Source organism: Triticum dicoccoides, chromosome 1A, assembly GCF_002162155.2.
Source record: "Triticum dicoccoides isolate Atlit2015 ecotype Zavitan chromosome 1A, WEW_v2.0, whole genome shotgun sequence".
Taxonomy (NCBI): Eukaryota; Viridiplantae; Streptophyta; class Magnoliopsida; order Poales; family Poaceae; genus Triticum; species Triticum dicoccoides.
This window is the reverse complement of record NC_041380.1, coordinates 4,697,844-4,827,602: the sequence shown is the minus strand read 5'-3', so window position 1 is coordinate 4,827,602 and position 129,759 is coordinate 4,697,844. Positions and strand designations below refer to the sequence as shown.

General features: G+C 43.2%; 7 protein-coding genes, 2 long non-coding RNA genes and 4 pseudogenes across 14 annotated transcripts in view; 4 read left to right on the top strand and 9 right to left on the bottom strand.

The window, feature by feature from the left end:
- The window catches only part of LOC119357224 (gamma-gliadin-like), a 1,348-nt gene extending 834 nt beyond the window's left edge, over positions 1-514 (top strand). For 2 of the 4 annotated variants that reach the window (XM_037625352.1, XM_037624468.1), the window contains exon 2: positions 1-514. In XM_037625352.1, coding sequence (XP_037481249.1) covers positions 1-352 — 352 coding nt within the window. In that variant the 3' untranslated portion in view covers positions 353-514. The other 2 variants (XM_037624900.1, XM_037625831.1) reach the window with 2 other exon arrangements.
- Positions 515-20,070: 19,556 nt separating this feature from the next.
- Positions 20,071-23,530, bottom strand: LOC119356310 (probable leucine-rich repeat receptor-like protein kinase At1g35710). Its single transcript, XM_037623582.1, has 5 exons — positions 22,825-23,530; positions 21,997-22,737; positions 20,963-21,708; positions 20,521-20,794; positions 20,071-20,432 (listed from the first exon to the last, which is right to left on the bottom strand). Exons 1-5 carry the CDS (start codon positions 23,528-23,530, stop codon positions 20,071-20,073), a joined length of 2,829 nt encoding a protein of 942 aa, XP_037479479.1.
- Positions 23,531-30,678: 7,148 nt separating this feature from the next.
- On the top strand, positions 30,679-40,257 carry LOC119357597 (annotated as a pseudogene).
- LOC119357552 lies at positions 32,813-61,957 on the bottom strand (annotated as a pseudogene).
- Positions 35,462-36,477, bottom strand: LOC119357586 (probable leucine-rich repeat receptor-like protein kinase At1g35710). The gene has a single exon (XM_037624489.1). The coding sequence runs from the start codon at positions 36,266-36,268 to the stop codon at positions 35,576-35,578; it is 693 nt and encodes a 230-aa protein (XP_037480386.1). The 5' UTR covers positions 36,269-36,477; the 3' UTR covers positions 35,462-35,575.
- On the bottom strand, positions 41,156-44,948 carry LOC119357530 (annotated as a pseudogene).
- On the bottom strand, positions 47,988-51,106 carry LOC119357575. Its single transcript, XM_037624482.1, has 6 exons — positions 50,960-51,106; positions 50,619-50,702; positions 49,594-49,755; positions 49,460-49,513; positions 49,162-49,308; positions 47,988-48,421 (listed from the first exon to the last, which is right to left on the bottom strand). Exons 1-6 carry the CDS (start codon positions 51,071-51,073, stop codon positions 48,050-48,052), a joined length of 933 nt encoding a protein of 310 aa, XP_037480379.1. The 5' UTR covers positions 51,074-51,106; the 3' UTR covers positions 47,988-48,049.
- LOC119357622 lies at positions 55,713-57,821 on the top strand. Its single transcript, XR_005172214.1, has 6 exons — positions 55,713-55,920; positions 56,250-56,343; positions 56,423-56,471; positions 56,570-56,701; positions 57,001-57,214; positions 57,428-57,821. It is a non-coding gene; the product is annotated as an uncharacterized LOC119357622 (long non-coding RNA).
- Positions 61,958-91,343: 29,386 nt separating the features above from the next.
- LOC119295641 (MDIS1-interacting receptor like kinase 2-like) lies at positions 91,344-95,052 on the bottom strand. The gene is made up of 3 exons (XM_037574085.1): positions 94,729-95,052; positions 91,945-94,086; positions 91,344-91,856 (listed from the first exon to the last, which is right to left on the bottom strand). The coding sequence occupies exons 1-3, from the start codon at positions 95,048-95,050 to the stop codon at positions 91,495-91,497; spliced, it is 2,826 nt and encodes a 941-aa protein (XP_037429982.1). The 5' UTR covers positions 95,051-95,052; the 3' UTR covers positions 91,344-91,494.
- Positions 95,053-98,532: 3,480 nt separating this feature from the next.
- On the bottom strand, positions 98,533-101,157 carry LOC119357564 (F-box/LRR-repeat protein 14-like). The gene is made up of 2 exons (XM_037624474.1): positions 101,054-101,157; positions 98,533-99,739 (listed from the first exon to the last, which is right to left on the bottom strand). The coding sequence occupies exons 1-2, from the start codon at positions 101,087-101,089 to the stop codon at positions 98,579-98,581; spliced, it is 1,197 nt and encodes a 398-aa protein (XP_037480371.1). The 5' UTR covers positions 101,090-101,157; the 3' UTR covers positions 98,533-98,578.
- Positions 101,158-107,631: 6,474 nt separating this feature from the next.
- On the top strand, positions 107,632-109,143 carry LOC119357608. 3 transcript variants are annotated; one of them, XR_005172211.1, is made up of 5 exons: positions 107,632-107,773; positions 107,894-108,036; positions 108,308-108,444; positions 108,547-108,602; positions 108,912-109,143. It is a non-coding gene; the product is annotated as an uncharacterized LOC119357608 (long non-coding RNA). The 3 variants fall into 3 exon arrangements; XR_005172213.1 differs by having other exon boundaries at positions 107,894-108,138; XR_005172212.1 differs by having other exon boundaries at positions 107,642-107,769.
- Positions 109,144-110,203: 1,060 nt separating this feature from the next.
- Positions 110,204-113,807, bottom strand: LOC119357541 (probable leucine-rich repeat receptor-like protein kinase At1g35710). Its single transcript, XM_037624458.1, has 2 exons — positions 110,835-113,807; positions 110,204-110,742 (listed from the first exon to the last, which is right to left on the bottom strand). The coding sequence occupies exons 1-2, from the start codon at positions 113,776-113,778 to the stop codon at positions 110,384-110,386; spliced, it is 3,303 nt and encodes a 1,100-aa protein (XP_037480355.1). The 5' UTR covers positions 113,779-113,807; the 3' UTR covers positions 110,204-110,383.
- Positions 113,808-114,209: 402 nt separating this feature from the next.
- LOC119295633 lies at positions 114,210-118,055 on the bottom strand (annotated as a pseudogene).
- Positions 118,056-129,759: the final 11,704 nt, after the last annotated feature.

The window sequence follows — 129,759 nt, the reverse complement described above, 5'->3', positions numbered from 1 at the left end:
CCTCCAACAACCACAACAACCTTTCCCCCTACAACCACAACAACCATTCCCCCAACAACCACAACAATCATTCCTCCTAGGACCGCAACAACCATTTCCCCAGCAACCCCAACAATCACAACAATCATTTCCCCAGCCCCAACCCCAGCAACCCCAACAACCATCCATCCTGCAACCACAACAACCATTACCCCAACGACCACAACAACCATTTCTACTGCCCCAACAACAATTATCCCAGCAACCAGAACAAACAATTTCCCAGCAACCCCAGCAACCACACCAACCTCAACAACCATATCCACAACAACAACCATATGGGACTAGTCTTACAAGCATCGGTGGCCAATGAAATGAAGACCTGCAATACAAGACGGATGGATCATCATTGTTTAGTCAATGAGCGATCAATGTAACGATGATAAATAAAGTGACGTGCACCATAATGTGTAACCCCGACCTATACTAGTTCAAACATGGGAATAAAAGACAAAGAAAGTTCTTGTCACAAAGACATTACTCGTAATTGTTAGATTCATGTCGTATTTAGATTTTCATCCCTAGCTACAATCTCAGTCTTATGCATTATCTACCTATTTTATGTAGTGAAGTCATATGAACCTAACATAATTAATGGATGCAAAACTTGGTTTAAATTGAAGGCTACATTGTATTAGCAAAATCAAATATCGTAATTGGGTATGTACAAAGTAAAGGACACAATTCATTGGAATTTGTAGCAAATAAATTAGTAGCATACCATGCATTTGTCTAGAAGATAAAGGTTGTTGTCATACTCAAGGACATAGTTGCACGTGTACCCTAGATCATTTGTGGAATTCACGCACTTGTTGCTGCTGCCACTGCATGTGTAATTAGCCATGTTATTATGTTTGGCATCTTCGCATGGACTCACATTTCTTATAGCCCAATCAACCACCATAGGTACACTCTAAGGTGTGTGCTATTGAACGTGGTGTTGCTTATGTGTGAAGTGCTAAAGTTGAATTGTGTTTTCTCCATTAGCATTGCATAGATGCACCGGTTGAACTCCCAAATTTTACTTGTGTTGACCGACTTGAAGAAATATATATAATAGTTGCGTGTCTTCCTTGGTATCATAGTATGGGATCAACCGATATTGGAGTAGCATCCGTCCACTAAGTCTAGCAGACCGCGACACGATGCGACACCATAGGCTTGGAAGCCCGTTCCCATGTCATCATGTCGCTCACGAAGGCAAGGGCATTGCACCTGATGACCGTAAACTTGTTCTGGACGTCAGAGAGCTAGTAGGGAAAAGAAGCAGAACGACTGATTTCGCCGCCATCCATGCACTACTAGAAAATACCTTATAGATAGATGCTTAGTAGTAGCGAGGGGTATATGGGCCACACTGCTGCTAATTATTAGTAGCGAGGGGTATAGAACCCACGCTACTACTAAGTTGATAGTAGTAGCGAGGGGTATAAACCCCACACTGCTACTAAGTGGTCTCCACCATGCCCCTGGGACTGGCCATAGTAGTATTGAGGGGTATAAATCCCTCACTACCACTAAGTTGATAGTAGTAGTGAGGGGTTTACTACTAAGTGGTCTCTACCGTACCCCCGGGATAGGCCATAGTAGTAGCGTGGGGAATAAACCCGGTGCCACTACTATCAACCCACCAACACATGTGTACACATAGCGCGCGGAGGCCCAAACCCGAACCCACACTCTCTTAATTCCCCTTCTCCCTCCCACCCGCGATGCCCTTCCTCACCCACCGCCACCACTGGCCTCGCACCTCAACATCTCCCCAAATCCGGCGACCACCTCTCCCACCACGGCCCTCTCACCTTCGCCTCCTTCCTCCTCCTTCTTTGATGCCAGAAGGAGAGGGAGATCCAGCAGAGCGACGCCAATGGCGATGGCCAGATCTGCCACGCAACCACTTGCACTTCCTCGCTGAGACGTGGCCTTGTGAGGACATGAGGTCCCAGGAAAAGAAGCAGCATGTCACCGGGCATCGTCTAGGGTTTCGGGCATCGGCTCCAACTCCGGCAGCCACCGGTTAATACTCCTAGGTATGCCCCTTAATTTGTAATTTATGAGTAATCAAAAGGGTGCAAATCCACTTATCAACCTCCGATCATCCGTCGAAAATCTGAGAAGGCACTGAGCAAGGTAGAAGGATATTTATTTAGGAAGGCGAGTGATAATGCTCGCCATATGGTGACTGTACATCCTCAGTTCCTCACTAGCTGAGCTGAATTACGATGGATTTTCGAGGTTGGATTCCACATGACATCTTTACATGGTTGTATTATGTTGGAAATGGTTTCTGAACTCTGAACTCAGAACTGGTATCCACTTCTTTTATCTGCTTCTCTATTAGGAAGGGATAAAGGAAGTTGTTCTCTAAACTCGACAATTGTTCAGACTGTTATGTTTTCTGCTTAATTTCCCGAAGAGAGTGTTGGAAGCCTACCGTTGCTAGCTCAACTAGAAGACCGAGTCCCATGTAGTTCATGCACCGGACGTGCCCTCCTTTTCCGTTACACAATGTGCATGACCTCCTATATAGCTGGGTTGTTACCAGTCTCTGTACCTGTATATTAACCCCTTCGTGGGCATCAATGAGAATCACCAGTGTATTCATTCTCCATCTTGGTAATCAGAGCTCTCTTTCCTGTCCCTGTCTCCCATGGACATTGGCGACGGCTCCGGCGGCCTTTCGAGCGGCGACCTGACGGGCGCCATCCCTCCCGCTCCCGCTCCGGTGCTCTCCTCGTCTGAACTCTCCACCCCCGTCCTCTCAGCTCCGCCAGCAACCGCCCCTAGCACCATGATCTTGGTGACCCTGCCGTCGCCTCCCACCCTCCCTGACATAGCGTCATCCTCTGCCACCACCACCCCCTCCATCCACACCCTCAACAACATCCACAACCTCATCCCCTTCAAGCTGGATGTCCAAACTGGCAGCTATTCGAAGTGGCGTGAACTCTGGTGCCGCGTCCTCATCATGTACGCCGTCGAGAGCCATGTCGACCACTACTCCGACCCACTGCTCCAAACTCCGGCGTGGCGCCACACCGATCTGACGCTCCTGCTCCTGCTCTACTCCACCATCGCCGACGGCCTGTACGAGGTCATCCGTGGCGCCGGCAACACCACGCATCGCGTCTGGCGCCAACTCCATGAGTTCTTCCTCGCCAACCAACCCGCCCAGGCCGTGCACCTCAGCGCGGAATTCCGCGCCCTCACCCAGGGGGATCTCCGCATCGCCGAGTACTACGGGCGCCTCAAAGCGCTCGCGGACGCCCTGGCCGACGTCGCCGAGCCCGTCACCGATCGCACCCTGACGCTGCAGCTTCTCCGCGGCCTCTCTCGTCGGTACCAGGTGATCGCCACTGTCATCCCGATGCAGACTCCCTTCCCATCCTTCAACCAGGCCCGTTCCCGTCTTCTTCTGGAGGAAATCAGCCAGGACGCCCGTGATCGCTCCGACGGATCTACCGCTCTCTCCATCAGCCACGACATCTCGTTGATGAGCCGCTGTTGTCAACCATCGGGGTGATGTTGCGCGTACACCATGTCGCCTTGGCTATTCAGGTTCGACATGTGTGTTGTACTAGTGTTCATGGATAGTCTTCGAGTGAATCACATGTGTGACATCTCTATCGTAGCATTATTGTTGTCCGATGGTCTCGATCGCTACCTATGTTTTTTGGCTCACGTGTGTGGACACGACTACTTCTTATATCGAGTGATTTGCTTAACACATATAGAAAACATAGAATTAACAAATCGGATAATCGATACAACCTTAGCGGCACGGCAAAGCGCACAACCAATTGTAGTATCCTGTTAAAAGTGAAAGCAGATCACAAATATCCAGAGGCTACATCTTCCTTCGGCTCACCTGCTATCAAATCGGGCAAGATTCATGTGCAGGAGGTATCCGCCCGACCAGCCTACCCATGCCAGTCTGTTAATATTTTGTTAGAAACACCGTGAATATTTTTATACAATGAACAATTTCTGGATACACGGTAAATAGTGATCTAAATGGTTTTATATTAGTTTACAAGAAGTAGATGGTAAACAATTTTGAGAAAAGGATGGATTTCTAAAACAACACTATGAGCTTTGAAGACGGTGAAAAAATAACAGACACAAGAAAAAAAAGGAAAAAACAAACAAAGAAAAGAACAGACCAGAAAAGCCGAAGAAGACAAATAAACTAGAAAAATCGACGTACTGGCGTTCGACAAGGAGATCTGGTCTCACCTGGGTATGAATAGAATTGTTGAGGAGGCTTGTTTTGCGGAGGTGGATGAGATTGCCCCCCTTAAACAGCTACTGTTAGACACTAACAATGTGCCTATGATGGCAGGCATCCGTAGGTGTGATCTTGTGGCTGTAGCCTCCTTGTACGCATGGTGGGAACGGAGGAAGTTCACAAGAGGTGAGGCGCTGTGAGCACCGGTCAGATCAGCTCAAGCCATTTTGGTCCTGGCTTTAAACTTGCCCAAGTGGAAAAAATTCAGAACCGCCAACGTGATCAGACATGGCTAGACTAAACCATCAGATTCATGTTGTTCTAGTCGATGATGTAAATGTGACTCCAGATCAATAAAATTCGCCATGATGGCTTTCCTAAAAAAGGAGATGAAAAACATGAAAAAAGAATTCCAGGCCAACTCCAGCCGGCTTGAGCACAAGCGACAAGTTTTTTGTTTTTTGAGCGGCATTAGAAGAAATTGGACTGCGGCCCATGAGCGAGGAATATTTCTTTTTGGGCCGGGTCCGGCCCTGGCAGGCAGCCACCGCCGGCCGGCCTCCGTGCTCCGGCCACCGACGCGTCCCCGTCGGCGTCCAACTCCAAGCCCAAGCCGCGCCGACCGACCGACCTCTCGGCGTCCTCCTCCCCCTCGCAATCCCTATGGATTAGAAGGTTTATCCATAGGCAATGCTTTGAAACCATATGTTGGATTGAAGGTTGAAAGAAGAGGAAAATGAAAGATGATGGATTCCTTGTGTGCGACTCAAAGGTTGTCTTGCTCTAGCTTGTGAGTTAAGTCATGGAGGATCAAGATCCCGAGAAGATGATTACAAGAGAAGAGTTCAAGTGAGGAATTCATCATGTATCACAAAACATTGTGATATGATGTATGTACGCGTCTATGGGCGACGATGGTGTTGCAGGCGGCCATGCCATTGCCGTAGCCTCATTGTGTGCCCATCGCTCCTTGCCAAACTACTTCTCCGCGTTGATGCCACACTGTATTGCTCCACGTAGCTTGCCGCCTTGCTGCATCTCTATCGTCAGCAAGGCCATGCTCATGAACCATTTTTGCAGCATCTCGTTGATGAGCCGTTGTTGTCAACCATTGGGGCAATGTTGCACATACACCACGTCGCCTTGGCTATTCAGGTTCGACATGCGTGTTGTACCTGTTTTCGTGGATAGTCTTCGAGCAGATCACACGTGTGACATGTCTGTCGTTGCATTGTCGTTATCCGATGGTCTCCGACCGCTGCTTCTGCTTTTTCGGCTCACGTGTGTGGACATGGCTGCTTCTTACATCGAGTGATTTTCCTAACACACATAGAAGGCATAGAATTAACAAATCAGATAACCGATACAACCCTAGGGGCGGGAACTGCTGCTTCTAGTACATTGTTAAAAGTGAAAGCACATGACAAATATCCCCGAGTGCCACATCTTCCTCCTGCTCACCTGTTGTCAAAACGGCCAAAATTCATGTGCAGGAGGTATCCGCCTGACCAGCCTGCCCACGTCAGCCTGTTAATACTTTTTTTTTTCAGAAACACCCGTGAATATATTTTTTATTCAATGAACAATTTGTAGATACATGGCAAATAGTTCTTAAATACATGATAAATAATATTGAAAAAGGATTAATTTCTACAACACATGATAAAAAACACTATGAGCAATTTTGAAGATAATGAAAAAGAATGGACAAAAAGAAAATAAATAAATAATAGAACATACCAGAAAAGTCGAAGAAGACAATGAAACGAGAAAAATAGATGTACTAGCATTCCAGAAGGAGAAAAAGCATACTTACCCTCGGAAAAGAAAAGAACTCCGAAAGCAACTAATTGAGGAGCGCTTCTTTGAAAGCCTCCCAGCGATCATTCGGCATGGGCTAAGAGCACGCCACTTGTCGCGCTTTGAGCACTCCCTCCGGAATTTGTTTTTTTTTGCACACGTTTTTGGCTTTTTAGATTGGTTATTTTTTATTTTTCACCGGTCTTTCTTAGCTTTTGTTGCGCGAAAAAATGTGTTCTCTTTTTTCCTTCCGTGAGTGGGCAGGATTTAGCTCTGATTTAAGGGAAATCCTATTTGCCGCTCGTTCGGCAAGTAGTCGACGCGACGCACAGGGACAGATCGACGAGCGTTCGGATGGGCCGGGCCGTTCAAATGTTTGTGCGAATCCAGTTTTCGGATTCTTCTAGGTGGTTTCTAGCCGTTTTTTTGGTTTTGGGAACCTTCTAGGAGGTTCCTGAACCTATTTTTCTATTTCCTTCCTTTTCCCTTTTTGCTTCTTTTCTTTTTATATTTGTTTTTCTTTTTCGTTTAAGTTTTTTATTTTCTTTTTTTGTTTTGTTTTGTTTTCTTTGAAATTTCGTTTTTTCCTTTTTCATATTTCTTTTGTTTGATAATTGCAAATATTTATTCGGAATTTTATAACATGTCCTTGTTTTCGAAATTTGTTCTAAATTTCCAAAAATATTTACGAATTTCATAAAATGTTCTCCTTTTCAAAAAAAATTCACAATTTCAAAAGATGTTCTTGTTTCAAAAAGTCTTTCAGGATTTTCAAAAAAAAAATCTTGCTTTAAATTTTGTTCATAATTTCAAAAAATGTTCAAGTTTGAAAAAAAATGTTCAGTAAATTCAGAATAATGTTCTCGTTTTCAATTCTCTGTTGTTTTCATGTTTTGAAAAAATGTTCACGCATTTCATAAAATGTTCCTGTTATCAAATTTTGTTCACAATTAAAAAAATGTTCGTGTTTCAAAAATTCTTTCAGGAATTTCAAAAAATGTTCTTGTTTTAAATTTTGTTCGCAATTATAAAAATGTCATGTTCTAAAAAATGTTCAGTAATTTTAAAAATTTCAAATCTTTGTTATGATCTTGTTTCGGAAAAATGTTCTCTTTATCAAAATCTGTTCAGAATTTCATTCATAAAATGTACAGGAATTTAAAAATATGTTCTCATTTCCAAAATTTGCTCACAAGTTCAGAAAAATGTTCGTGTTTCAAAAAATGTTCATGTATTTCAGAAAATGTTTCTTATTTTACAAAAAGTAACAATGTCAGAAAATTTTCAATATTTCCAAAACTGTTAGGTTTTGCAAAAAAATGTCTGTGTTTTTTCTAAATTAGGATTACAAAAATTGTTCATATTTTTTTTAGAAAAAAAGCTTAGAATATCAGAATATGTTTGCGGCATTTCAAATTGTTCGAAATTTTCAAAAAGCGTTTGTGAAATGTGTTTTTCTAAAATACCAACCCCGCTGTCATTTGTTATAGAATTCGGCTCACGTGTGTGAACACGACTGCTTCTTATATCGAGTAATTTGCCTAATACATATATAAAATATAAAATTAACAAGTCAGATAGTCGATACAGCCCTAGTAGTGTGGCAAAGCGCGCGAGCGCTTCTAGTACCTTGTTAAAAGTGAAAGCACGTCACAAATATCCCGGGTGATACATCTTCCTTTTGCTCATCTGCTGTCAAATCGGGCAAGATTCATGTGCAGGAGGTATCCGCCCGACCAGCCTACCCATGTCAGCCTGTTAATATTTTGTTAGAAACACCGTGAATATTTTTATACAATGAACAACTTCTAGATACACGGCAAATAGTGATCTAAATGGTTTTATATTAGTTTACAGGGAGTACATGATAAACAATTTTGAGAAAAAAGGATGGATTTCTAAAACAGCACTATGAGCTTTGAAGATGGTGAAAAAATAGCGGACACAAAGAAAAAAAGGAAAAAATAAATAAAGAAAAGAACAGACCAGAAGAGTCGAAGAAGACAAAGAAACTAGAAAAATCGACGTACTGGCGATAGACAAGGAGATGAAAAACATGAAAAAAGAATTCCAGGCCAACTCCAGCCGGCTTGAGCGCAAGCGACAAGTTTTTTGTTTTTTGAGCGGCATCAGAAGAAATTGGACTGCGGCCCATGAGTGAGGAATATCCTCTTTCTTTTTGGGCCAGGGTCCGGCCATGGGCACGTCCCACCGCCGGCCGGCCTCCGTGCTCCGGTCACCAACGCGTCCCCGTCGGCGTCCAACTCCAAGCCCAAGCCGCGCCGACCGACCGACCTCTCGGCGTCCTCCTCCCCCTCGCGAGCTCTGCTAGGTGCTCGTTCCCCCCGCTGGTCTACATCGACCACCAGTGCTCACCGTGCCTCAGGTTAGTGAGTAGGTGCTGCCTCGTGCTCTCCCGATCTAATGGATCCTACAACTTGTGGTGATTGATGGCACGGATGAGGAGAATTTGGTGTCTGCTGCTGATTTTGCACCGATTTCAGGGGCAAGAAAAGGATTCAGAGGAGGGCCAAGTTCCCGCACACCACATGTTCGATGAAATGCCCACCAAGGAGCCGACCCATGCTCTAATCTGTACTAGTACAATGCCCGTGGGCTACAATAACAATAAATGAATCAAATAAATGACTAAGATCGTCTTCAAGGTTGAAACTCATTTCTCCCCCATAAGTTCGGGCTTGTTCTGACATCAAACATGTGCCCAACGGGCTCCCCAAAATCCACCCGTCTCGACAGTCCGGGCTCCACCAAATCCAGCCCATGTGTGGGAAGAAATGTGATTGTCCGGACTATCCGCCATGTTATCTCCAGCATGCAGTCCCAACACAAAACCCCACCCCACAATGCACCCTCCCCTTTTCCTGTCGGACCCTCCCCTTCCCGCTCAATTTCCCGTCGTACCTGGACATTTCTCGCTGGAGCCCTCTCCTTTAAAACTGGATGACACCCACTTCACCTTCGCATGGCACCCTCTCTCCTTCACACCATACTTCCCCATGGACTGCCAAGGAGGAGTTCCTCACCAACCACCCTACTCTTGGCCTTGATCCCCTTCCCCGTGTTCCATCCGCTACTGCCATCAAGGGAGGACTTTGCATGCGCCGCCCATGACTCCCCCCGAGCCAAGAAGGCAGATTTGATGTCTTCCGAGCCATTGCCACGTTCTAATATATAAACCGAAGCTAAGTAATCTGAACAATTTCACAAGTACCAGGAAATAATCAGGGGAGATGCAAGAAACAAAAATTTGCAAAACTTGTTCAGCTAATTATCCCAATGCTTTTGTGAATCAAGTGTATTCATTGAGGAAAGCATATAGAAGAGAACCAATTATGTATATTTTGCCTAGATAGCACGTAATATACTATAATGTTTCTTACAAGAAAAAGTAGATGAGAAACAGGTCACAGCGAAGAGACAAAGAGTTCATGGGTTCCAGAATAGAGAATTCCAGTGTGTATATTAACAAAAAGGTAGACGGCATAACAGTAAGGTAGCTCAACGAAAGGAAGGAACATCATTTATGGTTGCCCTGGTACTTAACTAACATGCAGAAACATTTCATCATTGTGGAGAGTATCAAAAGTTTAGCAAGGACAGTTAGAAAAGCACTAACAAAAAGCTCGCCAGCATAATAGTATACCATAATAATAATAACACAAAACCAGGAAATTTTGATCATATTTGCAATTCAGCCCAGAATTGTATATACTATAATAATAACACAACCATCAAGTCTTAATTAATTACTACAGATCTAATTGTCTTTAAATTTTTTGATCCGCTGCTTCAGTATAGCAGTTAAAGAACATAATGAACCACTCCCAACAAAAATTTCAGTTAACTAACCTACGGGTGGATACTGATAAAAACAACTAAATCTATAAGTAAAGTAGACTAACAAATACGCATGACCGCGGGTGCATCACTGAATGCAGAAAATCAATACCCAGATAAGGTTAACAAATTAGGCCAAAAAACTGTATACTAACACACAAGGAAAAAAATCAGTAAGGTTCAGAATTCAGGCCCACAAAAGGTATACTATACTAAAAACAACAACCAGGCAGTCTAAGTTAGTTCCGCAATACAGGCCCAAAAATGCATACTGTACCAACAACACACACACACACACACACACACACACACACACGACGTGCTCAGCACTTCGTGCTGCTAATCACTACGCCGTACATCCAAGTTGCAATGAATACACATGTGGAATTGCCACTCAATGGTTTACCCTTCAAGAAGTAGGAACAACACTAATCAGAGATGATCAGGTTCAATACATTGCAAGGATAGCCAGAAAAAATCACCGTGCAGCCAAAAGTATACATTTTACATCTTCCAATATTGGAAAAGTTTAAAAAATAGATATAGTTTCATTTTTCGTTCCGAAAGTATACACTACTGCAGTTGAAAAACAGCTCCTCTCTCTAGTTGAACAAACAGATATAGTTCCATTCTACATTCCAAAAGTGTACATTAACACGATTGAAAAACATATCACATAACCCCCAGCTGTTAAAAGTCACTTCATTTTTTTAGTAAACAAAAATTATACTCCATCTTTTCAGAATTTTGGGGCAATGCTAAGTTTCCGTCTACTAAACCAACAAAAACGAAATTCAACTCAGCTATGAGAGGTTTTGTAAAAAAAAGATTTTAGTGTGAACTTTGGTATTTCGGGTGCAACCGAAGCTAGCCACCATTCACAGTTAGACATTCTAAATCCAAATTTTAGATAATTTTCAGTTTAAACTGAAGCTGTAACAGCCTACGCAATGCCACAATCGATGAACATCAAAATAATGTTCAGTTAATTACTCAGCGCCAGATAATCAATGTACCACTACATGGTCTTATAACCTCCACAATAACTAATTAATCTGCAGCAATTCTAGACATCATTAACACTTAGACACTGTAAAACCAAATTCCAGATAGATTTTCAGTTTAACCCGGGGCTATAACCCTATAAGCACTACCACATTCGATGAACGGCCAAACAATGTTCAGCACTACCACATGTAGTCTGAATCTTCCCTGAACTTTTCAGTTTGACCACCCCTAGGCATATAATTGCAGCCCGGCGAAGACGACATTACTCCATCGGAGTCTTCACAGATTCGACTCGAGCAAAGAAGAAGATTTATTAATGGATTCAAATGATTAAGACAAATCTATTGTCCTCCGGCCCAAGTGAAAGGATAAGTTTGGTAATTGGAAACATGAGTAGATACCTTGATGGAGCGGTCCTGTTCGAAGGCTAGGGACGCCTTGGAGAAGACGACCTTCCGAGTGAACAACTTCTGCAGGGACTCCACCTTGGCGCCCAACTTCCTGAGGTTGCCAGTGCTCTGTCATCAATTGTAGTAGAAAAGCAATGCTAAAGAAAGAAGGAAAGCTTGTTGCTGCGAGTTCATTGCAGCATATGTACCAAACAAATTAGAATGCACTAACACAATATGTGAATTTATAGAGCTGGAAGAGTTCATAGCATCTGCACTTCACCCAACACGTACATTATTCACTCTTTCTGTACCGTTAAAAATTCAAGAAGATTGTAGGTGGAGCCTTTTGTCAAACAGCTTGCATACATGTGAGGCTAGAACACAATTGACGGCTTTGACTCCTAGTGCATCTGATGGCAGCGAGCGCACTCTGCACTGATGTATTTTCAACTTTCCATCATAGCAATGGTCAGAGAGCGGAGGGAATCATGGGGTGGTTTCTCACGTAATAGGATGGCTGCTCTCGTTGGCGTAATAGGAAGACAAGAGAAGCTACTTGTTGTTCAGTAGCAACGTCCAGTACAGGTATGACCAGTCCATAAGTTTGCCACAAACTGCAGCACTATGTTAACTTGAAGGTTATAAGGCAATCAAATAACTGTGAGAAACAACCAACAAGTCAGATGAGCATTATTCTTTTCTTTTGGTTGATTGCTACTTATTGACAGGAAAGCTCACTTGATGCAGCTTATATTTATTGGCATGTGAGCAAGTCAGAGACATCTTTAGAAATTAGAAGATCTTTTTTTGCGAATATAGAAATTAGAAGATCAATAGGTCACCAACATGGACGGTATATTGTCATACATTTTACCAGGGAAAAAATGGATACAAGTCTCAAAACAATTCCTTGATGCTGACCAGGAACATCTGATCTATTATAAGATAAAAGATCAGGTGCCAATATTCAAAATCTCCATACCATGTAATTTAGAAGTATATATATGGTAGTACAGATCTCAGCATGCTAAAAACGTAAGATTCAGGATGGTTTTATTATGTCTCAGGAACACATTCTGATATTTGAATCGGCAAGAATTACATCCCTACTCAATACATACTCACTTTTTCATGCAACTGTGCCGGAATTTCACATATTATGGATTCCAGCCATTTACTTAATGGTTAGACAAACGCACCCATTTGTAGATTTGAAAGAAAATCCTTGACTCGCAAAAAAAGACATAACAGCAATAAAGAAAATTGGGCTAGCCATTACAAAGTAGCAACAATATTGTAGAAGATAGTGGATGGAGCTGGGTAGCGGCGAGAGCAGAGGGAGAGCTCACCGGCGTTGATGGTGATGAGGAGGGGCAGCTCTCAGTGGCGGCGTAGGCCGTACCTGCCTTGGAGACGGTGGCCAAGATCGCAGAGCACGCCCGCCGCGGTTGTGGTCTGATTGGGTGCTGCTGCCATGCTACCAAGGAAATATAACCTGATCTGCAAAATGCACAGCACTCATCAACGCTCCATCTCACCATGCATGTTTGTATAGCAAAAGTTACGATCTTCTAAATGTAGGAAGTAATTAAGCATCAACTTCACAGATGCAATCATTGCAAGAAAGGCATAACCTGAAAACTGAAAATAGTTTCTTCTAGTACGAATGTTAGAAAATAATTCCCTATAGTTCACATGTATTTAACAGGGAAGCAAGGAACGTCTTCATCATAAGAGCAGATAATCACCGTTTATATGCATTATCAATATTTTAGATCATGTTCTTCCTATACATAACAGTAGACTTGGTACAAAATTCAGTAACCTTTTAAAATCTTCAAGTATCAATTCTAAAATTCAATAGTACTACGTAATAACCTGAACTTGTATTCAGAAGTGATATACAAGTGTAGGGAGTATACCTAATAAATTCTAAGTAGTATACAAATTCAGTCTCTGCGCTAAGATCTTTTTCTGCACATCGCTCCGGTTCACTTTCAGTTAGACTCAAATGCTTAGGCCACCATCAACCAGCAACACCCGCACCTGCAGAATTAAACAAGTTGGTAGTCATTTCCGGTGAACCTGAAGGAATCTTCAGGACGTAGTCCCTAAACTGCCTCATATTTCATGCCCAAGAGCCCCAATGCACAAAATTTCACTCGTATTCTGGACACAACGGCACCCGTATGATTTTAATCGAACAAGTAGTAAGCGAAGTAAACATACTACACCATCATGCTGGTATGAAGTACGAACCTGTTACTGGTGAACAACCGCATCGGAAGTTCCTGAAATATTCATGCACAGAGCACAAAATTACTTCCCAAAAGATAGATAGCACAAAATTACGTCGTACATACAAGATTCAGGCCTGCAGTGAGCCTCTCACATGGTCATCTCATCGAAGCGGCGCTTCATGGCCTTCCAGCCTTCCTGACAGGAACGAACCACACCCCATCATTGATATATTTCCATCCCCATTACTCGTCAAAGGAGCTGCAGGCCACCACAATGGGCATGAGGTGAGAGGAAGGGGGTGGTCGAGGATGGAGTGGAAGGAGGTGCGGAGGGGACATGGGTGAGGTTACCTACGTGGTGAGGTCGGAGGCGACGATGCAGGGAGGCACGGCGACACGGGAGGCTGGCAGGGGTCGTAGTGCCATCCCCATGGCCAGGTCGATCCACTTTCCTCGCTGCCATCCGCCACTCCCATGGAGAGGAGACGGCGTGGCGCCCGCCGAGTGCAGCCGAGGCGGCGACCGGCGAAGTAGGCCGGTCGCCGCGCTGCCGCTGTCTTCGCCTCCTCTGTGGTATAACGGGCGACGAGTGCGCGAGGCAGTTCGGGGCGCAAGGGGAGGGGCCATGGCGGCGGAGGCGGCGCTGGGAGAGGGAGCGACGGGGATGCTCGGGCGCTGGGAGAGGGAGCGACGGCTGCGCACGGGAACGAGGCGATGGTTGCGGCTGCGGATCCGCGAAGACGACGGCGAAGGCACGGGATCGAGAGGAGCGTAGGTTTTTTTAGTGCGTGGGGGAGGGCGAAAAAAAACCAGCGAAAAAAATCGGACGAAAATAGTGGGACGAAAATAAAACCCGGAACGCGACCTATCAACTGAGACATTAGGAGTAGAGATACTCCACATGCTTTCCCTACGTGTAAAGACCCTATTTAGCCCCTATTTAGCCCCTAGTTAGGAGTTCTAATGGGTGAGCACGGATTTATTTTAAAAAATATTGTTAAAAAAGTTTATATATATTTTAAAAATATTACAAAAAGATAATAATATTTTTTGAAATGTTCATATATACACCAGAGTTATAGTTATAAATGAAGACAAAAATATAAATAAAATAAAAAATCAAACAAAAGGAAAAATAAGAGAACAACAAAAAATTAAAAACAAAAAAGCCACCCTGAATGAACCAAAAGAAATCAGTATAAAAACTTATAAAAACCAAAGAAAAAAGTATAGCTTTCACCCTCAAATCCACTCAATGTCTCCATAACCCCACAGTCAAATTTGGTCTGATTTAGACACTAAAAATGTCAATACCAGTTTAATCTAGCCTTGAGCGGTTTAGTGTCACATCAAGAGTGATTTTTCATCTTGTTTTGTGATTAGGCACTGATTTGTCGCTGACTTGACATGCTTATGTGGCAGCAGGTCGCTGAAAATAAGTGGTTGGCTATTCGTCTTCGTAGTGCAAAGAGGAAACCGGAAGGGCTGCAGCGCAGCCGTCCACACCAACTACAATTGCGTCGCTGTCCTTGCCGCCTAGATGAATAAACAAAAACCAGATGCAAAACCACTCTTGATCTGACACTAAACCGCTCAGGTCTAATTAAACTGGTATTGATATTTTTAGGGCGGCTTTGCTACATAAACGGAGGATTACGGGGCTTTACAGGCCTTGGCGCCCACCCCCACCAGTTAAAATCAAGGGGGGAGATTAATTAGGAGGACAGGGTTATTTAGCCTAATTAGAAAATGACAAGTCAGCTTATCCGTAAAGGTCCGTTGGTTTTGTCTGTGTGTCTAGCATTTTTGTTTTTAGGGTCTAAATCATACCAAAGTTGACTTTAGGGAGCTATGGAGACAATGGAGTGGATTTGAGGGTGAAAACTATACTTCTTTCAAAACCAAATAAAAACAGGGGAAACTGGCAATGGGCCGGGCCCATAGCAGTGAGCGGCAAACAATAACTGGCCCCTCAGGCAGTTTTTGGGTTTGGTTCGCCCCTAGCAGCCCGCCCCGTCGCCGTTGTCCGTCCTCCAAGCTGCGCCGGGCCGAGCTCCCGGCGGCCGACCCCGACCCTGACCCCGACCCCGACCTGCCTCCTCAGTGGAGGGGGCAACACTTCGCTGCGGTTGGCCCGACGAGTCCTTGTCGGAAAGAGAGGGCTCGCCATTGCCGAGCCTGGAGAGGAAGAAGAGGAGGAGACCCTCGAGAGGTACAAGCTTACCTTCAAGAAGCCTCTGACTGACAGGCAAATCGATGCCCTCTCTGCTCTGGCCAAGTCTGCCTCCGTTAGGAACGCCCAGAAGGGGCGGCGTACCTGATGCTGCTCTGTTTTTGTTGTTGTTGTTGTTTTCCGTCGATTGAGTTCTTATGATTAGCGCAAATATCTTAGCATGGAATGTTCGAGGGCTTAACAACCCTGCTCGTCGTGGGGTGGTCAGAAATGTTGTACTGTTGCATAGCCCGACAATTATCTACCTGCAAGAGTCGAAGCTAGCAGTGGTTGACAGTATGATCATTAGTCAAGTCTGTGGTCCAAAGTACACAGAGTTCTTATTCGAGCCTGCTTTGGGTACTAGAGGTGGTTTAATTGTGGCTTGGGACCCCGATGTGGTTGATATAAACCTCCTTGCTCAGCAGAAATCTTTCATTGCCGTCGATTGCTGTTGGAGGCTGACAGATACTAAGTTCAGATTAGTCACAGTCTATGGACCTCGGTCTGATGCTGACAAGCTAAAATTCTTAGATGATCTGAGACCAATGTGTCATTCCAATCTTCCTTGCATTTTCATTGGTAACTTCAATCTTATTGTCGATGCTTCGGACAAGAAGAACATGAATATAAATTGAAGAATGATGGCAGCTTTTAGGAGATTTATAAATGAGCTGGAGCTTAGAGACATGTACCTCCATGGCAGAAAATATACTTGGACCAACGAACAGCAAATTGCAACAAAAGTAAAGTTGGACAGGGTGCTCTATAATGATCCATGGATGACAGCACACCCTTGTTGTCTACTTGCTGCCCTTGCCACAGACATGTCTGATCACTGCCCATTGCTGCTCTCCACTGATGTTTCCTTCAAGCCTCCAAGACACTTCAGATTTGACAATTATTGGGTAAAGTTCGAGGGGTTCAATCAGCTTGTACTTGACTATTGGGCACAACCAACCAATTGCTCGGACCCGTATCTACGACTGCACTGCAAGCTCACAAGAATGGCCAGAGCCTTTAGAAAGTGGAGCACTGCTCACATCGGAGACCTCAAGCTCCGTGCGGCAATTTCTAGTGAGCTTATTGGACAGTTGGACGCTGCCCTAGATGAAAGGGATCTATCTGACGGTGAGAGACGGTTAAGGGCAGCCCTGAAGATGAATCTGCTTGGTATTGCAGTTGTTCAGCGTGCTCACAGCAGACAACGCTCTAGAATTGATTGGTTGAGAGATGGAGATGCCAACACTTCCTTCTTCCAAGCAAAAGCTCTAGAATTGATTGGTTGAGAGATGGAGATGCCAACACTTCCTTCTTCCAAGCAAAAACTTCGGCAAGACGACAAAAGAATTTTGTGCTAAATTTGCTGCACAATGGGGCAGTTGTCACTAGCCAAGAAGAGAAATTGCACGCTGTTTGGGAGCATTTCTCCTCGGTTTTGGGTTCTAGAACTCAAAGAGGCTGCTGCATAAACTTTGCTGCTCTTGGCATCAACCCGATTGATTTAAGCAGTATTGACGGACCCTTCTCGGAAGATGAAGTGAGAGCTGTTGTTATGGATCTGAACCCCAGAAAAGCACCCAGCCCTGATGGTTACACGGCACTGTTTTTCCAGAATTGCTGGGATATAATAAAAATGACATAATGTGTGCAATCAAAGCTTTTGAAGGGATGAACATTGCGAACCTTGCCAGCTTAAATAATGCCACGTTGATTCTCATCAGGAAAAAGGCTGATGCTCTTGAAGCCAAAGATTATAGGCCTATAAGTCTGCTCACCTTCTTCGCAAAGCTAGTCATGAAAATTCTTGCACGAAGATTACAACCAAGGCTGAAGGAATTAGTATTGCCTTCGCAAAGTGCTTTCATCAAAGGAAGAGCGATTCACGACAACTTTATGTTTGTCAAAGGCATGGTCAGGTCCCTCTACTTGAAGAAGATTCCATCCATTATGCTCAAGCTAGACATCGAAAAGGCATTTGATAGTGTCTCTTGGGAATTTTTGTTGGAGGTCCTTGCGGCCAAAGGGTTTAGCCAAACTTGGAGGAACTGGATCGCCTCCATGCTCGCCTCGTCTTCAACCAGAGTCCTTGTCAATGGGGAGCTCACTGACATAATTATACACCGAAAGGGCCTAAGGCAAGGTGACCCGCTGTCTCCGCTCCTGTTTATGCTAGTTATGGACATTCTCGATGCATTGGTGAGGCATGTTGTCTCTGCCAAAGTATTACCTCCCTTTGGAAGAAACCTACCAACATTGCGAGCCTCCCTTTATGCCGATGATGTGATGATTTTTGTCAAGCCCAACCCACAAGAAATCACAACGGTGAAGATGATCTTGGAAGTATTTGGAAATGCAACCGGCCTTTGGACTAACTTCAGCAAAAGCAATTTATGCCACATCCGGTGTGATAACATTGATATCCATCAGCTGGCCATGATCCTGCAATGCCCAATCAAGGAGTTCCCTGTCACTTACCTTGGGATGCCCCTAAGCTTTACAAGACTCCAGAAAATTCACTATCAACCTATCTTTGACAAGCTCAAGCGGAACACCTCTGGATGGATCAAATTAATGCTACCCACTGCTGGCAGACTTGCCTTGATCACCTCGGTTTTATATGCTCTGCCTATCTTTCAGATTTTGGCCATTGAGCCCCTAAGTGGGTGGTAAAAAAGTTTAACAAGGGCTGCAGAGGATTCCTTTGGGCAAATAAAGATGAGGCAACTGGTGGAAAATGTCTAGTCAATTGGAATCAGGTGTGCTTGCCCAAGAAACTTGGGGGGCTCGGAATCCCTTGTTTAACCCGAAAGAGTGAGGCAATGAGATGCAGATGGCTTTGGCTGTCGTGGATGGAACCTGATAGGCCTTGGCACGGCTTACCTCTACCAATCAGCACCTCGGTCAGAGCTCTTTTTGAGGCATCAGTGCAGTTTAATATTGGAAACGGTGCCAACACAAAATTCTGGATTGACCCTTGGCATCAAAGGGAAAGTTTCTCCAGAAGGTTCCCTGAGCTTTTCAACCATTGCACGATCAAAACAATCTCCATCAGATGTGCCCTTGCTGATGGAAAGTGGATGAGACATTTCAAGGGAAACCTAACTCAACAAGTCATCACCCAATTCACGACCCTTTGGAATGACCTGCAGTCGATCCAGCTCACTCAAGCTCATGAGATTCACTTACCTGGCGCTAGACTAGCAATGGTCAGTTCTCCTCCAGCTCGGCCTATGCTGCCACTCTCACTGCCAACATTAAACCACCATTTGCGAAGCTCGCCTGGAGCTCGGATGCCCCGCCCAAATGCCAGTTTTTCGTTTGGCTAGCTGCGCAAGATCGATGTCTAACGGCGGACAACCTTGCTAAGCGAGGATGGCCCCATAACCCGCAGTGTGTGCTTTGCCTACAAGAACCAGAAACTGCTGCCCACCTACTTGCTTCTTGTCCTTATGCGAAGGAAGTATGGCACATGACACTCTGCAAGCTGAATATGAGCTCTAATTGGGCAGCAACCGATGATGATTCCCTTGTAAGCTGGTGGCATCGTACAAATTCTTCCATGGGAAAGGAAAAAGCGAAATCTTGGAGATCAATTTTGGCACTGGTATGGTGGAACCTCTGGAAAGAAAGAAATGATAGAACCTTCAGAAATAGTTCTTGCCGCCCCACACAAGTGTTCCAGAAGATTCAACTAGAAGCGAAGGACTGGGTTGATGCTGGACGAAAGCGTGCAATGGCTCTTGTAGAGCGACCCCTAAAGCCAGACTGATGTATTTCTGTTGTATCTCTAAACTCATTCCCCCCTTCTCTAATCTTACTTTTGTAACTGTTTATTTCTCCTACTCGCAATGAAAAGCAGTGGCCCTGCCTTTTCGTCAAAAAAAAAGCATCATTGCAGACAACAACCCAAAGGAAGTGTCGCATGTGGATACTACATCTAAGCAAATATAAGTATAAACACTACATATATTTTACAAGCTACCTACAATATAATTATATTTTTGCATTCTTAGAAATTGACAAGCGAATAAAAAGAGAAATATCAAGAACACAGGACACCAATTTTTACATGGAAAACCCTTGTGGGAAAAATCACAGGCACACGATGGTTATCTTTCATTGCATAAGGAGAGTGTCTAAAAATACGTAGACTTATAATAAGCCATCAACCCATCCCATGTTGGAATACATGGGGTATATATAGGTGGCATATGGGTGACTCAAGTCAAAAGTGGAAACATTTTATCGACTTCCACCATGATAGACCATGGCTTCTCACTAGAATTCGGATCATACATCAACATGCATCGCATGCTGTAATGTAAGTGCGCTGAAAGGCACGGGACTTGGACTAGAACAAGGTTGCTGGATGAGCATTTGGTATGCCTTCCGCATGGTTGGCCTTGCTTGTGGAGAAGATTCCAAGCAAGAGAAGGCCAGGTTGACGAGCAGAGCTAAGCTCTTCTCTTCTGTTGTTGTTGGTGTCGTCGGCCGTTGGTCTAGAATATCTTTCACCAGCATAGCTTCTTCCCCACTTGCCAAACTACCGTCTAGGAGATCCCTTGGGTGCTTGCCCATCACTAGCTCTAGCACAACAAGGCCAAAACTATAGACGTCACATTTCTCCGTCACAACAGATGTGTATGACAGTTCTGCACAAAATCAAGTCATTAGAATTAGGAACAAATGGATAGAGATGAATACTTTTGATGTGAGAAACAAGGTTATACTCGTACATACCAGGAGCCATATAGCCGTACGTTCCTGCGAGTGCGCTCCAGTTTGATGAATCGGGCTTAAGAATCCTTGCCGTGCCGAAATCCGAGACAAAAGCCTTGAAGGATGTATCAAGCAATATGTTGTTGCTTGTGATATCTCGATGGATTATAGGTGGACTGCATTCGTGGTGCAAATATAATATTGCTTGAGCCACATCTGTTGCAACAGCAATTCTCTTAGTCCAATCTAATTCCTTTGCTAGCTCCTCGTTTTCCAATATTCCGTGGAGGCTTCCCTGCTGAATGTAGTCATAGACGAGAAATTTATACGCTGGATGGGAGCAAAATCCATACATTTTGACAATGCTTCGTTGTCGGATCTGTGTTAAGATTTCCATTTCACTACGAAATCTTCTTTCATCATTCAACTCTTCTTCAGTCTGATGAAGCTTCTTCACAGCAACCAGCTGCCCGTCTTGGAGTTGTGCCTTGTAGACTTTGCCATATCCCCCTGTTCCAATGATGTACTTATCATCAAAGTCTTCTGTTGCCCTTACAATATCATCAAATGCTAATCTTCCATCGAAATTCCAAAGAGAGAATAGGTCCCTTGCTTCAGCGGTAACACTTTCTTGTGGATTTCTCTTCTTACGAGTAAGTATTATTATCACAACAATTGCAGCAACAATGACGAAACCCATCACAAGAACAATTGGCAAAAGAAAACCAAGTATCTTCCCCTTTTTGTGAGCAGCTATTGGGGTTGAATAACAAGGTGGCATGCCGGAGAAGTTACCACACAGACCTTTATTGGGAAGAAACCAACTTGCTGAAGCATTTTGGAGTAGCCGTGCTGTTGGGACTGGTCCTTCCAAGTCGTTGTAGGACACATCAAGTGTTGAAAGGCTAACGATGCTTGCAAAGGAGGATGGAATGCTGCCACTGAACTGATTATGTGATAAATTCAGATATTCTAGCATCTCCAACTTCCCAAGTTGTTGTGGCAACACACCGCTGAGGTTATTGTTGCTCACATCTAACATGATTTGCAGGGCTGCTAAATTTCCAATCGCAGCAGGCAAATTGCCACTAAAGTTGTTGTTGTTGATCTTCAAGGACTGTAGTTTCATGCAGGCCCCTAGTTCCTCTGGTATTAATCCACTCAATCTATTCCCAGATATATCAAGGTATCCTAGATTGCTTAGCTTTTCTATCTGTGTAGGTATTGCCCCAAATAATTGGTTCGATGATAAGTTCAGGCTATATAGATTATTTAAAGTGCAGATTTCTGGTGGAATCTCACCGGTGAGATGATTATAATCGAGTGATAGGTATACTAGGTTGGACAATTTTGAAAGGAATGGAGGTATGGAACCCGTGATCATATTTTGTGCTAGATTTAGCACTGTTAGTTGGGTGCATGCACCTATATTTGGTGAGATGTGCCCAGAGAGTCTATTCGATGCCAAGCGCATCTTTGTGAGTTGTGGATACACACCAAAATGCCGAGATATATCTCCTGTTAGTTTGTTTGACCGAATGTCAATTCGAACCAAACTAGTACATGTCTTCAAACTGCTTGGAATGGGGCCATTGAACATATTAAAAGAGACATCGAGATATTGAAATCTGTCACCTGAACATATATTTGCGGGTAAAGGTCCTGAAAGTGAGTTTCTAGATAGTCCAAGACGAACAAGGCTTATGAGATCTCCAAATTCTTGAGGAAGAGTGCCTGATAATTTGTTGTCAAAGATTTGCATGTCTTGGATGCTTTGCAGCCTTCCCAAAGTTTTTGGCATTGATCCCGTAATTTGGTTCTGATACAAGCCTAAATATTCAAGGTTCATCAGATTGCCAATTTCCTTGGGTATGGAACCGGTTATCTGATTTTGAGGGAGATGCAGTTCTACTAGCTTGGTTATATTTCCTAGGCTATTAGGAATAGATCCAGATATTTGGTTGTCGAACAAGTCTAAAATCCAGAGGTTCAGCAAGTTTCCCAATTCTAAAGGTATCGGACCTGTGATTTGATTTGTATAGAGATAAAGATCATTGAGCATAGTGAGGTTGCCTAGTTCTGGGGGTATTGAACCAGTGATTTGATTTCTGTCGAGCCAAAGTTCATTTAGCATAGCGAGGTTGCCTAGTTCTCGGGGTATTGGACCTGTGATCCGGTTTTCGAAAAGAAAAAGTTGGTTTATCCCAGTGAGATTGGTTATGGGGATTGGAATTGGGCCTGAAAAATTATTTGAACAAAGATCAAGAGTTTGCAAATGGACTAGCCTGCCTAGTTCTTGGGGTATAGGCCCTGAAAGTTGATTACTATAGAGCAACAAAGTATTTAGTTGGGTTAGGTTTCCAAGGGTTTTTGGTATCGTGCCACTTAAGGTGCTGTTGCTTAGCTGTAAAAGTTGTAGGTTGACAAGCCTTCCAATCTCCTCAGGAATGGGACCTGATACCATGGTTTGGTGAATGAGAAGATCAGTTAACATTGTGAGGTTGCCCAAAGATGCAGGGATATGCCCTGCGAGTTTGTTGAATGAGAGATCGAGCAGCTTGAGACTTTGCAGGTTACCAATCTCACTAGGAATTTTCCCTGTGAGCTGGTTGTAGGTAAGGTTAAGCACCGAAAGTGCTGACAGGGAGTTGATACTAGGGGGTAGTGCACCATGGAGACTGTTGTTCCGAAGGTCAATATATTCGAGGAATGGAAGGGCTGAGAAGTTGAGCTCACCAAGCTGACCATGGATGCCTGCATCAGGCAGGGATATGTTGGTGACCACCCAGGGCATGCGGCGGCCATGGCGGATAGCCGTGCACATGATGCCCGACCAGTTGCAGGGCCTGGTGTTTTCCTGCCAAGAGCTCATCTGCAGCGGTGTGCTCGCAAGTGTAGCTTTCCAGTGGAGGAGGGCCATGTGTTGAGACCTCAGTGAGATCCCTCCATGGTGCGCCGCATGCGCTTCTTTCAAGAGAAGAAGGCACGACACAAGCAGTAGGTAGAACCAAGGTGTTGAGCAAGATGGCATTTTGCTCCGTAGTGTTTGCATCTTGTGTTTGGTTGGGAGATGTGATTCCATGTGCACAGCAACTCTATTTATATTAAACCAGCATGTCGTCCATTGTTATGAGGTTCTATGTAACACACAGCGGTTGAGAAGAAGGCATGACACCAGCAGGAGGTAGAGGCAGGACAAAGATGGCATCTTGCTGCCAGTGTTTGCATCTTGTCTTTGGTCAATACAGATCCTGGAGCCCCAAGTCTTGTTGGAATTCTATTGATGTTAAAAAAATAAAGGTGTCAGTGTTTAATTTTGGTCAATACAGATCCTGGACCCCAAGTCTTGTTAGAAGTCTTTTGTAAAATGAGGCAGTGGCTGCTACTTCTGGAATTTATAAAGACTAAACAACCAAGCAGCCTCATGACCACATTGACTGAAGAGAAGTTCCAAGTTCAAGTGATTGACTTGGTAAACATGTACTACTATTTCTGTACGCGTTGATTGACGTGTAACATCCAACACGCCAATATTCCCAGGTATGACCTTTGCAATTTACGAGTAGTAATCAAAAGTGTGCAAATTCTTAATGTCGCTTGCATACTTTGGTAGCACATAGCAGTACATAGAGATGTACTATAATACAAGATGGCAGAAACGGCAGTAAACACTTTCACATACAGTAAGTTTTAGCTGGACTAAACTTTAACACTGAAACATTTATTTTTTTAACATCAATAGAATTCCAACACTGAAACACTTATACACGGCAGTAAACACTTGTACACACGGTAAGTTTCTTACTATCGTTTGCATACTTTGATAGCTCCGAGTGCGACGTCTGATATAGCATTTTCTGTAGTAGTAGTATTTGGGGCTCCATGAACTTTGGAAACAGTTACCTTTGTTGAGCACCCGTGGCCTATCATCTTGTTGTACGATGGACATTATCTTGAGCTCTGAATCCTCTGCTCAGCATCTCAGACAACAGATGAACAAGTTCCATTTGCTCGATTGATTCCAGTATCTGTGAACGCCTAAGCTTGTCTCTCAACCGGCGGAACAGTTTTTTTTCAGCATGCTTTTTTCTGAAATGGTGCTTGCTTTTTTTCTTATTGTGCAGGAGGCTGAACTGGGACTACCTACAGTACAGTGCTGCATGCATCGATCCGTACCTGAATCTAACAAGAAGTATACACTACGGTTGCGGTTTGATCTCGAGGTAAATTAATGGTCGACACCTTCGGTTATGCATGGACACAAGTACAATTCTTTGAACGATGGAACTAATGTCTCTTCCCCTTGTTTGTTTTGCAATAACAGGGATTTGTTAGCATTTTTTGAGGTTAAGTTGGCATCCACTACTCTAGTCAGTACTGGCAGTTGAATTTCTGCGGTCGAGGTTAAGTTGAGATACAACTAGTTAAGTTGAATTTTGATGAGATTTTTCGAGGCTGAATTGGCATCCACTACTCTTGTCAGTGTGTACACATACGGAGAAAGCAAGTGCAGCAGGATGGTGTTAGACTATGTATAACTTCTGTACCTATGTATATTGTAACACAACCATTATATATAATGAGATAAGCCATCCCTAGAGGGTTGTGCTGGTTCCCAAAACTTATTGTCTTACATGGTATCACGCTAGGTTACGATCGCTTCCGCTTCTAAACCCTAATACCCGCACCGCCGCCGCAGCCGCCGCAGCCGCCGCCGCCTTCACCGCCGCCGCCGCGCCACCGATCGCGCCGCCGCCATGTCGAGCGCCGCCACCACCGGTTCCACTGCTGCGGGCTTCCTCCCGGCCTCTCTTGCGGCTCTGCTCAACCTCCCGCTCGATGCCGTCTCCGTTCCGGCTCCGACCGGGACAAGGAGCATCGGCTCCGTCTTCTCCACGCCGCCGGCGCCCTCGCTCGGGCGTGACCTCGTGGTCCACACCGCGGCGCCGCCGTCCGCTGCGGATTCCGCAGGCGTCGTCCCGCCGCTCCTGTCGCGAGCGGATCACACCGCCCCGCTGGCGGGGTTGGCGGCGTCCGCCCCGGCCGTGGGCCTTGCGGCGTCCGCACCGGCCGCGAGCTTTGCGGCGCCCGCCCTGGCTGCGGTCCCGCCTCCTCCCGCATCGGCTTCGGTGCCTCCGGCTGCCTCCATGGTGTTTGCACCCCAGGCAGCCTCCTCGATGGGATCGTCTTCGCCGCCGCCGTTTCACTTCGGTCATCTCATCACCATCAAGCTCTCCGCAGACAACTACATCTTCTGGCGTGCGCAGGTTCTCCCGCTCTTGGGGAGTCACTACCTGCTAGGCTACGTCGACGGATCGCTTCCCTGCCCACCCGCGCTGGTAGACAGCGTGCACGGTCCGGTCTACAATCCGGCCCATCGCGTCTGGACGGGGCAGGACCAGGCGAACCTCTCCTCCATCCAGGGGTCGCTCTCGCCGGCAGTTGCCGGCCTTGTTGTCTTCGCGAAGACGTCTCATGAGGCCTGGACCATCCTTGAGCGCACCTTTGCAGCGCAGTCCCAGGCTCGTGTCTCTGCACTCCGTCGCCAGCTTGGAGAGTGTCAGAAGCTTGACTCCACGGCCACTGAGTTCTACAACAAGGTCAAGGGCCTTGCCGACACATTGGCCTCCATTGGACAGCCCCTCACCGACTCCGAGTTCAACTCGTTTATTGTCAATGGTCTTGATGAGGAGTATGATGCCTTAGTCGAGATTATCAACGAGCGGGGTAACTCGACACCCATGTTGGCACACGAGGTTTTCTCTCGGCTTCTTCTCACTGATCTTACGGTCAAAGATCTTGGGAAGCTTCACTACTTTCTTGGAGTTGAGGTCACTTCTCGTGCTACTGGTCTTGTCCTTACGCAGAAGAAGTACTCCTTGGAGTTGTTACAAAAAGCCGGCATGCTGAAGTGCAAACCGACCACCACACCCATGTCGTCTACCGACAAGATAACAGCTGTTGATGGTGAGCTTTTGTCTCCTGCGGATGCCACAGAGTACAGAAGCATTGTTGGTGGACTTCAGTACTTGACGATCACGAGACCAGATATCTCTTATGTTGTTAACAGGGTTTATCAGTATCTTCAGGCTCCCAGAGATACTCATTGGGCTGCTGTTAAACGCATTCTTCGTTATGTTCAGTTCACCCTGACTTTTGGTATGCATATTCGGCCGACTTCCTCTCGGGTCCTTTCGGCCTTCTCTGATGCAGATTGGGCTGGTAGCCCAGATGACAGGCGATCCACGGGGGGTTATGCAGTATTCTTTGGCTCTAATTTGATCGCCTGGAGTGCTCGGAAACAGGCTACTGTGTCACGTAGCAGTACTGAAGCTGAGTACAAGGCTGTGGCTAATGCTACTGCAGAGATTATTTGGGTGCAGTCTTTGCTTCAGGAGTTGGGTTTGTCTCAACCACAGCCTCCTATTCTTTGGTGTGATAACATCGGTGCTACATACCTTTCTGCAAATCCAGTATTTCATGCCCGAACGAAACACATTGAAGTTGACTATCACTTTGTACGGGAACGTGTATCACAGAAGCAACTTCAGATCAAGTTTATCTCGTCTAAGGATCAACTTGCAGATATCTTCACTAAGCCTTTACCACTGCCACAGTTTGAGGCTTGTAGGCGCAATCTTACCCTTCTCAGTTCTTTAGAAAGTGGCTAAGATTGAGGGAGGGTGTTAGACTATGTATAACTTCTGTACCTATGTACGTATTGTAACACAACCATTATATATAATGAGATAAGCCACCCCTAAAGGGTTGTGCTGGTTCTCAAAACTTATTGTCTTACAGATGGCAATCATCCTGATATATGGTGGACATCATCTTGTTGTATGATGGACGGACATTATCTTGGGCTTTGAAACCTCTGCTCAGCATCTCAGATGCATGGCACCTAACCAAGTTCCATTAGCTCGATTGATTCCAGTCGCTGTAGATGTCTAATTAAGCTTGACTCTCAACCACTAGAATGATCTGCTCAGCTAATTCCTTTTGTCTGACCGGGTGCTCATTTTTTTCTGCTTGTGCAGGACAGGAGGATGAACTGGTACTACCTACGGTACAGTAGCAAACACATGGATTCAAATCTACTCCCTCCGTTCGGAATTACTCGTAAAAAAATGAATGTATCTAGATGTATTTTAGTTGTAGATACATCCACTTTTGTGACAAGTAATTCTGAACGGAGGAAGTATATGCTATGGTGTTGGTTTGATCTCGACGTAAATGGTCGACGCCTTTGTTTGTGCATGGACAGATTCGTTGTTAATTAGCATGTCTGTGATGGACTGATGGCACAAGCTGAGTTGAATCTCGATGGATTTTTTAGGTTGAATCTGTTTCAACTTCTCTTATTAGTGTATATACACACGACCTAGCTACTGGAGAAAGCAAGCACTTAATTGCCAAGGCTAGTGGTTTGGCTGAGACTAGAGATGCAGCAGAGTGGTGCAGGATAGAACACTGATCTGCTTGTGCAGGAAGAGGAAGAGTGCACACAAGTAGTATACACCTCTTGTTGAAAGTGGAAGGCCATCTACCTGCTAGCCTGATGCCAAATGGCAAGATTCATGTGCAGTAACTACTGCGTACGTTTGTATTTACTCTGCATAGTAGCTTTTTTCTTAAGTCAAACTTTAATTTGTAAATTTTGACCAAATTTTTAGAAAAAAAATGGTTAACATCTTCAATGCGAAATCAATCCTATTGGATTCACCATTGAATATATTTCCACATCATATATATTTGTTGTTATAAATATTTGTATCATTTTCTATGAACTTGATTAAACTTTCTAAAGTTTGACTTAGGAGGAATATAATATGCAGGGTGAATAAAAATAGAGAGAGCATTTATTTTTACAATGAAAAAAAAGTGTATCATATTTGATATTCATCAATGAAAACAGTAGCCTTACAAAGAAAAAGATACCATGACACTAACATGCCCACTGAAAAATAATTATGAACTACGAACAAGATGAGTCCGCGCACCTCTGGCCGCCGACGATACCGCTAGAAGGGAGAGATCGAGGTAGCAACGTGTAAAGACCCTATTTAGCCCCTAGTTAGGAGTTCTAATGGGTGAGCACGGATTTATTTTAAAAAATATTGTTAAAAAAGTTTATATATTTTTTAAAAATATTACAAAAAGGTAATACTATTTTTTGAAATGTTCATATATACACCAGAGTTATAGTTATAAATGAAGACAAAAATATGAATAAAATAAAAAATCAAACAAAAGGAAAAATAAGAGAACAACAAAAAATTAAAAACAAAAAAGCCACCCTGAATGAACCAAAAGAAATCAGTATAAAAACTTATAAAAACCAAAGAAAAAAGTATAGCTTTCACCCTCAAATCCACTCAATGTCTCCATAACCCCACAGTCAAATTTGGTCTGATTTAGACCCTAAAAATGTCAATACCAGTTTAATCTAGCCTTGAGCGGTTTAGTTTCACATCAAGAGTGATTTTTCATCTTGTTTTGTGATTAGGCACTGATTTGTCGCTGACTTGACATGCTTATGTGGCAGCAGGTCGCTGAAAATAAGTGGTTGGCTATTCGTCTTCATAGTGCAAAGAGGAAACCGGAAGGGCTGCAGCGCAGCCGTCCACACCAACTACAATTGCGTCGCTGTCCTTGCCGCCTAGATGAATAAACGAAAACCATATGCAAAACCACTCTTGATCTGACACTAAACCGCTCAAGTCTAATTAAACTGGTATTGATATTTTTAGGGCGGCTTTGCTACATAAACGGAGGATTAGGGGGCTTTACAGGCCTTGGCGCCCACCCCCACCAGTTAAAATCAGGGGGGGCGATTAATTAGGTGGACAGGGTTATTTAGCCTAATTAGAAAATGACAAGTCAGCTTATCCGTAAAGGTCCGTTGGTTTTGTCTGTGTGTCTAGCATTTTTGTTTTTAGGGTCTAAATCATACCAAAATTGACTTTAGGGAGCTATGGAGACAATGGAGTGGATTTGAGGGTGAAAACTATACTTCTTTCAAAACCAAAAAAAAACAGGGGAAACTGGCAATGGGCCGGGCCCATAGCAGTGAGCGGCAAACAATAACTGGCCCCTCAGGCAGTTTTTGGGTTTGGTTCGCCCCTAGCAGCCCGCCCCGTCGCCGTTGTCCGTCCTCCAAGCTGCGCCGGGCCGAGCTCCCGGCGGCCGACCCCGACCCCGACCTGCGTCCCCGCCGCGCCACGAACCCCCACCACCGAGCTTCGGGCCGCGTCAGCGCCAAATGCAGCGACTGCCGTGCCCGCTCGCCGGCTAGCACCACGACAACGCCACCGACCACGCCTGCGAGCTCTGCGTGCTCTTCTCAACTTCTCTCGGTGATTTATGCGATGTATGAAGAGAATCGGGTTGTTGCTGCTGACTTTGGTGGTTTGAGAGTCGATTTCAGGGGCAGGAAGAGGATTCGGAGGCATAGAGATTAGTTACCGCACACCACCTGTTCGATGAAATGCCCGCAGCACCAGTGGCGGAGACAGGGGGGGACCAGCAGGGGCCCTGGCCCCCCCTAAGATCACTGATTTGCTGGTAATTAGTAGATGAACAGTGTGCAATTTATACGAAAATACATGTAGTAGTATTGTTTGGCCCCTGTTATGAAGAGTTTGAGTCATTTGGCCCCCCTGATCCATAATTCCTGGCTCCGCCACTGCGCAGCACGCTGCAGCGACGTCTTCTTCTCCTTTCTCCGCGGGCGCTCGCCAGTCCACGCTGCCACCCATCAATGTTGACAAGTCACCGTCTAAAAGGTTGTCCCAGAAGGTATAGCCTGAATCTGGTTGATGTGCTCTCATACACCTTTAGATTTTTTTTACTTCTTTACAATAATAGGTATTTTTTCTGTAGTTTCAGTTACTTGCTGTAATAGAAACTGCTGATTTCAAACGCTAGCAAGTTCTTCACATGGACAAGACATAAGTGGGAATGCTATTGCTGCTCCATGCTCCTGGCTTTAGTTAAATATGGACCTCATTATCCTGTAGGAATTAATCATTCTTTTCGTGGCAGCAACATATTAATCTAGTTCTAGTCTCTAATATTTATACTGCACATGCTTTCTGTACGTTGAATTAGTTTCCTATCTAGTTCAATGTAGATTCTGATTCTAGCTCCTAGACTTGTGCTCAAGTGTCTTTCATTTAACAGATGACTGCAATGAAGGCTGCCAATAAAGAGCTGAAAGGGATGATGAAGACTGTCAGGATTGAAGATATAGATGTATGCAACACCCTGTTGTGTACCAGACTCGTCATTTGCTTGCTTATTTTTCCTGTCTATTTTTGTTTGAATTACAACTGAATCCATACCTTTTTTTATAACGCGCAGAGCATGCAAGACGAGATGATGGATCTTATGGATGTGAGCAATGAAATACAAGAAACTCTTGGTAGAAGCTACAGTGTCCCAGATGACATTGATGAGGAGGAACTTATTTGTAGTTGGCCATTCTTAGATGACTCTAACACTAGGTATTATCACCCTAAAGTTACTGAATCAAATAGTTTGCCTTACAGTGATAACCAGCCAGAAACCACACGTCAATTTAAATTCTGTAGTTGAATTCAATCCAGCAAACTCTCAGTTTTTATCAGTTCTCAGGTCCATGATTTACCTGAAACGTTTTGGCACTTTTGTCATAAGCCCTGTACAGACAAGACAGTTCTCTGTTTGCTGCACTCATTTTGTATGTTGAAAAATGCAGAGCTTGATGCTTTGGAAGCTGATGGACTTTAAATCAAATTCAGTCCCATCATACCTCTAACGAAACAAGGAGACATATCTTGTTTCGAGCTTAACTTACCTGCTGCACAAAGTGGTCATGCAGCAGTCATGGCAAATAGTCAGCAGGTAGCTAGTTATGTCAATTGCAAGACTGACTAGTTTCTGTGATGTTGATTTTCTGAGATAGTGGTTCGCATCATTTCCCATGCAATCACTGTGCATGAAGTTGTAGAAGGGTTTCTTTATCTCGTCACATGATCTAAATGACAGGCTAGATACCTGCGATCATTATATATGGAACTATTCCTAACCTATAAATTGTGTATTTTGGGTTTAATTTCATGGCAAGTACCTGTATTGTTGGTGTGAACAACTGAGCTTATCCTAGCTTACTAGCAAAAACAACTCATGGGAGGACATGCAAATCACTTTAATGCCAAACATGTGCTATATGATGGATTTGATCCTGAGCTCTTGGAACAATTACCGTTGTCTCGGTCTTATCATACCACAGCACATACTCTGCTTCATTTCAGTTTCAGTGAACGTCTATGCTTGTGTCTCAACCAGTAGACTAATTTGATGTGCTTGCTTTCCTCTGCTTGTGCAGGAGGATGAACTAGGACTGCCTGCAGTGCCGCACACATCAATTCATATCTGAAACTAACAAAAAAAAACTATCGTGTAGGTTTGATCTTGATGTACATGGTTGGCGCTTTGTTTGTGCATGGAAAAATTCATTGTATCTTTCCTCATATACCACTGCAAGTCGTTGAACAATGGTAAATGGAGCTATTCTCTATACGATTGTACATCTAGTTCTTAGTATGTCTCTGATTGCACTCTTCATGTCTATGATTGCACTAGCTTAGCTCTCGCCATTGACTGTCACCTGGGGCTTTTCATCTCATCTCATCTCATCCTTTGTTTAGCTTGTATTAGGCATGGAGAAATTTCATCTTAGGTTGCATCTTTGTTCCATGTCAATTTCGCCAACTAATGCTTGAATTTAAGTGTAGTAGTAAATTATTTGTTGTTCCATCCTAGGGACAAGGATTACATACTCCTGGATACAATGCTCCATCACAAGGACCAGAACTTCATACTCCTTCCGTACAATCCTCTGTAAGTCCTTTTACATAGTACTGTGGTAATTATGTTTTTTTACGCACCTAGCTCTGTGTGTTTACATTCATTTGTTCCTGTTTACGCATCGACCACTTGATCATTGTGATTTTTCCTGCTTGGTCCAAGGTATTTTACCTTGGTTCCTAGAGAACAATAAAGCGTGACCACTGATATCACTCCAGTTAGTAGAGAAATGTAGAAATATTAATACGCCATATCAAGTACCCTTGTAGAATGTAGAGAACAGCCGAAACAACGTGTCGTATGTGGGTATTATGTCTAAACAAATATAACATAGACACTGCATACATTTTACAAGCACCCCACAAAACAAAATTATATTTACGCATTGTCAGAAATCAGCAAGCAAGCAAACAAAGAAATATTAAGAACACGTGACGATTTTTACGTAGAAAACCCTTGCGGGAAAAAACCACGGGCACATGATGGTATCTTTTACTATATCAGGAGAGTGGCTACAAATACATAGACATACAATGAGTCATCAACTCTTCCTTACTTGCTGTAACGTAAGTGTGCTGAAAGGCACGGAACATGAACTAGATGAGGGTCGCTTGATGAGCATTTGGTATGCCTCCTGCATGCTTGGCCTTGCTTGTGGAGAAGATTCCAAGCAAGAAAAGGCCAGCTTGATGAGAGGAGATAACCTATTCTCTTCTGTTGTTGGTGTTGTCAGTCGTTGGTCCAGAATATCTTTCACCAGTATGACTTGTTCTCCGTTTGACATAGTACCATCTAATAGATCCCTTGGATGCTTCCCCATCACTAGCTCTAGCACAACCACTCCAAAGCTATAGACATCGCATTTCTCTGTCACAACAGATGTGTACGACAATTCTGCACAAAATAAAATCATTAGACTTCCGTCAGATGAGTCCTTCTGACGTGAGAAGAAAGGTTATAGTAGTACTAGTACATACCAGGAGCTATGTAGCCATACGTTCCTGCAAGTGCACTCCAGTTTGATGAATCGGGCTTAAGAATCCTTGCTGTGCCGAAATCCGAGACAAAAGCCTTGAAGGATGTATCAAGTAAGATGTTGTTGCTTGTGATATCTCGATGGATTATAGATGGACTGCATTCGTGGTGCAAATAAGATATTGCTTGAGCCACATCAGTTGCAAGAGAAATTCTCTTCTTCCAATCTAATTCCTTTGCTAGCTCCTGATTTTCTAATATTCCGTGGAGGCTTCCCTGCTGAATGTAGTCATAGACGAGAAATTTATATGTTGGATGGGAGCAGAATCCATACATTTTGACGATGCTTCGTTGTCGGATCTGTGTTAAGATTTCCATTTCACTACGAAATCTTCTTTCATCATCGAACTCTTCTTCCGTCTGATGAAGCTTCTTCACAGCAACCAGCTGCCCGTCTTGGAGTTGTGCCTTGTAGACTTTGCCGTATCCTCCTGTTCCAGTGATGTACTTATCATCGAAGTCTTCTGTTGCCCTTACAATATCGTCAAATGCTAATCTTCCATCAAAATTCCAAACAGAGAATAGGTCCCTTGCTTCAGAAGTGACACTTTCCTGTGGTTTTCTCTTCTTACGAGTAAGTATTATTATGACAACAATTGCAGCAACAATGCCAAAACCCATCACAAGAACAATTGGCAAAAGAAAACCAATTATCTTTCGTTTATGGTGACCAGCTACTGGAGTTGAGTAACAAGTTGGCAGGCCAGATAGGTTACCACACAAACCTTTATTGTGAAGAAACCAACTTGCTGAAGCATTTTGGAGTAGCCGTGTTGTTGGGATTGGTCCTTCCAAGTTGTTGTAGGACACATCGAGTGTTGAAAGGCTCACCATGCTTGCAAAAGATGACGGAATGATGCCGCTGAACTGATTATGGGATAAATTCCAAAATTCTAGCATCCCCAACTTCCCAAGTTGCTGCGGCAATGCGCCACTGAGGTTATTGTTGCTTACATCTAACATGATCTGCAGACTTGCTAAATTTCCAATCACACCAGGCAAACTCCCATTGAAGCTGTTGCTGTTGATCTTCAAGGAAAGTAGTTTCATGCAGCCTCCTAGGTCCTCAGGTACTGACCCGCTCAGTCTGTTTCCAGATATATCAAGGTATGCTAGATTGCCTAGCTTTTCTATGTGTGTAGGTATGGATCCAGATAATTGGTTAGATGATAAGTTCAGTCTATATAAATTTGCTAAACTACAGATTTCTTGTGGAATCCCACCGCTGAGGCGATTAGAATTGAGACTTAGTTCTTCTAGGTTCAACAATTTAGAAAGGATTGGAGGTATGGAACCCGTGATCATATTTTGTGCTAGACGTAGTATCGTTAGTTTGGTACATGCATCTAGATTTGGTGGGATCTGCCCATAGAATCTATTCGATGCAAAGCTCATCCTTTTGAGTTGTGGATACACACCAAAGTGCTGAGATATATCTCCTGTTAGTTGGTTCCTCTGAAGGCTAATTTCAACCAAACTGGTACATGTCTTTAAACTCCTTGGAATGGGGCCATTGAACATATTAGAAAAGAGATATAGATATTGAAGCCTACCCCCTGAACATATATTTGCAGGTAAAGGTCCTGAAAGTGAGTTGTTAGCCAGCCCAAGTGCAACAAGGTTTATGAGGTCTCCGAATTCTTGAGGAAGAGAACCTGATAATTTGTTATGGTTGATGTACAGTTCTTGGATGTTTTGCAGCTTCCCAAAAGTTTTAGGTATTGATCCCGAAATTTGGTTCTGGTACAAGTTTAAATATTTGAGGTTTAGCAGATTGCCAATCCCTTTAGGGATAGAGCCGGTTATCTGATTTTGATCGAGGGATAGTACTACTAGCTTGGTATTATTTCCTATGCTATCAGGAATAGTGCCAGATATTTGGTTGTTGGACAACCCAAAATTTTGGAGATTCAGCAAATAGCCCAATTCAAAAGGTATTGGGCCTGTGATTTGATTTGTATAGAGAGAAAGTTCATTGAGCATAGTGAGGTTGCCTATTTCTGGGGGTATTGAACCTGTGATTTGATTTTCAAAGAGAAAAAGTGTGTTCATCTTAGTGAGATTGGTTATGGAGATTGGAATTGGACCTGAAAAATCATTTGACTGAAGCTGAAGACTTTGCAAACGGACCAGTCTGCCTAGCTCTTGGGGTATAGGCCCTGAAAGTTGATTACCATATAGGTACAAATCATTTAGTTGGGTCAGATTTCCAAGGGTTTTTGGTATCATGCCGGTTAAGGGGTTGTTGCTTAGCTGTAGGCCTTGTAGGAATGGGACCAGATACCATGTTCTGGTGAATGACAAGATAATTTAACATTGTTAGGTTACCAAGAGACGCAGGGATATGTCCTGTGAGTCTGTTAGATGAGAGACCAAGCTGCATGAGACTCTGCAAGCCACCAAACTCAAACGGAATTTTCCCTTTGAGATGGTTGAAGCTAAGGTCAAGATAAGATAGTGATGATAGAGAGCTGATACTAGCGGGTAGTACACCGTGGAGACTGTTGTTCTGAAGGTCAATATATGCGAGGAATGGAAGAGCCGAGAAGTTGAGCTCACCAAGCTGGCCACGGATGCCAGCACCCGGCAGGGATATGTTGGTTACCACCCAGGGCATGCCGCGGCCATGGCGGATAGCCGTGCACATGATGCCCGACCAGTTGCAGGGCCTGGTGTTTTCTTGCCAAGAGCTCATCTGCAGTGGTGGGCTCGCAAGTGTAGCTTTCCAGTGGAGGAGGGCCATGCGTTGAGACCTCAGAGAGATCCCTCCATGGTGCACCGCATGTGCTTCTTCCAAGAGAAGAAGGCACGCCACCAGCAGTAGGCAGAGGTACAACAATGGTGTTGAGCATGATGGCATTTTTCTGCGTAGTGTTTGCATGCTTTGTTTGCTCGGGGGATATGATTCTGTGCATACTGTTGATGATTATTTAACTAGTGTGTCTTCCGTTGTTGTGAGGTCATCAATCAACACACAACAGTTGAGTGGAAGTTGTTGCTGGATGACTATTCTTCAGCGTGTTGCCATCCCTGCCCCTGTTTCCTTCCCTTTGGCAGCTGCTGCTGGGCAGACAGTTTTTCCTTCTTCAGTGTCGCCATCTATTCCTCTTTTTTTCTTTCCTTGTGCCTGTGGAAAAATGACAAGGTAATTATTACTAGAAAGCAATTGAAGGCAGGGATAGAAGGGTACCCACGGAGTACGCCTACTCATATCTTTCCCAGTTCTCCTCCGTCCAGAACTTATGCACTGAATGGACTTTGAGTTAACACTGCAGTAGAGTTTGTTCTATCTCCTGTGGTTGTTTTGATAGTATATTTGATCATGTAAACTGTAACTGCTTCAGTTAAGCTATTCTCCACGGTACCAATGTTAAATTTTCCCTTTTCACTTTTCAGTTGGTACATAGAACAAACTGTTTAGCTCACGGAATCGTGGCTGGTGGAGCAACACAACGACAAATTGTGGGAAAATTCTGTGCTGGTGGTAAAAATAGAGGTTTGGGTGTTGAATTGTGGTTAGTATAAATGCCAAGTCTTGTTGGAAGTCCTGTGTACGAGGAAAATGACAGAGTGGCTCTGTACAACCATGCAAGTATATATTGTTCGAAGTCCTGTGGAATTCATAACCTATACAACCAGGCAGCATCTTGACCACACAAGCTGAAGCAAAAATACAAGCTCAAATGGGTCACTGCGCTTTCGGTAGGTCTGCCGGCCCATGTACGTTGTTGATTGCCGTGTAACATCCGACATGCCAATATTCCCTGGTATGCCCCTTTTTAATTTATGAGTAATCAAAAGGGTGCAAATCCACTGTTCAACCTCCGATATTCCATCGAACATCTGAGAAAGCATTGAGGAAGGCAGAAGAAGACTTGTTTTGGAATAATGTGAGCCACTCTCTGTCTCTGTATGGTGGTTGTACATCCTATTATTATATAGCATGTCAATCACACCGTCTGCGTTGAATCTCGATGGAATGTTTAGGTTGGAAAGCAAGCACAAGATGAATCTGTATTAGAAAGTGATAATGAGAGCTGTTCTCTGAACTCACACGATTGTTCAGAGTATTATGTTAGGTGCCTGCCTACCTCTCTCTCTGCAATTTCTAATATACCATGCTCTGTAGTAGTCGGGTTTTTTCTTATCCTGTCACATGATCTAATTGAGAGAGGCTAGATTGTTGAGATCGTTATGAACATATTTCTGAACTCTTAAGTCGTGTATTTCAGGCTTAGTGTCATGAAAGATACCTTTTTTGTTGGTGCGAAGAACTGAGCTCATCCTAGCTTGATCTTACTAGTAAAACAAACTAGTGGAAAATTCCGTGCTGGAATTCTATTGATGGTTTCTATGTTCGATTGAGGTTAAGACAAATAGTGGACCGCATGCAAGTCTTGTTGGAAGTCATGTGTTTGGCTGCAGCTTGTGGAATTCAAAGCTGAAGAAAAGTTGCAAGCTCACGTAGGTTGAATCGGTAAAAGTCTACTACTAGCGCTTCATGTACGTCTGCTGGATTGCCGTGTAATATCAAGCACGGCAATATTTGCCACGATGGCTCTTTGCACGTTGCTACGGTAAAACTAAGGATGCCAAGACATTTTCCTTCTTCTCGCTTCGTCTCTTTCAACCTGCTCCTCGGCTCAGCCATCATTTCATTCCAGAGTGTCTTCACACTGTTGGTTTTCGAATGATAGTGAGTTCTAAAAGGAGGTGTTCTCTGTACACCCTATAGTTAGCATGTGTGTGATTGCAACTAGCCTAGTTGAGTTCTGAGGTGAATTGGTATCTACTTTTCTGATAAAAAGGTTATTGGGGTATTTGCTAGTTCTCGTACCATCTATACTCACCCTTTCTGTCAATAAGTTTGCATTAGGCATGTAGAAATAAGAAGGCTGTATGATATTTGTTCCGTGTCAGTCCTGCCAACCAATGGTTGAAACTAAGTAAGCCACATAAGTACTACTCCCTCCGTTCCAAAATGCTTGCCGTGATTTTAGTTTAAATTATTTGTTGTTCCGTGTGAGTCATTCTCTTTTTTTATACTTGAAGGTTTCCCTGTATAAAGGGCACTGATTACCCTGTATCATTTAATCATTCCTCTTGTGGCAGCAGGCTATTATTCTAGTGCTCTAATCTTTAAACTCCACATGCTTTCCCTACAGGTATGAAGGTCAACGTGACCTCCTGTCCAACCAAACTTATAATCTTGACCAACTTGCTTTCGCATCATACAGAATTAAAGATGCTCAACACACTGTGTGTTGCCTTAGTTTCCTATCAAGTTCATGATAGATTCTTATTCTGGCTCCCAAACTTATGTTGAATTGTCTTTCATTTAACAGATGACTGCAATGAAGGCTGCCAATAAAGAGCTGAAAGGGATGATGAAGACTGTCAGGATTGAAGATATAGATGTATGCAACATCCTGTTGTGTACCAAATTCATTATTTGCTTGCTTAATTTATCCTGTCTATTTTTGTTTTAATTACATCTCAATCCATACTTTTTATAATAATCATCCGCAGAGCATGCAAGACGAGATGATGGATCTTGGATGTGAGAAATGAAATACAAGAAACTCTTGGTAGAAGCTACAATGTCCCAGATGACATCAATGAGGAGGAACTTATGGGCGGTATGGCTCTTATTCGGTAGTTGGTTATTCTCAGATAATTCAAAACCTTACTTGGCCAACTAGTTTTCCTTGCAGTGGTTACCAGCTGGGAACCGCTCTTCAGTAAAAGTTTCGTAGTTGAATTTGATTCAGTACACTCTTCATTTAATATTGGTCTTAGGTTTCATCTGAAACACTTTTTTGGCCCTTTTGTTGCAAGACTGGTTTTGCGTCATGCATGTGTTAATTTACAGAAAAGACGGTTCTCTGTTTGCTGTTCTCATTTTGTACGTTGGAAAATACAGAGCTTGATGCTTTGGAAGCCGATATGGACTTTGAGTCGAATTCAGTCCCATCGTATCTCCAACCAGACAAGGAGACTGATCTTGATTCTGAGCTTAACCTACCTGCTGCACCAAGTGGTCATGCAGCAGTCCTAGCGAACCGGCAGCAGGTATGTCAATTGCAAGACTGACTAGTTCAGTTTCTGTTCACATTGATTCTGATGCTGATATCCCTAGGAAGAAATCGATGGTTCATGTCATTTCCCATGCAATCACAGTGTTTCCTTTTATCTTGTGACATGATCTAATTTGACAGGCTAGATGCTTGAGATCATTATGAATGTAGTGCTGAACTCATAACTCTTGTATTTTGGGCTCAACTTCATGATGCATGCATATGTTGTTGGTATGAACAATTTGAGCTCATAATAGCTTGATCTTAATAGTAAAAGAAACACACAGAGGGAGAACATGCAAACTGTTTTCATGCCAAACATGTGGTATATGATGGATTTCATGATGAACTTTGAAGTCTCCATTGAATATCTCAGACGGCACATACTTTAATTTGCTTGATTACCCCTGATTGCAATGTGAACACTTGTCAACCAGTAGACTAATTTGCTCTGCTTATTTTTGTCTGTTGGTGCAGGAGGATGAACTGGGACTGCCTACCGTGCCGCACGCATCAATTCGTACCTGAAAGTAACAAAAAAGCTATGGTGTAGGTTTTGATCTCGTTGTAAATGGTCGGCACTTTGTTTATGCATGGACAGATTCATTGTATCTTGCCTCATATACCACTGCAATTCGTTGAACGATGGAATGTCTCTTTCCCTTTGTGTTGGAACAATAGTGTGTGATAAAGGGAGTGTTCTCTATATGGTTGTACATCCTGTTGTTAGTATGTCTCTGCTGAGTTGAATTGGTATCTGCTTTTCTGATAATGAAATTATGGGACGTTGCTAGCTCTCGTGTTGTCTGTCACGGCTTTTCCTATCATCTGATCTCATCCTTGGTTAAGTTTGTATTAGGCATCAAGAAAAAGAAGGTTGTATCTTTGTTCCATGAAAATCTCGTTACAAGTGCTTGAAATTAAGTGAAGTAGTAAATTATCTATTGCTCGATCCTAAGGACAAGGACTACACATGCTCCATCCTAAGGACAAGGATACATATGTGTGCCCTACAATCCTCCGTAAGCTTTTTTACCTAGTACTGTTGTACTTTTCTTGTTTTATGCACCTATATCCGTTTGTTCACATTCATTTGTTCCGTTTACGCATCGAACACTTGATCATTGTGATCATTCCTGCTTGGCACAAGGTATTTTACTTTGATACCCAGAGAACAATAAAGCAGGATGACATGATAACGTGTCAGTTTTGGATTCCATTTTTTCACCTTCAGGTTCATGGGAGCAATAATAAGGAAAAGGACTACATACTCCTGCCCTACAATCCTCTGTAAGTCCTTTTACTTAGTATATTGTGGTACTTCTCTTTTTTTATGCACCTATATATCTCCAATGTGCTTACATTCATTTCGTTCCGTTTATGCATTGTGATTATTCCTGCTTGGTCCAAGATATTTGATCTTGATTCCCATATGGAATAAATAAAGCAGGACAACATGGTACTGCGCCAGTTTTGGATTTCATTTTTTTCAATCTTTATTAGGTTATATGCGAGCAATAGTAGATAAAAAGAGACAAATATTAGGACACATTTAAGTACCCTACAGACAACAGCCGAAAGAAAGTGTCACATGTGGATACTACAGTCTTTAACAAATATAAGCAACCCGCAAACCAAATTATATTTATGCACTGCAAAAATCAGCAAGCAAAAGAAATATCAAGAACACAGGACAAGACACACATTTTTACGTGGGAAACCCTTGCAGGAAAAACCACGGGCACACAATGGTGATCTTTGTTGTATCAGGAGAGTCTACAAATACATAGACTTACAATGAGTCTTCAACTCATCCTGTGTGGCATGGCATGTCATATGGCAAGAGGTATATATAGGTGGTGTATGAGTGATGTATAAGTAAACAAAATTAGAAATCTGAATTGGCCTCTGCTTCGGTAGACTCTGGTTTCTCACTAGGATTCAGACCTTATGTCAACATGCATCCCTTGCTGTAATGTAAGTGCGCTGAAAGGCACGGTAGTTGAACTAGAAGATGGCTGGATGAGTGTTTGGTATGCCTCCCGCATGGTTGGCCTTGCTTGGGGAGAAGATTCCAAACATGATAAGGCCAGCTTGATGACCAGAGCTAAGCTATTCTCTTCAGTTGATATTGGTGGTGTTGGCCGTTGGTCCAGAATATCTTTCACCATCATTGACTGTTCGCCGTTAGAAAGACTACCATCTAATAAATCCCTTGGATGCTTGCCCATCACTAGCTCTAACACAACCACCCCAAAGCTATAAACATCACATTTCTCTGTCGCAACAGATGTGTATGATAGTTCTGCACAGAAGCGTCAATAATATTAGAATTAGGAATAAATGGATAGAGACGAATGCTTCTGACGTGAGAAGGAAGGTTATGCTAGTACATACCAGGAGCGATGTAGCCATACGTTCCTGCTAGTGCACTCCAGTTTGATGAATCGGGCTTAAGAATCCTTGCCGTGCCGAAATCCGAGACAAAAGCCTTAAAGGATGTATCAAGTAAAATGTTGTTGCTTGTGATATCTCGATGGATTATAGGTGGACTGCATTCGTGGTGCAAATAAGATATTGCTTGAGCCACATCTGTTGCAAGAGCAATTCTCTTGTTCCAATCTAATTCCTTTGCTAGCTCTTGATTTTCCAATATTCTGTGGAGGCTTCCCTGTTGAATGTAGTCATAGACGAGAAATTTATACACTGGATGGGAGCAGAATCCATACATTCTGACAATGCTTCGTTGTCGGATCTGTGTTAAGATTTCCATTTCACTACGAAATCTTCTTTCATCATCCAACTCTTCTTCGGTCTGATGAAGCTTCTTCACAGCAACCAACTGCCCATCTTGGAGTTGTGCCTTGTAGACTTTGCCGTATCCTCCGGTTCCAATGTTGTACTTATCATCAAAGTCTTCTGTTGCCCTTACAATATCGTCAAATACTAGTCTTCCGTCAAAATTCCAAACAGAGAATAGGTCCCTTGCTTCAGAGGTAACACTTTCTTGTGGATTCCTCTTCTTACGAGTAAGTATTATTATGACAACAATTGCAGCAACAATGACGAAACCCATCACAAGAACAATTGGCAAAAGCAAACCAAGTATCTTCCCCTTTTTGTGAGCAGCTACTGGGGTTGAATAACAAGGTGGCAGACCAGAGAAGTTACCACACAGACCTTTATTGGGAAGAAACCAACTCGCTGAAGCATTTTGGAGTAGCCGTGCTGAAGGGACCGGTCCTTCCAAGTCGTTGTAGGACACATCAAGCATTGAAAGGCTCACCATGCTTGCAAAGGAGGATGGAATGCTGCCACTGAACTGATTATGTGATAAATTCAGAAGTTGTAGCATCAGCAACTTCCCAAGTTGCTGCGGTAACACACCACTGAGGTTATTTTTGCTCACATCTAACTTGATCTGCAGGCCTGCTAAATTTCCAATCTCACTGGGCAAACTCCCATTGAAGTTGTTGTTGTTGATCTTCAAGGACTGTATTATTATGCAGGCCCCTAGTTCCTCAGGTATTGATCCACTTAACATGTTCCCAGATATATCAATGTATCCTAGACTGCTCAGCTTTTCTATCTGTGTAGGTATGGGCCCGGATAATTGGTTGAATGATAAGTTTAGTATATATAGATGAGTTAAACTGCAGATTTCTGGTGGAATCTCACCACTGAGATGGTTAGAGTCAAGTCTTAGTTTTTCTAGGTTGGACAATTTAGAAAGGATTGTAGGTATGGGACCCGTGATCATATTTTGTGCTAGATGTAGTGCCACTAATTGAGTAGATGCACCTAGATTGGATGATATCAGCCCAGAGAGTCTATTCGATGCCAAATTCATCACTGTGAGTTGTGGATAAACACCAAAATGCTGAGATATATCTCCTGTCAGTTGGTTTGACTCCAGGTCAATTTCAACTAAACTTGAACATGTCTTTAAACTACTTGGAATGGGGCCATTGAACATATTATACGCGACATTGAGAGTTTGAAGTCCGGCACCTGAACATATATTTGCGGGTAAAGGTCCTGAAAGTGAGTTGTTAGCTAGCTCAAGCACAACAATGTTTATGAGATATCCAAATTCTTGAGGAAGATCACCTGATAAATTGTTATTGAAGATTCGCATTTCTTGGATGTTGTGCAACTTCCCAAAAGTTTTAGGTATTGATCCTGATATTTGGTTCTCATTCAAGTATAAATATGCGAGGTTCATCAGATTGCCAATCTCTTCAGGGATGGAGCCGGTTATCTGATTTCCATAGAGGGATAATGCTACTAGCTTGGTAATATTTCCTAGGCTCCCAGGAATAGTGCCAGATATTTGGTTGTCGAACAACTCTAAATTCTGGAGATTCAGTAAGTAGCCCAATTCTGAAGGTATTGGGCCTGTGATTTTATTTGTATCGAGAAAAATTACATTGAGCATAGTGATGTTGCCTAGTTCAGGGGGTATTGAGCCTATGATTTGATTTTGGTAGAGCATAAGTTGGTTTAGCATCTTAAGATTTCCTATTTCTGGGGGTATTGGACCTGTGATCTGATTTTCATAGAGAACAAGTTGGTTTAGCTTAGCGAGTTTGCCTAGTTCTGGGGGTATTGAACCTGTGATTTGATTTTCAAAGAGAAAAAGTTGGTTCATCTTAGTGAGATTGGTTATGGAGATTGGAATTGGACCTGACAAATCATTTGAATTAAGCGCAAGACCATGCAAATGGACTAGCCTGCCTAGTTCTTGGGGTATAGGCCCTGAAAGTTGATTACCAAACAGGTACAAATCATTTAGTTGGGTCAGATTTCCAAGGGTTTTTGGTATCATGCCGCTTAAGCTGCTGTTGCTTAGCTGCAGACCTTGTAGGTTGACAAGCCTTCCAATCTCCTCAGGAATGGGACCTGATACCATGGTTTGGTGAATGGCAAGAATATTTAACATTGTGAGGTTGCCCAGAGATGCAGGAATATGTCCTGTGAGTCTATTAGATGAGAGCTCAAGTACCCCGAGACTTTCAGGCCACCAATCTCACTAGGAATTTTCCCTTTGAGCTGGTTGAAGCTAAGGTCAAGTGCTGAAAGTGCTGACAGGGAGGTGATACTAGTGGGTAGTGCACCATGGAGACTGTTGTTTTGAAGGTTGATATATGCGAGGAATGGAAGAGCCGAGAAGTTGAGCTCACCAAGCTGTCCGCGGATGCCAGCGTCTGGCAGGGAGATATTGGTCACCACCCAGGGCATACGACGGCCATGGCGAACAGCCGTGCACATGATGCCCGTCCAGTTGCATGGGCTGGTGTTTTCTTGCCAAGAGCTCATCTGCAGCGGTGGGCTTGCAAGTGTAGCTTTCCAGCAGAGGAGGGCAATGTGTTGGGACCTCAGTGAGATCCCTCCATGGCGCGCCGCGTGTGCTTCTTGCAAGAGAAGAAGGCACGGTGCCAGCAGTAGGCAGAGGTACAACAATGGTGTTGAGAAAGATGGCATCTTGCTGCCTAGTGTCTGCGTGTTGTGTATTGGTTGGAGGATGTGATTCCGTGGGAACTATTGATGAGTATTTAAGGAATGTCTCGTCCATTGTCATGAGGTCCTCAGTCAGTCAACACACAGCAGTTGAGTGGAAGCTGCTGCTGGATGATATTCTTCAGTATCTGTCACCATCTCTGACCAATTTTTCTTTCCTTTGGCAGCTTTGTTGGACTGCCAGTTTTTCTTTTTTCAGCGTGATCATCTCTTACTCTATTTTATTTCCTCATGCCTGTGGAAAGATGACACAGTAATTACTCCCTGAAAGCAAATTGAAAGCAGGGATAGAAGGGTACCCACCACAGCATACGCCTACTCATATCTTTCCCAGTTCTCCTCCATCTACAACTTATGCACTTAATGGACTTTTGAATTAACATTCTGGTACAGTTTTTATCGGATGGTATCTCCTCTGATTGGTTTGATAGTATTTCTTATTTGTTTGACCATAACTGCTTGAATATTTCTTAAGCTATTCCCTAAAATGTTTCCCTTTTTGCTTTTCAGCTGGTACGGAACAAAATATTTAGCTCAAGTGGATGGTTAACCATGGGAAAATTCCATTCTGGAATTCTATCGATAGTGAATATGAAAAGGTTTATGTGCTGAATTTTGGTTCATACGAATCTTGGACCAATTGTGTCCTGTGTCCGAGGGAATACGAGGCAGTGGCTGCAACTTGTTGAATTCAAGTGGCTGGCTGAAGAAAGGTCCAACTTGTGGGATACAAGTGGGGGAATACAATTAAGCAAAAATTTGGAGCACACTGACCGAAGAAAAGTTCCAAGCTCAAGTGGATTGATTTGGTAATATTCTACTTCTTCTAGCACTTTCTGTACGTCTTCCCATGTATGAGTTGATTGCCCAGCACTTTGTAAATACAAGTAACCAAAAGTGTGCAAATGATTAGTATTGCTCCCATACTTTGGTAGCTCCAAGTGGCGCCTGTGCTTATGTGTATGTGTAAATTAGACTGGTTGCATCTTAAACATAGTCTCTAAGGTAGACTCATACTACCTTTGCTGTTTGACACACTTTCTGCATTATTCTGTACGTCACCCCGTGCATGGTATTCTCTTGCCTTAGCTCCTGGTCACAAGAACTTGATTTTTTTTCCTTCCTGATCCCAGTTGAACAATGAAATGTCTGTTTACTACTTTTGTTTTGGAATAATAGCGAGTGATAGAGGGAGCTGCTCCCAATACGGTTGTACGTCCTGCTTTTAGCATGTCTGGTTCCACTAGCTGAGGTGAATTTTGATGATTTTTTTGGTTGAATTGGTATCTACTTTTCTTATAAATAATTTATGGGGCATTGCTAGCTCTCCTGTTTTCTGCCACCTGGGCCTTTTCACATGATCTTAAGTTTGTCATAGGCAGAAAGGAAAAAGAAGGCTGTATGTTTGTTCCATGTCAATCTCGCCAACCAATGCTTGAAACTAAGTAAGACACAGGGTACCGTAGTAGTAAATTATTTGTTGTTCCATGTCAATCATTTTTCTTATGAGCACACGACGAATTTCCAATGTTTGCTTGCCTGCGTTACCATCAACCAAACTTGTACTGCAAGTCTGTAACAAAAGTCCTGATTATTCAGACTATTAAGTTAGCTGATTAATTTAATTTACAAATCTTCAGGGGCGGGCCACAACAAGTATCAACCTTTGAGACACATCTTCCTGCTCACCTGTTGCCAAATGATATACTGACGCCTGTGTAGATAGATCATTGTGCCCAGCTGATATTTCTTATGTGCAGCAGTGCCGGATCTGATCATCAGAGTTCGTGAGATGCTGCACACAGCATCACGACCGTCATGGGTGAATCCTATGGTGTGCCCAAATAATTATGGTGGACAATCAAGCCAAAAGAGAATATTTGGTGAAGCCGACCACGATTTTTTTTTAGAGAAAAAGGACGCACCGCCCGCTTTCATTATATCATATTAACGAAACATGAAGGCAGATCACCTCAGAAGGAGTGCTTGCAGGTTCCGAGTCAGCTCAGGATGTATCTTTTCATGCTTCCAGTTGAATGATCTACATCACATCTCCAGCACTGACGGGAAGGCTTGGAGCTCTCTTGTGCCTGATCAAGCATGAGTCCAGACTATATGGAGCAACTCTCCATTTGATGGACAAAACGATCCAGCAGTTCTGATTGCATATCCAAAATTGGTTTCCATCACATCAAAAGATTGATTATTTTCTGTTCTACCCCAAGGACAAGGACTACATATTCCTGGATATATAATGCTCATATGGACAAGGACTTCATAATCCGGCCCTACAACCCTCTGTAAGTGTTTTTACTTAGTATATACTGTACGTCTCATGACATCCTCTGTAAGGTCCCTGAACTCGACGATTATTCAGATTATTGTGTTAGGTTCTAGATTTTCTGCTACAACTCGTCACGAGAAACGAAAGCAAAAGCAAGCATCGTGCCTGTCTCCAGCTTGTTGGGGTGTGTGCTCGATCACCCCCCGTCCCGTCATCATCATCACGGTCATCTCCTGCACGCTTGTTGGGGTGTGTGCTGCCTGACTCGGCTACTTGTGCAGTTGTGCAGGAAGGAAGAAGTGTGCTCGCCAACCCTGCCCTGCATGCAGTGAGTCTATCCGAGACAAGCTCCAGGCTTTCAGTGGATGGAGGGTTTGGCCACAGCAGCAAGTGCACATACAGAATAAACATTTTGCACCCAAACACACACTCCTAATTATTCATCAGATGGATAATATACCACATTGGTTGGTAGTGTTCTACCAGGGTTTCCTGCCCCATATTTGGGCCAATAGAGGTCCGATCATATGGTCTTTGCTGCTTTGATGCTTCACTGATTTGTTTTACGATTGTCACCTAGCTCTTGTCTCAGAAGTGCACGTGTTGGGAATGGCTTAAGTGCGCGGTGGAAACCAATAATTTTTTCATAAACTAGTGACGATGGTGATAATCAACATCAAGACCAAGTTGGAACAAGATAAATGAAATAAGGGACAGTCTTTGACCATTAAGTAACATCTTTTTTATTTATTGAATCCAAATGGCAATACAACTTTTTTTATCAACCAACACAACCACTTGGTCCACCATAGTTGAACATATAACCTTTCTTGTATTCGAGAAATAAATTATTTGCTCTATAACAATCTGGCCTATCAACTAACTTGATCATGGGAATGCCAAAGAGGTCAGAAGAATGGCCATTTGGATTGTAATTCTGAATGTGCTTGAAGTACGCAGATCTCTTATCGTCATAATCGGGGAAGTGGCCGCTACCCATTGGAGGACCATGTGCATTCTTCAAGTAATTCACGAATCCAGTCAAGGCTTGTATACGTCGTGTTCCGGGGCAAAGCTTATTTGGAAAATGTCCCAAGAATGATGGTTTTTGTAAATCGTGACGGTACACCACCCAATCTCCGGAATTTGGATCCTGTAGTCAACAAGGGATTGATGACATCAATGAACAATAAATTTCATGTACAAAAAGAGTAGAAAACATGTTATTTGCAAGAATCTTGGGTGGCGTACAATTTCCTAGATTCCAATGTTCCATATTTTCTTAATAAAATACAAAGCATGGTACTCAATAACCATGTGAATTTATGCCTAACTAATTTTAACATTAATAAGATCTAACTTTGTTAATTTTAATCCTCTATTCTGAAATAGTTGCAATCCACTACCTATTTTTCCTATTCAAGCAGCCATGCCACGTCAACAAGTCATACATGTTAGTTGTAAGTTTACTTTTCTTTCTATGTGTGCATCCATACCACATCAACAAGTCATGCATGTTCCCCGTAAGTTATATTTTTCATATGTGCTTGTTTTTCCTATCCATGCAGTCTTGCCACGCCAGCAAGTCATGCATGTTCATCATAAATTACTGGTTTTGCATTTATTTTTTGTTGTCATGAATGGATTATATGTTGGACACTCTGAGGATACCTATGCAGTTCATATTTCACATTTTGTTAGAAAAATGGAATTCTGTTAACTACAATCCAACTTTTTCTCTTTTGTAGTTGCTCTTATAGCATCTATTTACGTGATTCATTTGATGAGGTTGCTGCAGGAACGCGCATGTATCATCTACTTATTGTAGAAATAGTAGCATATTTGTGAATTCATATAGATATAGTAATCTCCAGAATGGGACAAATGGTGCACCTTGTTGAGGCTAAGCCTAACGTAGTGGTCTTGTTCGCCATAAATTGATGGAGGAGCCACGGCTTGTCCAGGTACCAGATTAGCTCGACTTGCAGGAACAAATCCTGGGCACTGCAAGTTGTAGCACCCCTTCGATTTCAAGTCCTTCTGAGCAACAAAAAAGGAAACATGTATTATTTTGGATCTAAAGAGACTTTTACTTAGTCCAGTAGTGCCTCTAACTCCTATGAAATACCAGAAAACTATATGGGGACCACAATAATATATAACTTGTTAAAATGACATTGATTATACTTACGGTCCAATATGTAAAGAAGCGAATATCTCTATTATGGTACAAAGAGGGGGAAATCTGCAAGCAGAAGCAAATTATGAAATAGTTGTTTATTCAAAAGCATTTTGACTTTACCATAATGGGTGATATGTTTGTACATGAAATCCAACTTGAATTAAGTTGTAGTTTCCTCCATCTTGACAATAGATCTGTAAGGATGCTCCGGATTCTTGAGAAGTTCCTTGATTTGGTGAAGCCCATATACTCATGTCAGCTCGAAGGCCGTAGAATTGTCCTGGCTCTGTGTGCCACATTGCATACTAGTGATAGAAGATTATAGCTCGAATTAGTAAATAACCAGAAAAATCTATAGAGAATGACATAATAAACAAGTGAAGGTGTGCGTTCTTGGCCTTGGTATGAGGTTCACCTACTAGACATTTACAATGGGGAATTTTTCATGCTATCTTGGAGTTAGTCTAGATTAGTTTTCATTGGCCTTGTTGAGTATATCATACTGGATTTAGCTTCCTCCGTGGGGTGTGGTGTCAATCCAACGCAGTTAGACCTTTTGTAGTGATGCATGCAATGCTTTAGTTCATGTGCATTTTCGATGGTCTTACTTACGTGTTTGGGCTCACAACATCTTCTCTCCTCCTTGTGGCATGGGTGAAACAAGATTTGATTCTCTCTCTAATAGGTGTGAAGTGTATTGCCAATAAAGTTGGTATGTCAGCATAAGTCTCCAATAGAGTATGTCTTAAATGCCTTTCTGAAGCTGTTGTTCACAGTATTTTGGTAGCATGTTTTGTATGTAATGATCATAACTTTTGCGGTATATATGGGATCAAGATAAGTTCATTTAGGTGTATCCCTTTTATCTAGTCTTTATATACCACCTTGTCTCTTGGACCATTGGCCATAATTTAGATTGACCAGCAATGATTTAGATACATCATGAATGAATTAGATTTCTACTGTTTTTTTCTCTATGGTTTAAATATGTGATGCTTATATTGGAAATACCTTGACTTTGCCTTTTATATTTGTCACATGTCACTCTGGCATATATATTGTGACGTTTTTTGTGATCAATACCCAACAAGTTAACAAAATATCCCAAATCTAACACATGAAAAAGTAAAGAGAGAGATATACAGAGAATGGGGTTGAGTGTGTGTACATGAGAAACAATGCCGCTTCCTTCATTCATGATATCAGCTCTCCAAGGAAAATGGAAAGGTTTAGGTCTTAGAAGAGTGGTGTTCTGCAGAGGGAAATAATAGTTCATGACTAGTTAGCATATATAATTGATGTACAGAGTCTTTGAAAGATAAGTATTTGTTTCACATATGTGTCCTAAATTTTAGTTGGGCATATAAGTAACATAAAGTAGTTATGAATATTAACACCAGTAGTAATTATCAAGATTAAGTGGTAAAGTAGATACAACAATGGGATAATACATAAAATAATTGATAAAAAGTTGTATATATCAAAATCTAAAAGTAAAATATTGGTTACCTTCTCATTTGTCTGGAGATTGACATCTACGTCTATCGATTCAACAAAGGTGAGGTGGAAGGTTATACACAAAAAGCATAGTAAGACCGATATGGCAACATAATCACCTCCCATTTGTATAGGTAATTGTGTTATTTTCAATGAAATAGTAACTATGTGATTCTTGACGTACTTGTATCTTCTTCATAGAACACAACTTATATAGAATTGAGCCAGGTTCTTTTTTTAGAAGGCTTTAGATTGCATTGTACTGATGATGCACTGAACATTTAATGGGTAGTCATCCGGTGAACTAATCTTTCTAGAGTTGGGTATAAATCAATTGTTTAATTAATGTTCATTAAATACGGACTTGGTTTACATCCAAATAATGATTGCTTGATGGCCTATCTTTTATATGAATATAGATCAATTTATGCATCAATAATAATTAACAATGGACTTGATTTACATCCAAGGAATGGATGTATGAGGACATAATTGCAGAGGTGGAGGAGCGAGAAACCATAAGAAAAGACTTGCCTTCTCTTCATTAAGATATGATCTCTTAGCAAAAATTCTCTCACCACATAAGTAGGAATATCTTGTTATTAGAGATCAGACGAAGAGTAATACATTGTACATCATTTTTTGTTGTCTTCTCTAGTTTACACAGGGGACGTAAGATAAGACAATCTTATCAACCATTGTACATGCCCTCATGATCTATATTTTCTTATATGCAAAAAATAGGCATTGTCTCAGTGTTCCTTAAGTGTGGAGCTGATTTGCATCTAATGAATGTTTGATTCATGATATATCTTTGTTTGGATATGAATATAGATAGATTTTTCATCAATTTTTATTTCTTAGTGGACTTGATTGACACTCTACTCCATTTAACACATATACCAGTTAAGTTAAAGAGGGTCTCCATGTTAATTGCAGGAAAATTGGGCTAATGTTAATATTACAACACCTATAGACATGGGACCATTGGCTGACCTGGCTACAAAAATATACTATATGTACCCTGTTGACAATACCATTTGTTGGAATGACTCACAAATTTCATTATTCGCCATTCAATGACTACAATCTAGGGCCACGACACCAAGATAATCCTCACGATCTCACAATGACGATACCAAGCCCAAATGCCTCGAAAGATTTGCAAAGATATTGCGAATAGAACATCTCCAATTTCAGGGGCAAACATCATTGAAAATATATCTATCCATTTTGAAGTTTAATTGTGTTGATTAAAAAATATTAATGTACTAACAGTTGTGATTAAGGAAAAATCCATGTTTCTTTACGTGTAGAAGTACATGGAGCCACAGGAAGACGCGCCTATCAGGCAGAAAACTTGGAGTGACCATATCTTGCAGGTGGTCGAAAGTAGTCATGGAGATTGACCAGCACCCAGGGACTTTGGGCTTGGCGGCTGTTCCAGCGGAGCAAGAAGAACAACAAATCATGGTACCTTCTGTTGTGGCATTCCGGCCCTCGAGGCCAACGGTTGCGTCACTCCTGCTTGCCATCACTGTCGCATGTGACTCTAGATCTGTGCTTCCCTGTCGGCGGCAATGGATGAGTTGCGAGAGAATCGCGGGAAGAAGTTGCACAACATACAATTTATATGGTCTGATAAAGGCATGTGTGAAGGGCAAAACAACAGCACGTCCCTCAAGAATTACGCCGGTAACAGGGCGATGCGTGGAATTCTGGCATGAGAAACAAGGGCATGCTTTCCGCTGTAAAAACTTTTTTAGAAGGATCCGTTGTAACAACTTTGGGCCCATGCCTGGCGCGATGGGCTTCCACGCCATCGTTGAGAAGGCACGAGCTGACCCGTTTAATAGGCTTTTTTTAATCATCGTACATCCATTTCTTTGGGCCGTTTCAGGTCGCCCGTCTAGACCTTTGGCTGTTTCCGGACCATCATTTTGTGTGGTGTAGACTACTTCAGCCCATCGTAATTGTGAGGTCCATCACGGGCACCAAATCATAGAGCCTGGCACGCACACACAGTTGACTAGAATTGCCTTTGTGTTGAGAGAGGAGGGTCAGCAGTTGCTATATGCAAAGATAGCTAGGGTCTTTACTTGGGCAGCTCAGCGCTCGTCATTGCAGGTGTATGGGATGCACCAACGCTGGAAGCCATAGCATGTCGCGAAGCCGTGGCGTTGGCAGAAGACCTCAACCTACATAACTACATCGCGGCATCCGATTGCAAACAGGTTGTTGACGATCTAGCCAAGGGAAGCCAAGGAGCATATGGTGCTGTAATCAGAGAGATTAGACATAGAGTTCCATCTACTAGCAAGTTTATTTTTGAAGGGCGTGCGGCGAATGTTGAAGCCCACAAGTTAGCTAAATATGCTTTGTCTTTACTCCCAGGGCGTCATGTGTGGTTTGGCCAGCCACATGACCAAACTTGTATCCCACTCTCTCTGGATTTTGAGTAATAAAAGGCTTTTACCCCTCAAAAAAAAGTTGACTAGAATTGCCTTCACCAAGCGCGAGAGCTTTATCACAACGGATGTATGTCGCTCTTTGCTAGCGTTACGACGTCAATCACCTACAGGCGTGTCCAGCGGGCCAGTCCATTGAGCGGAAGCATTCCCAAAAGTTTTCGGAAGCTTCCAAATGTTTTATTCTTCTCTGTGTTTTTTGCTTGTTTTTTTGACCCGGTTTCTATTTCTATTTTTTCTTTTTCTTCTTTTGTTTCTTTCTTTTTCGTTTTCTGTTCTTCTCTTTTACTTTTTCCTTTTTAAATACATGAATTTGAAATAATAGTTTTATTTTCTACTATTTTTTCCTCCCAGTTTTTTACCCTTTATGTTTAATTTTATTTTATTTTCTAATTTCAAAATTTTCGATAAACGTTCAGATTTTCTAAACTGTTCACGTTTTTATGAAAAAAATCACGTTTTTCAAATCAATTTTTTATTTTACCAAAATATGTTCAAAATTTAAAATTTTTATCACAATTTCAAGAAATTTTCAAAAAGTTTTCACATTTCTAAAAAATTGTTCGAGACATAAAAAATTATTTTGGAATCTTAAATATTGTTCACCATAAAACATAAAATGATCAGTGTAACTAAAATTAATTCACTGTATATTAAGTAAATTTCATTGTACACAAATAAAATGTTCATTGCATATTCAATCATTCTTCAGTGTGTGTTTTGTAAAATTGTTCACCGTATATAAAATGTTCATTTTCTATAAATAAAATTTTCATCAAAATATATAATTAATTGTTAAGTGTGTATTCTATCAAAATGGAATTTGAAAATTGTTCATTTTTTCAAAATTTAGATAGAATTTTGATCTTTTGCTTGGATTTAAAAAAACCGTGTTCTCAACATTTATTCGTGTTTTCAAAAAGTTCACTATTAAAAAAATTCAAATTTCTTTTAATATTTTGGACTAAAAAATTGAAATTTCTTTTAATATTTTGGACTAAAAGAATTTATCATTTCTAAAAATATTCAGAATTTTGAATTCGCAAACATTAAAAAATTTCAATTTTTGGACTAAAAGAAAACAACCCATACACAAGCTCGCGCTGGCTCGCTGGTGCCACAGCGCTAGCGCTCGCTGACGGGTCAGACCTATTCAAGGGTGACCACAGAGGGACTCGTACACTAGCCCTCGCTAAAAGCGATGGATAGCAGCCCTAGAGCTATGTATTTCAAATGCTCTACTTTTTTTGTGTGTACACACTGAATATTTTTCAAATGCATGATGAACATTTTATAAAATACGTCTCTGAACATGTTTTTGAACACATGTTAACCATTTTTCAAGTACATTTTAAATATTTTTCAATACATGTGAAACATTTTCAGGATACACCTTGATAATTTTGTAAATGCATGATGAATATTTTTAAATACACATTGATTTTTTTTCTGAATACGCAACATTTTCCGTATACTTGCGAACATTTTTTAATTATATGTTGACCATGGACAAACTTGTTTTTTGAAATTTCATGAACATAATTTTGTTAAAAGTGTGAACATTTTACAATGTCACAAACAAATTGTACTGCATGAGAATTTTTTAAACTCACAAACATTTTTCTGAATTGTTTGAACATTTTTTAAAACCACGAGAACATGACTTTTTACATTCCCCGAAACATTTTTATATTACACGATGAACATTCTTTAAAAACTACTTTTTTAGGGATTTTTTAGAAACTACTGGTAAACCACGGCACTTATTTTGGAATGGATGATTTTTTTTCTATATATCTACGTATCTATAGTATATTTTGCATAAGTGGAAAAAAAAAGCCTCACACCCGCGAGAAAGAAAGAAAGCCGACTGGCGAGCGACTGCGGTGTCTGCTCGTCGGCAAAGCCACCGATCACGTCCGCCAGCTCTTCTCCCCGCTACTCCCTTGACCAGTGGCGGAGCCAGGAAATTTGTATCACTAGGGCCGAAGGCCGCTAAAACAGGCCTGGGAGGGCCAAGACAATGAAAAATAAGCTTTTAACAGTAGATAATCACTGATTTTTGCACTGTTCATCAACAAATTAGCACTACATCCATATTGTTAGGGGGGGCCAGGGCCCTTGCTGGTCCCTCTGTCTCCGCCACTGCCCTTGACCCCCAGTACTCACAGCCTCAGGTCAGTAGGTGTTGCGTTTCCGCCGCCTAGTGCTCTCTCCTTCTACCAAATCCTACAACTTCCGTTGATTGCTGCCACGGATGAAGAAAAGTGTTGATTTTGGTAGCTTGAGCACCGATTTCAGGGGCAGGATGAGGAATCGGAGGAGAGAGGCGACCAAGGCCATAAAGATCAGCCCCCGCACACCACATGTTCGATGATATGCCCACAACGCGCTGCAGCCATAGCCCACAGCGACGTCTTCTTGTCCTCTCTTGCAGTCGCTCGCCGGTCCACGCTGCCATCCATCAATGTTGACAAGTCAACATCTAAAAGGTTGTCCAAGAAGGTATATATATATAGCTGAATCCCGAATCTGGTTGATGTGCTCTCATACACCTTCAGATTTTTTCCCCCTTCTTTACAATAATAGGCCATTTTTGTGTTGTTTCAAAATTTCCTTACATGTAAAAGGTTTTGTTCTTATCTCCTTAGGTTACTTGTTATAGAAACCGCTTATTCCGAATGCTAGCATATTCTTGACATGGACAAGACAGAAGTGGGAATGCTATTGGTTAAAGGGCGCTGATTACCCTGTATCATTTAATCATTCCTCCTGTGGCAGTAGGCTATTATTCTAGTGCTCTAATCTTCATACTCCACATCCTTTCCCTACAGGTATGAAGGTCAACGTGACATCCTGTCCAACCTAACTTATAATCTTGACCAACTTGCTTTCGCATCGGACAGAATTAAAGATGCTCAACACACTGTATGTTGCCTTAGGCTATTATTCTGGCTCCCAGACTTATGTTGAAGTGTCTTTCATCTAACACATGACTACAATGAAGGCTGCCAATAACGAGCTGAAAGGGAGGATGAAGATGGTCATGATTGAAGGTATAGATGTGTGCAGCATCATTGTTCATGTTTTCAAGATCTTCAGCTTATTTTCTTTGAATTACATCTGAACCCGTACCTGCTTTCGTAATCCACAGAGCATGCAAGACGAGACGATGGATGTTATGGATGTGAGCAGTGAAATACAAGAAACTCTTGGTAGAAGCTACAATGTCCCAGATGACATCCACGAGGACGACCTTATATGGAGGGTAGGACTCTTATTTGAGGTTGGTTATTCTCAGATAATTCAAAAGCTTACTTGGCCAACTAGTTTTCCTTGCAGTGGTTACCAGCTGGGAACCACTCCTCAATTTAAACTTTTGTAGTTGAATCTGATTCAGCACACTCTCCAGTTCATATCAGTCTTAGATTTCATCTGAAACATTTCCTTTTCATTTCTGTCGTAAGACTGTTTTTGGGTTGTGCATGTGTCTATTTACAGACAAGACAGTTCTCTGTTTGCTGCCACAGATGAAGAGAATCAGGTGGTTGCTGCTGATTTTGATGGTTCGATCATCGATTTCAGGGAGAAGAGTCACAAATTTGGAGGAGGGAGGCGAGCAAGGCACCATAAAGACAGTTTCTGCACACAAACTAGTCGTCCGCTACATGTCCCAACGACGTCTTATTCTCCCCTCCTTGACGATAAATCATTGGATCAAATGCTAGAGCACTTTTGCTTCTATTTGTCTTCCTGCTCACGTCCTGATGAGGGGAAAAGAGCAAATACTGGAGCACAGGTATGCACAGTGGGTGGGATGATTAAGATTCCAAATAAGTTTAGCTTCAGAACACATTATGTGTATCATACCCTTGTTTGGCTATACTTTACCAGGATCAGTTATCATTATCATACACTTCAGAGCTTCAGAGAACTGCCTAGCTTTTAATTGACTTGGAAACTTAAATTGCTCAACTGGAGAACATTACATCATATCTGTTTGCAATTTCAGGAAGACATTGAGATATGGCAACAGGAGAAGCTTCGTTGGTTAAGTATTTGGCACGACTGGAACATTGGCGTATAAGGTGTCTATTAATTTAAAAACAATAGCAGTGAGGCAACATACTATAGGCCTAAACACTATACAGGCAAACATGAGCCTTGCCTGTACATGTTTGGTTGGTTGCCTGGCATGAGCTAGATGCAGCTTTCTCGTGTTAAGTATCTTAAAAAGGGGTGATAGATCATCTCTGCCCATGATAATATTGTTAATCAGCTTTGATGCTTGTGGCAGTAGTATTGCTATCACAGAAGTTGCTATACCTTCTGATCAAGTGATATAGTAATACTTTCGAGTGGTATTGTAACTTATCTTCTGTACATTTTCATTAATTTTCCTCCTATTGGCAAGAAAATGATGCTGCTATGTTTTTTTTTCATCACACCTTATTGTCTCTTTGTTCCTTGTCAATCTCGACAACCAATGCTTGAAATTAAGTTTATCAGTAAATTATTTGTTGTTTCATCTTAAGGACAAGGACTACATACTCCTGGGTATGGTGCTGCATCATAAGGACAAGGACTTCACACTCCTGCCCTACAGCCCTCTGTAAGCTTCTCGTGTTAAGTATCTTAAACGATGGTGATCTTTCACTATATCAGGAGAGTATCTACAAAGACATAGACTTACAATGAGTCATCAACTCATCCCAGAGGTATATATATATATATATTGTTGGGGCAGAAACGGGAGGTAGAAGAATTAGTGAACACTCAGGATATTTGTGCTGTGTTTCTGCTTTGTTCTCCTTTTTATTTAAATAGCTCATTAGCTCAACTAGCTAACACAAAGGTCCTAATCTTGTGCCATGACCAAGCTTCACGGACGTGCCATCCCACGTCCCTTGACCATGCCTCAAGTTCTAAGCTGCGACGGTTGGCACTCATGCCATCCCACAAGGCGATCGTAACAGGATGCATCTACAGATCTGGCCATGTCGTGAACAGGCTCACGCTGCATGGACCGGTTTTTATCGTTACTAGAAATAAAATCTACGAGATGACATGAATGGATTTCATACTTCAACATATATAGGTGGCATATGATGACTCGAGGCAAAACGGAAACCTAAATTGCTTCCACTACGATAGACCATGGCTTCTCACTAGGTTTTGGATCATATACCAACATGCATCCTTTACTTGCTGTAATGTAAGTGGGCTGAAAAGCATATGAGTGTTTGGTGTGCCTCCCGCATGGTTGGCCTTGCTTGTGGAGAAGATTCCAAGCAAGAAAATGCCAACTTAATGAGCAGAGATAAGTTATTTTCTTCTGTTATTGTTGGTGTGGTCGGTCGTTGGTCCAGAATATCTTTCACCAACATAGCTTGTTTCTCGCTTGGCAAACTACGGTCTAATTTATCACTTGGATGCTTCCCCATCAGTAGCTCTAGCATAACCACACCAAAGCTATATACATCACATTTCTCTGTCACAACAGATGTGTATGATAGTTCTGCACAAAATCAAAACATTAGAATGAGGAACAAATGAACTGAGATGAATTTTTCTAATGTGAGAAGAAAGGTTATACTTGTACATACCAGGAGCTATGTAGCCATATGTTCCTGCTAGTGCACTCCAGTTTGATGAATCGGGCTTAAGAATCCTTGCTGTGCCGAAATCCGAGACAAAAGCCTTGAAGGTTATATCAAGCAAGATGTTGTTGCTCGTGATATCTCGATGGATTATGTGTGGACTGCATTCATGGTGCAAATAAGATATTGCTTGAGCCACATCAGTTGCAAGAGTAATTCTCTTCTGCCAATCTAATTCCTTTGCTAGCTCCTCATTTTCCAATGTCCCATGGAGGCTACCCCTCTGAATGTACTCGTAGACAAGAAATTTATACACTGGATGGGAGCAGAATCCATACATTTTGACGATGCTTCGTTGTCGGATCTGTGATAAGATTTCCATTTCACTGTGAAATCTTCTTTCGTCATCCAACTCTTCTTCAGTCTGATGAAGCTTCTTCACAGCAACTAGATGCCCGTCTTGGAGTTGTGCCTTATAGACTTTGCCGTATCCTCCTGTTCCAATGATATACTTCTCGTCGAAGTCTTCTGTTGCCCTTACAATATCATCAAATGCTAATCTTCCATCAAAATTCCAAACAGAGAACATGTCCCTTCCTTCAGCAGTAGCACTTTCTTGTGGTTTTCTCTTGTTACAGCTAAGCATTATTATGACAGTAATCGCAGCAACAATGCTGGAACCCAAAACAAGAACAATTGTCAAAAGAAAACCAAGTGTCTTCTTTTTATCGTGACTTCCTACTTGAGTTGAATAACAAGGTGGCATGCCAGAGAGGTTACCACACAGACCTTTATTGGGAAGAAACCAACTTGCTGAAGCATTTTGAAGTAGCCTTGCTGTTGGGACTGGTCCTTCCAAGTCGTTGTAGGATACATCAAGTGTTGACAGGCTCACCATGCTTGCAAAGGAGGGTGGGATTCTTCCGCTGAACTGATTATGTGATAAATTCAGAAATTCTAGCATCTCCAACTTCCCAAGTTGCCGCGGCAACAAACCACTGAGGTTATTGTTGCTCACATCTAGCATGATTTGTAGGCCTGCTAAATTTCCAATCGCACCATGCAAACTCCCACTGAAGTTGTTGTTGTTGATCTTCAAGGACAATAGTTTCATGCAGGCCCCTAGTTCCCTAGGTATTAATCCAGTCATCTTGTTCCCAGATATATCAAGGTAACCTAGATTGCTTAGCTTTTCTACATGTGTAGGTATAGATCCAGATAATTGGTTCGATGATAAGTTCAGGCTATATAGATTTGCTAAAGCACAGATTTCTAGTGGAATCATGCCGCTGAGATGATTAGAATCAAGTCTTAGTACTTCTAGGTTGGACAATTTAGAAAGGATTGGAGGTATGGAACCCGTAATCATATTTTGTGCTAGATGTAGCACTGTTAGTTGGGTAGATGCACCTAGATTTGGTGAGATGTGCCCAGAGAGTCTATTCGATCCCAAGATCATCTTTGTGAGTTGTGGATACACACCAAAATGATGAGATATATCTCATGTTATTTGGTTCGACTGAAGCTCAATTTCAACCAAACTCATACATGTCTTTAAACTCCTTGGAATGGGGCCATTGAACATATTAGAGAAGACAATGAGATATTGAAGTTTTCCTCCCGAACATATATTTGCGGGTAAAGGTCCTGAAAATGAGTTGTTAGACAACCCAAGTGTAACAAGGCTGATAAGATCTTCAAATTCTTGAGGAAGAGAACCTGATAATTTGTTATCATACATTTGCAGTCCTTGCATGCTTTGCAACTTCCCAAAAGTTTTAGGTATTGATCCCGAAATTTGATTCTGAAACAAGTGTAAATATTTGAGGTTCATCAGATTGCCAATCTCTTGGGGAATAGAGCCTGATATTTGGTTATCAGACAAGTCTAATTCCTCGAGATTCAGTAACATGCCCAATTCAAAAGGTATTGGGCCTGTTATTTGATTTGTATAGAGATAAAGTTCACTGAGCATAGTGAGGTTTCCTAGTTCCGGGGGTATTGAATCTGTTATTTGATTACTATGGAGATCAAGGTGGTTTAGCATGGCGAGGTTGCCTAGTTCTGGGGGTATTGGACCTGTCATTTGATTTTCAAAGAGAAAAAGTGTTTTCATCTTAGTCAGATTGGTTATGGAGATTGGAATTCGACCTGATAAATCATTTGAACTAAGGTCAAGACTTTGCAAATGGACTAGCCTGCCTAGTTCTTGGGGTATAGGCCCTGAAAGTTGATTACCATACAGGTACAAAGTATTTAGTTGGGTCAGATTTTCAAGGGTTTTGGGTATCAAACCGGTTAAGGTGTTGTTGCTTAGTGCTAGAAGTTGTAGGTTGACAAGCTTGACAATCTCCTCAGGAATGGGACCTGATACCTTATTTTGGTGAATGACAAGATCAGTTAACATGGTTAGGTTGCCCAGAGATGCAGGGATATGTCCTGTTAGTCCATTAAATGAGAGACCAAGCTGGGTGAGACTCTGCAGGCCACCAATCTCATGCGGAATTTCCCCCGTGAGCTGGTTAATGTCGAGGTAAAGATAAGATAGTGATGATAGAGAGCTGATATTAGCTGGTATTTGACCATGGAGATTGTTGCTGCTAAGGTCAATATATGCGAGGAAAGGAAGAGCTGAGAAGTTGAGCTCACCAAGAGTGCCATGGATGCCAGCATCTGGCAGGGACATGTTGGTCACCACCCAGGGCCTGTGGCGGCCATGGCGAACAGCCATGCACATGATGCCCGTCCATTTGCATGGGCTGGTGTTCTCCTGCCAAGAGCTCATCAGCAGTGGTGGGCTCGCAAGTGTAGCTTTCCAATGGAGGAGGGCCATGTGTTAGACCTCAGTGAGATCCCTCCATGGCGCGCCGCATGTGCTTCTTCCAAGAGAAGAAGACATGTCACCAGCAGTAGGTAGAGATACAGCAATGGTGTTTGCATGTTGTGTTTGGTTGGGGATTTGATTCAGCACACGCTGCAATCGTATTTATACTTAACTAGTGTTGTGAGGTCCTCTGTTCTCCAGTGTCTTTCTCCATCTCTGCCAGTTGGATGCCTATTAGCTCTTGTTCGGACGCTAGCACACCCCTTTGGCAGCTGTTGCTGGGCAACCTATTTTTCTTCCTCAGTGTCGGCAACCTTTTTTCCTTTTTATTTTTCTCATGCCTGTTGAAAAATGAGAGGGCAATTGAAGGCAGGGATACCTAGAAGGTGCCTATGGTGTACGCCTACTCGTATCTTTCGCAATTCCCCTCTGTCTACAACTTATTTACTGAATGGACTTGAGTTAACATCGTAGTAGAGTTTTTGATGGCATCTCCTATATTTCTTGTTTATTTGATCATGCAACCTGTATTCAGTTGTGATTTGTCTTAAGCTATTCTCTAAAATGTCTCCCTATTCGCTTTTCAGCAGGTACAGAGAACAAAAGAAATTGGGCTCGTAACTGGAATTGTCGGAAAAACTCCATGATGAAATTCTATCTATGGTAATAAAGGCATCAACATTAAATTGTGGTCAATACAGATCCTGGAACGCAAGTCTTCGCTGGAAGTCATGTGTGTGAGGAAAAACGAGGCAGTGGCTGCAGCTTTTGTGGACTTCAAAGCAGAATATTGACCACACAAACTGAAGCAAAAATCCAAGCTCAAGTGGGTTACTGGCGCTTTCTGTATGCGTTGAGCATCTATGGCCAATGCTTTTTTTTTTGACATATTGGACTTGTTTGAAACTTCTGTTCGGCATCCCAGATAGCACCTAACAAAGTTCCATTTGCTTTGTTTCCAGTCACTGTGAATGCCTAAAGCTTGTCTCTCAACCAGTAGAATAACTTGCTCAGCTTGCTTTTTTCTCGATCTGGTGCTTGCTTTTTTCTCGATCTGGTGCTTGCTTTTTTCTCGATCTGGTGCTTGCTTTTTTCTGCTTGTCCAAGAGGATGAATTGGGGCTGCATGCCTACAGTACAGTGGCGCGCACACTAATTCGAACATGAATCTCGACGTAAATAGTAGACGCCTTCATTTCTGCATGGACAGATTTGGTGTATGTTTCCTCGTATACCACTACAATTCGTTGAAGGATGGAATGTCTCTTCGCAAATAGGGAGCTGTTGTTAGCTTTTCTGTGATGGCACTAGCCAAGCTGAATTTCGAAGAATTTTCAGGGTTGAATTGGTATCCACTTCTCTTATAGTCTTCATATCAGTATATAAACGTACTGAATTGGAGAAATCAAGCACATATATGGCAACCTCGTCTGATCAAGCTCCATTAGAAAGTGATAAATCTTAACTCGACAATTGTCCAAAGACTATTATCTTAGCTTCTAATTTTCCTGTATAATAAATAGGCACCTAACCCAGGTGAAGGAAGTCATTACTAGAAAGAAAAGCACAAGCCTGATGGTTTAGTTTCAGGAAGCACTGCAATGCAAGTGCCATTTTGTTGCCTATTGTTTGCATGTTGCGTTTTGCTGGGGTATGTGATTCAATACACACTGCAACTCTAGGGTTATGAGGTCCTCAGTGAACACTCACCGGTTGAGTGGAAGCTGTTGCTGGATGACTATTCTTTAGTGTCTGTCGCCATCTTAGCCCACTGGATTATTATTACCCCTTGTTTCAATGATAGCATACCCCTTTGGCAGCTGCTTCTAGCATGTTGGGAATGAAGGTCTCAGTGTTGAATTGTGGTCGATACAAATCCTGGACCACAGGTCTTGCTGGAAGTCATGTGTCCGAGGAAAAACGAGGCAGCAGCTGCAGCTTTTGTGGAATTCAAAGCATGTACAGCCAAGCAGCATCTTCACCACACAAGTGGGTTATTGGCGCTTTCTGTAGTAATCAAAATCAACTCACTTGTCGACCTTGGGTCATCTGTCAAACCTTCCCAATCAAAAATCTGAGAAGGCACTTAGTGAGGCAGAAGAAGACTTGTTTTGGAATAATGGCGAGTGGTAGTAGCTCAAGGACTTGTGAATGGAATCGTGGGATGCTGGAATTCCTTCGATGGTGGAAATAAAGGTCTCAGTGTTGAGTTGTGGTCAATGCAAATCCTGGACCACAGGTCTTGCTGGAAGTCAGTGGCTGCAGCTTTTGTGGAATTACGCGCTTTCTGTAGCGATCAAAAGGGTGTCAAATCCACTCGTCGACCTCCCATCATCGGTTGAACTGGCCAATCAAACATCTGAGAAGGCACTGAGCAAGGTAGAACAAGACACGCTTTTGGAATAAAGGGAGGTGCTCTCTGCCTCTCTGTACACTTATTAGCATGTCAGTCACTCACTGCACTAGCTTTTTTTAGAGAAAAGACCAGAGCCCGACTTTATAAATAAAGCCACCAGACAGAGTCACAACCAAGCACAAGAAAGAACAGCACAACAAGAATAGAGTATCAACCAAAACCAGACGGCTAAAGTATAATGTACATGGCTCCCAGGCCAGTACAAGGCGCGTAGGCCGGAGAAACGAAGGGCAGCAAAATCAGGGCCCACAACACCTAACTGCCGGCTTGAACTGAAGAGAGGGAGATGGCAGAGGCCCGAATCTTGGATATCATCACATCGAACGCATCCCGGTCCTCCTCCTTAGTCAATAATCTACACTGCTGCAAGAATATGCAAGTTTTAAATAAGCAATCAGCAGGTTTAGCAGGAAAAACATGTTCAATGGTAAAGTTGTTTCTTGTCGTCCAAAGAGTCCAACACATCGCTGCCACTCCCACCCAAAGCATTCTTCTCTGGGTCCCAACCAGGTTGGAAGCAAAGAGTCGAAGGTCTGAGAAGGAGGAAGGTCGCCAAGAAACATGCAACCACGATCTGATACATCACCAGAAAAGCTTAGCCAGGACATAGGTAAATAAAATATGTTTCGTATCTTCTCTTTGCCCACAGAGAGCACAACAATCAGAGCCAGGACCATTGCGCTTGCGGATTTGATCACCAGCTGGCAGCCACCCACGAGAGGCTTGCCAAAGGAAAATCTTGATCTTCGGAGGGATGCGGGCCCTCCAGATCCACTTGAATTTGGATGTGTTGGACCCAGAAATTAACTTGCTATAAAGAGATTTCATGGAAAAACTGCCCGAAGAGGAGTGGGGACACACCACCGAGCTAGTCCTCCTCCTCCGAGAGCAAAGGAAGAGGGCAACAAGGCGCTGCCAGTCAACAAACACTTCAGGAGAAAGAGCACGACGCAGCTGAAGGTCCCAATTATTGTCAGAGAGCTCAGAGATAGAGATATTAGGATCGGGGCAATAAGAGAAGAGAACAGGAAAAGAATTCTCCAGTGTCGTTGAACCACACCACCAGTCGAGCCAAAACCTAGTGGATCTACCATTACGAACAACAAATTTAACAAGGCCTTGAAAGATAGGCCTAAGCTTAACAAGGTCTTTCTCCAGAACTGAGAAGCACCTGTGGGGCGAGCGAACATGGGGCTAGAGAGAGGGAAATACTTAGCCTTGAGAATGTTGTACCAGAGAGGTTTATCCGAGGTGGTGGTCATAATCTTCCACCATCATTTGATGATCAAGCATTTGTTCATGACTAGAGTGTTAATAATGCCCAGCCCCCCAGGCTCTTTGGTCTCCAAATAAGGTCCCATTTAACCAGACGATACTTGCGCTTGTTATCGTCCGCGTTCCAATAGAAGGCACCTCTATGTTTGTCAAACCCAGCATGGGTATTGTATCTTCCCCTCCAAGGCATGACACGATTGCCAACTTTGGCCACCGTAGGCGTGAAATCTTTGGCTAGAAGTTTGTCGGAGGTAATGGGCAGGCCAAGATATTTAAGAGGGAAGGCGCCAAGAGAGCAATTTAGGAGGTGGGCAACACGCAAAGCCTCGGTATCCGAGACTCCAGTAACAATGACTTCACTTTTAGAGAAGTTGATCTTAAGACCAGAAAGAGCTTCGAAGCAAAGAAGCAGAAATTTGAGGTGAGAAAGGCACTGGTCATTCAGTTCTACCATAATAATCGTATCGTCGGCGTACTGTAGATGGGTAATCCCTTGAGGAATACGATGAGAGCTAACATGATTGATGTGTCCAGCCACCGCGGCTCTAGACAAAATATTAGAAAGGGCGTCGGCCACAAAGTTGAAAAGGATAGGGGCGGCCGGGTCTCCTTGCCTGAGACCTCTAGAATTTTTGAAGAAATTCCTCATTTTCCCATTAACAGAAATAGCCGTATGCCCCCCCATGACCAACTGCATAATTCTATGAACCACGCCACCATCAAAGCCTTTGGACAGAAGCACTTGCCTTAAGAAGCCCCAGCTCACAGAGTCATAGGCTTTTTCAAAGTCCAATTTAAGAATAACTGGCTTAGTGCCTGATTTGTGGATATCATGAATGATCTCATGAAGGCAGAGGACTCCATCAAGGATAAAGCGGCCTTTGAAAAAGGCAGATTGGGTAGGAGAAAGAGTGCGGTGAGCCACAGGGGTAAGTCGAGTGGCCAGACATTTGGCCGGGAACTTGGCAAAGTTATTAATAAGAGCAATAGGCCTAAACTGGGACAAGCCCGCCCTCCCAACGATCGATGATTGTTTTACCACGTAATAGTAATTAGCGATAGGATTGGGTTAACGCGACAAAATTTCTTGAGGAAGACGATGAGAAAGAAAAGAAGACGGCTACGACTTCTAGGTCATTTTTTATCTAGCGGCGAAGGGGCGTAGCCGTCTTCTGCATCGATCGATTCTGCACCGCGATTGGATAATTAGGTTCATAGGTCATTTTTTGATTACATCAAGGGAGGGGAGTGGGGTACCAAATTTCTTATCTAGCATTGGTGATCCTAGAGTCATGTCGAGCGGCGGAGGGGCGTCGGTGCAGAATCGATCGATGGCAGTGTTTTAATCCAATCCTTCACCACTGATGTGTTCATTCCCCTCCCTAACTATCCAATCGCGTGCTCAAATCTAATCTACTCCTAGTCGAAAGCAGTAAATCTACAGAGAGGGCGAGGACTTACAACCATGGCAGATGCGCTCCGGTGGAGGTCTGCAGTCACTTAAAGATACAGGTTCCAAATAAGGTTTTTAAAGGTCTTACATTACTAGTCATAGCGAGGAGTAATTTAGACTAGTAACGTGCATGTTGTTGCTAGCATTATTTTTTACTACCAATAGAAAAAGATGACTGCTATATTTGTTGATGATGATTATGGCCGAGGCGGGGTAATGCACTTGTAGCAAAGCGGGCAAAAATTTCACATAGAGCAGCCATTCCTCCAAATTCAGCCAATTCTGGTTTCCAAAAACAATACTCTACACACTTAGTGGCCGTTCTATAGGGCCCATACACTGCCTAAAAATACCGTCTAGTGGGTAATTATAAGGGAGAAGACCATAGTCCAGTGGCTAATCAGAAGTACATTGTCTGAATCTCATAGTATAATTGTTTCTCACAGCACAAAGCCAAAAAGGTTCTGAACCCATATCAACTTGCAAGTGATATTCTAATCAATTGTAGCATGTCGAGTATCTATTGCCTACTAAATGAAATCACTGTAATCAAAAGCACCGCGGTGGGCTCCTTAATGAGAAGGGCGGAAAAGATACCTTTTGGCTCCGGTGAGCTTCAGGTGAGCTCCTCCACCTGCCGCGGGGATGGGCTTGCTGGAGCGGCCACCGACCGACGCAGGATGACGACTAGGGACGCCTCGGCGGTCACGTGCCGCTTGGGCGCCCACCGGTCCACCATGGCAGGTGGCACGAACGTGGCGGCGGCCTTCACGGGTCCAGCGGTGAGCTTTGTCTCCGCCAACTCGGTGACACCATAGCCGCCGAATCGGCACATGACGCTCTACCTCTTCCCTCGGACGGCTATACAACCGCCATGCGCTCTTCCTTTGGCATCACCTTTCTTCTCCTGCCTTGGCCGCGCTCGCCATCCAGGGCGTGTGCCGGCCACCGGGTGCGGCTAGGGTTAGCCGGCGACCGAGAGTGGCGTGTCAGCAATTCAAGGTCCTCACAGGTGTGGGACGGAGACGGCATCGACTATTAGGCGTCGACGACGACAGACATTTGGGTGAGGGAGAGAGACTTGTCGGGTGAGAGCAGATGATAAGGCCATGGGAAAATTAAGTAAATGACGGATCTACCCTGTTAAAAAACATAAAAAAATAAATAGCAGTTGTACTGGTCCCACAGTTAGTTGTACTTTCATGTAATTTCAGCCTTGACTCCTATTTTACCATCGTCAGATTGGGGTGGATGGACGGGTCCCTAAAATTGTCAATCGCCGTAAAATTTATAATATTTTTAATATAACCAACATATACAAATACAAGGTATGTAGTGTATATACATATTCTTTTGTGGGAATATAGTGTATATAAAAGAAGCTACAAATACAAATTCTAACAATGCCCGTTGTACAGGTGAAAAATAGAGCAAAACCCTGGCTTCATTTCGATCACTGATAGCTTTTCACGTATAAAAATTACTAGGGTACAATACATATATAGAGGCATACAGACAATGATCTCCGTCTTCTTGTTTTGAATCGCTATAATACCTTTTAGCTGTCTTCCTCTGCCCTCCTGGGTTTGAGTCTCCCCCTCCCACTTTTTTTGGGTTTGTCCCTATGCACACGCGGAGTTGTTTTGGGCCTCCTTTTCCCAAGCAAACCAAATGAAAAATGGTACATTTGGTCCTGAACAAATATATCCGCCTGCGAAGCAGCCTTTTCAATCAATGCATATGCTTTTGCAGTTAGAGTGTCGACCCATACAGGAAACCGGTCTTCCATCAATTCATTTGATTTTTTGGTTAGAGTGTCGATCCATAAACCATACTGGTTCCATACAAAGAACACCATGCCTCCTATGAGAGTCATCAGGATCAAGATTGTGTGGACGATGAAGCTCTGAACCGCTCCCATAGACTCTTCGATGAGCATATTCAATCCAGAGACGACCTTCTCCATAACCATCATGTGATCAACTTTCATCTGCTCCGAAAACCTTGTGAAATCATCCAAACCCAAAGTAGAGGCAGTTGCGACAGAGGGGGGTTCAAATACTGGGGCTAGCTTCCCGATGGGCATGCATGGCGGCCGCATCATTAACAGTATGCCTAGGGAGATGATAACGGATGCCTTGGTGTACTTGGCGCGCGCCGTCATGGAGTTCGACACCAACGGTAACAATGCGAGGGCTAGAAGGGTGACATACCTCATCACCAAGTAGGCAACGCGGTAATCGTTAATGAAGACAATGAGGCCAACAAGTGTGTCTTTCGTGCCGAAGAAGAAAGAAGGCAAGATGGACAAGGATTCATCGATCAGACTAGACTTGTTGATCGGTGTGTCGAACTCGAACATGTTTTTTATCACTAGGAAGGTGATGCCGATGATGCTCGCGAACATCAACCTAGGATAATTGTACGTGGCCGACGGAAGCAGTATTGTGACCCAGGCTCCTAGGCCCGTGACCACCAGAAATGAAAACGCTACCAGAAATGACATCGCGGGAAGTGGAAGCAATGGTGAGACGATCATCCTGACGAGGTAGCCAGCAAGACCAAGAAGGGTGGCTTTCATGTCAGAATGCTTCATGAACGTATCCATCACCATGAAGTCGATGACAACAACGATGATGAACATAATGTCTATCCAACCCTCCTCGCGATGTGGCCCCTTCGCTACTTTGAAGACGAAGATGGATGTGTGGAACACCACACATGATAGCCCCGCCATGCATGTGATATACGCGAGGTAGCCAGCGATCCAAAGAAGTGTGGCTATCATTTCAAAGACACCGGAAGGCAAGGTGGAGGGGAACCCGGAGATCAGAGCATGCCCCAACATATGCTTCAGCACGAAGGGGAGGACCATGGCCGTTGGGACCACCAAGAATCGGTATTTCTTCTTCTTGAGTGGCGGAAAGGCGGACATGGCAGCTATGCGCATTAGACACGACATTTCCATCATGAACGCGATATAGAAGAGGTAGCCAGCGAGACCAGCAAGTGTGGGCATTATGCTCAAGAAGTGGGCGAGAGTCTAAGATTATACTTGGGGACAAGAATTGTATACTCGTGTATATATACAACACAGTTCTTCTATGGGGTTGTTGGAGGTGTGCGTGTGCGTGCGCGCGCGCGCGTGTGTGTGTGTGGTGTCGTAGGCAAAACAATCGTTCAGTACCAATCGTTTACTTTGACAAACCAGCATTTCAAACAATGCGTGGCTTCAATCCTGGACCAATAGAAAACAACACACGGATTGTAGGCTTGCCTGCAGAACTGTTGACCAAAGGTCTCTGAATGATTATTCACACTGTTATGTTTGCTGCTAATTAAATTTCCTGTGTAAGTATGCACTGGTTTCTTTGATTTGGGTGGCTGTGGATGTCCAAGCTTCTCTCTCAACCAGTAAAATAATGTGCTGTAGCTTGCTCTTTTTGTCTGCTTGTGCAGGAGGATGAACTGGGAGTCTGGGACTTTCTACAGTACATTGCCGCACACATCAGTTTGTACCTGAATCTCGACGTCGATGATGGACACTTCCGTTTTTGCCTGGACAGATTCATTGTATCTTTCCTCCTATATCACAGTAATTCATTGAACGATGGGATGGCTCTTCCTTGTTTGTTTTGGAATGATAGTGATTGATACAGAGCTGTCGTTAGCTTGTCTGTGATGGGACTAGCCGAGTTGAATTTCGATGAAGTATGGAGGTTGCAATTATCAGTATATACACGTACTGAATTGGAGAAAGTAAGCACAGGATGGCAACCTCGTCTGATCAACCTCCATTCGAAGGTGAGCTGTTCTCTGAACTCGACGATTGTCCAAAGACTATTATGTTAGGTGCTAATTATCCTGTATAAAACAGGCACTTCTCTATGCAGCCGCCCTGCACTGGACACACATTTTATCTATTTTCCATCTGAGAAAAGCTTTTTAAAAACCAAGAACTTTTCAAGAAACACATAAAAAATGCATATAAGTTTTTTATGCGAATATAATTTTATGTATACGCACGCTAATATATTTTAAATATGCATTGAATTTTTTAACTACTCCCTCCGTTCCTAAATAGTCTTTTTAGAGATTCCAATACGGAAATATATACGGAGCAAAATAAGTGAATCTACACTCTACAAAGGAACTTTACCCACTCTAAAATATATCTATATACATTCATATGTAGTCTATATTAAAATTTCTAAAAAGACTTATATTTTGGAACGGAGGGAGTATTTTTTCAGAAGTATGGATATTTGTATGTACATACCTGAGTATTTTTATATTTCCGCACCTATAAGTTTTTACATTTTTCAAAACTCATTAACAGTAGTTCTTTTTTAATCTGCGAAACAAATTTATTTATTTTTTTGAAAAAAATAATAATAATAATAGAAAACCCGATTCAAATCCGTAATGGGCCGGCTAAGGGAACTCTTCTAGCCTGTGCGGCGAATAGGCGGATTCTCCATTTTCTGGCCTGCAAGATGGATTGTGAATTCCATCCGGGAGTTCGACAGCTACTTCAAGTGCAAGATGGATTGCACCGGTAAACTTGGATTCACCTCGATCCAGAAGTGCACGACAGCGATGAGGATGCTTGCATACGGAGCTCCTGATGATTCACTCGACGACTATGGGCGCATGGCCGAGTCCACCAGCATAGAGTGTTTCTACAAGTTCTGTCGGGCAGTGGTGGCAGTGTTTGGACCATAATACTTGAGAACACCCAATGTGGAAGACACTGCTCGGATCCTAGCACAGAATGCAGCAAGAGGATTTCCTGGGATGCTTGGAAGCATCGACTGCATGCATTGGAAATGGAAGAACTGTCCATTTTCTTGGCAGGGGATGTACAAAGGCGCCAAAGGCGGTTGCAGTGTGGTACTTGAGGCGGTGGCCACACAGGACCTCTGGATTTGGCACTCCTTCTTTGGTATGCCAGTAACTCACAATGACATCAACGTGCTGCAGTGCTCCCCTGTCTTTGCCAAGCTTGTTGAAGGTCATTCTCCTCCGGTGAACTTCGAGGTCAATGGGCGGCACTACAACAAGGGGTACTACCTAGCTGATGGTATCTATTCGAGATGGTCTACATTTGTGAAGACTATCTCAAACGTTGTGCCAGGAGGCAAGAAGTCCCACTTTGCCAAGATGCAGGAGGCTTGCCGGAAAGACGTCGAGCGGGCATTTGGTGTGCTTCAATCTCGATTTTCTGTTGTCCGGTATCTTGCTCAGACCTGGTCGAAAGATCAAATGTGGGAGATCATGACTTGCTGTGTCATCTTGCACAACAAGATCATCAAGAGCGAGCAAGAAGACCCAGTGTTTGACACCGAACCATACTACAAGCAGGGTCCTCTAGCCGAAGTTGATCACCAGCTACCGGCAACCTGGACTGCCTACCTCAGTATGCGTCAGGAGATCTGAGACCCACAGGTGCATCATCAGCTGCAGCAGGATCTGGTGGAGCACCTATGGAGGCTCAAGGGGGTCGCCGAGCGCGACGTGTGATGAAATATGAGTTTTTATTTGTTAAACTATATAATTTGTATTAAACTATTTGTTGTTGCACTATTTTGTTGAACTATTTGATTTTCTGTGGTGAACTATGTGATAAAAAAATATTTATGTTGATAATTCAACGCCGTGCCACGGCGAACCACGCCGAATATGGGCCTATTCTCGCCCATATGGACCCTTTATTCGTCGAAAGTGGGCCGAAAAGTCGGCGAATATCGGCGCGGGCGACCTGGGGGCGACGGCTGGACGCCCAACCGCACCCAGCGCCGATTGTATCGCCGACTCACCCTCAGGGGGCGATTTTTATGCGTCATGAGGAGGGGCCAACGGCTGAAGATGCTCTTAGCTTAGTAGGCGGTGGAGTAATACATACTAGATCGGGATCGCGCCATGGCGCGAGGGTGCCGGTCCAAACGACTTGTCCAAGAGAATAAAGATCAAACACATGTTGTGTTAATAGGAAGGCAAGTTTAGCACACATCTACTCAAGAGACGATTGATTTTTAGGTTCAAGAGAAAAATAAATCCCCAACACCAAGATGTCCACGCCCAGTATCTGCTCCTCTCCCACGCCCATGATCTCCTTCTCTCCTAATCTCAGGATCTCCTCGCCTGCTGGTGCTGGGCTCTTCCTCGCCCCCGCCAAGGTGGAGGCGAGTTGGTGTACAGGCGCTGCCACAGTTCTCAATTTTGCTCGCCCATTGGAGTACTCGCCGCTGCCATAGTTCTCAATTTTGCTCGCCCAGGTTCATCTCCTCTCCCGGTACTCGCTCTGCTGTCGCTTGAAACACTGCAGCCATAAAACAATTTGACGATCATAAACTGGAACTTGCAAACAGTGATGACACAATATTTGAGAACTGAAACTTGCAGTCCCAGTTTCAGTACATAGCAGTACCCACCTCCCTGTGTACTGGTGGACGTAGCAGAGGGCGAGACTGGGAGGCGGCGTCATGGTCCATAACTCGTCGTCAGCGTCGCTCCAGAGAATTGATCAAGTGCATTTGCGTCGCCACCATGGGAGCGTACCAGCCACTGCATCACGGGCATAGCCGCAAGATGTAATCGACTCACCACGGCTTGGCTCTTCTCCGCCGTGCTCTGCAGATTCACACTTACCTAAGATGAACCGGAGCATGCCTATATGTGCTCCATTCAAATGCTTCAAGGGCTCCAATGCTAAACAGATCAAGATGAAAAGGCACAAATCAGGCACAAATCAACTCACCCGCATCACCAATATAAGAAACAAATAAATATTTTTTCCCAAGAACACAAACCTGCAGCTGCAGCACAAAAAGGCCTCCTGGAACTCGAATTTGCCATCGACCTGGACTGCAAGCTATGAGGAGGGATGGTCGGAGATCATGTCCGTGGCTGCACGACGGCGTCGACCTGCAAGGAGAGGCAAGACCATGAGAGAGAGAGAGAGAGAGAGAGAGAGAGAGAGAGAGAGGTGAACCTGCAGCAGCATGACGGTGGGGCATGGAGGTGGGCGCGGGTTTCATCACCATTCTCCATACACATGGACACATACAAGTATCTTCAGTAAAGAACCATTTATGTACCAACAAAATTCAGTAAAGAACTATTACTAAGAGAAAATCAAGCATCGCTCACAAAAGTGAGAGAATGCCATTGTCGGAGTTCAGTGATTATTTCCTTGAGGGACTATGAAGGCTAAGGTAAAACAAGCAAAAACCACTGGAGGTGGACGAACAGTGATCAGGCGCACTTGCTATTCGGAATCGAGTCTGATTATTATGGGCCAAAAAAATTACAGAAGAATACATGTTTTGAATAGAGCCCAAAACATAACAACTCGGTGACTATTCAACATCTGAGCATAAAAAGAGAATTTTTTTTTGTAACTTGCTAGCTGTCGATCCAATAGACTCCTATCTAGCTAATCTACAGACAATTATATAACTTTCTTTGACCAGTAAAAGAGAGATTATTTACCAGTTATTGACAGAGTAGTTGATAATATTCTTGATCATTAAATGGGCCGAGGACAGTACAAAAGTGTATCTATTTCTTAGAGAAAAGCATTGAGATATTTATTCAGTATTGCAGATAAATGATCGGAACTCATCGGGCATCAGCATGGACATTTTTTAACTGCACACATCACAATGCACATGTAGACATGGATGAACAAATGTGGGAAGATCATGTTTCAGTTGTACATACTAAAGAAATTGACACTTATCTGTGACAAAACAGAACCATAATGGGAAAACCTTGAAGATAAAGTGCATATTAAATTCAAATGCACAAAATATTAGAGCAGCAATTCGACAGAATGTTTGCACTAAATTTGAATAACGCAAGGTCAAAGGCATGGCATATGATATGATCTGCACATTTGTATCAATGCAAGTTTGCAAGCTTTCTACATGACATGGGCGACACGAACACTAATTTGGAAACGATGTATCAATGCAAGTTTGCAAGCTTTCTACATGACATAGGCGACGCGAACACTAATTCAGACAAATATACACTCTCCGAGAAAAAAATCCATCGGCTCCACATCCGCTAGATTATAAACTCACAATATTGATTGAATTTGCCATGAACCAAGGATTTTCGACAAAGCACATGTTGAAACCACCGCACATGCAAAGACTAAGTTGATTAAAAATACAACCTCTAGGTGTATAAGTAATTAAGTTGATTATTTGTTAATTATGACCTCTTTGCCCACCACAACTCTTTCTGCCATGCAAAAGACATTCCCTGTGCTGCAAAACAAATAAAACAAAATGAATCTACTAAAAATCTATTCACTTGGAACATTGTTTCCTTAATCAAAGATGTGTAGAGCATTGCAAAATTTAAAACCAAAGTGAGGATTTACAAGGAATCTCATTAGTCTTAAAATTGAAGTTTCCAACCTCTGTATCCTAGTATATGTTATCCACATTTAGCATTGAAGGTCAAGTTTCCATCCTCTGACTCAAATTAACTAAGAAGAGCTAGCTAGTGAGGTGCGGCTACTAAAATCAATGATGCTAGAGCATCATAGCTGAGGTGTGAGAGCAACATTCATTTTATTTTAGCATAGGCATTGTAACAATGTCATAGGCTGCCTTTCAGCAATTCTCAGTTTACCTACATTTAGTCTGGTGCATGATCCAAAGAATGTAGTGGTGACAAACAGAACTGGGGAAAGCTTCCGAACAAACTAAAGACAACAAAAGGAAATGTCCGCTCAATGACTCGGATCAACCGAGCACTTAATCACAGCAGTAAAAAAATTGTCTATACAGTGGAGCTGCCCTGGTTATCACTCAACAAGAATGATCATCCAAGGAAAAAACAAATATCACATGGTCAAAAAGGATTTAGAGACAAGAGGGAGGATCCAACTTGATACACGCAGGTGCCTCGAGCCGATAACTTGCTGGGAGCGGGTAATTCTAGTATAACAAAGTGCAACTTACTCTTAAGCAGACTAAATCAAGGACCAACAACAAACAATAAAAGATAAAAAAACTTATATGCAATAAAGGTACGAGAGAGAAGAAATCTTTACATAAGACGGCTATAAACACTGGAGCATAAATAGGCAACACGTTTGAATACAAATAAAAAGGGCTCAGGGTTAATTGCATAGCGGGCTCAGATTCGTCTTTCCTCGATCATATAACCTACCCCAGTCATCTCTTATCACCAGATCTCAATCTGTTTATACAGTGGAGCTGCCCTGGTTATCACTCAACAAGAATGACCATCCAAGGACAGAACAATAAGTATCACAGGATCGAAAAGGATTCTAGAGAAAAGAGGGAGGATCCAACTTGATGCCCACAGGTGCCTCGACTGCTCAAAGGCACACTTATTTCAACCACGGTGAATCATCATCGCCCTAGCAAGAATGGCTTCCAACCGGTGGGGCATGTGAATTACAGGCGGTGGCACGAGATATTTCACCGCGGGAGTAACTATTAATTGGCACAGGAGCACGGGTTCGATCCGACGGCCGAGGCCTTCCACGCGCTCGATCCAACAACCAGAATCGCATCAAGGAACCGGAATGCACGGCCGGATGTGCCAAATTGCTGACAACGCACGGAAGCTTCTGCGGTTCTTGTTTCTGGATCACCAGATCAATATGTTCTTACGAGGGTGAAACTGCCCTGGTTATCACTCATCAGAAATGACCATCCAAGGACAGAGCCACTAAAATAAGAACGTGATCAAAATGGCTCAAAGAAACAAGGGGGGTCCAAATTAATACCCACAAGTGCCTCGACTGCTCGAGAGCATGCCTATATCAGCCATAACTGATCATCATAGCTCTGGCCATGCCCCATATAGTAGCCGAAGCAGAGCAGAAGGAAGACGGGGCTCACTGAGGGAGACTGTAGCCGAGGCAGTACTCAGTGGGCGCCAGGGTTGCGCCTGAACGCCGTCCAGCCGGCGAGGAACCGCTTCCTACACCGCACATCCACGCCGCTGCATCAGAGTTGCGCCTTGCACCGTCCCACCGATGAGCACAAACGCCACAGGCACCGAAGCTGCCAAGGAGGCGAGGAGGTGATGTATGTTTGACCATGAAAATAGAACAGTGGTATCTACATGTTCTGTAACAACCTTGGGCATATTAAACCACCAGAAGCCATTGTAAATGCATACAATGAGCATATAAAGACCACATTTAAAAAAAATTAATCCAATGACAACATGCTACAATCAACTACATAATTTTTGTGGCACTTATAGGATGATATAAAAATAGTATATTTGACCATCAATGAACTAACAAAACAGTGGTAACTTATATGTTCTGTAAAGTTAACTCTGCTATCAAATTAACACATACATGACTATACACACATATAATTAATGAAAACCAAAAAGGTAGACCTTCAAATTATTATTTTTTTGATAAATGGGCCTTCAAATTAATTACCAAAACCAGAGACCACCAAGACCATATCAATATAAAAGTTTCAGGAACAGGTCGAGTTAAGAAAGGAAACATGTATAAATTGTGCCCTACATTGTAGAAAAATAAAAATAGGAAGATCTCCTTAAAGCAAACATGACATGCAATGCCATTTTAACAGGAAATCTACCTCATATACTGCAAACATGACATCAGTGAAAATATGGACACACATATCAGCAGACATCGATAGTACCATGGAAGAGAAATAAATAAGGAAAAGGAGACACAAAATATACCTGAGAAGAGGTAGAAGAATTGAGGCGTGGGCGCAGGGAGCCCAGCGGCGGTTAAGGCCACATGAACCATCGAGGAACTCTAGCTGCCGATGGCTGGAGCTGATGGTTAGGAGGCTCAACATGACGAACATCTCCTGGATCATGTCCTGTCCCCATGAGCCGATGGTTAGGAGATGATAGATATAATTATGATTTAAATACAAAGGGAATTAGGCAATGAAGATTGTTGTCCCTCAATTTATAGTGGTTCTATCAGCTTTTCAGCTGTCTGGGCACACACCTGGCTCTAGAGCACCAAGCCAGTTTCCTTCTCTAGGTTTCCATGACCATACCATAATCTAAATATGTAATTCACCACAATACTCCCACAAAAATGACGCAACCCAGCATCTTCTTCACCAACGGCGGCATCGGCAGCCTCTTACACTGCAGGTTGCCAGTGTCATCTTCCTCCCTAAGCTACTGCCGTCCTCTTCCTCACCAAGATGTCGCCGCCAATGCCGTGCCATGGTACCGGAGATGAAAACATTCAGATTCAGTACCAGGCATGGATCAAGATAATGAACAATCCCAAGAAATCAATGAAACCTAGGTGTCACTTAGTCAGATCAAAACAACCAGAACCAAATGCACAAAAAACCTGAAACTCCAAAACGACCGAATGTATTTCAGCCCTTATCTCTCACCAGATTCATACACTACAACTCTAATACAACTGAATATATTTTAGCCTTCATCCCTCAGAATATCCATTTATTCATCCAAAAATACCAATCAAAAGGGGCACAAATGAAGCGGCAAAGCATCTCCTAACTATCATATGACAGAAACATCTCCAAGACAATTGAATCTATTCTAGCCCTGGCTGTCATCTGATCCATGTAGCAAAACCGCAAGACAGTTGATGCCGTCATCTCCCACAAGATCCTTCTATTCATCCAAAAAAATATGAAGCCATCTAATTATCGTATGACCAACCTGTGAGGCCTGAACCCCACCTCAACAACAAAGACATACTTTATTAAAAAAGTGTAGCTAGATCCAATGCCCTCCTAGACAACATGGTACCAACAAAACAAGAGTTTGGGATGTCTATGAGTGCACACACATTCCCCTCACAATTTCCTTAAAATAATTGACTAACTAAGGGCACAGCCAAAAATATGCATTGGGGCATCAGGCAACACCCGTAATACAGAGCTCTGCTTTTGAAAGTCAATTTCAGAGGAAACAGTGTAGTTCCATCACGAATGTGAAAAAAATCCTTGCATCCGAGGGCGCCGAATGAACCGGGCAAAGCTAAGATTTCACAAAGATTACTTCTATTCGATTCTTACAATCTAATAATGGATGGCCAACACCTAAATTAGCTGGAGGAGGCTAAGCTAAATCACTTCATCTACTCACTCAGTTCCAAATGAATTGAGTTTAACAACCAATTATATTTCAAAGCAATCTAGTCAGATATGAAACCAAACACTGCTACTTTTGCCTAAAAAGGAAAACAGACCATAATATGCTATTGGAACCTACTACATCTGATCTACAAAAACATACACGTGACCACCATTAGCAAATTGGAGAGAGGAAAGAGACACCTGAGATCTTGTGAGAGGAACTTGAAACCAAAATAATAAAGAGAACAACTGAGATATAGGCAAAACTCAAAACCAAAAACAGTAGCAGTAGCAGTAATTGCAGACATAACCAATAATGTTGTCCTCCTGCATCACCACAAATTACCATCGTCACGCACGCGGTAACAACAGTTCAGATCGGAAATCCTAGGTTACAGGGGCCAAAACCGTGGAAAGCAAAGGAGGCGAGTAGGGGGAGGAGGAGCTGGCGTGGGAGGGGAGGGTGGGGGAGCTCGTACCTGCAGAGGCGGACCTCAGGTCGGTGGGGGTGTCACAAATCGGTCCAGTGAGCAGCGTGGTGCTCAGGGGCAGCCAACAGCGAGGGAGAAGAGGGGTGGCCGTGCTGCCTCTGTCGAGCACCGTAGAGGAGGAAGGGGAGAAGTGAGACCGGCGAGGAGAACCGCACGCCAGCCCCAGCTCGTAGAGGAAAACGCCGGGGACTCGATCTGCTGGTGCTCCTCGCCTCCCCTGGTGGATCACGAGCAGCTCCGAGGGGCGACCTTGACGGGGGCGGAGATGACCGGCGCAACGAGCAGGAAGCCGCTGGAGGCGAGGTCCACCTCCACCACTGAAACCCTAGCGGGGGAAATCAAAGGGGCGACCACAGGAGGCGACGAAAAGTAGATCGGCGCGGTGAAGGTGGTAGAGCTCGTCGAGGAGCAATCGTGCGTGTGTTGGGCGGAGCCGGAGCTCACCGGAGCGGCCGGAATCAACCGGCGACCGAGGCGGCGACGGAGGATCGAGCGGGTGGGCAGGAGGGGGAGGAAGAGGCGAGGGGCTGCGCGAATGCGGGAGAGAGAGGCGGCTAGGGCTTGCCACGGGAGCTGCTGGCTTTTATAGGCCACTATGTGAAATGACCAAAATACCCCGGTGGGGGCATATGGTATTTACATTTTGCTGCCATTACTATTCATTTCAGCAATGTTTACCTCAGATCCGACGGCCCAGGTTCATCCAGATGTTGATCCGACGTCCACAAACGCATCAAGGAAACCAATCCAACGGCCGAGATTCACTGAGCTCTGAGGAGGCCTGTGGTCACATCCTTCTCTTATCTCTTGATGGAAGTATGGGACCTTGTCTTAGAGCAGGTGGAAGTTTTTTTTTCTAATATACAGGCTGCTTTCCTGTTGACCAAAGCTATTGTGCAGCAAATGTCCAAACGCGACGATTCTTCAGCGTTAAGTTGCCTGCTAGATTTACTGCATGAGTAGTAGGCACCAAACCTAGCTGAAAGTAGTCAGTCACAAGAAACGAAAGCATCAGGCTCCACCGAAGAGGTCGAAGACAGAGCCAACTCCTTTGGCTGGAATCGCGGCAGCAGCAGCGATTACTCTTTGAAAATGTGGCTCCGGGCTGTAATAAGTATATTTTCCGTAACTGTTCTTTAGCATTTCAGAGCCTGTTTTCGCGTCCTTGTTTTTAGTTTTACTGTTTCCGGACTATTGCACTCTGTTGCCTTTGATTTCAATTTTGATAATGGAACTGCCTTCTGCCTCTCCGATGCTCTAAAAAAGTATCAGGCTTGAGACGCTGATTTGATTTTGAGGCAACTGGTTATTGTAAATCGTGTAAATGATTTGTTGTTCCATGTGAATCTTTTATGAGTACATACATACACACATGAACCTTGATCTGATTAATTCTGGCCCAATCTCGAGATCGTTACATATTTGGAAGGTTAAGATTCTCTTGCGTATTAAAAATTTATGTGGTTCGTTCACAAGCAAGTAATACTCACTAAGGATAACTTAATCAAGAGGCGATGGGTAGGTAGTTCACGTTGTTGTTTTTGTGATCATGATAAAACAATACAACATCTACCAAATTGCTTTGAAAACGATTCATATAGCCTTTAACATTAATCCTCCAGCTGACATTGAATCGTTGTTTGGGACGTGGTTAGCTGGGGTTGAGCCTATTACTGCGGCTCGTATTCGGATTGAAATATGTGCGCTTCTATGGGATATATGGAATTGTAGGAATGATATGATTTTTAACAGACAACACATTTTAACTTTTTTGCAGATCGTTTCCAGAGCTATCGCATGGATCCGTACGTGGTCCTTACTCACTCCAATGGACTCCAGGGAGCCTTTGGTTACTGGGTGCAGCCAGTGGAAGATGGTAGCAGGGGCCATATTCAACCGGTTCGGATAGCGGTCGCATAACAGGATAGGAGTCTAGGGAGCTTATCCTTTACATTGCCTTACTGGTTGCGATTTTGAGCATGTACTTTTCTTTTCGTTGTTTCGCTCCGCTTGCGAGTTGTAACACTTTTGTGACTTTGTGCTACTTCGAGACTTTTTAATAAGATGGTTGCATGCATCATTATGATGCAGAGACTAGGGGTACGCTTCCATTTCCAAAAAAAAAAAGAACCTTGCCTGTCTTAGCTGCTAAATTTTCTACATAGAGAAGTAGGTTGAAAGAAGTCACTACCTGTGTAGCTAGTGGGTATTTCGCTACAGCAGCAGAGCTCAGCCCAATGGTACGCCGAGCTTGCAAATGTTTGAAACCAATGCTTTCACCACAAAACCAACTGTAACACCTCATTCTTAAATATTTGTTGCCTGAATGCAATGCTCGTGTTGTTGATGCCTCTAAGGGAAGCAAATTTCTTCAGGCCGCGTGTCCGCTAACTCCGAATTCTACATGTAACACCAAATCACAAGAATCAGATCAAGACTGTGCTAAATGGAACAGAGAATCGCAACAATGCAGCTCAGTTGCTTTATTTGGATTCTTATCTACTGTCACTTCAGTTGATTGAATCTTTATGCCTCGACAGTTCAGGATAGGAAAACAGACCCAAACACCCCTTTGATGTGAATTAAGTTTAGGCATAATCTGCAACAATGTTTTTTTTTCTTTCCTTTTATTAACTGTGTGATGCGTAGGTGGTCGCTACTCACTACGACGGAGTCCAGGAAGCGTTTGGTTATTGTGTCTACCCGATGGGAGATGGTAGCTCGGGATATTTTCAACCGGTTTGAATGGTGATCATGTAATAGGATAGGCATGTAGTGCTCCTATTATATTTGCCAGCCGGTTGTGGCTTTGGGTCTTAGCTTTTTTGAGCTTTTGTTTATTTTCGCACTACGATCTTTGGAGACTTTGTAACTAGATTATCTTTCTAATAATATGAGCTGTATGCATCTTTCTGATGCAGAGGCTGGGGTACACCCCCTTTTCGAAAAAAAAAGAAAAAAATGTGTTTCATAATTTATCTCTGCAGAAATACAGCATGGGCCTATGATCCTTCCTCTGAAGGACACAATAAAAAGATCCTTCCTCTGTGCTGGAATTCCTTCGATGCCGAATTTTGGTTAATACGAATCCTGGACCACAAATCTTGTTGGAAGTCATGTACATGTGGGAAAATGAGATAGTGGTTGCAACTTGTGGACTTCAAAGCCTTTACAGCAACAGCCAAGCAGCATCTTGACCATTTTGGCGCCGCCTCCTTGCAGCGCCCCTTCTTCTTCCTCCCTCTCGTTGCATCTCACAACTCTCCTAAGGTTTCTCTCTTCTGTTCTCTCACAAACACACACATGGTGATGAACTCTACACACACGCATATACACCAAGGAAGAACACACGGGCTTTGCCGAGACTCTCCCTTGACACCCACAAGCACTACATTGTTTCCTCAGCCCACACGGCCTTTCATTCACGTACTCAACTTAAATAGGCATTACAGGAGTATCTCCACTACCAACCAATCCTAAACACACGCCACGCCCACCATGCACAGCTAGTCTATTAACTAACTAATGCATGGGCTAACTCTACCGCCATTTCTCACGGCCACTAACCAACTCCATGACTTGACCAATCTTGCATGCACTAACAAACTGGAGTCTAACTCAAACTACGTACACAACGCACACCTACAGACTCGGCACGGCCGATGCCCAGTTCCACCAGCACGCACACTCGCCACCACAGCCACCGTGTGGCTTATTCCAAACATTCTCCGCATACGCCACGACCTCGCCGCCCATCCTGACAAGACTCCGGCCTCTTGTCGCCTGCCACGGAAAACACCCTTCTTCACATCCGACGAGACACGCCGCAGCTTTTCTTTCCGGCGCACCGACGCCGCCGGCCGCAACTACGGCCGATTTCCTCAAGCATGAACTAGAGCCACACCTGTTACAATGCATACGGGGGGTTCTTATACCCTGGGGCGCGCCAGGACACGTACCCTACGCCCCAGTCCATGACGAGTGCCTGGTCCGGTCCGGTCTGCCCACTCCCGCGACATGCACACACACGTCCGGGTCGTGCGAGCCCGCCTAGGACCAACTCTGCGCTCCCCCCGATCTCGCCAATAGAACGCACACAAGCTGCACGGACACGACCGTGCACACCACACGCCCGCCCCGCCGTGGACCCGACGCGACAAGCTCGTCGCCATGGTTGCTGCCGTCCGACGCCATCGTGTGCTTCCAGCACGAGCCGCCGCAGATGCCGTGCAATGCGGCCACCTCGCCGGCCGCTGCCGGGCACCGCCGCCGATGCCTCCATGTTCGCCGCGCTCGCCGCGCGCGCCGCTGCAAGCCACGGCCACCCCTCGAACCTGATCGCTCTGATGCCAATTGTTGGCACCCCCTCCTTGCAGCGCCGCTTCTTCTTCCTTCCTCTCGTTGCATCTCACAACTCTCTTGAGGTTTCTCTCTTCTGTTCTCTCACAAACACACACATGGTGATGAACTCTACACACACACACGCATATACACCAAGGAAGAACACACAGGCTTTACCGAGACTCTCCCTTGCACTAGTAGAAAAAGGGTCAAATGTGAAGCACATTAGTGCCGGTTTGTAAAAGAACCGGCACTAATGTGATCAATAGTACCGGTTCGTGGCGGCGATAAATAGCACTGGTTCATGGCGAATCTTTAGTACCGGTTCATGCCACGAACCAGTAGTAAAGAGGCTGTGGCCGCCTGAGGTCAGTCTATGGCCCCACCATCACCATTTAGTGCCGGTTCGTACCACGAACTGGTACTAATGAGGTTATGGCAAGCTGTTTTTAGTCCCACCTCGCTCCCCTAACAAGGTTTTTACCACCTTAAATATGTTACTTCTCAAACTATCACAAGCACTTGGTCTTCATTGAACTCTGTGTGTAGAATTTGTGGCCGCAATATGAGTCTTCACCGGTTTACAAATCGTTGAGGACTCATATTGACAATTCAGATTGTACACAAAAAAATCATTGATGATCAAAGTATTTTTGATGTATAAGATCATATTGACAATTCATACTGTAAAGAAATATAAGATCATGATCTAATTGCTCTTATATTTTTTGCGTTCAGTATGCACCATTCAAAGCGACGCCAAAGTAGAGAGGGTTACGGCAAAAACTGGATGCACTTCGTTTACAAACTGGACAATCTCTTTCAAAGTATTCGGGTTTTTGACGAAAACACATCTGTTACAAAGGCATTTCATTTTTGTGAACTTATTACAACTCCGGACTTTTTGTGCATTCAGTATGCACCATTCAAAGCGACGCCATCAACTTTCAACCATTTCTGCCTTCATTTGCTATTTTTCATGCATTTAATGATTTGTTTTGAGAGCTAAATGATTTTGAAATTAAAAAGCACTACAAATGAACTCTGAAAAAGTTGAAACCTGGCATGGTATCATCATTTCACCCACATAGCATGTGCAAAAAAGTAGAGAGGGTTACGGCAAAAACTGGATGCACTTCGTTTACAAACTGGACAATCTCTTTCGAAATATTCGGGTTTCTGACGAAAACTCATCTGTTACAAAGTCATTTCATTTTTTTGAACTTATTACAACTCCAGACTTTTTGTGCATTGAGCACCATTCAAAGCGACGCCATCAACTTTCAACCATTTTTGCCTTCATTTGCTATTTTTCATGCATTTAATGATTTGTTTTGAGCTAAATGACCCTGAAATTGAAAAGCACTACAAAATGAGACACATTAGTCCCGGTTTGAATTTGAGCCGGCACTAATACCGGTTCGTGGCATGAACTGGTACTAATGAGGTTGTGTCAGGTCAGGCTGGGGCCCCACGAGCACCTTTAGTATCGGTTCATGGCATGAACCAGTACTAGAGTTTCTTAGTAAGTTGTTTTTTAGTCGCACCTCGCGAAGAGAGAGGCACTAGGAGCGGTTTATAAGCCCTGAGTGCAGAGACGATGAAGAAGAGGCTCAATGCTCACGTTGCCTAGCTTCAAGCCTTGAGGAATATGGTAGACTGCACGGAGCTATGTGTAGTGCAGTTTACACTATTTCGAAAGGCTTGAAGCTAATTAACGAGCATTGCACCTCTTTTTTATTTTTAATAACTTATTACAACTTCGGACTTCTTCTGTTACGGCAAAAACTGAAGTATTTTTAATAACCTAAAGTATCAGGGCCAGTTTCAGACAAAAACTCATCTGTTACACCGGCACTTCATTTTTTAAACTTATTATAACTCCAGACTTTCAACCATCAACTTGGCATGGTATATAAAAATAAATGAATAGAAGAAAATAAATAAAGCAGAAAAGAAAAAAAGCAGAAAAGAAAAAATAGCAGAAAAGAAAAAAAACTATATAAAAAAACTACTCAGAAACAAATATAAGAAAATAAATATAGCAGAAAAGAAAAAAACTACTCAGAAATAAATAAAAGAAAAAATAAAGCAGAAAAGAAAAAAACTATATAAAAGTATTTGGGGCGCTGCCTTGTGGGCCTGCTAGACCACGGGCGTGCAGTTTCAGGCCCACAAGGCCCAGCAGACTCACAGGGCAGCGCGCCGTAGTTAGGCCCAAAAGCCTGCTTTATAGAGGAGTTCGAAAGGGCAGACGCGGCTGGGTTTATAAACCAGTGCGGCTGCCCTTCGCCCGGCGAGGTGGGACTAAACTTTGTGCACCGCGGGTGGCAGCGCACCACCTTTAGTACCGGTTGGTGGCTCCAACCGGTACCCTTTAGTACCGGTTGGAGCCACCAACCGGTACTAATGGCCTGCTCTTCCCGCCTCTTCGCCTGGCCAAAGTTGGCCTTTAGTACCGGTTGGTGGCTCCAACTGGTACTAAAAGCCTCTCCTATATATATAACACATACGAAAATTTTCAGTTAGTTGTTCGTCTTCGTCGCCGCCCACGCCCCCGCCCCGCCCCGTCCTCGTCGCCGTCGTCGCGCCCTGGTCGTCCCCGGCGTTGCGCGCGCCCCGGCCGTCCCCGACCCCGTCGTCGCGCGCCCGGCCGTCCCCGTCCCTGTCGTCGCGCGCGCCCCGGCCGTCCCCGTCCCCGTCGCGCCGTCCCCGTCGTAGCCATCTCGCGCCGCCGCCCGTACGCCGCACACACACATACACACACACACACAATTTTTTTTTACTTATTTTCTGTTTTCTGTTTTTTAGATTAATGCATGTCAAATTGTTAATTAGATGAATTACCTAGATAAGAATGTTAGATTAATGTGAAATGTTAGATATGAATTAGATAGAAAAGTTAAATATTAATGTCAATTGTTAGATGAATTATAGCTAGATATTAATTAGGTATATAAGATTTGAACTAGTTGAATTAATATAACTATTTTATTTTTAGTAAATGCTTAGTTGAATTAATAGAACTAGTTGAATTAGTTGAAATAATAGAACTAGTAATATTGTTTCACCTATATATAGAACTTAACTAGCTAGATGTTAATTTTAATGATTTTTTTATATATTTTTAGTTTATATAAATGTTAGATTAATGTCAAATGTTAGATGAATTAGATAGAAATATATGTTAGATATTAATTAATGTCAAATGTTAGATGAATATTAGAATTAGCTAGATATTAATTAATGTTAGATAGTAAGTGTTTATAATTAATGTTTCACCTATATGAACATAGGAAATGTTGTCTGACGATGAAAAATATTTTATTATGTGCGAACACTGTGAAGATCAACGCGGTCTGTGCGACAGAAATTTCCTTATTGATAATAGGCGCTTCAGCATCAAGCTGGATGAGACATTCGAAGTGGATACAGTAAGTCACAACGACAATTATTTTTTCGTAATATAAGCATTATACTTATGCTTCATTTGCTTCAACTTACAATTTTAAATTCTCACTGTTCTACTAGCGCATCCCCTGCCATGCAAGAATTTTTGTCTTGCATAAGATAGGTTTCAGTGCTATGGAAACTATGGAGGTAAAGAGAGTTTACCTGAAGACCGAGCATGGTTATACTTACAACGTCAAATTATACAATGCAGACACGTACATCTATTTTGAATGCAAAATTTGGCAAGCACTATGTAAGGCTTATGCATTTGAGCCTGATATGGTTATCACCTTTGATATTCGTCCAGAAGATGATATTGAAGGTAATATTGACATCTGGATCGATGTGCAGACGCCTCCAGTTCTACCATTATGTGAGTTTCTCAACCATATTTATGTCTTTGATATTGTTTATTCAAAAATAGTTGACAACTTATTTCCATTGACAGCTTATTTCCATTTAAGCAAACATGTCCGGCGTTTGGTAGATAGGACCTACTACTGTTCCAGAGCTGCACTAAACTGCGAGGAGATAAGTCATTATGTTTCATGGCTTGAGGATCTTCATACTGTTAAGACAAATTTTCTTACTGGACTTAGAAATGTTAGTACTCAAAACGTGCGACCAATAGTGATCGTATTGAACTACGGTCACATATATTTACGAAAGATGGTAAGATTTTTTACTATTTGTCCTCAGTGCATCTTTTGCATATATTATTTTTTTGCTAAACTTTCATTGCTAAGTATATTAATTACTATACGATGTTTTTCAACAGGGACTCCCGATGACAGTTGTGCCTCAGTGGATCGAGACTAAAGGTCACATGTTAATGGTTAGCTTACAGCCAAGATATCCTACATTCCACATGAGTGCATTCATGATTTCTAAAAGCGATGAATGCTTAATAGTGAAAGATTAGAGCAAAATTGTTAACGATCCCAGCAGAGAAGTACTAGGGGGCAACAATGAAAAGCGCAGCCCACGATTAGGAGATAGGTTCATCTGCATGCTCCAGTATGATGAATCAGGAGAGCTATACATGTTCTATGCTATTTTACCTGAGAGAGAGCAGCAGAAGTGATTTAGCTAGTTCATGCTCTTAGTACTTTTGTCCTCTCATGTCCGTGTTCTTCGTCCTGAACTTAATCTCAAAGGGGTGATTTTCTTTTGTGGTGTTAATTATGAACGCTTATAATATCATGACCATGTTGAACTCGATGATATCTTTGCTTCTGGTACAAGTGAATGTTTTTCCTTTAAGCTAGTGTTGGTGGTGATTAGATAGCGGTAATGACTATGATGATTGAACAGTGGTAATGACGACTGTGATGATTTTTAGCTAGCTAGTTTACTGTTGTTGATGATATGATGCAAGAGTTTTTATATTAATATGATGATGATGATGAGTTATTATATCATTTATGAAAGAAACCGCAGATTAGTTTCAGCTGGATGGATCCTAGCTAAGTGATCAAGTATATGCCATATCCATATTATACCTGATCACCTATAATTAAGTGATCAAGTATAATATGGATATGGCATATACTTCACTTAGCTAGTTAGGATCCACATGCATCCAGTCGAAACTAATCTGCGGTACTTTCACCTACTGATTTAACAACTAAAATAATCACTAAATTAAATTGAAAACACAAAATTAAAGAAAAAATAAAAAATAATACGAAAACACCCCCAAACATTTAGTACCGGTTGTTACCAACCGGTACTAATGTCATGCACGCACCCTGGCCTGGCTCGTGCCACGTGGTGGCACTTTAGCGCCGGTTCATCATGAACCGGTACTAAAGGAGGGGGACCTTTAGTCCCCACTCTTTAGTGCCCGTTGCAGAATCGGCACCAAAGGCCCTTACGAACCGGCGCTAAAACTCGGTTCTGCACTAGTGTTGGCACTCACAAGCACTACATTGTTTTCTCAGCCCGCACGGCCTTTCATTCACGTACTCAACTCAAATAGGCATAACAAGAGTATCTCCACTACCAACTAATCCTAAACTCACGCCACGCCCACCATGCACAGCTAGTCTATTAATTAATTAATGCATGGGCTAACTCTACCGCCATTTCTCATGGCCACTAACCAACTCCACGACTTGACCAATCTTGCATGCACTAACAAACTGGAGTCTAACTCAAACTACATACACAACGAACACCTACAGACTCGGCACGACCAATGCCCAGTTCCACCAGCACGCACACTCGCCACCACAGCCACCGTGTGGCTTATTCCTAACAGACCACACAAACTGAAGAAAAGTACGCAAGTGGGTTACGGTTTGTGTAGCGATCAAAAGGGTGCTAAATTCACTCGTCGACTTCCCATCATCTGTCGAAAGAACCCAATCAAAATATGAGAAGGCACTGAGCAAGGTAGAAGATGCCTTTTTCGGGATAATGGGAAGTGACGACGGGAGCTGCTCTCTGTACGATTGTCCAGAGTCCAGACTACTGTCTCAGCTGCTGAATTTGCTGCAGAAAGAAGTAGGCAGGCACCTAGCCCAATCAAAATGAGGCAGTGGCTGCCTGCAATTTGTGGAATTAAAAGTACAAGCAAACTGCATGTTGACCACATGTACAAACTGAAGAAAAATTCCAAGCTCAAGTGGGTACTCGATCCGCTGAAATTCTATACTGTCGCTTTCTGTACACCTGCTCATGGTGGGTTTCCATTGTTCTCTGCACGGTTGGTATGTCGTCCTGTTGTTATCTACTTCCTCTGATGGAGCGACCCTGTCTTTCTTTTTTGTAGCCTGGGTCTTCTCACACCATTCATCTTGTGTCATCATAAGAAGTAAGAAGGAGGCTGCATTTACTTGCGCATGCCTAACATAAGGTGCCAATCTCTGGGCAATGCTTGAAACAGTAGTAGCTGATTATTTGTTGTTCCATGTGAATCTCTTATGCCAGTTTTGGATTACTTTTTTTCATCTTCATGTTCCTGGGAGCAAAAGTAGATAAAACGGGACAAATATTTGTACACCATTCCAAGTATCCTTGCCACGCAACAACCGACAAAGTGTCACATGTGGGTATTACATCTAAACAAATATAAGCATAGATACCACATACATTTTAAAAGCAACCAGCCAGACGAACTATATTTATGTATGCTAGAAATAGGCAAGTAAACAAATAGAGAAATATCAAGAAGACGGTACACTAATTGTTACGTGCAAAACCCTTGCGGGAAAAACCACGGGCACTCGATAGTGATCTTTCACTGATCAAGAGAGTATCTACAAACACATAGACTTAAAATGAGTCATCAACTCATCCCGAGGTATATATTGTTGGAGCAGAAACGGAAGGTAGAAGAATCAGTAAACACTCAGGATATTTGCGCTGCGTAAAGCGTTGCAGCTTTTCTACTTTGTTCTCCTCTTTATTTAAATAGGTCATCAGACGGAGGCCAGGGAGCATTTGGTTACTGGGTCTTTCCGATGGGAGATGGTAGCTCGGAATATTTTCAACCGGTTTGGATGGCGGTCATGTAATAGGATTGCTTAGATTTCCTATCTTTTTTAGCCAGCCGGTTGTGGCGTCTTTTCTCGGCTAGTTCGTGTTTCTAGCCCCTTTTTGGCTCTGTGTGAGCTATTTGTGCTTTTACTTTTTTGAGACCTTTGAAACCATGTTGACACTGCTTTTTGGTTAATAAGAGGGCTGTATGCATCTTTCTGATGCAGAGGCCGGGGAATCACCTCTTTTCCAAAAAAAATTAGCTCAACTAACTAACAGAGAGATCTGAATCTTGTGCCATGTTCAAGCTGTGCGGACGTGCCATCATCCCACGTCCCTTGACCACCCCCCAATTTCTAAGCCACTATGGCTGGTAGTCGTGCGATCCCACTAGCCGATCGTAATAACATGCAGCTACTGATCCGTCCATGTCGTGAACAGCCTCATGCTGCATGGACCGGTTTTTATTTTTGCTAGAAAAAAACCTACGAGATGACATGACATGATTACAGAATTCAACATATATAGGTGGCATATGAGTGAGTCGAGGCAAAACGGAAACCTAAACCGGCTTCCGCTGCAATCGACCCTGGCTTCTCACTAGAACTTGGATCATATATCAGCATGCATTCATTACTTGCTGCAATGCAAGTGCACTGAAAGGCACGGGATATGGATTAGAAGAGGGTTCCTGGATGAGTGTTTGGTATGCCTCCCGCATGGTTGGCCTTGCTTGTGGAGAAGATTCCAAGCAAGAGAAGGCCAGCTTGATGAGCAGAGCTAAGCTATTCTCTCTCGTTGTTGTTGGTGTCGTCGGCCGTTGGTCCAGAATATCATTCACCAGTAAACCTTGTTCCCCCCTTGGCAAATTATCGCCCAATAGATCCCTTGGATGCTTCCCCATGATTACCTCTAGCACAACCACGCCAAAGCTATAGACGTCACATTTCTCCGTCACAACAGATGTGTATGACAGTTCTGCACAAAATCAAATTATTAGAATCAGGAACAAATGGATAGAGGTGAATTCTTCTGAGGTGAGAAGAAAGGTTATATTAGTACATATCAGGAGCTATGTAGCCATACGTTTCTGCTAGTGCACTCCAATTTGATGAATCGGGCTTTAGAATTCTTGCCGTGCCGAAATCTGAGACGAAAGCCTTGAAGGTTGTATCAAGCAAGATGTTGTTGCTCGTGATATCTCGGTGTATTATAGGTGGACTGCATTCGTGGTGCAAATAAGATATGGCTTGAGCCACATCAGTTGCAAGAGCAATTCTCTTCTGCCAATCTAATTCCTTTGCTAGCTCCTCATTTTCCAATGTCATGTGGAGGCTGCCCTGCTCAATGTAGTCGTAGACAAGAAATTTATACACTAGATGGGAGCAGAATCCATACATTTTGACAATGCTTCGTTGTCGGATCTGTGCTAAGATTTCCATTTCTCTGCGAAATCTTCTTTCATCATCCAACTCTTCTCCGTTCTGATGAAGCTTCTTCACAGCAACTAGCTGCCCGTCTTGAAGTTGTGCCTTGTATACTTTGCCGTATCCTCCTGTTCCAATGATGTACTTATCATTGAAGTCTTCTGTTGGCCTTACAATATCGTCAAATGCCAATCTTCCGTCAAAATTCCAAACAGAAAATAGGTCCCTTGCTTCAGCTGTGACACCTTCTTGTGGTTTTCTCTTGTTACGACTAAGAATTATTAAGACAACAATTGCAGCAACAATGGCGAAACCCACCACAATTACAATTGGCAAAAGCAAACCAAGTGTATTCCGTTTAGGGTGAACAACTAGTAGAGTCGAATAACAAGGTGTCAGGCCAGAGAGGTTACCACACAGACCTTTATTGGGAAGAAACCAACTTGCCGAAGCATTTTGGAGTAGCCGTGCTGTTGGGATTGGTCCTTCCAAGTTGTTGTAGGACACATCAAGTGTTGAAAGGCTCACCATACTTGCAAAGGAGTATGGAATGCTGCCACTGAACTGAGTATGTGATAGATTCAGAAATTGTAGCTTCTCCAACTTCCCAAATTGCTGGGGCAACACACCACTTAGGTTATTGTTGCTCACATCTAACATGATCTGCAGGGCCGCTAAATTTCCAACCGCACCAGGCAAACTCCCACTGAACTTGTTGTTGTTGATCTTCAAGGACAGTAGTTTTGTGCATGACCCTAGTTTCTCAGGTATTAATCCATCCAGTCTGTTCCCAGATATATCAAGGTTTTCTAGATTGCTTAGCTTGCCTATTTGTGTAGGTATGGATCCAGATAACTGATTCGATGATAAGTCTAGGTAATATAGATTTGCTAAACTAAAGATTTCAGGTGGAATCTCACCACTGAGATGATTAGAATCGAGTCTTAGCACTGCTAGGTTCGACAATTTAGAAAGGGTACGGGGTATGGAACCCGTGATCATATTATGTGCTAGTGTTAGTACTTTTAGCTGGGTAGATGCTCCTAGATTTGGTGAGATGTGACCAGTGATTCTATTGGATGCCAAGTTCATCCATGTGAGATGTGGATACGCACCAAAATGCTGAGACATATCACCTGTTAGTTGGTTCAACTGAATGTCAATTATAACCAAACTTGTGCATGTCTTTAAACTCCTTGGAATGGGGCCATTGAACATATTTGATGCGACAATGAGATCTTGAAGTTTTCCACCTGAACAAATATTTGCAGGTAAAGGTCCTGAAAGTGAGTTGTTTGTTATCACGAGATTAACAAGGTTTGTGAGGTTTCCAAACTCTCGAGGAAGAGAACCTGATAATTTGTTACTGAAGATTCGCAGATCATGGATGCTTTGCAGCTTCCCAAAAGTTTTTGGTATTGATCCTGAAATTTGGTTCAGATGCAACCTTAAAGTTTCAAGGTTCATCAGATTGCCAATCTCTTTGGGGATGGAACCGGTTATCTGATTTGCAGAGAGGGATAGTGCTACTAGCTTGGTAATATTTCCTAAGCTGGCAGGAATAGAGCCAGATATTTGGTTGCCTGCAAATTCTAATACTTGGAGATTTAGCAGTTTACCCAATTCTGAAGGTATTGGGCCTGTGATTTGATTTTCGTAGAGACTGAGGTTATTGAGCATAGTGAGGTTGCCTAGTTCTGGGGGTATTGAGCCTGTGATTTGATTTCGGTACAACAAAAGTTGGTTTAACATATGGAGGTTGCCTAGTTCTGGGGGTATTGGGCCTGTGATTTGATTATCGGAGAGAATAAGTGTGTTCATCTTAGTAAGATTGGTTATGGAGATTGGAATTGGACCTGAAAAATCATTTACATGAAGCGCAAGCTTTTGCAGATGGACTAGCCTGCCTAGTTCTTGGGGTATAGTTCCTGAAAGGTGGTTACTATGGAGAAACAAAGTATTTAGTTGGGTCAAATTTCCAAGGGTTTTTGGTATTGTGCCGCTTAATGTGTTGGTGCTTAGTTGTAGAAATTGTAGGTTGACAAGCCTTCCAATCTCCTCAGGAATAGGACCTGATACCTTGTTTTGGCTAATGTCAAGAGTAGTTAACATTGTTAGGTTACCCAGAGATGCCGGAATATGTCCTATGAGTCTGTTAAATGAGAGACCAAGCAATCTGAGACTTTGCAGGGCACCAATCTCATAAGGAATTTTCCCTGTGAGTTTGTTATGTGCGAGACCAAGCACCCTGAGACTTTGCAGGGCACCAATGTCATAAGGAATTTTTTCTGTGAATTGGTTGATTTGAAGATAAAGTTCCGAAAGAGCTGACAGGGAACTGATACTAGCTGGGAGTACACCATGGAGACTGTTGTTCCGAAGGCCAATATATGTAAGGAATGGAAGTGCCGAGAAGTTGAGCTCACCGAGCTGGCCACCGATGTCAGCATCCGGCAGGGAGATGTTGGTCACTACCCAAGGCATGCGGCGGCTATGGTGAATGGCTGTGCACATGATGCCCGTCCAGTTGCACGGGCTGATGTTTTCCTGCCAGGAGCTCATCTGCAGCGGTGGACTCACAAGTGTAGCTTTCCAGTGGAGGAGGGCCATGCGCTGAGACCTCAGCGAGATCCCTCCATGGCGTGCTGCATGTGCTTCTTCCAAGAGATGAAGGCATGACACTAGCATTAGGCAGTAGAGGTAGAACAAAGGTGTTGAGCAACATGGCTTGCTGCCTAGTGTTTGCATGGTGTGTTTGGCTGGGTGATGTGATTCAATACAAATTGCAACTCTACTGATGTTTAAATAGTGTTATGAGGTCCTCAGTGAACACACACGAGTTGAGTGGAAGTTGTTGCTGGATGACTATTCTTCAGTGCCACCATCTCTCCCTGCTGTAAGTTCCAAGCTCTGGTTCGGACGCTAGCATGTCCCTTTGGTGGCTGTTGCTGGGTTGCCAGTTTTTTCCTTCTTCAATGTCGCCATCTCTTCTTTTATTTTCTTTCGTCATTCCTGTGGAGAACACACACATGAATTGTTCATAGAAAGCAATACCTATGGGTACGCCTACGCATATCTTTCCCAATTCTCCGTCGACAACTTATGCACTGAATGGACTTGAGTTAACAACAATAATGCAGTAGAGTTTTCATTTGATGGTATATCTCCTGTCAATTTTTTTATAGTATTTCTTTGTTTATTTGATGGTTTCTCCTGTGATTTGTTTGATAGTATTTCTTTGGTAACTGCTTCAATTATGAAGAAACTGAAGCAGCTTGTGTCATATTTTCTAAAATGTTTCCGTTTTTGCTGTTCAGCTGGTACATAGAGCAAAAGATTTAGCTCAACGACTCGTGACCCGTGGCGCAACACAACTATTATTTGAGGGGAAATTCCGTGCTGGAATTATGTCCATGGTAAAAATAAAGGCTTCTGTGCTGAATTTTGTTTAAAACAAATCCTGGACCCCAAATCTTGATGGAAGTCATGTGTCGAGGGGAAATGAGGTAGTGGTTGTAACTTGTGGAGTTTTAAAGCCTGTGCAACCAAGCAGCATCTTCACCACACAAGCTGAAGTAAAAATCTAAGCTTAAGTGGGTTACTAGCACTTTCCGTACGTCTGTTGGCCCATGTATGTTGATTGCAACGAAAAAAGAAGAGAATATTTTGCACAAGGACTCGTGACTGGTAGCGCAGCGCAATGACAAATTAGTTGCTGCAAAATTGTGGTCCACACAAATCTTGGACCCCAAATCTTGTTGAATTGTGGCTGCAATTTGTGTTGAATTCAAAGGTGGTACAGCAGAGCAGTATCATCACCACACAATCTGAAGCAAAAATCCAAGCTCAAGTCGGTCACCGGCGCTTTCTGCAGGTCTGCCGGCCCACGTACGTGTTGGTTGCCGTGTAACATCCGACACACCAATATTCTCAGGTATGCCCTTTGTAATTTATGATTAATCAAAAGGGTGGAAATTGTTACTATTTCTTGCATACTTTAGAGAATAATAATCAGTAGAACCGAACTATTTCACTTAGGTACATCCATGCCAAAATTCAGTGTATGTACAAATTATCCAATCTCTCGAAACAGGCTCTCCCTCGGCTTTACAGATTAAGCACAAACCAGGGTTCATACATCAAGCAAGCACAGGTTTGGAAATGAGGCGAAAAAGGAAAAATATAAGCACAACCATATCAATGCTCTTGTTTGGACGCTGGCACATCCCTTTGGCAGCTGTTGCTGGGCTGCCTGTTTTCCATCTTCAGTGTGGCTATCTCTTCCTCTATTTTCTTTTCTCATCCATCCAGAAAAATGACACAGAATGTTTTAATTCTCCTTTGTCTTCAGTGCCGCAGCCTCGCTTTCTTCTAACAGTTTATATTTGATCATGTAACCTGTTACTGCTTCAGTCTTGAGCTATCCTCTATATGCTTCCCTTCTCAGTTTTCAGTACATAGAACAAAATAATTAGCTCAAGGACTCGTGGCTGGTGGCGCAGTGTAAGGAAATTCCGTGCTGTTGCCTGGTGGTAAAACTAAGGTTTCAGTGTTAAATTGTGGTTAGTACAAATGCTGGGACCCAAGTCTTGTTGGAAGTCATGTGCCAGAGGAAAACGGTGAAGTGGCACTGTACAACCATACAAGTCATGTGGAATTCATAGCCTGTACAGCAAGCAGAATCTTCACCACAAAAACTGACGCAAAAATCCAAGCTCAACTTGGTCGACGGCTGCCGGCCCACGTACGTTGTCGATTTCTTGTAACATCTAACACGCCAATATTCCCAGGTATGCCCCTTTGTAATTTATGCGTAATCAATATTCTGTCGAAAATCTGAGAAGGCACTGAGCAAGCTAGAATAACATTTGCTTTGGAATAATGGCGAGTGATAATGGGGGTGCTCGCCGTACGGTGGTTGTACATCCTCACTAGCTGAGCTTAATTATGATGGATTTTCAGTGTTGAATGGGTATCCGTTTCTCTTATGAGTATGTACATGGCTGTCTTATGTTGGAAGTTGTTATCTGAACTCTGAACTTGTTAGAAATGGTTTCTGAACTCAGAACTCTGAATCGGTATCCACTTCTCTTATCTCCTTCTGTGTCAGAAAGGGATAAAGGGAGCTGTTCTCTGAGCTCGATAATTGTTCAGTGGTATGTTCGCTGCTAAATTTCCTGAAGAGAGAAGTTGGCATGCACCTAACCAAGCTGAAACAAGTCATCAGTCATAACGGGAAAGCAAGTGTGGTGAAAATTATGTTTTGTCTTAAGCTATTCTCTGCAGTACTAATGTTCCCCTTTTCTATTTTCAGATGCTGCATAGTAGTAGAACAAAATATCAATTGTGGGAAAAATTCCATGCTAGAAATTCTGTCGATGGTAAGGATAAAAGGTTTTTCCTTGATGGTATCCCCTGTGATTTTTTGGTAGTATTTCCTTGTTCATTTGATCACTACAAAACTGCTTCAGTATATATGTCTTAAGCTATCCTAAAAAAATGTTTCTCTTTTCGCTTTTCAGCTGATACATGGACCAAACATTTAGATCAAGGACACATGACTGGTGGCACAATGTAACTACAAATTGCTGGAAAATTCCGTGCTTGAATTCTATCCACCGGCTATGGTAGAAATAAAGGTTTCAGTGCTGAATTCTGTTTAATACAAATCCTGGACCATAAGTCTTGTTGGAAGCTATGTCCGAGGGAATATGAGGCCATACCTGCAACTTCTGGAACTCAAAGCCTGTGCAGCCAAGCAGCATCTTGACCACACAAACCAAAGAAAATACAAACTCAAGTGGGTTACCGGCGCTTTCTGTACATCTACCAGCCCGCGTATGTGTTGGTTGCCATGTAACATCCGACATGCCAAAATTTTCCTTCTTCAGTGTCGCCATCTATCCTCTATCTTCTCCTGTGGAAAAAATGACAGATTAATTTTCTCCTGTGAAAATTTTCCTAGACAGTGATGCAAACTCTACAGGTCATGAGCTATTGAAATTCAGCTTTTGTAATAAGTGTGACGATAGTTGGACTAATGAACCTCTTGCTTCCTCTCTTTGTGCGTTGCTATGAAAAACCCGAACATGACAAGGCATTAACTTCTAGCTTCCTCTCTTTCATCCTGCTCATCGGCTCAGCCGTCGTTTCACTCCGGAGTGTCCTCCCATTGTTTGTTTTGTACTAGTAAATATTCCACGATCATGGCGTGCAGGAGCTAATGTAAATAAATAATTCATTCTCCCTTTTTTCAGCAAGGGAAAAGCGCATATTTCATTTTAGCGCAAGTATAAAGTACATGGCCAGCAAAGCAAAGTTGGCATCTTGATGAGCTACAAATACAAAGCAAATGCTCTTCACAATAGAAAATGCTACAAATACAAAGCATCCTGTAAACCTGAGGTCTACCATCTGAAGCATACGACAGTTTAGGGCTAGAGCGTAAAGGCTGTTATCAGTAAATGACGTCCTGCTTTCACAATAGCTGACATCACTCGAGTAGCGCTGCAGCTTAAGCCAAAGTGTGATGCTTTTAAGGTTGCTGCAGCTCCGAGATAATACAATGATGTCATTGTCATTTAAGGCAAGAACATACTCAAGGCAAAGCTTCTCCAATGCTTTACACTTCCCTAGGACAACACGAAGTCCTGCTTCTGGCCAAGTTTCAATATGTGCCAACCTTAGATCCATCAAACTCTCACAGCAGAAATCATATATATCCATGATGTGAGCATCGTACGAGGAGTCATAGACCTCATCACCTATGGCTATAAGACTATCATATCTTCCTCTTTTCCTCTCAAACTCAAACTTCTGGAGCTTCATCCATCCTGGACCAAACTTTAGGAAGTCATGATGATTGATTCCTTTGCAATTCTTCACTACAAGCTCTTCCAGCGATCCATCCCTACCAAGGTATTCCATCCACTCTACATTGTCGATTTCATCGCAATCAGTAAGGTGGAGGGCAGAAAGATTCGTGCAGCCAACTGCAACCGAGAAAAGCCCAACTGACGTTATTTTTGGTGCGGAGTTGAGCCTGAGAGACACCAGTGTCTTGCAATAAGCTAAACAAGCAAGCCCAGAGTCATCGATGCATGAGCAGAAGCTTAAGGTGAGGTCAATCAGCGAGGAACAGTGAGATGAAAACACAGAAAGGCCTTCGTTGTCCAACTGATTTCCATGTCCAGGTGTCCAACCAGAGTAATCGATTTCCACTTTCCGCAGATTTGGGAAGCGGGCGGACAATGATGTCAGTGCTTTTGTAGCAGTGCAAAGACGGGAACCAACACGGATAGCAGCCCTTTGACTCCCCTCTATCTTGTAGAGCTGCTTTGACACAAAGGAAAGAGAATTCAGATCACCTGTCCTGGTGATCCTGTTGAGAATCTCTGTCAGCAGAGCCTCCAGTAGGTCCTCCATCGAACAATTCAGCTGTACCAATCATCAGGAAATTCATATCAAGGTTCAGAAAACAACCGAAAGAGCTGGACTCATTAAACTTATATCAGAATAAATAATGCATGTGAGGATAGATGGAGATCAGAATGGTGACAGACACTCATTACGAAGAATATATTACTGACGAAGTTTGAGCATTATCTGTATCCGTCCAAATCCTGTTTGTTCTTCACAAGCATAGAGAATTATTAAAATAGCTAGCACCTTATGTATGTCCAGATTGTTAGAAAAAAATGGTGACGCTACAGGAGGGCCACATCATTAAATTACACCATAAAGTAGCAGAGCCTGAATAATGAACTAACTAAGAGAATACAAAGAAACTAGTTAGATCTGATGCAAGCAATTCTGCAAGAAGACCCATGTGCTGAATCTGAACCAACTTATTTGGAGGCACGTATCTAATTAACAGTAACATGAAAAGCAGAGCATGCAAATTGCAATTAGTACTTGTAGCTCTTGCCTGGGCAAGAAAGAAAGCAGAGACATCATTTTGTCACGGCCGATGAGTTCACAGTCCAACCCTAGGCAACCAGTCCAACCCTGGACATCTAATATATGTTCAAAATAGAAATACGGGTACTTGCTGCAACCCTAGGCAAGTACTCGATCAGTTGCAAAAAGCTTACTTTCTAAGTAGTAGCTAGGAGAATGGCTTTACAACATTAACGAATTCTAGGTCCAACCAGGCACGCATGGAGATTTATTAAGTAGCAAGCTAGCTAGCACCTTATCTGTCCCTAGATTGTTAGAAGGAAAGAATGACGCTACAGGCGGGCCACATCATCATTAAATTAAACTAGCTACCACCATAATTAAGAAGCAAGCAGAGCCTGAATAATGAACTAAGTAAGAGAATACAAAGAAACGATCACAGGGCCAATTTTGCAAGAAGAATTACTAGTACTAATTGCTGAATCTGAACACGAAAAGCAGAGCATATATGCAAATTAGTTAGTAGTTGCAGCTCTTGGTTGGGCAAGGAAGAAAGAAAGCAGGGAAATCAATAATTTTGCCAGCCACAGCCGATGAGTTCACAGGGCCAATCTAATATCTGTTCATCAACTAGAAATAATACTAGTATTTGCTGCAACCCTAGGCAAAATGCTTACTACTTTCTACTGTACCTAGGAGAAAGGCTTTACAAGATTAACTAAGTTTATCGATGGATGGGGATGATATATACTACCGGATTGTTTGGTTTCCCCTGTCTATCAAGAACAAGAAAGCGAATCGAAAAACGGAACCAACGCAAGTCAGGAGAGGAGAAGAGAAAAATGGAGGTACCTTCTTTGAGCACGACCGACCGGGAGAGGAGGACATCGCCGCCGCCGGTCGACCTCGCCGGAGAGGCGGAGGAGAGTGCCGCCGCCCGCTTCTTTGATTCGGAGGAAGAGAGCAGAGTGTAAACCCTAGCTAGTCTCGCTCGTCTCTGTAATCCAGCGGAGCAGGAGGATGTGGGCTCACATGGGCTCTCCACACTCGGAATGGCTGCGGGCCGACGAGCGTTATTTTTGGCCTTCTAGATCATTTGTTTTTCTTTTCTCAAAAAAAAGATCATTTGTTTTTCTACGCATAAAGAACAGATCATTTGTTTTTTTATAAGCACAGAAAAATCTAAATGTAAGAAAAAATATAGAATGTTCATAGAATCATTTCAGTAAATGAGTAAATATTAAGGCAATTGTAAAATATGTCCATGTCCACGAAAACAAATTTTCATCTACTTATTAAATTGTCCGGCAATTTTTTAAAGTTCATGTATGCGAAAAGAAATGTTCATGTGCGACGAAAAATGTTCGCATGTATATCAAAATAAAATAAATGTTTGCCTTTATGAAAAATTGGCCATGTATAATTTTCATAAGTGTTCTTTTGTGAAAAATAAATGTGCATGCAACATCACTAAGAATTACCTCATAGTCAGTATTCTGGAAGGATTCTTACATGTGAAATGACCATAGATTAGGAGGATAGAAATGACAATATATTAGGAGGATAGAAATGACAGTAGCCACCGCCGCTCGAGCTCAGAGATTTTTTTGAGACAATTCCACGAAGCTTTATTAGTTCGTCACAATGTTTACAGGGACGGACAAAATATTTCCCGGATGGCCTAACCAAACATGGCGGGCACCTCCCAGGGTGAATGCATGCTTCGCTAAATTGTGAGCTTCAAAATTTGAGCTCCTACTTTCATAGACTATATTACATGAAATAAAAGAACCAGACAGGTCTCTAATCTCTTGAACTGTCGCACCATAGCAGGCCAAGTTACGCTTCTGGATATTGTCCACCACTACCTTGCAATGCGAAGCAACATGGATATGTTGGATGTATAAATCATTCGCCAATGCCATAGCCTCCCGTATCGCCAGAACTTCCAATGTGGGTGGGTCAGATATGAATCTGAAGACAAATGCCGAAGCACCCAGGAAAGTGCCTCCCTGGTCCCTAGCAATCACACCAATAGAACCAAACCAATGCCTAGAAACAACAGCGTCAGCGTTGAACTTCGAGTAACCTGGTGCCGACGGGATCCAGAGTGACCTGGTTTGTGGCGTGGTACTGACAGCAACAGGTGTAGATTTTACGTTGATCTCTCGCGGCTCCATGATGTAAGAGTTGATGAATCCGTGAACTGTCGCTGGTGCTTGAAATATGTTTTCATGAATGGCCTTCCTTCTTGCTCCCCAAATTGCCCATAGAGTTACCACCATTCGCACAAAATCATCTTGTACCATAATCTTATGTAAGGCAAAGATCCAATTCTTTGCACTATCTTCCATGTGCCCACTCATTATCTCCAGTATATGATCAGGCGCTAGCACCCAGACACTACCTGCCATTGGGCAGGATAGTAGCGCATGTCGCCAAGTGTCCCGAGCCCCACAGAGAGCACAAGTCTCAGTTGTAGCCATATTTCGGTGGTGTAGCAGAACATTGCATGGGATGGATTGTCTTGCTAGTCTCCATATGAAAACCCGAAGTTTTGATGGAACCTTGATGTGCCAAATAGGTGACCACTCGTAATTCTCCGACTGGTTCACTGACGTGCCCGCTTCCTTGTCAATCCATTTCTCCTTGCTAAGTTCCGTGCGCAAGATCATGCAGTATGCCGACTAGACAGTGAAAAATTCCCTTGCTTTCCTCATGCCACGCCCAAAAATCTGAAATTGTTCGCGTACACAGCGGTATTTTGAGGATCTCTTCTGCATCAAAATGAGTGAAGACCGACCTGATCAAATTTTCATTCCAGGAGGCATTCGTGTTGTGTATAAGCTGAGCAACCAAATGCGGAGGTGCTGTCTATAAGCTGAGCAACCAAATGCAGAGGGTTAGGAGCAAGAGAGGTTATAGGACGTTTTAAATTGTCCCGTGGAATCCAGTTATGTGTCCAAATACCCGTACTCGTCCCATCCCCAATCCTTCGGATGATTCCTTGAGCCATAATATCTCGGCCATCCAATATCGCCCGCCAAATATGAGAAGGATGTGATCCCAACTCTGCCTCTAGCAAGTTACGTCTCGGGAAATAAATTGCCTTTAGCATCCTAGGGCTTAACGATGTATCATTTGTCAGTATGCGCCAAGCTTGTCTCGCCAGTAGAGCTAAGTTGAAAATTTCCAAGTCCCGGAATCCCAAACCACGGAGATGCTTTGGCCGTGTCATTATATCCCATGCCACCCAACAGGGCTTCCTTTTTTTCTTGCTTGGATCCCCACCAAAACTGCCTAATGATCAAAGTAATGCTCTCACACAAACCTCTTGGGAGCCTGAAACATGAAATAGAAAAGACAGGTATAGCTTGTGCCACTGATTTGATCAATATTTCCTTCCCTGCCGCTCACAAAAGCTTTTCCATCCCCCCTTTAATCTTCATGCTCGAGCTCAGAGATGGCGGAGGAGAGGAGAGCAGAGTGTAAACCTAGCGGAAGATGTGGGCCTTGCTTACATGGGCTTTCCCCACCAGGAATGGTGTGTGTGTGTGTGTGTGTGTGTGTGTGTGTGTGTGTGTGTGTGTGTGTGTGTGTGTTTTCAGCTCAAAGAAACATCATTTGTTTTTCTACGCTAAAAAATATCATTTTGTTTTTCTTGATAAGCACAGAAAAATCTAAATGTAAGAAAAAAATATAGAATGTTCATATAATCATTTTAGTAAATTAGTAAAATTTTAAGGCATTGTAAAATATGTTCATATCCACGAAACATAATTTCATCTACTTATTAAAATGTCTAGCAATTGTTTTAAAAAGTTCATGTGTGCGAAAAGAATTGTTCATGTGCGACGAAAAATGTCCGCATGTATATCAAAATAAAATAAATGTTTCCCTTTATGAAAAGTTGGCCATGTATAATTTTCATAAGTGTTCTTTTGTGAAAAATAAATGTTCATGCAACATCACTAAGAATTACCTCATACTCCGTATTCCGTAAGGATTCTTACATGTGAAATGACCGTAGATTAGGAGGATAGAAATGACAGTAGATTAGGAGGATAGAAATGGCAGTAGCTGCCGCCGCTCGAGCTCGGAGATGGCGGAGGAGAGGAGAGCAGAGTGTAAACCTAGCGGAGGGAGAAGATGTGGGCCTCACTTACATGGGCTTTCCACACCAGGAATGGTGTGTGTGTGTGTGTGTGTGTGTGTGTGTGTGTGTGTGTGTGTGTTTTCAGCTCAAAAAAATATCATATGTTTTTACGCTAAAAATGATCATTTGTTTTTCTTGATAAGCAAAGAAAAATCTAATCGCAAGAAAAAAATATAGAATGTTCATATAATCATTTCAGTAAATTATTAAAACTTTAAGTCATTGCAAAATATGTTCATATCCACGAAACAAATTTTCATCTACTTAATAAAATGTCTAACAATTGTTTTAAAAAGTTCATGTGTGCAAAAAGAATTGTTCATGTGCGACGAAAAATGTCCGCATGTATATGAAAATAAAATAAATGTTTGCCTTTATGAATTTTTTTCATAAATGCTCTTGTATTTAAAAATAAATGCTCATGTAGATCCATAAGAGTATTTCAGAAGGATTCTTACATGCGAAGGAAATGTTCATATATCTTAAACAGGTGTTCATGTTTTGGCACGTGTTCAAAAACAAGTGCTCATGTATCTCATACAAATACCCATTATTTACCTAGGAAAATAATAGCAAGAAAACTAAACATAATAATATATAAAGGATGAAAAACAAAAGATAAGATGAGTAAAAGAGAATATGAATACATAACTAAAAATAATAAAAGAATAAGGAATAAAATAAGACGGTCATCGTTATTGCGCCATGACCTGTGTGTTGCTGAAATGACCCACGTGTCGCATAGAGAAGGGAAAATAGGTGTTATAAAAATAGTTTCACTAGTGTAGAAATGCCTGCTAGCGGCGTTCGTAAAACACAGGTAGTGGCATTGTAGGCCGGCGCCACGCCGATAGTATTATGCCAGTGGTAAGGTGTCACGAGTGGCGTCGGCTGCCGACACTAATAGTATGACACCAGTGGTGTCGACTGCTGATGCCACTAGTATGACACCAGTGGTAAAGTGTCACCAATGGGCTCGCTTGCCGACACTGTTAATAAAATAATGTTAGTGGCGTCGCGCCCAAAATATGTTCTGAGTTAGTGGCATTGGGAAATAAACGCCGGAGATACCTTTCGAGTTAGTGGCACCCATACTCGCTGTTAGTAAATAATATTCTATTGACATGACACTCTTCGGCCATGCCACTAGTATAGTATAAAAAATACTGAACTGGCAGTTTTTTCTCTAATTAATCCATATTTTCCCTGAAGGCAAGCAGCATGATGATATGTCTCAAACGTATCTATAGTTTTTTATTGTTTCATATTACTATCATACCACTTTTACATACTTTTTATAACAATTTGTATTATTTTATTTGGACTAACCTAACAATCTATGTCAAAGATCAGTTCCTGTTTTCTGTCGTTTTGGATTTTTAGATGAAAGTTTCAAGGAGCCGGAATGTGCTGCATTTTTTTGGGAATTTATTTATGGAATAAAAGACTTCACAAGGGCAGCCATGAGCCCATGAGGGCTCCACAAGGGCTGCTGGCGCGGCCAGGCCCCCACCTGCGTGCGCCACCCGCGTGGGAGCTCCCTAAGTTGGTTGATGCCCTTCTTGCGCTGCAAGAAATATAATTTGATGGCGACAAATTGTGTTAAAAGATCAACCCGATCTGAGTTACAAATCTCCGAATATTAAAAAATGGTGCTCAGCCTTAGAAACAATACCGAAAACAGAGTGAAAACAGAAAGAAACAGAGGAAGAAGAGATCCAATTTCGGAGGAGAGGAGAGGAGAGGAGAGTGTAAACCCTAGAGCTAGTCTTGCTCGCATCGCATTTCTAGTTCATCTCTCTAATTTCCAGCGGAGCGGAGGCAGATGTGGGCTGCAGCAGCGCCTCGCTCTCACGGGTGAGCGAGGAACGTCTGCGTGTGGACGAACACTACTTTCGGCCTTCTAGACTTTTTTGTTTATATATGAAAAAAACAGAAAAAAAAATCTAAAGGTAAGAAAACATATATTAACATATGTAAAAATGTTCAGAAATTTCAAAAAGGTTTGTGGTCTGAAATTTTTGTTCAGAATTTCATAACATTTGCAATTTTTGTTTCACAAATTCAGAAATTATTCACAGTTTCAAAAATTGTTCGGAATTTCATAAATGTTCGCAACTTCAACAAATTTGTTTGCGCTTTAAGAAAAATCACACATTCAAAGAATGTTTGTGCTTTCAAAAATTATTTGAGTTTTCAAGAAATGTTTCGTGTTTTTTAACATTTTCACAAATTAAAAAATGTTTGCAATTTAAAAATAATGTTCTTCAATTTGTCTTAAAAATGTCTGCGTACATTGGCATGGTTACTACAAGACTGATTCTGGTTCGCTATAGTGGCGTAGTCCGGTTTTGTGGCTCCGGTTGGTTCAATAAGGTTGCCTTTCAATCAACAACGCTAGTCAACTCCCGTGGCTAGGAACAGACATTCGTCAGCGGCTCATTACCAGATCGATTCCACACCAGCGCGCTGTGCTTTTTAACGATTTTTTTCGTCCCACAATATTACTTGATGTGATACCGCCCAATGGGTAAATAACTTGGGTGTAAGTATAGACAAGACACTATGTTGCTCCCTCTAGCTTCGGCCGTTGCTTATGCTTTCTTCGGCTCACGTGTGTGGACACGGCGGCTTCTTATGTCGAGTGATTTGCTTAACACAAATAGAAAACATAGAATTGACAAGTTGGATAATCGATACAACCCTAACGGTGTGAACTACTTCTAGTACCTTGTTAAAAGTGAAAGCACATCACAAGTACCCCGAGTGCCACATCTTCCTCCCGCTCAATTGTTGTCAACCCACAGAAAAAATACCGGGCAAGATTTATGTGCAGGAGGTATCACCCCGACCAGACTGCCGACGTCAGCCTATTTAATTTTTAGAAATAATGTGAATATTTTTTTATACAATGAACAATTTCTAGATACATAGATATACATACATGATAAGCAATTTTGAGAAAATGATGAATTTCTAAAATACATGATGAATAAAAAAACAATATGAGCATTTTTGAAGACAGTGAAAAAAAGAACAGAGATAAAGAAAAAATACAAAATAAATAAATGATAGAACAGGCCAGAAAAGACCAAGAAAACAAAGAAACAAGACAAATGGACGTACGAAAAACATGAAAAGAATTCTGGGCCACGTCCAGCCGACTTGAGGCGCAAGCGACAAGTTTTTTGTTTTTTTGACCGTCATTAGAAGAAATTGGACTGCGGCCCATGAGTGAGGAATATCCTCTTTCTTTTTGGGCCAGGGTCCGGCCATGGGCACGTCCCACCGCCGGCCGGCCTCCGTGCTCCGGCCACCGACGCGTCCTCGTCGGCGTCCTCGCCCCTGCCTCCAACTCCAAGCCGCGCCGACCGTCCTCCTCCACACCGAGCTCCGGCCATCAGGTTAATTAGTAGGTGCTGCCTTGCTCGTGCTCTCCCAATCTAATGAATCCTGTAACGTCTGGTGATTGACGCCACGGATGAAGAGAACCGAGTGGTTGCGGCTGATTTTGGTGGATTAAGCACCGATTTCAGGGGCTGGACGAGGATTCAGAGGAGGAGAAGGTGAGCAGTGCCATAAAGATCAACTCCCGCACACCACATGTTCGATGAAATGCCCAGCAAGGAGCCGCCCATCCATGTTGAAAAAGTCACCATCTAAAAGGTTATCCGACAAGGTATAGTATCGTGAATCTGGTCGATGATGATGGATCTTATGGATGTGAGCAATGTCCCAAATGACATCGATGAGGAGGAACCACTTCTATTTGAATTTCATAGTTGAGTCTGATCCAGCAAACTCTCCAATTTATCAGTCTTAGATTTCTTCTGAAACATTTCTTTGGCACTTTTGCAAAACTTTCAGTAGTTTGGTGTCATGCACATCTTAATTTAGAGAAAAGACAATTCTCTGATTGATGTTCTCATTTTGTATGTTGAAAAATGCAGAGCTTGATGCTTTGGAAGCTGATATGGACTTCAAATAAAACTCAGTCCATCATACCTCCAACCAGACAAGGAGACTGATCTTTAACTAACCTGCTACACCAAGTGGTCATGCAGCAGTCCTGGCAAACCGGCAGCAGGTATGTCAATTGCGAGACTGACTAGTTTCTATTCACATTGATTATGGTGCTGATATCCCAAGGAAGAAATCGATGACTCGCGTCATTTTCCCATGTAATCAGAGTGCTTGAAGCTATAAGCAGGTGTCTTTTATCTTGTCACATTATCTAATTTACAGGTATTTCTTACCTCATAAATCATGAAGTTCAGGCTTCATTTCATGGTACATACCTGTATTGTTGGTGTGAACAATTGAGCTTATCCTATCTCGATCTTACTACCAAAAGAAACACACAGAAGGGGAAATATAAAAACCATTTTCATGCCAAACATCTTCCGTATAATGGATTTGACCTTGAACTTTGAAATCTCTGTTGAACATCTCAAACGGCACATACTTTAATTTGTTTGACCGATTCCCCCTGATTGTCTACATTTGTCAGCCGGTAGACTAATTTGCTGTGCTTACTTTTGTCTGTTCGCGCAGGAGGATGAACTGGGACTGTCTACAGTGCCACACGCATCAATTCGTACCTGAAAACTAACCAAGAAAACTACGGTATAGGTTTGATCTCGTTGTAAATAGTCGACACTTTCTTTATGCACATACAAATTCATTGTATCTTTCCTCATATATACCACTGCAATTTGTTGAACGATGAAATGTCTCTTCCCCATTGTGTTGGAATAACAGTGAGTGATAAAGGGAGTGTTCTCTATACGGTTGTACATCCTGTTGTTAGTATGCCGCTGTTGAGTTGAATTGGTATCTGCTTTTCTGATAATGAAATTATGGGACATTGCTGGCTCTCGTGCTGTCGGCCTTTTCCTATCATCTCATCCTTTGTTAAGTTTGTATTAGGCATGAAGAAAAGGAAGGTTGTATCTTTGTTCCATGAAAATCTCGCCAACGAGTGCTTGAAATTAAGTGTAGTAAATTGTTTGCTGCTCCATCCTAAGGACAAGGACAACATATGCTCCATCGGTCCATCCCAAGGACAAGGACTACATACTCGTGCTCTACAACCCTCTGTAGGTCCTTTTACTTAGTACCGTTCTACTTTTCTTGTTTTATGCCTCTATATCTGTGTGTTTACATTCGTTTGTTCCTGTTTACGCATCAAACACTTGATCATTGCAATTGTTCCTGCTTGGTACAAGGTATTTTTACTTTGATACCCAAAGAACAATAAAGCGGGATCATGATATCGCGTCAGATTTGGATTCCAATTTTTTTTCATCTTCAGGTTCACGGGAGTAATAATAATAGATAAAACGAGATAAGTATTAGTACATTTCTCCGTCATAAGGACAAGGACTACATACTCCTGCCCTACAAACTGTGGTACTTTTCTTTTTTGATGCACCTATTTCTGTGTGTTTACATTCATTTGTTCCCATTTATGCATCAACCATTTGACCGTTCCCATATATATAGAACAATAAAGTGGGACTGCGTGATATCACACCAGTTTCAGATCCATTTTTTTCCATCTTTAGGTTCTTGGGAGCAAATACTAGCTAGATAAAAAGAGATAAATATTAGCACACCATTTCAAGTGTAGACAACAACCGAAAGAAAGTGTCACATGTGGATACCATGTCCACTCTTAAAACAAATATAATCAGAAACACTGCATACATTTTACAAGCAACCCAGAAAAAAAATTATATTATGCATTGTTAGAAATCGGCAAGCGAACAAACTGAGAAATATCAATAACACGGGACACCAGTTTTTATGTGGAAAACCATTGCGGGGAAAACCACAGGCACACAATGGTGATCGTTCATTGTAACAGGCGAGTGTCTACAAAACACATAGACTTACAATGAGTAATCAACTCATCCCAAATTATATATAGGTAGCATGTATGAGTGACACGACTCAAAAGCTGAAACCTAAATCGGCCTCCGCTTCGATAGATACTTGCTTCTCACTAGATTTTGGTTCATATATTAATATGCATCCCTTGCTTGCTGTAATGTAAGTGCGTTGAAAGGCACAGGACATGAACTAGAAGAGGGTCGCTGGATGAGCATTTGGTATGCCTCCCTCATGGTTGGCCTTGCTTGTGGAGAAGATTCCAAGCAAGAAAAGGCCAGCTTAATGAGCAGACATAAGCTCTTCTCTTCTGTTGTTGTTGGTGTTGTCACCCGTTGGTCCAGAATATCTTGCACCAGTATAGTCAGTTCTCCATTTAACAAAGTACCGTCTAATAGATCCCTTGGATGCTTCCCCATCAGTAGCTCTAGCACAACAATGCCAAAGCTATAGACATCACATTTCTCTGTCACAACAGATGTGTACGACAGTTCTGCACAACATCGAGCAAAACATTAGGATTAGGAACAAATTGATAGAGATGAATGCTTCTGTGGTGAGAAGAAAGGTTATACTAGCACATACCAGGAGCTATGTAGCCATACGTTCCTGCTAGTGCACTCCAGTTTGATGAATCAGGCTTAAGAATCCTTGCTGTGCCGAAATCCGAGACGAAAGCCTTGAAGGTTGTATCAAGTAAGATGTTGTTACTCGTGATATCTCGATGGATTATAGGCGGACTGCATTCGTGGTGCAAATAAGATATTGCTTGAGCCACATCATTTGGAAGAGCAATTCTCTTCTGCCAATCCAATTCCTTTGCTAGCTCCTCATTTTCCAGTATCTTGTGGAGGCTGCCCTGCTGAATGTAGTCGTAGACAAGAAATTTATATGCTGGATGGGAGCAGAATCCATACATTTTGACGATGCTTCGCTGTCGGATTTGTGATAAGATTTCCATTTCACTATGAAATCTTCTTTCGTCATCCAACTCTTCTTCGGTCTGATGAAGCCTCTTCACAGCAACCAGCTGCCCGTCTTGGAGTTGTGCCTTGTAGACTTTGCCGTATCCTCCCGTTCCGGTGATGTACTTATCATCAAAGTCTTCTGTTGCCCTTACAATATCATCAAATGCTAATCTTCCGTCGAAATTCCAAACAGAGAATAGGTCCCTTGCTTCAGCGGTAACACTTTCTTGTGGATTTCTCTTCTTACAAATAAGTATTATTATGACAACAATTGCAGCAACAATGCCGAAACCCATCACAAGAACAATTGGCAAAAGCAAACCAAGTATCTTCCTCTTTTTGTGAGCAGCTACTGGGGTTGAATAACAAGGTGGCAGGTCAGGGAGGTTGCCACACAGACCTTTATTGGGAAGAAACCAACTTGCTGAAGCATTTTGGAGTAGCCGTGCTGTTGGGACCTGCCCTTCCAACTCGTTGTAGGACACATCAAGTGTTGAAAGGCTCACCATGCCTGCAAGGGAGGATGGAATGTTGCCACTGAACTGATTATGTGATAAATTCAGAAATTCTAGCATCTGCAACTTCCCAAGTTGCTGCGGCAACACACCACTTAGGTTATTGTTGCTCACATCTAACATGATCTGCAGGCCTGCTAAATTTCCAATCGCACCAGGCAAACTCCCACTGAAGCTGTTGTTGTTGATCTTCAAGGACTGTAGTTTCATGCAGGCCCCTAGTTCCTCGGGTATTAATCCACTCAGTTTGTTCCCAGACATATCAAGGTATCCTAGATTCCTCAGCTTTTCTATCTGTGTAGGTATTGACCCAAATAATTGGTTCGATGATAAGTTCAGGCTATATAGATTATTTAAAGTGCAGATTTCTGGTGGAATCTCACCCGTGAGATGATTATAATCGAGTGATAGGTATACTAGGTTGGACAATTTAGAAAGGAATGGAGGTATGGAACCCGTGATCATATTTTGTGCTAGATTTAGCACTGTTAGTTGGGTGCATGCACCTATATTTGGTGAGATGTGCCCAGAGAGTCTATTCGATGCTAAGCGCATCTTTGTGAGTTGTGGATACACACCAAAATGCTGAGATATATCTCCTGTTATTTTGTTTGACTGAATGTCAATTCGAACCAAACTAGTACAAGTCTTCAAACTGCTTGGAATGGGGCCATTGAACATATTAGAAGAGACATCGATATATTGAAGTTTGCCACCTGAACATACATTTGCGGGTAAAGGTCCTGAAAGTGAGTTGTTAGACAACTCAAGTGTAACAAGGCTGATGAGCTCTCCAAATTCTCGAGGAAGAGAACCTGATAATTTGTTATCATAGATTTGCAGTTGTTGGATGCTTTGCAACTTCCCAAAAGTTTTTGGTATTGATCCCGAAATTTGGTTGTGATACAAGCCTAAAGCTTCGAGGTTCATGAGATTGCCAATCTCGTGGGGAATGGAACCTGTTATCTGATTTTCAGAGAGGGTTATTTTTACTACCTTGGTTATATTTCCTAAGCTACGAGGAATAGAGCCAGATATTTGGTTGTCGGCCAAGTCTAAAAACTGCAAATTCATCAGATTGCCAATATCTTGGGGAATAAAGCCAGATATTCTGTTATTGGACAAGTCTAAATCTTTGAGATTCAACAAGATGCCCAACTGTAATGGTATTGAACCTGTGATTTGATTTCCATAGAGATAAAGTGTGTTCAACTTTTTGAGATTGGTTATGGAGATTGGAATTGGGCCTGAAAAATCATTTAAACTAAGATCAAGACTTTGCAAATGCACTAGCCTGCCTAGTTCTTGGGGTATAGGTCCGGAAAGTTGATTACCAAACAGGTACAAATTATTTAGTTGGCTCAGGTTTCCAAGGGTTTTTGGTATCGTGCCGCTTAAGTTGCTGTTGCTTAGCTGTAAATTTTGTAGGTTAACAAGTCTTCCAATCTCCTCAGGAATGGGACCTGATACCATGTTTTGGTGAATGAGAAGATCGGTTAACATTGTTAGGTTACCCAGAGACGCAGGGATATGTCCTGTGAATCTGTTAAATGAGAGCTCAAGTAGCCTGAGACTTTTCAGGTCACCAATCTCAGAAGGAATTTTCCCTATGAGCTGGTTGTAGGGAAGGTTAAGTACTGAAAGTGTTGACAGGGAGCTGATACTAGCAGGCAGTGCACCATGGAGACTGTTGTTTTGAAGGTCAATGTATGCAAGGAATGGAAGAGCCAAGAAGTTGAGCTCACCAAGCTGACCACGGATGCCAGCATTAGGTAGGGAGATGTTGGTCACCGCCCAGGGCATGCGGCGGCCATGGCGAACAGCCGTGCACATGATGCCTGTCCAGTTGCAGGGGCTGGTGGTTTCCTGCCAGGAGCTCATCTGCAGCGGTGGGCTTGCAAGTGTAGCTTTCCAGTGGAGGAGGGCAATGTGTTGGGACCTCAGTGAGATCCCTCCATGGCGCGCCGCGTGTGCTTCTTGCAAGAGAAGAAGGCACGGCGCCAGCAGTAGGCAGAGGTACAACAATGGTGTTGAGAAAGATGGCATCTTGCTGCCTAGTGTCTGCGTGTTGTGTATTGGTTGGAGGATGTGATTCTGTGGGAACTATTGATGAGTATTTAAGGAATGTCTCGTCCATTGTCATGAGGTCCTCAGTCAGTCAACACACAGCAGTTGAGTGGAAGCTGCTGCTGGATGATATTCTTCAGTATCTGTCACCATCTCTGCCCCATTTTTCTTTCCTTTGGCAGCTTTGTTGGACTGCCAGTTTTTCTTTTTCAGCGTGATCATCTCTTACTCTATTTTATTTCCTCATGCCTGTGGAAAGATGACACAGTAATTACTCCCTGAAAGCAAATTGAAAGCAGGGATAGAAGGGTACCCACTACAGCATACGCCTACTCATATCTTTCCCAGTTCTCCTGCATCTACAACTTATGCACTTAATGGACTTATAAATTAACATTCTGGTACAGTTTTTATCGGATGGTATCTCCTCTGATTGGTTTGATAGTATTTCTTATTTGTTTGACCATAACTGCTTGAATATTTCTTAAGCTATTCTCTTCAGTTGATATTGGTGTTGTCGGCCGTTGGTCCAGAATATCTTTCACCATCATTGCTTGTTCGCCGTTAGAAAGACTACCATCTAATAAATCCCTTGGATGCTTGCCCATCACTAGCTCTAACACAACCACCCCAAAGCTATAAACATCACATTTCTCTGTCGCAACAGATGTGTATGACAGTTCTGCACAAAAGCATCAAGAATATTAGAATTAGGAATAAATGGATAGAGATGAATGCTTCTGATGTGAGAAACAAGGCTATTCTAGTACATACCAGGAGCTATGTAGCCATACGTTCCTGCTAGTGCACTCCAGTTTGATGAATCGGGCTTAAGAATCCTTGCCGTGCCGAAATCCGAGACAAAGGCCTTGAAGGATGTATCAAGTAAGATGTTGTTGCTTGTGATATCTCGATGGATTATAGGTGGACTGCATTCGTGGTGCAAATAGGATATTGCTTGAGCCACATCAGTTGCCAGGGCAATTCTCTTCTTCCAATCTAATTCCTTTGATAGCTCCTCATTTTCCAATATTCCATGGAGGCTTCCCTGCTGAATGTAGTCGTAGACGAGAAATTTATATGCTGGATGGGAGCAGAATCCATACATTTTGGCAATGCTTCGTTGTCGGATCTGCGTTAAGATTTCCATTTCACTACGAAATCTTCTTTCATCATCCAACTCTTCTTCGGTCTGATGAAGCTTCTTCACAGCAACCAGCTGCCCGTCTTGGAGTTGTGCCTTGTAGACTTTGCCGTACCCCCCTGTTCCAATGATGTACTTATCATCAAAGTCTTCTGTTGCCCTTACAATATCATCAAATGCTAATCTTCCGTCAAAATTCCAAACAGAGAATAGGTCCCTTGCTTCAGCGGTAACACTTTCTTGTGGATTTCTCTTCTTACGAGTAAGTATTATTATGACAACAATTGCAGCAACAATGACGAAACCCATCACAAGAACAATTGGCAAAAGAAAACCAAGTATCTTCCCCTTTTTGTGAGCAGCTATTGGGGTTGAATAACAAGGTGGCATGCCGGAGAAGTTACCACACAGACCTTTATTGGGAAGAAACCAACTTGCTGAAGCATTTTGGAGTAGGCGTGTTGTTGGGATGGCTTACCATGCCTGCGAAGGAGGATGGAATGCTGCCACTAAACTGATTATGTGATAAATTCAGAAATTCTAGCATCTGCAACTTCCCAAGTTGTTGCGCAACACACCACTGAGGTTATTGTTGCTCACATCTAACATGATATGCAGGCCCGCTAAATTTCCTATCACACCAGGCAATCTTCCACTTAAGTTGTTGTTGTTGATCATCAAGGATTGTAGTTTCTTGCAGGCCCCTACTTCCTCGGGTATTGATCCACCCAGTCTGTTCCCAGACATATCAAGGTATCGTACATTGCTTAGCCTTTCTATCTGCTTAGGTATGGATCCAGATAACTGGTTTGATGATAAGTTCAGGTTATATAGATTTGCTAAACTGAAGATTTCTGATGGAATCTCACCGCTGAGATGAATAGAATCGAGTCTTAGCTCAATTAGGTTGGACAATTTGGAAAGGATTGGAGGTATGGAACCCGTGATCATATTTTGTTGGAGATGGAGTTTCGTTAGCTGGTTACATGCACCTAGATTTTGTGGGATCTGCCCCGAGAGTCTATTCGATGATAAGATCATCCAGCTGAGTTCTGGATACACACCAAAATCCTGAGAGATATCTCCTGTTAGTTGGTTTTCGGAGAGGACAATTTTAACCAAACTCGTGCATGTCTTTAAACTACTTGGAATGGGGCCATTGAACATATTAGAGAAGACATTGAGATGTCGAAGTCTGCCACCTGAACATATATTTATGGGTAAAGGTCCTGAAAGTGAGTTGTCAGCCAGCCCAAGTTCAACAAGGCTGATGAGATCTCCAAATTCTTGTGGAAGAGGACCTGCTAAGTTGTTACTAAAGATTTGCATTACTTGGATGCTTTGCAACTTACCAAAAGTTTTTGGTATGGAGCCCGCAATGTGGTTCTGAAACAAGCCTAAATATTCAAGGTTCATGAGATTGCCAATCTCTTGGGGAATGAAACCAGTTATCTGATTTGCAGAGAGGGATAATTCTGCTAGCTTGGTTATATTTCCTAAGCTGCCAGGAATAGAGCCAGATATTTGGTTCTGAAACAAGCTTAAATATTCAAGGTTCACCATATTGCCTATCTCTTGGGGAATGGAACCGGTTATTTGGTTGTCGGACAATTCCAAAGTCTGGAGATTGAGCAACTTGCCCAATTCTAAAGGTATTGGACCTGTGATTTGATTTGTATAGAGAAACAGATCATTGAGCATAGTAAGGTTGCCGAGTTCTGGGGGTATTGGACCTGTGATCCGATTTTCATAGAGAACAAGTTGGTTCATCCTAGTGAGATTGGTTATGGCGATTGGAATTGGACCTGAAAAATCATTTGACTCAAGCGCAAGAATTTGCAAATGGACTAACCTGCCTAGTTCTTGGGGTATAGGCCCTGAAAGTTGATTTCCATATAGCAACAACATATTTAATTGGGTTAGATTTGCAAGGGTTTTTGGTATCGTGCCGCTTAAGGTACTGTTGCTTAGCTGTAGAAGTTGTAGGTTGACAAGCCTTCCAATTTCCTCAGGAATGGGACCTGATACCATGTTTTGGTGAATGACAAGATCAATTAACATTGTTAGGTTGCCCAGAGAGGCAGGGATATATCCTGTGAGTCTGTTAAATGAGAGCTCAAGCACCCTGAGACTTTGCAGGGCACCTATCTCAGAAGGAATTTTCCCTGTAAGCTGGTTGTAGTGAAGGTAAATTTCCGAAAGTGCTGACAGGGAGCTGATACTAGCTGGTAGTGCACCATGGAGACTGTTGTTTTGAAGGTCAATGTATGCGAGGAATGGAAGAGCGGAGAAGTTGAGCTCACCAAGCTGGCCACGGATGCCAGCATTTGGTAGGGAGATGTTGGTCACCACCCAGGGCATGCGGCAGCCGTGACGAATAGCTGTTCACATGATGCCCGTCCAGTTGCAGGGGTTGGTGTCTTCCTGCCAAGAGCTCATCTGCAGCGCTGGGCTTGCAAGTGTAGCTTTCCAGTGGAGGAGTGCCATGTGTTGAGACCTCAGTGAGATCCCTCCATGGTGCGCCGCATGCGCTTCTTTCAAGAGAAGAAGGCACGACACAAGCAGTAGGTAGAACCAAGGTGTTGAGCAAGATGACATTTTGCTCCGTAGTGTTTGCATCTTGTGTTTGGTTGGGAGATGTGATTCCATGTGCACAGCAACTCTATTTATATTAAACCAGCATGTCGTCCATTGTTATGAGGTTCTATGTAAACCAACACACAGCGGTTGAGAAGAAGGCATGACACCAGCAGGAGGTAGAGGCAGGACAAAGATGGTATCTTGCCGCCTAGTGTTTGCATCTTGTATTTGGTCAATACAGATCCTGGAGCCCCACGTCTTGTTGGAATTCTATTGATGTTAAAAACTAAAGGTGTCAGTATTGAATTTTGGTCAATGCAGATCCTGGACCCCAAGTCTTGTTAGCAGTCCTTTGTAAAATGAGGGGGTGGCTGCTACTTCTGGAATTTATAAAGACTAAACAACCAAGCAGCCTCATGACCACATTGACTGAAGAAAAGTTCCAAGTTCAAGTGCTTGACTTGGTAAACTTGTACTACTATTTCTGTACGCGTTGATTGACGTGTAACATCCAACACACTAATATTCCCAGGTATGCCCTTTGTAATTTACGAGTAGTAATCAAAAGTGTGCAAATTTGTACTGTCGCTTGCATACATAAGAGATGTAGTACAATAAAAGATGGCAGAAACGGCATAAACACTTGTACACACAGTAAGTTTCAGTTGGATTAAACTATCTGAGACGGGCTTTTTTGGGCCACTCCGAGTGCGACGTCTATATAGCTTTTTCTATAGTAGTAGTAGTAGTAATAGTAGTAGTGTGGTTCCGTTATCTTGTCACATGATCTAATTGATAGGCTGGATACTTGACATCATTATGAATGTATTTCTGAACTCACAAATTGTGTATCTGAGGCTCAATGCCATGATATATGATGGATCGGGTCATGAAGGTTTGGAAACAATTGCCTTTTGTTGAGCGTCTGTTGCCTATCATCTTTTTATATGACGAGCATTATCTTAGCTCTGAAGCCTCTGCTCAGTATCTCAGACGGCACCTAACCAATTTCCATTTGCTCGATTGATTCAAGTCGCTGTGGATGCTTAAGCTTGGCTGCCAACCAGTAGAATGATGTGCTCAGCTAATTTCTTTTGTCTATCCTGGTGCTTGTTTTTTTTTTCTGCTTGTGCAGGAGAGGAGGATGAACTGGGACTACCTAGAGTACAGTAGCACACGCATGGATTGAAATCTATATACTACCCTACGGTGTTGGTTTGATCTCGACGTAAATGGTCGACACCTTGGTTTGTGCATGGACACACTCGTTGTATACCACTACGAATCGCGGAGCGATGGAGCTGTTCACTGGACATCCTGTTGTTACCATGTCTGATGGCACAAGCTGAGTTGAATTTTTGATGGCACAAGCAAGCACTGAATTTGCAAGGCTGGTGGTTTGGCTGAAGGAAGACTGCTCTGCTTGTGCTTTACAGGAAATGCACACACACTACAAACTAAGCATATGCATTCATTCAGTTCCACTAAAAATCTCAGAAAACTTACTAAGCATATCATTCAGATCCACTAAAAATCTCAGAAAACTTAGTAAGTATTAACTGTAAACATTTTATGAATTGAATCTCTCAGAAAACTTTGATTTTTCTCGTTTAGGATTTTTCAGTCATGCGCACTCAAACTCGCCCATGCCCATGGTAAGTTCTGACCCCCAAAACATCCTCTAGATGTGGTGGATGCAGGCAAACCAAACACCCTAAATCTCTCCTAATAATAATAAAGCACGGATTGACTCCGTGGGTTCACCTTCACAATACATTTCTTCCCGTGACTTTACGCTTTCAATTTGAATTTAAAACATATTCAAGGTGGTACTAATATTTTCATGCGGCTCCCTGTACATCAAAAGCATTGCGCAACTTGGGCCTGCAGCCGTTTTAGATCTGGCCCACCCGGTCCTGTGTGTATGTGTTTGATATTTTTTTAATTTTTAAAAAATTGGTCGCAACTGGGGCTCCCTGTACATCAATGCTATTTTTTTAATTTTAAAAAAAATTGATCACAAACTGGGATTTGAGCCCTGGTCCCACCCGGTCCTGTGTGTATGTGTTTGATATTTTTTTAATTTTTAAAAAATTGGTCGCAACTGGGGGCTCCCTGTACATCAATGCTATTTTTTTAATTTTAAAAAAAATTGATCACAAACTGGGATTTGATCACAAACTGGGGGCTCGCTGTTTAAGAATAGAATGCGATGTGTGCGTACTTGGGCCGAGACAATAGCCACGGGCGTGCTGGGCCGGCCGACTACCCATTGCGAGCAGGCTGGAGGCTGTTTTTCATATTTGTTTATTTATTAAATAGTCCCACATTGCTATTTTACATAATTTTTTACCAGTTTGTATACGTTCTTAGGTTGTCAAATATCAAGGAGCTGCTTCGGAAATTATGCAAAGAATATGACATGAATAAGATTTGTGCTTAGCGAAACAAATGACGGGAAGAGCAATAGCTATTATGCATAATTATAAGCCGGTATGAGAAATAAAGAAGGAAGGAGTTAGACGGTAATTACAGATTTTTTTTTGAAGGAGGTGCGGGAATCAATGGCAGGCGTGTAGTGCCCTCCTTTATATCTTATGAATAAAAATGATGTGGCATCTTTTTCCTGCATGATCCTCACTAAATTCAGGTCATTCTTTCTTTCGTTGCAACATACAGCATGTCATGTTTTCCTTGCACTTATAATCCTTACTAAATTTGCGCCAAATTTATAACGAACATTATGTTTGTGCCGCTAAATTTATGTCAATTGTTTCTACCGTTGTAACCCACGGGCATATATGCTGCTTTTTTATATTTATATAAATGGAGGTATAATCTTATTGGTTACCCCGCAAAAAATGGTTACCCTCCCAACCTATCCGTGTGACCTGGCCCAACAAATCAAACCCACCATCCCATTTAGGAGATAAGGCAAAAAATAGTTGACCATGACTGGAATCAAACTAGCAACGTCCATAGTTTTTTATGTTGATCGTGTTACCCCGCAAAAATGGTGTTGATTATTTTAAAGCACATATCGTCGTCGGCTCCCATCACTTTAAGTCCATAAGAACATCCAAATCTATGCGTATGACGGAGAATTGGATGATCACTAGCCTGAGTATTTCTGATTTTTAAGTGTAGCATGTGAGCAATTTTATTTGATTTCAATTAATAATGTTGGATGTACACTATTTATAATCATTACAAGTATTATGTTATGTTATCAATAACTTGATTTCAAGGTCGCAATTCACAGTTCTATTATCCATTGCAACGCACGGGCCTTTTGCTAGTTTCTCTTATATTCGGTCTTCTGGACGAGCTCCTCCGTCAGGCCAACACAGAAGTTAAACACTCTCAGCTAATTACAAACAGAAACAAACTAGTAAATATTCCACGATCAGGGCGTGCATGGGCTGGCCAAGCTATTCGCTAAGGTGCTCTCCCTTAGGTTGGCTCCCCGCCCGGAGGAGACATAATGCACGTTCTTCAGCCGCACGATCTTCCCCAAAATAAACTTCAGATTGACCGTGCCAACACCACGAACAGAAGCACTTGAACCGTTGCCCATCAGCACGGTTGAAGTCCCTGTGGTCTGATAAGACGAAAACATGAAAATATCACCGCATACATGCACATTAGCACCCGTGTCAATCAACCAATCAGGAGAATGATATACTGAAAGAATAGTGGGAAATATACCATACCCAGCATCCTTCATGTCAGTGTCTCCAATGACAACATTAGCGGTCTTGCCGCCTTTCCCAGGATAACGCTTGTCATAGCGATTACGGCAACTAGGAGCCCAATGATCAGGATCCCCACACACATGACAGACACCTTTCTTCTTGCCATTCTTCTTCTTGAAGTTCGTGTGTTGCACAACCTTGTTCTTCCCATCAAACTTTGCTTTTCCATCAAACTTTCCCTTGTTCTTGAACTTGTGGGGCTGGAAGTTCTACTTCTGTACCACATTGGCACTAGATCCTCCCTCAATACCTCGAGCACGTGTGTCCTTTGCTCTCGCCTTTTCTTCCACATCAAGAGTGCCAATGAGATCCGGGACGGAAAACTCCTGCCTCTTATGCTTCAGCAAGGTAGCAAAGTTCCTCCATGAAGGAGGAAGCTTAGTGATGATACCTCCGGCAACAAACTTGTCCGGTAGCATACAATTGAAGTGCTCAAGTTCTCTAGCAAATGACTGTATCTCATGAGCTTGCTCAACCACGGAGCGCTCTTCAGTCATCCTGTAATCATAGAATTGTTCCATGATGTACAACTCAGTGCCAGCATCCGAGACCCCAAACTTGGCCTCGAGTGCATCCCACATATCTTTTCCATTATCAATTGACGCATAAGCATCAACTATGTTCTCACCAAGAACACTCAAGAGAGCAGCCTTAAATAGAGTATCCATTTTCTGAAAAGCTTGTGCCTGTTGAGCATCAAGCTCTCCTTCAGGTTTGTCGAGAGTGGCGTCATAGCAACTCATGGTTTGAAACCATAAGACTGCTCTCACGCGCCACCTCTTATAGTGGATACCCTCAAACATAGGAGGTCTCATGGAAGCAGCAAAACCACTCGGGGTAAATTGCCTATAATAAGGTTTTTGGATTGTTGGAAATATGAGCAATTTACTGAATGATTTTATTAACAGAAATACTAGATAAAGCATGACTAATATAGTAGAGATAAAACAAGTCATGCGTTCGGAGAGAGAGAAGGTAAAGAGCATTTGCATATATGAACTTGAACTAAACACATCTAGAACAGACACTAGATGAAGTTGCATATATGAAGTAGAACTTAAACCATGTAGGACGGAAAGTAGAGCAAAGAACTGTGTCATGACATCTAACAGAAAGAGGAAGAACACGCACGGGACAGCAGCAGCGGAAGTGCTGGACTTGGGGTCGGTGTCCTCGCATGCCATGTCGTCGAGGAGATCGTGGACGTCGGGGAAGTAGTCGTCGGCGACCGGATCGTCCGTGATGAAGCAGCCAGTAGTCGCGCTGAGCGCTCCCCGAAAACCTTATCACCCTTCTCCCGTACAAGACTCAAAAGGTGCGGTTTCGGAGGCCTATTGTCCCGACCTGCGGTGCACGCCGCAAGCCGGGATGGGGAAGATCGTAGCAGCAGCGCAGTGCTCAGGAACTTGTGGCGAGAGGAGGAAGAGGTTTTGGTGCGTCCCTCTGGGAGGAGCGACCTCCCTTTTATAGGCGCAAGAGAAGGAGGCGAGAGGGCAGCGACGGGAGGCGAAACGGAGAGACGGAGGCGAAGCGAACAGCCAGCAGCTGAAGGGCTGCACCGTTCGCATTCGAACTCCACTTTCGCAAAAATCATTTCAGCTTCCGTGTGACCTTTCGTATACCCGTAGTGCATGGCAAAAATTTAGATATCGGCTCGGCTCATTCCCGCAACCCGTGGCGCGGCACGGCGCGTCGTGACGAGGCGTGGCGTGGCGTGGCGAGGCGGGCGGCGGAGGAGGAGCGCACGTGGATATCCCTCTTGTTCTCATGCTCGTACAAGTGAGGAAAGAACCTCCCTTATAAGGAGGTCCAACTCCCACTAAACTAGCAATGTGGGACTAAACTTTAGTAGTATCCCTTGCCTTGCACAAATGGGCTAAGTGGACCTCTAGGATTTATTAGGAATTTCTGAAACTGCTATTGGGCTAGGCCCAAAATCGACAAAATTCCAGCAATATGGTGTCTGCCAATCAGAGCGCGTTCATCGCCGGGCGTGGCGTTCACGACAATTTCATGCTCGTCCAGCAAACAGCGCGCCTCCTCCACAACCTCAAGGCGACGCGAGTCCTCCTCAAACTCGACATCGCCCGGGCTTTTGACACCGTCTCCTGGCCCTTCCTCTTCGAGGTCCTTCGTCACCTTGGCTTCAGTCGGAGATGGTGCGCTTGGGTGGCAATCCTCCTCTCGACCTCCTCCACGCGAGTGCTCATCAATGGAACCCCTGGACCGCCCATCGATCATGCTAGCGGACTGCGACAGGGTGACCCGATTTCTCCCATGCTTTTCGTCCTGGTTATTGACGTGCTCAACACCTTGGTCCAGCACGCCACTAGTCGTGGCATTCCCCACCGCCTCACGACCAGGTGTGCCATTCCCAGCATCTCGCTATTTGCGAACGACGTTGTCCTATTCTGCCACCCCGACGAACATGACCTCCGGGCCGTGCAAGGCATTCTCAAGGTGTTCGGTCAAGCTTCTGGCCTCAAGACAAACTTCGCTAAGTGCTCCATGACGCCCATTTGTTGCACGGATGGGTCAGCCACCAATGCCGGTGTGACGCTCTCTTGCCAGATCACGCACTTCCCCATCCAATATCTTGGACTTCCGCTCTCCACCAGGAAGGTTCCCACGTCGGCGCTGCTACCCCTCGTGGAGAAGATGGCCAAGCGCCTTGGCACTTGGCAAGCTTGCCTACTGTCTCGTGGCGAACGCCTCGCTCTTGTTCGACATGTCCTGAGTGCCATGCCCGTCCACCTGCTACTAGCCATGGCCCTCTCGCCATCCATCCTGAGGCTCGTCAATCAGCTGATCCGCGATTTCCTATGGCATGGACGCAACTGCCTGGTTAACTGGCAAAAAGTGTGCCGCCCCCTCGAGATTGGGGGCCTTGGCGTGTGTGACCTTCAACGCACCGGGATCTCCCTCCGGGTTAGGTGGCTCTCGCTTCGCATCACTGACCCCACGCAGCCCTGGCATCATCTACACCTGCCAGATGACGCCGATGTGCGCGGCATCTTTCGTGCCTCTACATCCTGGACCATTAGAGATGGACTCACGTGTAAATTCTGGACTGACCATTGGTTAGATGGCAAGTCGATCGCCGAGCTTGCTTCGAGCCTGACCGCTCTGGTTCCTCGAAGATGCTGCAATAAGCGCTAAGTCCAGGAGGGACTCCTCAATCGGGCATGGATCCAGGACATCCGGGGCGCGCTTGGGGTCGAGGCCACTGTCGAGTACATCTATCTATGGAGGCGCCTACTTCAGGTCACCCTCTCCTCTGGCCCCGACCGCATACACTGGCGCTGGACTGCTAGCGGCTCATACTCGGCCTCATCCTGCCACCTGGCTCTTTTCCATGGATCCATTGCGGACATGGACTGGAAGATGACATGGAAGGGCTGGGCCCCGACCAATGTCAAAGTGTGTTGGGGAACGTAGCAGAATTTTAAAATTTTCTACGCATCACCAAGATCAATCTATGGAGTCATCTAGCAACGAGGGAGAGGGGAGTGCATCTACATACCCTTGTAGATCGCGAGCGGAAGCATTCAAGAGAACGGGGTTGATGGAGTCATACTCCTCGTGATCCAAATCACCGATGACCGAGCGCCGAACGGACGGCACCTCCGCGTTTAACACACGTACGGTTGGGGAAGACGTCTCCTCCTTCTTGATCCAGCAAGGGGAAGGAGAGGTTGATGGAGATCCAGCAGCACGACGGCGTGGTGGTGGAAGCAGCGGTGATCTCGGCAGGGCTTCGCCAAGCTCCAACGAGAGGGAGAGGTGTTACGAGGGGAGAGGGAGGCGCCAGGGACTTGAGTGTGGCTGCCCTCCCTCCCCCCACTATATATAGGGCCCCTAGGGGGGCGCCGGCCCTAGGAGATCCCATGGGGCCCTCCGGGATAGGTGGCCCCACCCGGTAGACCCCCGGGACCCTTCCAGTGGTCCCGGTACAATACCGATTACCCCCGAAACTTTCCCGATGGCCGAAACTGGACTTCCTATATATAAATCTTCACCTCCGGACCATTCCAGAACTCCTCGTGACGTCCAGGATCTCATCCGGGACTCCGAACAACTTTCGGGTTACCGCATACTAATATCTATACAACCCTAGCGTCACCGAACCTTAAGTGTGTAGAACCTACGGGTTCGGGAAACACGCAGACATGACCAAGACGACTCTCCGGTCAATAACCAACAGCGGGATCTGGATACCCATGTTGGCTCCCACATGTTCCATGATGATCTCATCGGATGAACCACGATGTCGAGGATTCAATCAATCCCGTATTCAATTCCATTTGTCAATCGGTACGTAACTTGCTCGGGATTCGATCGTTGGTATCCCAATACCTCGTTCAATATCGTTACCGGCAAGTCACTTTACTCGTACCGTAATGCATGATCCCATGACCAAACACTTGGTCACATTGATCTCATTATGATGATGCATTACTGAGTGGGCCCAGAGATACCTCTCCGTCATACGAAGTGACAAATTCTAGTCTTGATCCGTGTCAACCCAATAGATACTTTCGGGGATACCTGTAGCATACCTTTATAGTCACCCAGTTACTTTGTGACATTTGGTACACCCAAAGCACTCCTACAGCATCCGGGAGTTACACGATCTCATGGTCTAAGGAAATGATACTTGACATTGGAAAAGCTCTAGCAAACGAACTACACGATCTTGTGCTATGCTTCGGATTGGGTCTTGTCCATCACATCATTCTCCTAATGATGTGATCCCGTTATCAATGACATCCAATGTCCATAGTCAGGAAACCATGACTATCTGTTGATCAACGAGCTAGTTAACTAGAGGCTCACTAGGGACATGTTATGGTCTATGTATTCACCCATGTATTATGATTTCCGGATAACACAATTATAGCATGAATAATAGACAATTATCATGAACAAGGAAATATAAAACCATTTTATTATTGCCTCTAGGGCATATTTCCAACAAAGTGTTCTTATGGCTCGCCAAGTAGGACCGTTGATGGACGGCGGAAAGACTTGCTATGCGAGGGCTAACCCCCCCCCCCCCTATATCAAGACTTCGAGGACATACATCTCCTCCTGACCGCCTACGTCTTCTCCAGAGAGATTTGGCACCGCTCTCTTGCCTGGTGCAAACTCACTGTCACCCCCCCAATGGCGACCTCAACCTCTACGACTGGTGGCGAGATGCTACTGGCTCCATCCCAGTTTCGCTCTGGAAGGCCCTTGCGTCCCTAGTGCCTTTGGTCACCTGGGCCATCTGGAAGCACCGCAATGCTGGCATCTTTGACCTTCAGCAACCCTCGGTTAGCCGCTTGTTCGCCTCGATTCAAGACGATGTGCGCACCTGGGCCTCGGCTGGCGCCAAAGGACTCCAAGCTGTAATTGACGCGCTGTAAACCATTGTAGCTGGGCCGAGCATCCCACTTCATCTGCTCATGAGGACCCCTGGCACGCCTAGTTGTGTACGAGCTAGGTGTCCTCTAAACCTGTATTGTTTCTACCTATCAATGCAATGGTACGCCAACTTGGCGTATTGGAGAAAAAAAAGGGCGTGCATGGGTTAATGTGGAAAAAATTAACACAAATTACATAGCCATCAAAGCAAAGTTGGCATCTTGATGAGCTACAAATACAAGGTTGTCTTTACTAAAATAAAAGGATTCATAAATTAGAACCCCTCAAAAAGAGATGAATCATTGTACCAAGAAAACACATGATAGGTAAAAATAGATGCAACCCCCTCAAAATGTAAAAACAAAATGTTGTTTTGTGCTGGATGTCCAGAGCAAAGACATGATGTGACTCCCTACCTGTAATTAGCACACAGCTATGCTATAGGCCTTCAGTAGTTTCAGTTGTTCCTATTTCAGGCCATTTTAGAATCTAAACATCTACAATTATGCTACTGGTAACTAGCACTATACTTTTGAGAAGCAATCAAAGACATCCGGCAGTAGAGTTGATATCATCGAAACAAGCATGCCGCCTTTGTACATGTCCATCGAAACTTGGACATAATATTATTACTACAACGTGGTTTTTACTTGCACAGTATAGTTGGACTAATGAACCTCCGGGGTTTTTACTTGGCCAGCTAGTGAACAATGTAATTGTTCTTTAATTCAGTTAAGCTAGCCATGATGAAATTTTTGTGTTTAGCTGCATCTTGTGGAATTCAAGGCATCTAGAAGCAAGCAGCATCTTGGCTACACAAACAGCTTAAGAAAAGTTGCAACCTCAGGTGGATTGAATGAATCAGTAAAAGTATACTACTAGCACTTCCTGTACGTCTGCTGGATTCCCATGGTGGCGCTTTGTGTGTCGCTACGAAAAAACCCGAACATAAAGTGCTTTGTGCGTCGCTTCATGTAGCTCATTAACTTCTTGCTTCCTCCCTTTCAACCTCTCTTTGCGAGTGTTTGTTTTGTACTAGTAAATATTCCACAATCAGGGCGTGCATGAGCTAATAATGTAAAAATAAATAAATTATTCTCCCTTTTTAACAAGGGAAAGGCGCATATTTCATTTTAGCTCAAGTACTTATCAAGTAGTACAACACAAAGTACAAAGTACATGAGCTAATAAAGTATCCATCAAAGTTGGCATCTTGAGGAGCTACAAATACAAGGCAAATGTTGTTCCTACGAGCTGAACTGAGGCAACGAGCTGTCTTGTTACTAAAATAATTCCTCCGTCCCATAATGTAAGACGTTTTGGCACACGTTTATGTTGTAGGCCTTCAGTAGTTTCAGTTGTTCCACAACTTCAGGTCATTTTGGAATCTAAACATCCACAATTATGCTACTAGTAACTAGCACCTTTCTTTTGAGAAGCAATCAAAGGCATCTTCCAATTGAGTCGATGTCAACAAAACAAGCGTGTCGCCTTTGTACATGTCCAGGGAAACTTGGACATCATATTATTACTATAATGAATCGCATAGTGCCACACGAACATAGCAGGCATTTGCACAATAAAACAAGGCGTCCAGGACATTTGCTTAAGTAAGACAAATAACACCAAACGATCATATAGTGCCTCCACAGCAAAATACAGGAAATCTTGGGGCCTACTTATGCCGGGCACGAAACAGCTACAGAGAGTAGAAATAAAGTAACCAGAATTATGTACGGTTGATAGTAACACACAAGTGGTGTCTACTAAGGGAGTCCTGGATTAGGAGGTCTCCGGACAGCCCGACTATATCCTTTGGCCGGACTGTTGGACTATGAAGATACGAGATTGAAGACTTCGTCCCGTGTCCGGATGGGACTCTACTTGGCGTGGAAGGCAAGCTAGGCAATACAGATATGTATATCTCCTCGTTTGTAACCGACCTTTTGTAACCCTAGCCCCCTCCGGTGTCTATATAAACCAGAGGGTTTTAGTCTGTGGGACAACAGACAATCATACCATAGGCTAGCTTCTAGGGTTTAGCCTCTCTGATCTCGTGGTAGATCAACTCTTGTAATACTCATATCATCAAGAACAATCAAGCAGGACGTAGGGTATTACCTCCATCAAGAGGGCATGAACCTGGGTAAACATCGTGTCCCCTGCCTCCTGTTACCATCCGCCTTAGGCGCATAGTTCGAGACCCCCTACCCGAGATCCGCCGGTTTTGACACCGACGTTGGTGCTTTCATTGAGAGTTTCACTGTGTCGTCACCATAAGGCTTGATGACTCCTTCGATCATCGCTAGCGATGCGGTCCAGGGTGAGGCTTTCCTCCCCGGACAGATCGTCGTATTCGGCGGCTTCGCACTGCGGGCCAATTCGCTTGGCCATCTGGAGCAGATCAAGAGCTACGCCCCTGGCCATCAGGTCAGGTTCGGAAACTTAAACTACACCACCGACATCCGTGGAGACTTGATCTTCGACGGATTCGAGCCCATGTCGGATACGCCACACAGTCATGACGAGCATGACGTAACTCTGCCATCGGACAGTGTTCGGGAGATCGCATCCGCAACTACTCTGGCCTTTAATCCGGAGCAAATCGCGCCGTCCGAGAGCGGAGGGATAGACCCCGCCATGGAGGCCGCCCTCTCAGTGGCGATAGAGCCAGATACTGACATCACCCCTTATGAGAGCCGTATCGCCGAACCACTGGGTTCATCTCCGGCCACGGACTCCGAGCCGCTCACATTCGTGCCCGTCGAATCCGACTGGGCACCGATCATGGAGTTCACCTCCGCGGATATCTTTCAGCACTCCCCTTTGGCGATGTGCTAAATTCATTAAGGTCTCTCTCCCTGTTAGGAGAACCTTGGCCAAATTATGTCCGGCTAGAATGGGATGTGGACGACGAAGAAGTTCGCTGCCCACCCACCACCCGCTTAGTAGCCACTGTCGACGACTTAACCGACATGCTCGACTTCGACAGTATGGACGACGAAGCCGGAGACGAACAGGAACCACCACCCTCAGGGCGCTGGACTGCCACCTCATCATATGATATATATA

Bases quoted from the DNA above. Each gene is read 5' to 3' on its own strand.
- LOC119356310 (XM_037623582.1), bottom strand. From the start codon at position 23,530: ATGCCATCTTGCTCAACACCTTGGTTCTACCTACTGCTTGTGTCGTGC. The intron at 22,738-22,824 runs GTAATCAACTTT...ATAATTTTTCAG, and splicing joins AAATACTTTGTTGCTCTATA to GCCCAATTCCAATCCCCATA. The intron at 20,433-20,520 runs GTATGTACGAGT...GATTTTGTGCAG, and splicing joins GTACGGCTATATGGCTCCTG to AACTGTCATACACATCTGTT.
- LOC119357586 (XM_037624489.1), bottom strand. From the start codon at position 36,268: ATGCAAACACTACGCAGAAAAATGCCATCATGCTCAACACCATTGTTG.
- LOC119357575 (XM_037624482.1), bottom strand. From the start codon at position 51,073: ATGGGAGGTGATTATGTTGCCATATCGGTCTTACTATGCTTTTTGTGT. The intron at 49,756-50,618 runs GTACACACACTC...TTCTATCACTAG, and splicing joins GAAGCGGCATTGTTTCTCAT to TATGCAATGTGGCACACAGA. The intron at 49,514-49,593 runs GTACAAACATAT...TTCTGCTTGCAG, and splicing joins TAATTCAAGTTGGATTTCAT to ATTTCCCCCTCTTTGTACCA.
- LOC119295641 (XM_037574085.1), bottom strand. From the start codon at position 95,050: ATGCAAACACTAGGCAGCAAGCCATGTTGCTCAACACCTTTGTTCTAC. The intron at 94,087-94,728 runs GTGAGCTCAACT...ATCAAATCACAG, and splicing joins TGACATCGGTGGCCAGCTCG to GCCCAATACCCCCAGAACTA. The intron at 91,857-91,944 runs CTGATATGTACT...TTTGATTTTGTG, and splicing joins AACGTATGGCTACATAGCTC to CAGAACTGTCATACACATCT.
- LOC119357564 (XM_037624474.1), bottom strand. From the start codon at position 101,089: ATGTCCTCCTCTCCCGGTCGGTCGTGCTCAAAGAAG. The intron at 99,740-101,053 runs GTACCTCCATTT...TGATTGGTACAG, and splicing joins GTCGGTCGTGCTCAAAGAAG to CTGAATTGTTCGATGGAGGA.
- LOC119357541 (XM_037624458.1), bottom strand. From the start codon at position 113,778: ATGCCATCTTTCTCAACACCATTGTTGTACCTCTGCCTACTGCTGGCG. The intron at 110,743-110,834 runs GTATGTGCTAGT...GATGTTGTGCAG, and splicing joins GTATGGCTACATAGCTCCTG to AACTGTCGTACACATCTGTT.